A 128,415-nucleotide genomic window follows, 5' to 3' on the forward strand; every position below is an offset into this window, starting at 1 on the left:
AAAAGAAAAGGATGCTGGAGAAGCCGGATTGGGCCAGGTTGCTGTGTTCATGGGAAGTGAATGAGCCTGGCTGACAAGGTCAGAATCAAGTTCAGGCTTGAAGAAGGTAAGACAGCTAACATACTTGTCTGCAGAAAGCAAGCTCTGGGTAGATGTTGCAGTCAGAACAAAGGCTACATGGCGATACAGGGTCTGATGTGGCTGGAGGAGAGCCACGTGGCCAACATGGCTACCCCAAGCATCCACATGTCTTTGGTTTTCCTCTACAGGTAGCGGTGTGTGTGTGTGTGTGTGTGTGGCGGGGTCCTGAGCAGAGGAAGACCTTCATCAAACTTGTACTGTAGGAGGCTGCCCTATTGAGAGTCTGAGATAGCCGCAGGGGGCTCTTGGGACAGCTATGGTCAAAGGGGAGGCTGACAAGGGAGGCCCTGTAGGAAAAGGTCTCCCGGTAACCACACTGTTTCTGAGAGAGAGAAGCTGTTCATTCCCCCGCAGCTGAATGGGTTCCTGAGTCCAGGCCGCAGTCAGGATTTTCCCAGAGCTATATACTCCACAGGCGGTTCACAACCTGGAGCTCCCCACTTTTTTTCTCAGCAGGAGGTGCCATCTGGTAGGTAGGAAGAAGGCGTGATCCTCTGGACAATTCCCGAATCTCTCCTCTGGTCTCCATTCATCCAACAATACTAGTGAAGCAGCAATTCTATTCCAGCACTGAAATGGACCAGGAGGACCCCGAGGCCCTTGGGGTCACAGGAGTCCTTGTAGGGTAACAGTCGAGTCTGTGCAAGAATCAGGTACTGACTCTGGCCCAGGTTCCAGGGGCCAGTAGTGGAGATCAGAAGTCTGTGACTGCTCTGGGAGGGCCTTGATGGTGAGAGGCTCAGATGGAGTAAGGAAGGGAGGGAGAGAACCAGGTCAAGTGGGTGCCATTGTACCTGGTCACAGGCAGAAAGTGGGATCTACACTCCACCGAGTTTTCTCGCTTGAGTGATGGAGAAGGGTGATGTTGTTTATAAAAAGCAGAATGTCCTTGCCACATTTGAGGAACAGAAAGAAGTGCCGTGTGTCTGAGGGCAGCGAGCTACCGAAGGGGAGGGCAGGGGGAGTAGAGGGAGGTTTTGGACATTACAGATCCGAATCCTGAGGCTTGAGTCCCTGCCAGATGATTTCCAAAACAATACTAGCTAGAGGAGGTACTGGGCAGGGAAGTGCTGGAGCTGCTTCATGTTGGGAGTAGATGTATCAGGACCCATAGGTCTCAGGAGGGCTAGACAGGGAGTCAGGGTTTGGAGGCAGTGTTGGGTTCAGGTGGAGAGGGAGAGATCAGCGGGAGGAGTGTCATGGAAGAGAGGAAGGGTGAGGGAGGCAAGGATGGGAGTCCATGGTGAAGGCATTCCCTGAGATGGGGAGAACTGGCACAACGGGAATAGGTGGGACCTAGAGTTTTCTTCCAGCTACGTTCCGCTGTGACAGCCGTGCGCATGCTTGGAATATGGCGTAGACGACGTAGGAGAGATACCACCATGAAACTTGAAAAGAGCGAGTGGGTCATCCAGGAGCTGTTACCAGGCAGATAGCCTTTGAAACCACGAGGAAGGAGTCCCTGTTTTGAGTCTGGATGGAAGAGTAACCCTGAACAGTGGGAGGAGGGGTAGGACAGGGCGTACTCAGGAATCCTCATAGAGGCCCAAAGAGAGCATGGTCACCCATGTCCAACACGACGCAGAGAACAAGCCAGCAAGCACAGAGAATGCCTGCTGGGCTTGGCTGCACAAGCATTGGAGACATTGACAGAGGTGAGGGATGAGAGTAGCAATAAGGTGAGAGGTGTAATAAGGAACTCAGATGGGTCACAGGCTTGCCTGATGGAGGAAATGGGGGTTGAAAGGGGGTCTCCCAGACGAAGCACAGACCCAACTGGGAGGACACAGGAACAGCTCTAGTTGGGCCCCTGAATGACTTTCCCAGCAGCCAATCAAGATGTCTGCCGCCTGCCCTCCTCACTTCTGCTCCTAGGAGTCAAAACATCTCAATGCCGCAAGCTGCCCAGAGAGCTGGAGGAACAAGCAGAACTGTGGACTCATACAGGCCAGCTGTGGCTGCGTTCCCTCCTGGGGAGCTCATGCCACCTCTTTGGTGAGGTGCGAATTACTCCCAGTTTCCTGTCAACACAACCCTGTGGCTCTCAGGGCTCTCATACTAAGCTCAAGAAGCCAGGTCTGTCTGTAAGCTCACTGCCACCAGCCATGCACACTGCCTTGGACAGGCCCCTTATTCTCCCTGTGTAGTCTTTCTTGGACATTTTTTAAAATTTTATTATATTGATATTTATTGAGCTCTACATTTTTTTCTACTCCCCTCCCTGCCTCTCCCCTCTCCCCTTCAGCCCTCCCCCAAGGTCCCCGTGCTCCCAATTTACTCAGGAGATCTGTCTTTTTATACTTTCTACTTCCCATGTAGATTAGATCTATGTATGTCTCTCTTAGTGTCCACATTGTCTAAATTCTCTGGGATTGTGGTTTGTAGGCTGGTTTTCTTTGTTTTATGTTTAAAAACCACCTATGAGTGAGTCCATGTGATAATTGTCTTTCTGTGTCTGGGTTACCTCACTCAAAATAATGTTTTCTAGCTCCATCCATTTTCCTGCAAAATTCAAGCTGTCATTATTTTTTTTCTGCTGTGTAGTACTCCATTGTGTAAATGTAACACATTTTTCTTATCCATTCTTTGAACGAGGGGCATTTAGGTTGTTTCCAGGTTCTGGCTATGACAAACAAAGCTGCTATGAACATAGTTGAGCACGTGTCCTTGTGGCACGATCTTTGGATATATACCCAAAAGTGGTATTGCTGGGGCTTGAGGAAGGTTGTTTCCTAACTTTCTGAGAAATCACCATACTGATATCCAAAGGGGCTGTACCAGTTTGCATTCCCACCAGCAATGCAAAAGTGTTCCCTTTTCCCCACAACCTCTCCAGCATAAGTTGTCATCAGTGTTTTTGATCTTGACCATTCTTTCAGGTATAAGATGGAATCTCAGAGATGTTTCGATTTGCGTTTCTCTGATGACTAAGGATGTTGAGCATTTCCTTAAGTGTCTTTCAGCCATTTTAGATTCCTCTGTTGAGAGTTCTCTGTTTAGGTCTGTACTCCATTCTTTTTTTATTGGATTATTTGATCTTTTGGTGTCCAATTTCTTGAGTTCTTTACGTATTTTGGAGACGAGACCTCTGTTTGATGTGGGGTTAGTGAAGATCTTTTCCCATTCTGTAGGCTGTCGTTTTGTCTTGTTGACCATGTCTTTTGCTTTACAGAAGCTTTTCAGTTTCAGGAGGTCCCACTTATTAATTGTTTCTCTCAGTGTTTGTGCTGCTGAGGTTGTATTTAGGAAGTGGTTCCCTGTGCCAATGCGTTGAAGTGTTCTTCCCACTTTCTCTTCTATAAGGTTCAGTGTGACTGCCTTTATGTTGAGGTCTTAGACATTTTTAATCAGTTGATTCAGGGGGCTGGAGAGATGGCTCAGTGGTTAAAAGCATTGCCTGCTCTTCCAAAGGTCCTGAGTTCAATTCCCAGCAACCACATGGTGGCTCACAACCATCTATAATGAGGTCTGGTGCCCTCTTCTGGCCTTCAGGCATACACACAGAAAGAATATTGTATACACAATAAAATAAATATTTTAAAAAAAGAATCAGTTGATTTGTTTTGTGTGTATGTATGCTTTGCTTATATATATATATGCCTGTGTACCTAGTGTCCAGGGAGGATAGAAGAGGGCTTCGGATTCCCTGGAATTTGGAGTCACAGACGGTTGTGAGCCGCCGTGCAGTATCTGGGAACTGAACCTGGGTCCTCTGGGAGATCAGTCAGCAACTAGCCACTGAGCCATCTCTTCAGCCAGCCGTCTCTGAGATCCATTTAAGGTCGGGGAGAGACTTGGGGAAGAGAATGAAGTAAGTAGTTCCACGCGTCTTTGAAATGACTCTCATCCTCCGGTCATCCCTTCTCTGTCTCTGTTCCAAGCTCCTCCATCACTGCATACTCCACTGAGACAGACACCCCCATAGCAGAGGGCACCCAGCTTCTGAGGAACACAGTGGAGACAGAGGCTGCCCAGGTGAAGGTACAGCTTCTCTCTGTTCTGATGAAAATCGGCTTCAGGCTTGCAAAGCAAACACTTTACACACGAGAGCTCTTCTCCCTCCTTTCCAGCCCCCAAGCTGTTATTTATTGCCCAAACATGATTTCCCTAAGATCATGATTTCTTCCTTACGGAGTCTCTGGTTCTCTGCCAGGCAAGCTCAACTTTGTCAGATACATGAGGGGGAGAAGGGCAGCATCAAGGCCTCCTTCCTGCCCCCACAAGCCTGCCTGTCCTCAGCTCCTGCAGTCCCTGCTTGGAATCCCTGCCAGCAGGCCCCCCTGACTACATATCCTGAGCACCTACTGTCAGGGCTAGAATGACAATAAAGAAGACCAAGAAAAAATCCAAAACTCAGCCTCACATGGTAGCGCACGCACTGAATCCCAGCACTTGGAAGGCGGAGGCAGGAAGATAGCTGTGAGGCGAGCCAGTTCTACATAGAGAGTTCCAGGACAGCTAGGGCTATAACAGAGAGCCCCCATCTCAAAAGCACACAATTTAAATTCACAGTAATAAATTATATCAACTATATTGTGAGATAAAATATATCTTTAAAATTAATGGCACTTTTGTACTTTGTTTAGGATTTAAAATTGTTTTATGACATTTATTCATTTATTTGTTTATGGTGGGGGGCATGAATGTGGGTGTGTGGGTGTGTGGCTGCTGCAGTGCACTCGTGGAAATCAGAGGACAGCTAGAGGGAATTGGTTCTTTCTTTCCAGCACGTGCCTCCCTGGGGCTGAACTCAGGCTGTGGGTTGTGGACATCGTGGGACACACCCTCTGCCCACTGAGCTATCCCTGCAGCCCTGCCTTTGAAAGACAGGGTCTATCTGTGTAGCTGGAATTAGCCTCGACTTCCGTCCTCCTGCCTCTGCTTACTGAATTGGGATTACAGGCACACACTTTTTTTGCTTTTGTATTTGCAGTTCTGAGTGTTTTTTAAATTTTATCTTATTACATGTGTACGAGTGCAAGGTACAGATGTGCTGTGTGCGTGTGTAGGAAGGGGTACACATGTGCCTGTGTAGAAAGAGGTCATACGGTAAGTTCTAGGGAGTCAGTTCTTTCCTGTGGTTTTTGTGTGTTTTCCTGTGATTTTTGTGACAATCAAACCCAGATTGTCAGGTGTGAGACGAGAGTTTTCATCCACTAAGCCATCTTATTACCCCTACATTGTGTTTCTTTTGATGCTAATTCTACTGGGGTTTGCTGTTTTTCAGTCCAAGAGAAGTAAGATTTGAATTTCACTGGCTTCATCTGTTCCTTGTAGTATTCTCTTAAATTTTTAAAGACTTATTTATTTTATTTTATGTGTATGAATGTCTTGCCTGCATGTATGTCTGTACACATGTGGTGCCCTCAGAGGTCAGGAGATGGAGTTGGATCCCAAATGACTGCGGGACACCATGTGGGTGCTGGGAGCCAAACTAAGCACTGCAAGAACAAGTGCTCTTGATCACTGTGGCATCTCCCCAGCACCCCTTAAAATAAATAAAAGATGTATTACTAATATTTGCAATATATGCAATATTATTTTTTGTTTTTGTCTGTTTGTTTTTCGAGACGGGGTTTCTCTGTAGCTTCGGAGCCTGCCCTGGAACTCCCTCTGTAGACCAGGCTGACCTCAAATTCACAAAGATCTGCTTGCATCTGCTTCCCGAGGGCTGGCATTAAAGGCATGTGCCACCACTGCCAGGCAATATTTTATTTTTATATTATGTGTATGAGTGTTTTGCCTGCTTGTCTGTAGGTGTGCCACATGCATCACTGGTGACTGTGGAAGTCAGAAGAGGACGTTGGATTCCCTGGAACTAGAGTTGTGGACAGCTGTGAATTGCCACGTGGGTGTTAGGAGAGGAACTTCGGTCCTGTGTAAGAGCAGCAAGTGCGTCAAACCACGGAAGCATCTCTCCAAACCTTTCTTACTGCTTTTAGAGCTGAACTAAAGTTCTTTGGATATTACACAGCTCCAACCTCCTCTCTGAAAAGAGGAAAAATTCATGTTCAGAGAAATGGCCGTGAGCCACAGAATCAACTCCGGAGCCGGCACGGCAAGCTGCTTCCTGTCACGACAATGCTGCCACCTGGTGGTCATCCGTAGAAGACGGCTACACGCTCACAGCAACTGAGGTGCCTTCAAACCGGTTTCATTACCATCGACTTCTCAAACTCCCTGCAGATGCCGGGTCACCAAAAGTCTTCCTCTCCCATGAATTCCAAGGCAGGCTGCCTTCACTGAACTCCAGCCTGCTAGAGATGATCTGGTGTGATGTGATGAAGGGTATATGTCTATGGACATAGAGGTTTGAGCTCTGGATCTGCCCCTTCCTTCCTTCCTTCCTTCCTTCCTTCCTTCCTTCCTTCCTTCCTTCCTTCCTTCCTTCCTTTTTAAAATATTTGTTAATTTGGGGTTTTTGTTTTTTGTTTTTTGTTTTTTTAAAGAAAAGGTTTCTCTGTAGCTTTGGTGCCTGTCCTGATACTAGCTCTTGTAGACCAGGCTGGCCTTGAACTCAGAGATCCACCTGTCTCTGCCTCCTGAGTGCTGGGATTAAAGGCATGCACCACCACTGCCCAGCAATATTTGTTAATTAATTTGTTTGTTTGTTTTTATGTATGAGTTTCTGTCTTCATATATGCATGCATTACAGAAGAGGGCATCAGACCCCTTTACAGATGGTTATGAGCACCAGGTGGTTGCTGGGAATTGAACTCATGACCTCTGAAAGAGCAGTCAATACTCTTAACCACTGAGCCATGTCTCTAGCCCCAGTTCAGCCAATATCTATTGATCATATTACTTTCAATAGCTGCGTACATGGAGAAGCTGCTTAATCTCTCTGAAACCCTTTACCTTCATGTAACACATGGGTAGTAACACTACTTTTCCCAAGGTGGCTGAATGAGACACTGAGTAGACGATCATTTATAGCACACCAGGTATTTGATAGTCTATATGCTAGGATATAGTAGTGACCTAAACGCAGGAGTCCCAGAGTCACCAGGGCCAGTGGATCTTCAAGTGAGGTCTCTGGATCATCAACCCAGAGGAATCTCAGTGCTTCTCTCTCTGCCCAGCTCATGCTGGGATTACAGGTGTTTGTGGCCATGCCCAGCTCTTTTTACATGGGTGCTGGGGATTGAACTTCAGTCTCCAAACTTGTGCAGTGAGCACTTTTTCCATCTCCCTAGTCCAACAAGGGCTTAAATCATACGAGCTATGCCTAGCTGCTTGGAGAGGTTGAGAACTGTGGTTTTTAGTCTCTGGCTTTTGGAGGAAGGAAGCTGGGGACCAAACCCAGTGTCATTGTCATTGAGGTCCACCCCAACCTGCAGTCTCTGTGGATTAGTCATAGATTGGTTTAAAATCAAGATTTCTGTCAGGCATTGATGTGGGATTCCTCTCTGTGTGCTGTGAATACCATTGGTTAATAAAGAAACGGCTTTGAGCCTATAGCAGAGCTATAGGGGAACAGAGCTAGGCGGGGAAAACTAAACTGAATGCTGGGAGAAATGAAGACAGAGTCAGAGAGAAGCCATGTAGCCCTGCTGGAGCCGGTAAGCCACAGCCACGTGGCGATACACAGATTACTAGAAATGGGTTAAATTAAGATGTAAGAGTTAGCAAATAAGAAGCTAGAGCTAACGAGCCAAGCACTGTTTTAAATAATATAGTTTCTGTGTAATTATTTCAGGTTTGGGCTTCTGAGCAGCTGGGAAACAAACAAGCAGCCTCATTACAACAAATTGGTGTGCTAGCATGACCAGCTAAAATCCACTTCAAACCTGAGAAAGCTTGGAAAGGAATTCTAGACACAGAAAAACAAAGTTTAGCCGGATTTTTCCCCCCCGGCTGGTGGCATGCTGTGTCTCCCTTAAGAGAGGTTTTCCTGATTCAGTGGTAGCAGGGGGGAAAAGCCATGCAGCTTTGAAATGCCAGCTCTCTGACCGTGCTGCCAGAGCAACCTCTGTCTCTTTCAGGAGACAGCGCATTAAAAATGGGGTTTGTAAGCATTATGTTACATTGTAATGTTACATTGTAATGGCTGGACATAGACCCACTGCATACTTGGAACTGGGTGGTGTGCGCAGCTCAGAAGCAATGAACAGACCTCCTCTGCCATGCCAGACTGGGCAGAGAAAGCAGGCAGGGCCTAGCAATGATACCGCTTAAGTTTTTAAAAAGCGCTTAGCATTTTAAGAAGCATTTCTGGTCAGAAAATAATTAAAGATATGCAATAAAGACAAATCCAGATGGAAAAGACCTAAATTGGTCACAGTGTTGGATAAAAGTACATAGGCTTGGGAGAGAAAAGAAAAAGAATGTAGACAGTTATAAAAAGAAGTAAATGGCATTTTTAAAAAAAGGTCAAGTCTTTAAAGAAACAGTACAGCCAGTCATAAATTAAAGGAGTAAAAATAATAAGCCGCATAAAAATGGAATATACACAGAGAGTCTAAATTATGTATATTATTATGTTCTTTTTGAATTTTTTGACTGTGAAGGAGTTAAGTAACCAACATATATACTTTAAAGGCATCTTGACTTCAGAATTTGAGTCTAAGAATATGTTATTTTGGAAAAGAGGTGGTTCTTTTGTTTCCACAGAGGATGAGAACCTGTGGATTACTTCTAGACTAATGTGGTTTGATGGACCAAAACCCTTTGAAAGGTTGCCTTGGACACCCCTCAAAAAATTACTTCAACCAATAAACAGCAGAAAGCAGTTTGGAGAGAACTATGCCCATATTCCCAAATATTGTCTATAAATGTTCATTTACATTTAAAGGGGGATATGCTATAGAGATTTGCATTGGTATAGATCTTGGTTTATGGATACAAATTTAAGGATAATTTTTTATACTGTATATATAAATGTGTTTGTCCAGCTCATTTAAAATGTAATGTATAATTAAGAAATATAGGTTAGTAGATAATCATCTATAATAGTCAAGCTTGTAGTCATGTTAGATTTTCTAGATGTACAGAGATGTATTTCAGATGGATAGGCATTCTTCAAACCTTTCAAAGACTACAGAATATGGCATTTAAAATGTTTAAAAACTTAGGACTTTTATGACAATGAGACAGATCTTCTCCTTGCAGCACCAATCTACTTCAAGAGGAAGATAGGCATTGAAGAGGCTCCTTATGGAGTTGGTTAGTCATTTGGGCAAGAAACTTCTCTTGCCTGCCTGGACTTCTTGATGGTGTACTATGTGACATACAGGACCCACAGAGAAATGACCTCTGAACTTGCCTAAATGTGAGACAATCCTTCTTGCTTCATTAAAGAGTCTGCTAGACATTCTGCAGAACACAGAAGAAAGTGTCTGACAAACTGCCAATATAGGTGGAATTGTCTTTGAAATTTCCTACTTCATGGAAAAGTCTGCTAGATACTGTGGGCCTATAGACTTAAAGATGGATGCTCCAACATTACAGAAAAGCTTTGGGTGACTGTCCAGGCAGCAAGATGTCTCTGTTAATCTGTTATTTCTAGAGTTTTGAAAGTTGCTTACAATGCATTTCCTTTTTACTTAGGTAGTATTATATTCTTCTGGAGTTTTTTTGGTTTTGGGGTTTTTTGTTTGTTTGTTTGTTTGTTTTTTGGTTTTTGTTGGTTTTTTTGTTTGTTTGTTTTTCAAGACAGGGTTTCTCTGTGGTTTTGGAACCTGTCCTGGAACTAACTCTCGTAGACCAGGCTGGCCTCGAACTCACAGTGATCCACCTGCTTCTGCCTCCTGAGTGCTAGGATTAAAGGCATGCACTATCACCGCCCGGCTTCTTCTGTAGTCTTTGATGGAGAATTTAAAGTTATAATTATAGTTTTCCTTAGATATGATAAAAGATAAAGTAGATATAAATATTATAGCTGTAATTCTTGCTTGATACCTGTCTTGTTATATGTATTTTTTCTGTGTTAAAGTTAAAACCTTCTCTTTTATTTAAACAGAAAAAGGGAGGTGATGTGGGATTCCCCCTCTGTATGCTGTGAGTATCATTTGTTAATAAAGAAACTGCTTTTTTGAAAAAGGAAAAAAAAAAAAAAGAAACTGCTTTTGGGTCTATAGCCGAGCTATAGGGGAACAGAACTAGGCAGGGAAAACTAAACTAAATGCCAGGAGAAAAGAAGGTGGGGTCAGAGAGAAGCCATGTAGCTCCACTGAAGCCAGACAGAACTTTAACCAGTAAACCACATTCACATGGTGATACACAGATTACTAGAAATGGATTAAATTAAGATATAAGAGTTAGCAAATAAGCTAGAGCTAACGGGCCAAGCTGTGTTTTAAATAATATAGTTTCTGTGTGATTATTTCAGGTCTAAGCTGCCGAGCAGCTGGAAAATGTAAACAAGGGGCCTCATTAAAACAAGGCATGGTTCTTGTTCCTTTAGTGCGAGAGGCAGAAACAGAGGTAGGTGGATCTCTATGAATTGAAGCCAATCTGGTCTACATAGTGAGTTCCAGACCAGGTAGGACTACATAATGAGACTCTGTCTCAAAAAACTAAAGGGGGAAGGAAGGAAAGAAGGAAGGAAGGAAGAAAGGAAGGGAGGGAGGGAGGGAGGGAGGGAGGGAGGGAAAAAGAAAGAGAGTGCTATTTACAATAGAAGACACCGCTTCTGATATCACTAGCCTTTGGTGTGGTGGCCTGGTCTATCATTGTATCACTCCAGTAATGGAAACACCACTCTCTCATGAAGAGATTTGATCCCAGGAGCATTTGATGCTCAAGTCTGTTTTTCTATAAGCTCTTATCTACTGGCAGACTGCTACCACTTTAGGACCACATCCTTCTTCAAGGCATTACTTATTTAAATCCCATATACATTCTCGATAGGAAGACAGGCAGCTTTGATGGTACTTTCTGGATTACAGGGAGCCTCCACTTCGGGCACCTTGGGAAGGAAGGCTGCCTGGAAGCCAGATGCAGCCAGCAAGCCACGAAGAAATGCAGCCTATTCCAATTCTGCTGTAAACTTCTGCTAATTATCTTCAATCAAGCCATTCCTCGTACAGCCAGCTCTAATCTACCATTCAACCCATCCACTGGGTATTTAAATTCAATCGTATATTTTTCTGAGAATTTCCTTTGGTGTTTTTCAAATATACCCCAATGTAATTCATGCTTTTGCCTGTCCCTTTTTAATTATTATTATTCCATTATGCATTTAATTTTTTTCTTTTCTTCTTTCCTTCCTTCCTTCCTTTCTTTTTATTTTTCTTTGAGACAGGGTTTCACTGTGTAGCTCTGGCTGTCCTGGGACTCACAGAGATCTACATGCCTCTGTCTCACAAGCATTAGGATTAAAGGCGTGCACCACCACGCCCCGCTTCATGGTGTATTTCCTTAAGCAGTTCATGTGTAGTCATTTCCGATTCTAGTATCTGAAGTCTTTAGGGGTATCTACATCTGTTTCCTCTTTGTGCTAGCTCTTCTGGTGACTTATTTCCAGGTACACTAATTTTGTATAAGTCTATATTTGGTTTTATGTTATCTGTGGCAAACTGAGGGCCCCAGTTGTGGAAAGCCTTCAATGATGAAAGTTCGCTTTTTCTTCTGCTGGGAACTGGGCCACATTAGCTAAGAAATCTATTTCTGACTTGATGTAAATGCCAGGTTTACCTCCCTCACCTTGGAGTTGGGGAAAGACATGAAGACATGGCCTGCCTTACTCCCCTGACCATTAGCTCCAGAATTTGCTGTCAGCAGACAGCTGTTGACTGGCGCTTTCTCTTCCCTAATCCATTTGGCCTGGGGATCTCTCTTTGTCTCTCTGTTTTTTCAAGACAGGGTCTCACTGTGTAGCCCTAGTTGTCCAGGAACTCTGTAGACAAGACTGGCCTCAAACTCAGTGATTTGTCTGCCTCTGCCTCCTGAGTGCTGGGATTAAAAGTGTGCACCACTACGACTGGCTTGTTTGGATACCGTTGTTTTTTTTCTTTGTTTTTTTGTTTTTGTTTTTGTTTTTTTTTTTAAAGATTTCTTCAAAGTGCTTGAAGATTTCCTTTACTTCTCTGGAGTTGTGGAATGCGTGTTTTTCGTTTGGTTGTGGTTTGGGTTTGTTTTGCACTTTACTCAGGATCTCGGATGAGCACAGAGGCAGGAGTCCCTTCATCTGTCTTCCCCTGGTTATCAATCTCTGTTGAGCCCCTGCTTTGACAGAATGGGCCGGAAGCAGTGGTGGCTGAGCTGGAAGCATGGGTAGCAGATGCGCCCCTGGACCTATTTCCTGTCAGAGACAACACAGTGGCAGAGAAGAGGCTATAAATAGGTGGCCAGCGGTACCACTCTGGAACAAAAAGGTGGCTATTGGAACTCAGGGGAGAAATACCACAGGGAGCCTCTAGATCAATGGTTCTCAGCTTTCCTAATACCACAACCCTTTAATCCAGTTTCTCATGTTGTGCTGACCCCCAACCATAAAATTATTTTTTTTTAAAAAAAAACTCTTACCCTAACATCACATCCAATGTTTTATTTTTTTAATATTTATTTATTTATTTATTATGTATACAATATTCTTTCTGCATGTACGCCTGCAGGCCAGAAGAGGGCACCAGACCTCATTACAGATGGTTGTGAGCCACCATGTGGTTGCTGGGAATTGAACTCAGGACCTTTGTAAGAGCAGGCAGTGCTCTTAACTGCTGAGCCATCTCTCCAGCCCCATAAAATTATTTTTGTTGCTACTTCATAACTGTTAGTTTGCTACTGTTATGGATCATCGCGTAAACATCTGACATGCAGGATATCTGATTTGCGGCCACAGTGAAATGGTCATTGGACCCTCCCCAAAGGGCTGTGACCCACAGGTTGAGAACCAACTCTCTAGGGCTAGCCTTATGAGGAAAACCATACTCTAAGAGATGGTAGTCGAGGCCCAGAGGGGACAAGTGGGGAGCATGGGTGAAAGGCTGGAGTGGAAAATCAGAAACTAAAGGTGTTAGACTTGGCTTGGGCAGAAGGAGAGGGCACAGGGTGTGACCATGTTAGTCCAAAAGTCTGAGGAAATTCCCTGAAGAGACTAGATTCTGCACTGGAGAAAAAGAGAAAGGGTATAACTAAACAGGGCAAAGCAGTTTATTGTGAAGAGCTGAGCCTATGATATCAAAACTTCCTCTGAGCATCCCCAGTCCCTCAATTTCGTTTCCACGGGCTGTAGGGAGAATGTGGCTACTAATTAGGAGAAAAATCATCCCATGAAGTCCAGTGAGCAGGTAGCCACCATGTTGGGTGGCAGCCATCTCCAGAGGGATGATAGGGCTGCCAACTTCAGGCTCTGTCACCTGCTGAGGTTGGGTTCCCAAGCTCTGTAGAGGTCAGGTAGGTAACAGCTTATAGCTTGTACTGTCTGCCGCAGAGGCCCATAGACTGCTGGAGTCCAAGCTGACCACAACTTAGCTGTCAAAAATAAATAAATAAGTAAACGAAAAACAAAACAAAACAAAACAAAACCACCACCAACACCAACACCACCACCAACAACAGCAACGAAAAACACACCGATACCAATCCAAAACCAATCAGCCCTGAAAGGACTCTGAGTGACCCAGCTGACTGCAACCCCAGTTACCAGGGAACTGGACAAGTTGCAATGTTTCATCACAGGAAATGAGGAGAATGCCCCAGCAACCGCCAGCATGCTTCCACCAGGACTCCAGCCAGCTGTCTTTTATACGCTTGGCATGAGAACCGAACGGGCTTAAGAATAGCAGCAGCTTGCCTGGCTAAACACTTCATCCTGTGATCCCCTCTGAAGCACAGCACCACAGCGGTTTTCATGAAAAGGCTGAGCCGAAGTTCTTAGTGCCAGCACTGCAGACGGAAGCTGTGGAACGGCCACCTCTTGACTGTGGGCCACATACACCTAGAAACCAGCCCCCCGGGATGAACTCGCATCCCTTCAGCGGTTTCTTTTGAGAGTAAGTTAAGGATAACGTACATGTTCTCATATACTACATATCCAGCGTCCCTTGCCATCTGCCAGTGCTGCGATATATTTGTCAGAAGGAATGGCACTGGTGCATATCCTCAGTCTCCTCCGGTCTGTCTTTGACGTGCATGAATATGACAACGTAAGGAGCATTTTTTTTTAAAGGTATATTTGTTTATTATGTATACAGTATTCTTAGTATTCTGCGTGTATGCCTGCAGGCCAGAAGAGGGCACCAGACCTCATTACAGATGGTTGTGAACCACCATGTGGTTGCTGGGAATTGAACTCAGGACCTTTGGAAGAGCAAGCAGCGCTCTTAACCACTGAGCCATCTCTCCAGCCCCCCGTAAGGAGCATTTTTGTAGATCTAATTCAGCTACAGGTTTCTCTTGTCTAGGTTGAGGCTTCTGGAAGAATTCTGTGGCGAGGTGCCCATGTATGACACAGGTATGACATGGATTTCACACGGACTATCGGCTTTCTTGGCTACTTTTTTCTTTTTCTTTTTGATTTTTTGAGACAGGCTTTCTCTGTGTAACAGCCCTAGCTGCCCTGGAACTAGTTCTTGTAGACCATGCTGGCCTCAAACTCACAGAGATCCTCCTGCCTCTGCCTTCCAAGTGCTGAGATTAAAGGCATGTGCCACCATTGCCCAGCCCTTTCTTGGTTACTTTTATTTTCCCTCTGCCATATTCTATTCACTAGGAAATGAGTCACCCAGCACAACCTACTATTAGAGGGAGGGAGGTCGACTCAGTAAGCTGATCTTATATGACTTATAATTCTTTAATTAAGGAAGATTTGTGGCCACCCACCCCCACTTTTGAAAACTAAGTTCAACACGAGTTTATGGCCTGGGTTTAGCCACACTTTAGTTATTTTTAACTGTGCTATTTCATTATTTATGTATTGTGGGGGTGTATGTGTAGAACAGCACTTTTTTGGAGGTTGGAGGATAACCCTTTCCACCTTGTGAGTCCCAGGGACTGAATTCAAGTCCTCAGGCTTGGAAGCAAGTGCCTTTACTTGCTGAGCCATCTTGCTAGCACACAATTTAGTTTTTGAACTTTTAATTCATTTATTTTTATTTTCATGTACGTGCCTGCTTACCTAGGTGTGTGTACCACGAGCACACCGTCCATGGAGACCAGAAGAGGGTGTCAAGAGTCCCTGAAACTGGAGCTACAGACATTGCGAGCTGCCATGTGGGTGCTGGGAATGGAACCTGGGCCCTTTGCAAGAGCAAGGGCCCAACACCCCAACATCCTCCACCTTCAAAGCCTTTGTGTGTGTCCGCATCCACATGTGTAGGAAAGCATCAGACTCGAGCGCTGGAATTAGAGGCAGAAAGGCAGCTGTGTGTCCCCAGCGCCCTATGGGCACTACACATGCTGGTCCTCTGCAGGAACAGCACATTCTTAACCTGAACCATTCCTCTACCCCATTTGATTATTTTTCTTGACCTTTCCTATTTTTTAAACATAATTCTTTATTGTTTCTTTGGGAATCTCACATCATGCACCCTAATCTTTATTTTTAGAAGCTATGTGTAGGTAAAAAAATCTGTTGTTTTGCCTGAATTTGTTTGTGTACCATGTGTGCAGTGCCCTTTGAGGCCAGAAGAGCCATCAGATCCCCTTGAACTGGAAATTACAATTGTGAGCCACCATTGGGATGTTGGATTTGAATCTGGGACCTCTGGAAGAGCAGTCAGGGCTCTTAACTGTTGGGTCATCTCTTCATTCTCCTTTTAGGTAGGAATTTATGCATCCAGCACTCAGGAGGCCAAGCAGAACCAAGGTTAGCTTGGGCTACATAGGGAGTCCTGTCCCCCTAAACCAAAAAACAGTACAGCTCAGAAATCAAAATTTGGCAATGGGATTGAGAACTCAGCAGTTAAGCGCTTACCGTCTTCCAGAGGACCAGAATTCAGTCCCCAGCATCCAGGTCAACTAGGTCATAACCACCTATAGATCTAGCTCCATGAGTCTAGCAACCTCCCCCTTCCTAACACATGGCAGATGTTCAAAGACACATATACACATAAAGTTAAAACTAAGAACAAGTAAACAAACAGAACATCTTTGCCAGTGTTCTAGGAGCTTTTATTTGAAACAAGGTCTCACTATGTGTGCCTGAACATATAGCTCTGCCTACCTATCCCCAAGTGTTAGGGTTAGAAACATGCTCCCATACCTGTTTTCTTTCTTTTCTTTTTCTTTTTTTTGTGGCAGGTTTCAAATTGTAACCCAGGGATAGCCTCAATTGCATAGTAACCCTAACTTTGCTAGGATTACAAGTGTGCTGCCAAACACAGCTCCTTCTAATTACTCTCCATACTGACTTTCCTAGCTGTTACAGGACAAGCAGCACCTAAAAGGTTTAACACTAATCATCTTTAAGATTCAGAGTGTGGCCATGAATGGTAGTACATGCCTTTAATAATCCCAGAATTCAGAAGGCAGAGGCAGTTGGGAATCTATGCTGAATACTAGTCCAGCCAGGCATACAGAGACCTTGTCTCAAAGGAATAAAAAAGTAAACCCTTCCAGAACACTCAGTACCATCTGAACGCCACTGTCCTTGGAGCTAGATGCAAGCTTCCGGAAAGCAAAACCCGTTATCTTTTCTATTGCTGATGAAAATAGGATTTGGTGTATATTTGTGGGGTGCCTGGTTCTTAGGTACTTTATGTACCATGTGGAACAACCTCCAAGAACTGCTAAGGAAAGCAAGGCAAGCAACAGCAGTGCGAGTTACCCATCTTGCACAGCCGGTGTGATGGGGGTGGGGGAGAAACACACCCACACAAGTCTATATATGGCTCAGGTCTGGAAAGCTCCTCTTCTGTTCAGGCTACACTTGGATCAACAGTTGCCTGCTGCTCTGGCCCTTTAAGACCCAAAATGGAAGCCAGGTGGTCGTAGATTTTAAAGTGGGCCTTTAATCCCAGCACTAGGAGGCAGAGTCGGGCAGATCTTTGTGCGTTGGAGGTCAGCCTGGTTTAGAGAGCTAGCTCCAGGATAGTGAAACCCTGTCTTGAAAATCAAACAAACACAAAGAACCAAACTGTTATTTCACACTTGTAAATCCAGAACTAAAGGAAGCCAAGGCAAGAGAATTGACACTTTGAGGCCAGCCTGGGGTACAGTGAACCTCGCCATGTTTAGACAATCCAAACAGCTTCACTTCTGTGGCATCTTCAGTCTTGCTAAGTAGCCCTGGCTGGCCTGGAACTACCTATATAGGCCACACTAGCTTTCAATCTATGAGTCTCTTGCCCTGTTGGCTGAGGCCAGCTGTCCCAATGCCTGGGCTGCAGCCTTAGCACCTCCTCGGATTCCTATGCTCAGAAAACCAGTCTGCAAACCCAGACTTGCCCAACAGACTCGAGAAGCTGAAGAGGCCTGCTTGTGCTCCTGGACACTGTCTGCGCATCTCCTGAAACGCACTGCCTTGGCTTTTGAGGCAGGTTTCCTGGGAGTGACAACAAACAGCGGGACTGGATGTCTACACCTTTAACCCAGCATCTGGGAGGCAGACAGGTCCATCTCTTGAGTTTGGGCCCAGATTCATCTACATAGTGAGTACCAGGAAGCCAGGGCTATGGAGACCCTGCCTCAAAACAAAACAAATTAAGAAAAACAAAAGGACCAAAATAGCTGATACAAAGCAATTTATTAACAGAAAATAATTTGAGAAGTCCTGTTCACAGACGGCGACCACGGCGACCCCCCTTCCTCCGGGTGCTGTCAGAGGGAATGGGAGTGACATCCTCTGTGAGAAGGAAGAAAAAAATGTCAGTCATTGCCTGAAGACACAGGCCTCCCCAGTCAATGAGACTAACTAGCAGAATTTATTCTTGCTCAAATGTATCCCCAGTGGTCAGCAAACAAGGGCCCCCCTCTCCTGCCCATTTCCTCATCTCAACTCACGTTAGAAGAGGACAGGGGCTATAAGAAGGCACACGAACATCGGAGGGGAAGGACACCCTCAAGTTCCTAACTCAGAGCCTACCAACTAACAGAAAGTGCCCCTACCTACATCGAGCAACTGTAGCTGTCTGCTCTTTAGACCTGGTGTGTGCAGCTTTTTTATTTGGACTGGCCCAAAGAGTACATTCTAATATTTAGTAATCAGGGACAAACGCTGCTGAAATCAGATTCAGAAGGGTTTTAGGCTTTCCCACCACAGATGGTGAAAACATGATTAACAGAGCGGCATTTGCAGAGATCAACTCTTACAATGTCTCTACAGGTTCCTCTAACAGAAGTAACCACCACCAGACAAGCCTGAACCATTTATGCACATCACATGGTTTGGAAGGGGTCAATGCTTTCAGAACAAACCCAAACCTTAGCTAGACGGGGCACTTACCAATCCGCCCAATCTTCATCCCTGAGCGAGCAAGAGCTCTGAGGGCTGACTGGGCTCCAGGTCCAGGGGTCTTGGTCCTAGAAAATGAAGGATTGTTGGCTGAATCAGTGGGAATGTTCCTAAAACTCACATGGTTTTAATTCATTTCTGAATGGGAGTGGGGAAGAGCCTATAGTTAAAGATATGTATACTCTGTGAGGGGGCCACATAAAATTTTAGACTTTGTAATTTTCATATTACATGACCTCACCCCCCCTAAAAAAAACAAAACATTTCAAAATTGCTAAATGAAGGCTGGCGATGGCAGAGGGCCTGGTTCTTGGTTCTATCCCCGCTTTCTACATGGTAGCTTACAACCACCTGCAATGCCAGTTCCAAGAGAGTCACGGTTCTCTTCTGGCCTCCACAGGGCACACATACACACAGACAACACACTTGTGTAATTTCTTCCACTTTTTTTTTTGCATTTTCCACCCTTTTTTGTGTCTGTGTGGGTGGTAGGTCAAAGATATTCTGGAATTAAGATATGTACTACCACACCTGCAAATCCTTAAGGAAAAAAGAGGGCAAGCAAAATGCCCTCATGCCTGTCCTGCTCTGCATTCAGCCTGGCTAAGGTCTCTGCTGCCCCCCTGCCCCGCTGCTGATTCCTACTTTCTGGTTCCTGCATCTTCTGCAGGGACCAACCCAACAGCTTCCTGTCTAGTATCTTTCCACTCAGTAGCCGCCTAGTCTAGTTTTCAGACCCATCTTTGCCCTGCTCCATAAGACATAAAAACCCTCTAGGTGGTGGTGCACACCTTTAATCCCAGCACTCGGGAGGCAGAGGCAGGTGTACAAGAGCTAGTTCTAGGCCAGGCTCCAAAGCTATACAAAGAAACCCTGTCTTGAAAAACCACCCACCCACGCATGCATATGCACACACACCCTGACTTGAAAAACAAACAAAACCCACAAGGCTCCATCCCTGCTTCTTAACTTACACTTCACACCAATCATTCATCCTTTAATACCCAACTTCTTTCTCACCTGAAGAAGCTTCTCTTGCTGTCTCTATCTGGACTGTGTACCCCAGCTCATTATTTAAGCATCAGTGTTTAGCTCAAGGTGGCCTCAAAATGCAACCAATAACCAACTTGAAACCCTTAACCCGCTTCCACTATGAGATCCAGTCTACACGGTGCTGGGGAACAAGGGGTTGGGCTCATGTATGCTAAAAAAAGTACTCTACAGAAAGGATGAACACAAAGGAACAAATTATCTTTAAGGCAGAGGCTCACTGTGTAGGCGAAGCCAGCCCCAAACTCTAGATCCTCTCGCCTGGGTTCCTGAGTGCTGGGGTTACAGGTATCTGCTCCCATGCCTAACTAGGAACATACATGCCTACAACAGTTTGCTCTCGCATATAACAGAGATAAAATCCACCCCCCACCAACCTGTCATACCTGTTTCCTCCTGTGGCGCGGAGTTTGATATGCAGGGCAGTGATGCCCAGCTCCTTGCACCTCTGGGCCACATCCTGGGCAGCCAACATGGCTGCATATGGAGAGGACTCATCTCTGTCAGCCTTTACCTTCATTCCACCAGTCACCCGGCAGATGGTTTCCCTAGAGACAAAAGCAGAACAGTGTCTTCATTTTCCAACAAGGATACACGAACCCCAATGGGCACACAGTGCTAACTGCTTAGGTATGACAGGCTCGTTAATTTGAGCGTATATCCCGGTTCTAAACAAGACAGGAGCTGCTTATACTTACAGGTGTCCAAAAGCAGACTCTTTATTAATACAATTCCTCCCACACCTCAAGTCCTTTGGAGTCTTGTTTTATGCCTTTTTGCCCAAGTACTCACTTGCCAGAAAGATCGGTTACGTGGACAAAGGTGTCATTGAAGGACGCAAAAATGTGGCAGACACCAAATACGTTCTCTCCTTCAGCCACTTGAGGCCCAAGGCTGATGACTTGTTCTTCCTTCTTTTCCTTCCCCTTGCGAGGTGCCATCTCTAAGTGGAAGGAGAACCTCAATGTTAACAGATGAAAGGGTCCAGAGCTCATTTCCTCTACGAACTAAACCCAGGTCTTGCTCCTTTGGCTCCCTAATATCTTACCCCTCTATACTTGGGGAGTTACTGAGCTGTAACTAAAAGGGAGGTGTGCCAAGAGAAGAGACAATTTCTCAACAAAAGCTCACAGCATTTTTTGGATGAGCCCACTGTTCCAACAACTACATGTATCTCCTTCATAAGCAGCTATCCAAAATAAAAACAGACCTCAGGTCTCTGGCCCAAGTTCCACTCATAACTCCCCTTCCCTGAGCTTGAAAGTGTATTTGTCCGGGGTGACACACCTGAAGTAAACTGCAAGGCAGTGAATAGCAGAGACCACAACCAAGTTAGGGATTCTCTGCTCACACACAATACTTAAACCTAAGTTTCCTGGACCCCAGAGATCAGTTTAGACCCCAAGAAGATAAGACAAAAGTCAAGGCCAAGTTCACTGGTCAACAGCGGAAGATCCCCTTCAGCTCTTCCTTGCCAACAGAGCCTTCAAAGCCTTCTCCTACGTTCACTATCCCACCAGATGCCCTCCACTCACAAGCAGTTCACCCCAAGACAGCCTCTCACCCTGTAAAACCAAACTTTAACTCTTACTAGTAGCAAACAGTAAAAGAGCCACGCCACCAATACTAAAGCGTGCAGGTGTATAACTTTAACCCCAGCACTCAGGAGTCAGAGGCAGGAGGATCTCTCCAGCTGCTATGCAGGCCAGTCAACAGAACAAGTTCGAGGACGGTCAGGATATGCCTTCCTTCCGGGAAGTCTAACGGGAAAGATCTCCATGTGGAAAATCCAGTGCTCAGGAGATCAAGTAACTCTAGCCCTGCGGTTCTCAGACTAAAGCCGGTCCCCTTTAATACCGTTCTCCTCACGGTCTGGGGACTCCCCCAACCATATAATCACTTTGCTGTTACTCCGTGAATCTAATTTTGCTATTGTTAGGAACTGTAAATGCATATCCTGTGCAAGACCCGTGAAAGGGTCACGCCACTGGTTGATAAGCACCGCCCTAGCCTGTAATGGACAGGTCTGGGATGTACAGTCACCTGCTCTTCCCCTCACATTAGGCTAACCAACACGATCCGCTGGGGTACACATCGTTGGGCATGGCGTCTACTCGACGTAGCTCTGCCGTCCTCAGCGGAGATAAGGGAAGGATTACTCGGAGAAACGTAAACACATGGCCATCGGTCCGACTCTACTAGGGAGCACCCCGACAGGTAATGTGTCCGACTCGGGGGAGGGAACCACCACGGATTAGAAGCCCTCCGCACAGGGACCGGGTTCCGAAACTCCCTTTTACTCTTCGACTTACAGAGGCGGCCGGTACGAAGCCTACTCGCGTTTTTCACATGAGAAACGAGGTTAGGTGCAGGCCTGCGACCGCCCTAACAACCTAATGGCGTGCCGGTGTCGGCGCAGCCGCGGCTGGGGACGCGCTTCCCAAGCGCCCTGGGCGACGGCTGTGGCTGGACGGCGAGGCCCAGGCAGGACCCGCACCCACTTCCGACCTCCCGATCTCAGGCCAGAGGCTGCCTCCGGGACACGGCGCAGCCCTGGGCCCCGGCGGGGCGGGCAGGCGACCGAGCGCATGGCTGGTCGCCTCTACCACGCACCTGACTCGGATACCGCTCACAGACCCCGGCCCCGACCCCGCAGATGTCCCTGACCAGTGGATGTCGCACGATTCTCGGCGGCCAGGCCTCCTACCTGAACGTCGTCTCCAGACTCCTCCACCGGAAAGAGAGAGGCGGAAGGGGAGGGCAGACGGGTCACTTCCGCGTCCCGGAAGTGTACCTCTGAGGTCATGGAGGGATGCCGGCTCCCGGAAGAAGTCTCTATCACTGTCTAAAACTGCCGGCGAGGAAGATGGCTTATTAAGGACGCCGGGTGTTACGTGTTGCTGTGACAAGATCTGCATATGAGACCGCACGGAGCGGACGCGCTCGGGAGGCGAAGTGGGCTATGATGCTGGGCGCGGTAGCCGCAGCTAGACGAACTTCCGCCATCAGGACCTCAGGGCAGGCAGCCTGGAAGCGACAGCGCATCTCGTGGTACGGAGGGGAATAACAGCAACAACAACCTTGTAATGCAACTTTTGCCCATTTTGCACAGAGCAGTACGGTAATAAGCTACTCAACACTTGCTACTCTGCACTAAGCATCGTATATTCAACTAATTCTCTCGATATGAACGAGATTAGTTTTGATTTCCATTGTCCCGATAGGTGTATGAACTGAGACCACCTGTGTGGCTGATTTGGGGTTATGACATAAAAGCCCTATCTTTAATAGTCATTTTCATATATCCCTATATTAATCATATTGCAGGACCTTGACGAAATGGGACGGTTGTCGATGGAAATGAGGAGAAAGACAGAGAAGTGTACCTTGTAGAACCTGAAAAGCATGGGTACAATACACACACATACACTGGCATGTACATGCACCCATAGACTCAGGTTACAGAGCGTGGCAAATAATAGAACAAATATACACAGACACATATACATATAACTATATAATAAAATGTATATATTATATATAGTTCTTTGTGTACTAGAATTGATACCACTCTGAAAGACTTCGGCTCCACTTAGGGAAATTTTTATTCTTTGGAGACAGGGTCTCACTGTGTCACCATGATTGGTCTGGAACTTTCTATGTAAATCAGGCTGACCTGGAGCGCACAGAGATTCATTCCCACCTGCCTCTGCCCCCAGACCACTAGGATCAAAGGTGTGTGTGTCACCATGCCTGGAGGAAATTTTTCTTTTAAAAGAACAAAAACAAAAACAAAAAAACCTTACCAAATCTTTTTTTCTTCCTGTTTTATAAAAGCAGCTGCAGAAAACCTATAAAACAGACTAAAATAAGGGAACAAGAAAGGAAAAAGAGAAGAAGAAGCCAGGTATAATGTCTTTAATTCTAGTATTTGAGAGGCAGAGGCAGGCAGATCTCTGTGAATTCAAGGCCGACCTAGAAATAGGCTTACCCACTACTGTTAACTTTCCCAGTATTACTTAGGGAATTACATATGGGAAAGAACTTTGGGGGAAGGAGACAAGAAGATCTCCTGTAGCCCAGGCTAACCTTGAACTGGCAAATAGTTGAGAATTACCTTGAACTCCTGACTCTCGCCTCTGCCTTCTGAGTGCTGGGATTGTAGATACACACCATCATGCGAGGCTTTTTTCTTCTTTCTTGTTTTTTTCTTTTGTTTGTTTTTGAGACAGGATCTCATGTAGTCTAGACTGGAGTGGAACTTGGTTTGTAGCTCAGACTGCCCTTGAACTCCTGATCTTCCTGCCTGTAATTTCAGATTCTGGCATTACAAGTGTATGTTGCCACACCCAGCAGGGTACTTTTAAAAGCCATGTTTTTGTTGTTGTTGTTTTATTTTGTTTTTTTAAGGGTTTATTTACTCATTATGCATACTGTGTCCTGCCCAGAAGAGGGCACCAGATCTCATTACAGATTGTTATAAGCCATCATGTAGATGCTGGGAGTTGAACTCAGGACCTCTGAAAGAGCAACCAGTGAGCCATCTCTCCAGCCTAAAAAGCCATGTTTATTGCAGACAATTCACACTAAACAAAAATTAGGTAGAGAAGCTGGGAGTGGTGATGCACACCTTTTATCCCAACATATGGAGGGTGAGGCAGGTGAAGGTTTGTGAATTCAAGATCAACCTGGTTTACACAGCAAGTTCCAGAGTTCCAGGCCAGCTAGAGATATATAATGAGATCCTGCCATAAATAAACAAACAAACAAACAAACAAATAAATAAATAAGGCTGGAGAAAGTGCTCAGTGGTTAAGGGTACCGACTTCTCTTCCAGAGGATGTAGGTTTGATTTCCAGCACCCACATGGCAGCTCACAACTATCTGTAACAGCATTCCCAGGAGATCTGACGCCCTCTTTAGGCCTCCACAGACACTGCATGCATTGGTGCACAGGTACACTTGCAGACAAATACTCATAAAATAAAAATAAGTAAAATCTAAAGAAGAATTTAAAAATGTGTGTGCCTATGTATTATAGTATAAGAAGGACCAAAGGCTTAGTGGTGTGCCTGTGGAAGTCAGGCGAGGGCGGCAGAGCCCTTGGGACTGGAGTTATGAATGGAGTTATGAAATGCAGCATCTGAGCATTGAGAACCGAACCGCCTGCTCTGCTGGAGTTGAAGTATGAGCAATCGCAGCAAGTGCTCTGCTCGTCACCACTGAGCATCTCTCCAGGCCCCAGGCCTGAGGATTTTAACATCGACGTAAATGAAGTTAGTAGAAAACAGGGGCTCAGGAAAATAGAACACAGCAAGGATGGGTGGGGCGTCTCCGGAGTCAGTCGTTTGTTTTGCTTGTTAGTATGTTTGTTTGAGACAAGGTCTTAAGTAGGGGAAGTTGGCCCTGAACTCCCCATCCTTCATCTGGCTCCAAGTTGCAATTACAGGTATGTGCCACCTTGTGTAGCTGAGACCTCTCTTTAAGGGCTGGTGTGTCTGTTTGGATCTCTTCTGTGAACTGTTTATATTCTTTAAAGATTACGGTTCTTGATCTTGGGTAGTGTGTTGCTCAATAGAGGGAGTTATTAGCAGAGATGAAACTGTGAAGTGAGTTCCTGCTTTGAGTTCAAACTGTACAAAACAAGGCTGTAAACCTCAGGGATGGAATTCTCCATGGAGGGAGCAGGGCTGAAGGCAGCTACGCCGTCACCCAAGCTGACCTCTTCCTCTCCATCGAGATGCCTCAGCTTCCTGACCGCTGGGATCACATGCATGCACCACTACCCTTGCTCTTTAACCTCTCTCTCTCTTTTTTTTTTTTAAAGATTTATTTTATTTATTATGTATGCAATGTTCTGTTTGCAGGTCTGCCTGCAGGCCAGAAGAGGGCACCAGATCTCATTACAAGTGGCTGTGAGCAACTACGTGGTTGCTGGGAATTGAACTCAGGACCTAAGGAAGAACAGTCAGTGCTCTTAACCTCTGAGCCATCTCTCCAGCCCCCTTATCCTATTTTGTTGTTGTTGTTGTTTTGTGGTTTTGTTTTGTCTTTAGAGACAGGATTTCTCTGTGTAATAGTCCTGGCTATCCTGGAACTCGCTTTGTAGACCAGGCTCGTCTCGAATTCACTGAGATCCACCAGTCTCTGCCTCCTGAGTGCTGGGATTAAAGGCATGCACTGCCACCACCTGGCCTTAACCTCTTCTTACCTGACTGTCTTGCCATCTTCCCTACTGAGGCCACTTGCTTACATGTTGTTACCACTACCTATAAGTCTCCCCAACCATCTCTGTCTCAGCTTTTAGGCCCTGATCAAAACCAACAGGCAGTGTGTGGACTTTAACTATCCCTTGGTTAAAGTGTTCTATTTGAACACTTAATGCATTGCTCCCCCTGTCTCCGTGCTGTCCTGCATGCCCTGGATATTCCTCCAGCCTTCCCGCTTCAGGGACATGCTCAGTCACTGTCACCATTCCTTCACTCTCACCTTCGTCCCCTTGTTGCCTCTGGAGAAAAATCACAGTGACTAACATCTGTGCCATTGAGGAGAGGTGTGTGGGGGGGTTAGACTGCAGAGGGGCCTCCAGCGACCCGCCAGACTAGTATGTGGGAAGGTAAAGGTACCATGAGACAAGTGAGTGTGTTCAGGGGGCTGTCGAACCCTCATCACAACCAGTGCTGTGCATGTTACTGCTCAGCCGCCCTCTGCACTTCTCCAGCCCAGGGTCCCCAAACCCAGAGAACAGTGCCACCCACTGAGAAGATCTTCCGCAATTCATGTGATTAAGAAATCTTTCATGCTGGGCTAGTTCCAGGACAGGCTACAGAGAAACCCTGTCTTTTTGTTTTGTTTTTGCTTTTTTCAAGACAAGGTTTCTCTGTAGCTTTGGTGTCTATCCTGGCTGTCCTGGCGCTCACTCTGTAGACAAGGATGGCCTTGAACTCACAGAGTTCAAGTTTGCCTGCCTCTGCCTCCTGAGTGCTGGAATTAAAGGTGTGTGCCACCACTGCCTGGCTGATTCCTTTTTAAATATAGGATCTCATTACGTAGTTCTAGCTGGCCTGAAACTCGTTAAGTAGACCAGGCTGGCCTTGAACTGTCAGAGGTCTCTCTGCTGAAATTAAAGGCCTACGTGACCAGATTTCTTTTTCATTCTTTCATTCTTTTTGTTTGTTTGTTTGTTTGTTTATTTTGGTTTTTCGAGACTGGGTTTCTTTGTAGCTTTGGAGCCTGTCCTGGAACTAGCTCTTGTTGACCAGGCTGGCCTTAAACTCACAGAGATCTACCTGCCTCTGCCTCCCCAGTGCTGGGATTAAAGGTGTGCGCCACTACCGCCTGGCTAAAAGGAAGAAATTCTTAACAGACACTCTCAGAGGCCCTTCTCAGGTGATTCTTGGTGGCATCAAACTAATGATTAAAACTAACCACCTTAACTCCACCCCTTATCAACCTGACACACACATATCACTTTAAACTATAGCCTCTTGTCTCCAGTACACTCATGGTCACCTTATAACACTAAGTACACTAGGCAGACTTTTAGAGTTCAATCCCACAGTCATGAAAAGTATCAACACTTTAAAAGTCTAAAGTCTCTTGAGTTCCTATAAAATAAAACACAAGCTACAGCCTTCCAGCTTGCAATGGCACAGAGTACAAATGCCTGCTCCACAGCAGAAGAACCAGGATGTAGGAGGGAGCAATCACATGAGAGCAAACCCAGAGCCTGTAAGGCAGATGCCAAGTCCTGAAGCTCTGCGTTCTGGATCTGAGGTCTCCAAAAAAGCTTCCATTGCCTCGCCCCACCCCTCCATGTCCTATACACATGGATTCTCTGCTAGGTTAGGGCCATCACGTGCAGTGCTCCTCAGTGCATGTGCCAGTCAATGGTCCTGGCATCTCCAATATTCTGGGGTTGCACTGCAGCTCTAGGCTTCACCTTGAGAGCTTTGCACAATAGCTTCTTAGGGCCTCTCACCAGAGTGTCCATACCCACCCCCAAATCTTGTAGTTTTCATGTCTTCAGAACCTGGGACAACAGATGTTTTCCCCTTGGATCACAGCTGCATCATCATCATCTTATGTATGCTGACCCCAAGGAAACGCTTGCTTGTCCCAGTACAGAACACCAGAGTTCTCTTAAAATAAAATAAAAATATACATAGAGACTGGGCATGGTGGCACACACCTTTAATCCCTGCTCTCGGGAAGAAGAGGCAGAAGGATCTCTGAGTTTGAGGCCAGCCTGATCTACTAGAACTAGTTTCAGGACATGCTCCAAAGCTAAAGAAAAATCTTGTCTCAAAAAAAACAAAAAAAAATTACATTGATATAAGTGTGTGTACATGTGTGCATGTATGTGAATATGCATACACTTATGCATATGTGGTGACCAGAGGACAGCTTGTGGGTTCTAAGAAGTGAATTAAGATCATCTGGCTAGCCCCTCAACTGAATAATGGATTTAAAAAAAATGTGGTACATTTACACAATGGAGTACTACACAGCAGAAAAAATAACGACAGCTTGAATTTTGCAGGCAAATGGATGGAGCTAGAAAACATCATTTTGAGTGAGGTAACCCAGACACAGAAAGACAATTATCACATGCACTCTCTCATAGGTGGTTTTTAAACATAAAGCAAAGAAAGCCAGCCTACAAACCACAATCCCAGAGAACTTAGACAACGATGCAGACACTAAGAGAGACTTATATAGATCTAATCCACCTGGGAAGTAGAAAGTGGAAAAAGACAAGATCTCCTGAGTAAATTGGAAGCATGGGGACCTTGGGGGAGGGCTGAAGGGGGGAGGGGAGAGGCAGGGAGGGGAGCAGAGAAAAATGTAGAGCTCAATAAATATCAATAAAATAAATTAAAAAAAGATCATCTGGCTTTGACTTTACCCCACTGAGCTGTCTTACCAGCTCTAGCTTCTCTTTAATGGTGTTCCTCTCCCTCCCCTCTCCTCACCCCTCTCTGTAGCACTGTGTGTCCCTCCCTGGCTGTACTGGAACTTGCTATGTAGATCAGGACAGTCCCTAACTCACAGAGATCCACCTGTCTCTGCCTCTCGAGTTCTGGGATTAAAGGCGTGCACTGCCATGCCGGGCTAATTTCTTACTTACCAGTTACGGCTGTTTTGTTGCCGACATTTTCCTTGTCTAAAACTTTGAACACCCTCCTCTTGTTCAACAAATTAGCTCATTATATTTACTTATTTGTTTTTTTTTGAGACAGGGTTTCTCTGTGTAGCCCTGGCTGTCCTGTAGCTGGAGCTGTAGACCAGGCTGGCCTTGAACTCAGAGATCTGCCTACCTGCTGGGATTAAAGGCATGTGCCACCACCGCCCGGCAGTTCATTATCTTTATATTCAACTTAACTCAGTTTCTCAGGACATAGGCAAAATTAATCAGATTCTTTCCTAAATCATACAAATTGCCTCTCACTTGGTTCCTGATGCCATCCCTGTTCTCTGAAACTGAACTAGAATCCACCATTCAAATTTATGTCAGCATTTTTTTAACGTGCTTTGGTGTTTTGCCTGCATGGATATCAGTATGAGGGTGTTGGATCCCCTGGAACTGGCATCACAGAGAATTGTGAGCTACCATGTGGATGATGGGGTTTGAACTCAGGCCCCCCGGAAGAGCAGCCAGTACTTTTAACCGTTGAGTCCTCTCTCCAGCTCTCTCTCAGTGTTCTTTTTATTTGTTTTCATTTTTGTTTTCCAGATGGAGTTTCTCTGTGTAACAGTCCTGACTGTTTTGGAACTATGTAGACCAGGCTGGCTTTGAACTCACAGAGATCCTCCTGCCTCTGTCTCCTGAGTCCTGGGATTAAAGGCGTTCGCCACCACCGCCTGGCTCATTAATTGCTTTTCTAGTCCAACGTTCCACACGGCTCCTCATTCCTTCCCAAAACTCCTAGTACCGATTTCTGTCTTAGTTTATTTTCTTTTTTTTTTTTTGTTAGACTTGTTTATTCAAATATCCGAAAACACTCTTTCCACTTCCTCCCTTAGTTTATTTTCTTGTTGCTGTAATTATTACCCTGGCAAAAGCACCTTAAGGGAGGGAGGGTTTAGTTTCTTCCCATATTTCAAGGCATAGTCCCTTTTGGCGGAGCCATCGGGGAAGCAGGAGCTTGTAGTTGATCCCGTCTACAGCAGGAAGCAGAGAACGATTAATCTGCGCATGCTCATGTTCAGCCACTTCTCAATGCCTACACAACCCGGAATCCCCAAGCCCAAGGAGTGGTGCCGCCCATAGTAGATGAGTCTTCCTATATTATTTAGTATAATTGAGATATTCCTTCACAGACACTCTCAGAGGCCCTTCATCCAGGTGACTTTAGGTCGTGTCAAGTTGATGATTAAAAATAACCACCATTAAAAACAAAGCAAGCCGGGTGGTGGCACATGCTTTTAATCTCAGCACTTGGGAGGTAGAGGCAGGTGGATCTCTGTGAGTTCGAGGCCAGCCTGGTCTACAAGAGCTAGTTCCAGGACAAGTTCCAAAGCTACAGAGAAACCCTGTCTCAAAAAATCAAAAAATAAAAAATAAAACAAAGCAAAACAAAATACAAATAACTGTAACTTGGGCACCAGGATCAGATCTTTCAGTGTCTGAAAATGTGAGACCAAAGACTGGAGGTTGGGCCTGGAAGACACAGGAGACGGACTTCTTACAGGGAGCTTAGCTGCAACTCTGAGTACTGAGCATGGAAACTGAGGGCAGTAGCTTGTGCTGGTTTGGACATTGAGGTAGGAAATGCGTGTCCTTGCCCAAGCAGCCGCTAGATGGCGCCTAGCTCCATGATGCTGCCTGAAGGACCCAGTGCTGGTATGAGCTCTGGAGTTTGTTTATCCATCAGAGAATGGTACACACTTCAGCCAGGATGTCTCGCGACATCGCTTAGGCGTGACCAGGGCTATAGTGAAGCTGAAGCAGGAGAACATCAGGGCAGTACCCAATGCTGTTTGCCTGCTTCAGAGCTGAGCGAGTGGAGAAATTCTGCACCCATGCCTTTGTGTACTCTGCCAAGTCACAGGCTAACTTGCAAGGACCCACCCTTCTGTGCTCTCTCAACGAGAAGAACCACACCCATTGGGTTGTCTGTACTAGAGTATATAGCCCACCTAGGCCACGTATATAATCCGTGCATTCAGGGAACCCTGTATATGGGATGAGTAACAAAGCAGTGGATAAGGAAGTCCTAAGTCCCTCTCCCCACGGAAAGATCTATCTAATGTGAATGGTAACAGGACATTGTGTAAGCAGACTAACTATTATCATTCCGGGAAGAAAGATGACTTACAGGAGAAGGCCACTATGCTAGAAGTGGGAAAGGACTGTCACGGCCAGGAAAGCCTTGTCTAAAACTTACAAGAAGGAAGAGTAAATCAGGGGAGCAGGAATATGTGATGGATGGTAGTGAGAGTTCTGGGAACCAAACCCAGGTCCTCTGTGAGAGAAACAAGTGCTCTTAAGCACTGAGCACCTCTCCAGCCCCAGTTGGTGTCTTTATAAGTCTGCTCTGGAGCCTGGATATGTAGTTCAGTCGGTAGAGTGCCTATCTGGAATATACAAACCCTGAGATCAGTCTGAAGTGGCACATAAGCCATCCATGTTGGTGCAGAGCTGTATCTCAGCATTGGGAAGGAGGGGCTAAAGTTCAAGGTCATCCTTAGGGACATCCTTAGCTACTTATATCCATAGTAAATTTGAGGGTAGCATGGGCTACATGAAGTCCTGTCTCAAAAACAGATAGATAGGAAGAAAAAAAGAAAGAAAGAAAGAAAGAAAGAAAGAAAGAAAGAAAGAAAGAAAGAAAATAAAGTAAGCCCTGGTTTTGTTTGGAGAATCAGTGTCAGTTGAAGGGGACAGGAATGGGGACAAGAAGAGGACGGTTGTGTGATGAGCGAACACAGTGGCTCAGACCATAATGACAGCTATGAAGAGAGAGAAACACCACACAGATTTTTGGGGGAGTTGGAGCCGATGCAGTGCTTGGAGCAAACCCAGAGCCTCACAAGCAAGTGTTCTATCATCGAGCTACACCCCCAGGGCAATATCCATATTTGAGATTCATTTTGGAAGCAGACTCTAACCTTTTAAGATTAGTTGGGCCCAGGACTGAGAATGATTCAGGCTTAAGTGATGGGTGAAGCTGAGACCCTGTGCCAAGGCAAGGAGGCCTGGGGGAGGTACTTCTTGGGTGAAGGTGCGCATTAAGCTAGGAGGGTCCATGCTTGGAGTAACCTATGTGACACTCAGTAGAAAGAAAATGGCTAAGCCGTTGGAGGGTATCGGAAAGTCGAAATCTTATCGGCAGCCTCCACTTTACACTTGTGTGTGTGTGTGTGTGTGTGAATGTGTGGGAGACCTCTTCAAACACCCTATAATCTAGATAGCCAAGGGGTAGGAGGCAGTGAGGGCCACTACTGTAAGTAAGTAGGAGGGGCTGGCTGATGTTGGTCAAGGCTGCTGGAGAGAAGAGGCTTCCTGGACTGGAGGTAGAAGGAAGTCACCCGAAGGATGTCAGTAACCCCATGACTCCTGGGCAATGTGGAAGGGTTGGCCATACTTACCTCCATCTCTTTGTCTAGTTAGATCCTCCTTTCTCGGTGGTACCCTTCCCCCATTGCCATATGGCAGGGCCCAGCTGCTCACGGTTTCTGGGGAGAAATGGAGACGGGGCAGCCTCCGGGATGGGGCTGTAATTTCAGCTGGAGGCAAGGCTCCTGCATTTCAGCCTTCTGCTTCGTGTTCTCAACAGCATCTCTCATGTGACTATCTGGGCTATGAGACTCTCCTCCCCCCCCACCCCCCAGCTTCTCATCCTCTCTCCAAGGAGGGCCAGGTCCAGCGGGTGCCACCTGCTGACTCCCACCTGGAAAGGCATCAAGTCAGGTGGTACAGCATCTCTAGGGACCAGGGGGTAATGAAGGGGGCTGCCAAGTTTAATTAGTGGTTGTGAGGTGTTGGAACCTGCATCTGAAAGTCCCCACACAGTGTCTTTCATCTTCAAAACCTCCCCACCAGGCCGGATGAAAGGGCCAAGCAGAGGCCAGGCATTAATAATAATTATTAGTTTCACTAATAAAGCGAAGAAGTGGGATTATCACCAAGCTCAATTCCTTCTCTCTTTGCCTTTTCTCTCCTTCCTGTTGCCCCTCCTTCCCTCCCTCCTCTTTTGTTTTTCTCGATACTTGTCACTCTGTTCGGTTTCTGTTTCAAGGCCTGGGGCTCTGGCTCTCGGTCTCACACCGAGAATTGGGGTGTGCTAGGACATACGGAGAGCATCGCAATGCTAGTCTGGGTGGTAGAGAAACAAAGAGGTGGAAGGAGATGTGGGGCAGAAGGGAGCACGTTTCTGAGTAACTGCGTTCCTTCTCTTGCCGTTACACAGAGTGCATGAGAGACAGAGTCTTGCTGTGTGAGCCTGGCTGCAGCTCACTGTGCAGCCGAGCCCAATCCTCCTGCCTCTGCCTCCTCAGTGTCGGGATTACAGGTGTGTGCCAACGGACTCGGCAACAAAGTCATTAAACACGTGGTATGCCAAGTCCTAGGACGGACACCTGGGGACTCGGTCTGAGCAGGACAAACATAGGCTCTGTTGTCACAAGTCTACATCGCAATAGGGAGGAGGGACAATAGACAGTAACTGGCCGACACAAATGATGTCATAGATCATGATGCACTCTGTGAAAGGAACAAAGAGTGGGCTTCTGTGGTTTGGTTTGATTTAGGTTTTGTGTGTGTGTGTGTTTTTCCAGTGCTGGGACTTGAACTCAAGGTCTTAAGGGAATGTAAGGTAAGTGCTCTAATAGTGAGCCAAACTCCCGGCTCTAAATAGAAATTCTGAGGAGAGCTATGTGGGCGGCTACTTTAAATTAGGGAGCCATGTCAGTGACATTTAGATAGAGCCTTGAATGATAAGGAAGATCAGTTATGGGGAAAAATTGGGAAGAACATTCCAGACAGGAAGAACAGCCCTTGCAAAAGTCCTGAGGTGGGCAAGGGCTCAGCAGGAGGTGTAAAACAGTGGCTCTCAACCTCCCCAGCACTGTGACCCTTTAACGCAGTTCTTCCTGTTGTGTCGACCCCAACCATGAGATCATTTTCGTTGCTACTTCATAACTGTAATTTTGCTACTGTTTTGAATCGTAATGTAGATATCTGTGTTTTTGGATGGTTTCAGGTGACCTCCGTAAAAGGGTCATTCAAGCACAAAGGGGTTGTGACCCATAGACTGGGAACTACTGGTGTGGAAGAACAACACTGTTCTAGCAGATGACCAGAGTTTGGTTCCCAAGAACCCACACTGGGCATTTCACGACCACCTGGAACTTTGGCTCCAAAAATGTAATGCCCTCTTCCAGCTCATTAGGTACCGGAACATATCTACATACACACACACACACACACACACACACACACACACACACACACACACACAAATAAAATACATTCTTTCTTTTTATGTTTTTAAGGTTTTTTTTTTTAAAGATTACATATTTATGGAAGTTATACACAATTGGATCACCCTGGAGCAGTTGTGTTGATTTTAAACATCTTAAATTTATTTTTAACTAAGAAAAGGCCTTTTTTAAATTTATTTTCAGGACCAATGATTTTGAGTCAGGGTCTCTCAAGGTAGCCCAGGCTAGCCTTGAATTTGAGGTGATCCTCCTGCCTTGTCCTGCTTGGGATTATAGACCTGATCATAGTTCCTGGCTTGAACTGGGCTCTGCAAATTATGTAGTTGGCCATAGTAAGAAAAGCTGGCAAAAGAAGTGGGTGTCCATGCATAGAAGTGTGTGGGCCAGTTGGCTGGTGTTTGATGAATGAGTGAGTGAATAAGTGGGCGTATGAATCTAGGAGTATACATAGGAAGCTTATCTATGGAGGCTGTCAGAGGCCACGTGGACCAGAGGATGCTGCTCCGTCAAGACCCTTCACCCGCAGACAGTACCCCTGCTCAGTGGCTCCCAAAATCTGCACTGCTTGTTACATTTCTCAGGGCCTGCTGTGGGCTCCCAGGACTAGGTGGACCCGGCCTGAAGCAGTGCAGTGAATAACTAGTTAGGGGTCAGGTTTGCCCTAGTTCTTGTCTGAGAAACAGGGTAATCCCTCACCATGATGGTGGTGGTCATATCTTGCCTAAGAGGTCTGAGACTTTGGAGCTTAAACAATCTGGAGTTTAAATCTGACTTTGACACTGAGTGGATGCTGAGATGCTTAGGTAGACACTATATATAGGTGAATCGCTTCTCTAAGCCTTGGTTTCTCATCTGTGAAATGGGGAAGTAAAGAAAAGAAAGGGCTTGCCTGGTAAAGATTTGATAGTAACAAGATTCTGCCAGAATGTGGCTCAGTTGACAGAGAGCTTCCCTAGCATGCAATAGCCCTGGATTAGAGGACACTGCCCCCCCCCCAAAAAAAAAACCACACCGCATGTGGTGGCACAGGTCTGCAATCCCAGCACTCGAAAGGAGGCAGCAGGAGGATCAGGAGTTCAGGGTCAAAATAAAACAACACAAATAAAGCAAAAGCCTCAAACAAACAAAGAAACAACAACAACAAAAACCCAGTTATTGTTAGCCTCCAGTTTCTGGAGACCTGGGCGAAATTAACATTTACTGTTAACCGTCTGCATAATTATGAACAAGTTCCTTCATCCACAAGCCTTGCTTTCCTCTTCTGTTAAATCAGGGTTTTCGCAATCTAACCCATGTCTACTCTGGGTGGCTGGATGATCCAGCATCCTCACTATGAAAAGTCTACAGATGGTTAACATATATGAGTTTCACATATGACCCAACCTCCAAGGAAAGTGGCTTGCATTTCCTGTCAGCTTCTAAGACTCACTCCCGCACTCTGAAAAATGTGCCTGGGAGTGAGTCTCAAGCTCCAAGTGCATAGCTGGGCAAGACAGGGGAAGGTCCCAAAGTTGGGGCAGTGGGAGGATGAAAGAGAGAGGACAAAGGAGCTGCAGCCAAAAATCCCCATGGCTTTCTTCCTGCTTTGCTTTGGGGCAGGAAGCGGTGGAAAGCTGCAGAGAATTAGTCTGACAAAGGACCTACTTAGTCTCCCACATCTGCTCCCCAGAGGTGGATCTGCAGCAGCCTCGAAAACTCGAATTCTGAGGAGTGCCCACCATGCACTTCATTGGGCAGGGCTCACAGGCTCTTCAGAGTCAGCCCAATGTGGGAAACGTTTGGGGTCAGGCTTGTCCGTGCCCTCAAGGTTACTTTCTGTGCCTCTGTTTTCCCATCTGAAGTATGGGGATAATAGTCATGCCTTCTCAGAGTACTGTAGGAAGAACTGGGTGTTCTCAGGGCTCAGCAAAGCCTGATGCGGAATGAGTGCTGTGGGAAGGGGACTTTGTATCGTGTTCTTGCAAAACTGATGTTGTCGGGGCTGGAGAGATGGCTTGGTGGTTAAGAGCACTAACTGCTCTTCCAGAGGACCTGGGTTCAATTCCCAGAACCCACATGGCAGCTCAAAACTGTCTGTAATTCCAATTCCAGGGGATCTGAGACCTTCACACCAATGTACATAAAGCAAAATTAACTAGATCATAAAAAATTCTTTAAAAAAAAAACCTGATGCTGTCTAGCAAGTTGGGTGGAGTCTGTCACATCTTACGTAACATGTCAAGACCTTTTCTCCCCCCACATCTTGCAGTCCTGTCTTGCCGCACTCATGCATCCATGTATGCATCTGTTTATTTAACATGCACGTAGGCAGTATATGGTAGCATAGCGTGGCAGACGGTCCCTGAAATCTTCCTAGAAGGGCATCAGAAGCTCAGGGTCATTCTTCACTGCAAACTGAGTGTAAAGCCAGCTTGGGCTTTATAAGACCTCATCTCAAAAAACAAACAAACAAACAAACAAAAAAACCCCAAAACAAAAAACAATAGCTTTTGTTAGCCTCCAGTTTCTGGAGCCATAGGTCCACATTAGCGTCTGCCCCTAATTGGGTATATAATCATGAACAAGTCACTCACATTTACTTACTATCTGTAGGCCTACTTCTGAGTGCTCTGAATCTTGCTACCAGGACACAAACACTGCAGTTAGGGGTGGGAGCCAGACGAGTGTGTACCCCGGACCACACAGCTCTGAGTCCTTGATTCCAGGCTCCCTTCCTGCAGGTTTGTGCTCCAAATCTAGATTTAGAGAATTCCTTCCTGCTGGACCCCAGCTCTCTCTCACCTCCACTTGGTCAGAAGCAGATCCTCCGAAGCCCCAAGCTGAGCTGTTTTCTGTTGCCCTCCACAGGATCTTTGTCAATTCCTCCCGAATTCTCCTGACCACAAAGACCCACCCTGGGGTTTTCCTTGCATGGAGAAGCCCAGTCTGGAGGTAACCCGTGGAGAATGCAGCTATGGGCCACCCAGAGCATTTGTCTCTTTAGCAGTAGAGCACAGGGTACCTGGGGGTAGAGTGACAAATCGCTTGTGATGGGTGCCAATCCTAGGTCTTCTAGGTGCCTAGACTGCCTTCCTCTGGTTCGGGGGACTGAGACAAGCCCTTTGTGGGGCTCAGATTCCCTGCCTGCTGGAACGGGGCAGTAACAAAAACTCTGGAGCAGGTCCTCAGGTGGAGAGGTTATCTCTAGACGACAAGTTGGCCTGCCTGCCTCTCCTCTTGGGCTCATCAGTGGATATAATGGGACAGTAGCTAGGAAAGGTCTCGGGCCACAGAGCTGACTAAGGGAGCAGATGAAGAAACTGGCCACTCCTGTTTTAGCGGTCAGCTCTAGTGTTGTGCCTCCTCCAGGCTGGTGCCCACGCCATGTTGAAACTGGGCTCTGAACTCAACCGGAATCTGGTTAAGAACTTTAAAAACAGGACAGTGGTGGCCTTTTTTTTTGTCAGCACTCAGGAGACAGAGGCAGGCAGATCTCTGTGAGTTTGAGGCTAGATTGGTCTACAGAGCGAGTTCCAGGACAGCCATAGCTGTTACACAGAGAAACCCTTTCTCGAAAAACAAAACAAAGGGGAGGAAAGTCTTTAAAAACAAACATGTATTTATTTAGTGTATGTGTATGCATGTACATGTGCGTGTAGGTCAAAGGACAGATAACTCTTGGAGTCAGCTCTGTCTTACTACATGGGTGATGGGAATAGAACTCAGGTTATTGGGCTTGGAGTTTATGTACCTTTATGTACTAAATTATCATACCTCCTCCCTTCCTTTTTGGGTGTAGGGCCTCAAAACATTAGGTAAGGACTTTCCTCCTCCTCCTTCTTTTTAACAGTCTCGTGTATCCCAGGCTGGCCTTAAACTTGATGTGTAGCCACAGATGACCTTGAATTCATGATCTTCCCGTCTCTACTTCCTCAGAGCTATGTTTACAGTCATGTGCCACCATACCCAATGTATGCCATGTTGGGAATTGAGCCCAGATCATCACACATACTTGGCCAACACTCTGCCAACCGAGCTACATTCTCAACCCTTTATAAACTTGGAGGGGTTGGAAAGATGGCTCAGTGGTTAAGAGCACTGGTTACTCTTCCAGAAGGAGCAGGTTTGATTCCCAGCACCTACCTACACCGCTGCTCACAACCATCTGTAACTCCGATTCAAGGCTTCCATGATACCAGGCACACAAGTCATGCACAGACATACACATAAAATAAAACACGGATACACAGAAAAGTAAAACAATCCTTTTGTTGTTGTTTTTTTGGTTTTGTTTTTTTGTGACAGGGTTTCTCTGTGTAGCCCTGACTATCCTGGAACTTACTTAGTAGACCAGGCTGGCCTCAAACTCAAAGATCCACCTACCTCTGCCTCCCAACTGCTGGGATTAAAGGAGTGCCCAACTTTAAACAATCTTAAGGAAAAAAAAATAGAGTCGCGTGATGGTGGCGCACACCTTTAATCCCAGCACTCAGGAGGCAGAGGCAAGCGGATCTCTGGGAGTTCGAGGCCAGCCTGGTCTACAAGAGCTAGTTCCAGGACAGCCTCTAAAGCTACAGAGAAGCCCTGTCTCAAAAAACCAAAAAGAAAAAAAAAACGAAAAGAAAAAACCCAACAACTTTATTTTGAGGCAGAACTTTCCTACCTTACTCAATTTGGCCTTGATGTGGTTCAGGTCGGCCTTGAACTTTCTTCTCTTTCTGTGGAACCAGTTTTCATCAGGACATTTCTGGACCCAGCCTGAGCATCCTGCTGTGATTGAATGTCTAGGTGACTCCTAAATACCTGTGAGAGATGGGTAGGTCTTGAAGACTGAATCCTCACAATGGGAGTTAATACCCTCATAAGATATGCCCAAGAACTCATTTGTCTCTTCTGCTATTCGAGGGCACGGCAGAGAGTCATCTATGAGCTAGAAGGGGCTTGCTGAGACTCAGAATCTGCCAGAGCCTTGCTCTTAGGTTTCCCAGCCTCTAAAATCGGGAGACAGATTTCTGTAGTTTACAAGTCCGTCCGTCCATGAGATTTGTTCTGGCAGCTCAGACCAAGAAACACCCCAAAGCCACGAAGGCACTACCAGACAGCAATGTGTGTGGCCTCCCCTAGTGTCCTTGATAGTCAACCTTGCCCATCTTGCTCCTTGTCCTCCCCCAGAGAAAGGTGGTGATTGGGACTGGAGCTGGGGAGCAGAAGAGACTTGCTGCTAAGCAGATGTTCCTTTGGGCATGGTGCAACACTCACCTTGTGCCTTCAACTCTTGGGTATGTCTCCCCATCTGCACAGTGAAAGACACAGATCCTGTGACCCTCAGAGACTTCTGACTCTCCAAGCACCAAGGCATGGACCCCTGACTTCTGTCCTCCCCAGACTCGAGCCTTGAAAAATGGAAAAAGCCTATCTCACTGTTGGGGAACTCCATCTGGGCTTAACATACCCCAGATGCTGTCCTGACTCCTGAAACCAAAGGAGGGAGCTGGGAAAGGCCTGTTTCCACAAAGACTCAAGGCCAGGGTCTCCCTTGCAGACGAATGCACAAGGATGGAGATGAAGAACTCCAGGATTGGCAGAGGAACAAGGTCTCCCATGTGGAGAGGCGCGCTCCCCCTCCTCTCCCACAGGCTGGGCCAGATGGTATAGGCAGCTGAGGGGAGGCTCTTTGCTCCTACCTTCCCCATTGGCTCTGTAGGGAACTGGGATTTATTTCCACAGGAGAAATGTGTGGAGGAAAGCCTTTCTCACAAGCAGTCCTGAGGCTCAGGAAATGTTTTAGTCCAATAGAACCACAGCCATAGCATTAGCGAGCCTTTAGCAGGCTGCAAGAGTCTAGAATCTCAGAGGCCCAGCATCTTGGAATGTTAGAGAAATGAGTCACAGGATTTTCGGTTTTGATATCATGTTCTCCAGCATTGTAGCCACTAGGCACATGTGGCTTCAGAGCATCTGGAATGTGACTAGCTCATGTGTTAGAAAGTGTAGAGCACATAGGATTCTGAAGACTTTATATAAAGGAAAGACTTTGAAACAGCTCTTTGGTTCTCTCTCTCTCTCCGTACCGGCCCTCTTCCTCCCTTCCTCCTCTCTGTTTTTGAAAAAGTATCTTGTCTGGTGGTGGTGGTGACACATGCCTTTAATCTCAACACTAGGAAAACAGAGGCAGGCAGATCTCTGAGTCTGAGGCCAACCTGGTCTACAGAGTGTTTCAGGACAGCCAGGGCTACACAGAGAAACCCTGTCTCGAAAACAAACAAACATCAACAACAAAAAGAAGAAGTATCTCATGTAGGCCTTAAACTATTAGCCAATGATGACTTTGAACTTGTGATGCTCCCGAGACTCCCACCTCTGGAGTAAGCCAACACAGTCATTTCATAATTTCTTTATATTAACTACATTTCAAGATGATGCTATTTTGGTCAGTTGGGTAAAATACAACATGTTTACAAGATCGATTTTGCCCATTTCTCTTTATGCTTAAAAATGTGGTTACTGGGTGGTGGTGGTGCACATCTTTAATCCCAAGGCACAGGAGGTATAGACAGGCAGGTCTCTCTGAGTTCGAGGACAGCCTGGTCCACATAGCAAGTTCGAGGACAGCCCAAATCTATAGACCTTGTTTCAAAAACAAACAAGCTGGTTACCAGAGAACTTAAAAATTTATGTGTGGGGGCTGGAGAAATGGCTCAGTAGTTAAGAGCACTGGCTGGTCTTCCAGAGGACTTGGGTTCAATTCCCAGCACTCATATGGCAGCTCACAAGTGCCTATAACTCCACCTCCAGGAATCCAACACCCTTACATAGACATACATGCAGGCAAAACACCAAATCACATGACATTAAAAATCATTAAAAAAGTTTATATGTGGTCTGCCTGCATTATATTTATTCTTTTTTCAAAATTATGTATATATGCATTTTTTTTAGGTATGAGTTCTCTGTCTGCATGGATGCCTATATGACAGAAGGGGACATCAGATCTCATTATAGATACTTGTGAACCATTATGTAGTTGCTGGGAATTGAACTCAGGACCTTTGGAAGATCAGTCAATGCTCTTAAGCCACTGAACCATCTCTCCAGCCCTATATTTATTCTTTTAAGAGTATGCACGTGTGTGTGTGACATATATTAAACTTTTTTTTTTGGGATAAAGTCTTTCATTAAACCCGTGACTTTTCTATTGGTTAAGAGTGGCTGGTCCTGGGAGCTTCCTGTGTCTGTCCCCTCAACCCCACCCCAACCTGCACTGGTATTACAGGCCCAGGCCTCTTTTGAGGTGGGTGTTGGGATTTGAACTCAGGTTCTCAAGCTTGCAAAGTGAGGACTTTACCCACTGAGCCACCCCCACCCAGCTCCTTTTCTTCTCCATTCCCTTCCTCCTCTGCCTCTCTCCCCCACCACCCATGACCGAGAATTGAATCTAGGGCCTCACAAGGGCTAGGTTAGCACTCTTAGAACAGAGCTGTATTCTGGGTTGCTTTATGTTTCTAATGACAGGGTAGTTTTAGAACCTGAGACTCCCATGTTAGAACCCAAGACTCATAAGGTCATGGCATTTTAGAACTTTTCGTGTGACCACAACCAAAGGGCCAAGAAGAAAGGTACTTTAGAACTTAAGATGACAGAATTTTAGAGGTAGTTTTCCAAATCTTTACATCAGACTGAGGTTCAAACACTTCTTTCCTGTCACTCATAGGCCCAGCTGGCCTCCTCTCCGGCCTGTTTCTCCCCCCGGAAGCCACTGGTCTCCAAGCTGCAGGGCATCCCCTCAACACATGCCCCTGATGGTGGGATTCAGCCCTCCCACTGGAACTTTCGGCTTCTGATGACCCTCTCTGCTTTCCTTTCTCAGTGGAGCTGGTCCTGGGATGCCAGGAAGGGGTTGGGGTTCTTCAGGCCTCCTCGTCACTTGCCTCAGGTTTTCACCTGGGTAACCAGCTGGTCCTTTGGACTCTCCAGAGCCTACTGGCTGCCGGCTCCGGGAAGACAGGTGATATGTAAACAGTAACACCAATACGGAGAGCTCTGCTGGACAGGATGCTAGAAGTTCCCTAATATCTCACTTAATCTCCACAGCGAGGCTAAGAAGGAAACCACCAATGCTGTCTATCAATAAACAATTGGAGCAAAGGCAAATGACTGTAGGTGAGGGCTCATCCTGGATTCCAAAGAGGACCATTTGGTCTTCAAAGCTGAGCATTAGCAGGAGGGCAGTTTGCAGGGTGTGATGGCATGTGCTTGACTGCTCTATGTGGACATTCCTGTCATGGCCTTCACTTTCCCCTACCTGGTCCCCAGCTCTTACTCCATGGCACATCCAACCCAGACAGGTGGACATATAGAGGGGTCTTGGAATGAGAAAAATGCTCACCTTGAAGCAGGTAAGCTAAACCAAAGGGCTAACCACATTGCTGGTTCCAGAACCAGCTTCCCATCAGGGTCTACAGTGCTCCTCTTCCCATATGGCACCTCTCCAGGCATCCGGGAATTGTGTCTAGTTTTGATCCTGCGGGATCTATGTTCAGTAGGTCTCAAACCGCTGCACCCCTGTGTGCCAGCATCCCATTCACATAGAATAGGTAATCAGAAAACCTGGCAACCAAGGTTTTCTTGGTTTTATGCCATTGGTGTTCTGACAGATTCCTATCCTCCCCGTGTCTTAAGTTTCTCTATTTATTTTGCTTAAAAAAAATAAAAATAAAAATGTTGGGGGCTGGAGAGATGGCTCAGCGGTTAAGAGCACCTGCCTGCTGTCCCAGAGGTCCTGAGTTCAATTTCCAGCAACCACATGGTGGCTCAGAACCTTCTGTAGTAAGATCTGGGGCCCTCTTCTGGCCTGCAGAACACTGTATACATAATGAATAAATAAATTCATAATAAAAAAAAAGGAAAAAAAATGTTGTCAAGCAGTGGTGGCACATGCCTTTAATCCTAGCACTCAGGAGGCAGAGGTTGGTGGGTCTCTGAGTTCAAGGTCAGCCTGACATACATTCCGAGTTTCAGGACAAGCAGGTCTGCACAGTGACACCTGTCACAAAAAAATTAAGAAAAAGTTTATTTTGCATTATGAATATTTTTCCTGCCTGCATCCATGTGCACAGTGTGCATGCCTAGTGCCCATGGAAACCAGAAGAGGTGGGTGTACGATCCATGGGTGCTGGGCACTGAACTCTACATCTCTGTAAAGAGCAGCAAGTGCTCTTCACAGCAGAGCCATCTCTCCAGGCCTCTCCATTTCTTTAAGGAGAACTGGAGTGGTTCAGGAGTCAGAAGCTCAGATGCCAATAGAGTCAAGGGCAATAATGCAAATAAATGACAAGTGCTGGGAAGGGGCGTGGCTTAGGGACGGCGAGCTTGTCGGGTATGTGTGGGGCCCCGTGTCCGTGTCCCATGGCTCGCATCTGCTGTACGGCAAATGAAATGAGGTGGTGTGCGTGCCCAGTGTGTGTCAGGTCCTGGGTTCCAGGGCGTTTGGTTCCCCAGCACTACATAAAAACACATGTGGTGGCATAGGCTATATGTTACCACGTAAGAGGTAGAAGAAGGAGGATCAAAAGTTCCAAGTTACTCTGGACCACACAGCTAGTTTGAAGCCAGCCTTCACTTCATGAGGCTCTGCCTAAAAAAAAAAAAACAAAAAACAAAAAAACAAAAAAAACCTGAAAAAAAGTTGTCAGTTCTGGTTGCCCCAGGGTCCACAGTCTATTGGCTGGGCTCCTCCACCTGGCACTGTCCTCAGGGAACCTTAAACCACTTGCTGATAACATTCACTTAGAAACCTCTGGCCCCTGAGAATGTTTTTCTTTGTCTTTGTCAGATTGTAATTGGAGCATAACAATGGCACCGTTCAAGGGGGAATTAGCGGATTTGCAGAAGCCACGTTTTCTTGCTCGCAGGGTGCTGCTCTTGTTTTCGTCCCCTCCCTCCCACTCATCTTCCAGCTCAAAACAAACTGCAGTTCCTAAGTTTGTTTTCTATCTATTTTCCATTTGCTTAGCAGGTACCAAGCTTCCTCGTCCTTGTCACTGAACAACCTGCCTCCCTTCCCCACCACCAATCGGGTGGGGGTGGGGAAACTGTTACACCGTGTGGTCAAGGCTGTAATTATGGTGACCATGTTCTCCAAACCACAGATCAGGTCACATGGTCCAGCGCAGGCTATTTTCTGTCTCCCCTGCTGTACAGACATGAAATCACATGTAGTTATACATTCATTCATCAAATCACCTTACATTTCTTTTTAAAAAGCAAATGACATGAAATTTGGATTAGCCTTGGTAAATCCCACTATCTTCATAGGAAATCATTAAAACTGTGATGGGGCCTGCACAGACCTCTAGGCAGAGCGAGGTTTCCTGGATGAGGTGCTGTGGACAGTAGGCTTTGACGGCTGAATAGGAGGTTTGCAGGCAGCAAGAAGTGTGGTCAGTCTACTCTGGACAGGACCCACTCTTCTGCTTTAAAGAAATCCAGCTTAGGAACTGTGAAGCTGGCTGAAAAGGCCAAGGTCTTTGCTTGTTTATGGGAGTTTGTTTCATTTACATCATTTCAAGGACCCATCCTCGCCCACAGACGACTAAAACATGCAGACAGCATATTGTATCTTCCTGTGTGGTTCCATGCCTCTCTCTGCAGAAGCTAACACTGTATACTGCCCAAAGGCCTTACCTCTCTTGCTCATTCTTCCTCCCCTGCCAGGACTGTGTGAGGAAAACTCTAGAGGCAGCACCCATAGATGAATGAAGGAATGGAGTGCCAGTCGGAGGGCACTTTGTCGGTAGACAAGGTACCGGCTATGTGCCCAGTAATATGCAGGGCACTGGAGTTCAGCAGGGTTCCAGGCAAAGACCTCCAGTGACCTTGGACTAGAGAAGAGAGCTGGGCAGCTGGCAGGCACCAGGAGGACAGTGAGGTAGTGAATGGGAAGCATACACCAGAAGGTTCGGGCTGTGTCAGGAGGTCAGGAAAAACCCAAGAGAAAATAAACTTTAACCTTGAGGCCTAAAGGATGCTGTCATAGCTGGGCAGTGGTGGTGCTTGCCTTTAATCCCAACACTCTGGAGGCAGAGGCAGGAGGATTTCTGAGCTCAAGGTCAGCCTGGTCCACAGAGCAAGTTCCAGGACAGACAGGGCTACAGAGAAAAACCAAAAACAAGGATCGCCGTCATTTAGTTAACACGTATATAGGTGCTTATCATATGGCAGATACTGCATGAAGGGCTCCACATGTTTAATTCCCACAGAGCTCTCAGCAGCACACACAATTATTGCCCACACTGCAGAGATAATAGCACAGACAGGTTGAGAAAATGATGACCATGGTCACATAGTTTAGATGTGGCAGATCCCAGAAAGAATGACTTTGGTACATTCTTTTAGCAAAAATCAGCAGCCTGGGGCTAGGTTTCCGGCTCACGCCTTTGAGCCTAGCATTCCGGAGGCACAGAGCAGCCTGGTCTACAGAGAACATTCCAGGCCAGCCAGGGCTACACAGTGAGACTGAGTCTCAAAATAAATAAATGGACAGGCAAAGTGGAAGGTGAAGTTCTGCCCGCTAAGGACAACCAGGTAACGAACAGACATCAGGAAAGATCCTAGGAGGGTGGGAAACCAAACTGCTGGTGGCTTTCAATAGGAAATGGGCTTGATGAAGTTTCATTAAAAGCTGAGAGGGGCTGGGTGGTGGTGGCGCACACCTTTAATCCCAGCACTCAGGAGGCAGAGGTACGCAGATCTCGGTGAGTTTGAGGCTAGCCTAATCTACAGAGCGAGCTCCAGGACAGCCAGGGCTGTTATATAGAGAAACCTTGCCTCTGAAAACAAACAAACAAAGCTGAGAGGGGCTGTGTTGTGGCGATGGCGGCAATCCCAGTACCTGGGAAGCAGATCCATGTAGATCTCTGTGAGTTCGAAGCCAGCCTGGTGAGTTCTAGGACAGCCAGTGTTATTACACAGTGGGACTTTATCTCGAAACCAGCCTCTCCCTTGTTCTCCCCAAAAAAGCAAGTAGAAGGAAGGGTAGAACAAGCTAAGGAGGCTGTGCATCAGGTAGCACCCATGAAGGAGAAAAGAAGTTGGGAGAGAGAGAGAGAAAAAAAAAAAGTGCTCGTAAGCAGGAGTAAAGGGAAGACATGTGGGGCAGGCAGGGAGATTGGATTTAGGCCTGATGAGGAGTGATGAGTTTGGCCTCTGCCTCGCTAAATGGAGCAGATGAGGTGATGGGACAGCAAGGAAGTTTCAAGCCCGAGATGGGGGTCACTGGGCCTCAGGAAGGGGCCTGGGGAGTGGTCAGGAGGGGAGGGAGGAGTAGAAGAATGTAAGTCTTCCAGCCCATCTCCATCCTGGCTGGGTCTCCCCAACACACACATCCTCACAGGACATCCAGCAAGCTGGAAGGCACAGCTTATGAAGCAGTTTTGAAGACTCAGAGGTAGGGAATGCCATCAGAGACATGGGGTTACCTAACTCACTTGGCTAGCCCTCCAAGCCTGCTTTCAACATGCCCTTAACCTGACTGGCTCCCCGTCGTCTCTTCTTCCATGAGAAGACGTTTCTCTCTCCAGCAGGCCCTCAGGATTTTAGGTTCAGTCCAGGCTGGAGCCAGCTGCTCCCGAGGCTGCACTCAGCGCCTGACACCCTTCAGTCTCTTCTGACTCAGCCTTCCCCTCCTGCTTCCTCTGCCATGCTCCACGCAGCTTTTCCAGAACCACTTCCACGTGGTCCTGGTGAATTGTTCCTTGTACCAGAAAAGTCTATCTTCCTTTCCCAAACCCACCCTAGCTGTTCATCTGATCCAGCTCTCTGAGAGGCTGACTCTCTGGAGCCCCTCCCTCCTTTGCTCCTTCCATCTTGAGAGCCAAAGCACTTGGACCTTACCTCACTCCAGGCTCACTTTGGCCAGAACAAAGGAGCGGAGTAGGGGGGAGGCTCATGCCCATTTGAACTCTTTGAACACTTTGCTCCTACTGTCTCAACCTCCTGCATGGAATTATAGCACGTACCATGTACGCAGTGCTGGGGTTGAACTCAGGGCATCCCGCATGCTAGACAAACACTCTACCAATTGAGCTACATTCTCAGCTCATAGCTTGAGCATGAACTCCCAACTCTGCCCCTCCCACACGGTGTCTAAAATACAGATCAGGTTCACGGGGGGCTGCATCCTGACGGAATGGGCCTTCTGAACTGCCTTCCAGGGCCTTGACCTGCTCAAGCCTCAGTCCATTTTTCAAGGACTTTCCACCCTGCCCGGTGTGGAAACTCAGATTGTTAAGAATTTGCTGGTCTCTGCTGTTTTCCCTGGCCAAACTGGCGGTGGCTGCAGTATGTGCTTGGAAGTCACATCCTGTCCACATGTGGCCTGCAGTTGTGGCCTGTGGTTACGCTCCTTCCAGAGGTGTAGCATGGGCACATATAGGAAGCAGAAGCCTGGTAACTTCTCAGCTCCCACACCAGCATCTGTGTTTAGGCTTCAATATTCCCACTCTCCTGGGAGACACAGCAGGCTGACCAACAAGGACACCTGATCCCACTGGGGAGATCCTATGGGCCTGTTCTGCCTCCCAGCGCCAGCTGCCTTCTTTGAACTCTCCTCTCTGCTCTGATTGCTCGCATTTTTTTTTATTATTATTATTTTCAATTCTGTTCCTACAGTTAATCCTGAGCCTCTGATGGTGCTTGAGAGTCCAGGATGTTTCCCATGTTTGCAGTGGCCTCAGTCCGTCTGCCTGGTAATCTGTAATCTGTAAGGACCTTTTTTTTTTTTTGTTTTGTTTTGTTCCTTTTGTTTATCGAAACTGGGTTTCTCTGTGTAGCTTTGGAGTCTGTTCTGGAACTCGTTCTGTACACCAGACTGGTCTCAAACTCACAGAGATCTGCCACCTGGCTTTCTGCATGGACCTTTCAAAGGCTGTCAATACCTATTCTTCCACTGGACCCTACCTTCCTCTCCCTTGAAGGTTTACTGGTTGGCTGAGGGATGGCAGATCTCCCTGGGCTGCGAATCAATTCTAGCACCAACTGTTAAGGACTCTCAGCACCCTACAGGAGACTCAGTGTTTCCGGCTGCTTAATGGGAGGAACCTCGTCCAACTTGCAGGGTCTTTGAGACAGGTGTGATTGCTGAGGGTGGAGAAGAGGCCAGGTGGGAGAAACTTTTGCACAAGATGGTACACCTCTTTGTCTGTCTGCTGTGTGCCATAGAGAGCACTGATTAAGCTGGGTACAACTTGTTGAGGGAGATGACATCCTAGTAAACAATGAAATCAGTACGTGAATCAGATCCTCCACGGTAAAGGGAAAACAAGTGTGTTTCAGTCGGAGCGCGGGGCGTGTGGGTGTGGGTGTGAAGTCCTGCCCTGGAGAGGTCACATTGACAGGTACCTGTTGTCTGAGGAACCCTGGAGGGTTGTCACAGGCCAGCGGGGCAGAACTCACAGCCCCGGGGCCCAGCTAGCGATTCCAGGCCTGTAAGTGGCGGCGAGAGCATGTCTTTGTGCCCCCCCCCCCCCTTCCCTCAGCCGCCTCTCCGACCCCCAGCGCCAGTCCCTCTCTGACACCAAATAACTTGTTGGTTTCCCCAGGGCTTTGTTTGCTCGGGGTCATCGCCTCCGGGACACTGGCCGGGGCGCACCGCCCTCGCGGATCCCGCGTCTGACACCCCTCGGGCCCAGGCCCCCGCCCCCTACCCGCTCCGAGACCGGGGTCAAAGGCAGCCCGCGTCACGTGGTCGCCGAGCAGCACCGAATCGGCCGGGAGAGCCGAGGGAGAATCCGGGTGGAAGCGAGAAATCCAGCCCGGCTCGCGGCGCCCGGTCCCGCCCCGGCGCCTGTCGGGCCCCCGCAGCGTGCGCGCCCCGCGCCGCCGGATCGAGCCCCGCGCACGGCCACGGCGGGGGAGGTAGGCGCGGGCCGAGGGAGGCGGGCGGCCCGGCGGCCCTGTGCGCGCTCCCCACGGGCGGGGGTGCGGGCGCGGGCGCAGCGCGGCCAGCAAGGGGTTAAGCCGGCCCGCAGCCCGCCTCGCGCACGCCCGGGACCGGCGGCCGCGCGGCCACCCGCGCCGCTTCCCCGTGGCGCCCCGGCCGAGGCAGGTAAGGAGCCGCAGGGCCGAGCGGCCGACTTCCCGGGCCGAGCGTTCGCCAGCCGGGCACGGCGTGCAGGCCGCGCAGGGGCCCGAGCGGCCCCGGTGCAAGTTTGGTGCGCGCGGGCGCCGGGCGGGCAGTGGGGAGGACAAAGGGGTGGGGGCCTCGCGGGGCCGGGCGGGCCGGGGTGCGGAATGGGCAGCGCGGCAGCTGTAGGTCACGGATAATGTCACCCACGAGGAATGCCCCCTCCCCCTCCGCGGCTCCCGAACAGGGGAAACTTTTGTCTGGCATGGGAGGGGGCTAGAGGCCGGGGGTGGGGGGGGGTGGGGAGGCCGCCGGACCGGTTTTCTCCCGGCCCTGGGCGGCCTGGTCCCTAACTCCCCTCCTCCCTCAGGTTCCCCCGGAGCTGGGACTCTAGCATTTGACCAGCTCGAAGAGGGGACGCCTGTAGGACGCGGGGGTCTGGGAGCTGCCAGGAATCTGAGGACTCATCCATCACCTGGCTTTTATGTGCCAGAATCCCTACAGACCCTACATCCCTCTATTGGTCCTCTCTCCCGCCCCTAGAAGAGCTTGGGGGACATTCTGGGGCAATATTACCCTCTGGACTGAGGGTTAGACAGATCTGGGTGTTCGTCACTTCCCAGCTGTGTGACCTTGAGCAGATTCTTTCCCTTTTTAAGCCTCTGTTTCCTCACCTGTAAAATGGGTGTATCTGTCAGAGTGGGGGATGAAGCCAGGGTGTGGGAACCTCGGATAATGTTGGCATGCTTATATTCAACAAGTGTTCGGTGCATATTGCTGTGTGCCAGGCACTAGGCTAGTTCACTCCTTTACACGGTGTTGTTCACAAAATTCTCCTACGTTACTGTTAGGCAGATGTTATAGAGGGGAAACTGAGTCATCGAATGAAAAATGTCATGAGAGTAGGAAGTGGGAGTTGGATTTGCCCCTTCTCTCAGTCCTACATATGAACTACAGATCCCTATTAAGCCCGTTGGTATGACTGGGTTTATGGTTTCATTTTCAGTGGAATCATGTGAACTGCCTCCCTACCCCATCGCCCTTCCCCAGGTGAGGCACCCTTCTACCTGGCACTTGCCTGGGTGAGGTCTCGTGCCCTTGCTCCTGTTAGTGTGGCAGCTGGAGCTGGAGGGGAGATCCGTTGGAGCCTGTGATCAGAGAGAGCTTCATGATGGTCCAAGTTCCGTTGCTGGCTGGGTCCTGGTAGGAACGCTCTCCCAGTGTGGGTGGTGGTTCAGGGAGGAGTCTGACTCCCTGGCTCCAACTGGGGACAGCTGGTGGCTTTGTCAACAGACTTCCCCAGCACCCAGGAGACCTGCAGAGGCTTTTATCTCCCTTTAGACCTGTCACTTTCAGATCACCAGGGGGTAGGAGGTTGGGCTCAAGAGTTGAACCCTTGGGCAGATCAGGGATCTAAGGCCAAGGATTTATGTCCCAAGCGTTTTAGTCTTCATGGCCAAACTAAGGGAGGCTTTGATACCCTAGCCTTAAAGGTCGTTGGAGCTAGTATGGAGGGTGAACTTTGCGCCAGCAAGATTGCAGAATCCTCACAGAGATGCTGGTCTTTGTTCTAGAGTACAGCTAGCCCAGTACTGGTACCTCGTAGTCCCTGAGGAAAGACCCCCCCCCTAGTAACTGTGAAGAGTGGCTCAGATCCTCACTGGGTTTTCATGTGCTAGGTGGGCCCAATCTTTGGCGGTGTGTGGGGGTAGGGTGGGGAGGGACATGATTACCAATCAAGCTCTGATTGGAGGTTTTGAGCAATTACTTAAGAGATGGAATACAAATTGCTAATTAATGACATCTTGAAAGCGTTGGACCGAGGGCTGGTGTGGTGGGTGTGGTGGGTTCCTGGGGGAGGGAGGTTTGTGCACACAGCTCCAGCCGCTCCAAGGCCCTCCAGCTCAGAGTGTGGGATTCCCAAGGATTTGTAGGCTTTCCCCGGGCCCTGGGAATAGACAGCTCTCCCCAGCTGACATCACTATCAACTTGTAGGAACAAGAGTGGAAATTCCGCCACTTAGCTCTGAAAAGCGGGAGATTAAGTAGAGGGCTGAGAGACCTGGAAAGGGTCCTGGGGGCTGGAGGCTGTCCCTTGTGTGGTCGGAGTCGCTCGGAGCAGAGAGGCCTCTGGGAAAGTCAACAGGTAAAGGGAGAAAGTCAGGGAGAGATGGAGAGGGAGAGGCTTCTGTCACAGGGGATGTGCAAGGGGTGTGCAGGGGGAGTCTTCAGGCTGAGAGACGTGGACCGGAAGTAGCCGCACAGGAGCCAACAGAGAATGTGAGAGATGCTCTCAGCAGCCCATAGTTCTCTTTCCTGGCCTCAGGGACCCGCTTCGCCTGTGCTCTGGGCCCATGTGTCTGTACTTTAGAACCAGAGCCAGACTTAGAAATCTCTAGGGCTTGTGCAAACTTCTAGGTTGAAATTTGTTTTGAGTATGGCTTGAAATAACAGGACTATTTGGAGGACATTCTTTGCTTGAGATGGGAGATTGGGTAATTTTTCAAATTCATATGGAAAATTTCTGTGGCCAGGGTGGCAGGGTATTTGCTGGATTTTGACCAGGGAGGGCAACCGAGGATCAGAGGTGGGGTGGCTGTGGAGCAGGGTATGATAGGGTGATCAGCAGTAGCTGGTGCCTGAAGGGCAGGGGAAGGAAGAGCTTCCTGGTTGGTAAGGTCAGCAGAGGTTCCCAGAGGAGGAAGTATCTGAGGGATCAGGCCAGCAGACAGGACGGTGGGCACCAGGCTGCACTGTGGGGGCTTACCAGCATCCTGCTCCTGAGTTAGGGTTTTATGTGGTAGCCGAGAAGACAGAAGGTTGTAAGCAGCTTGTTGAGATGGTGCCTGTTACTGTACTCTGTGCCAGGCATGGTGCCAGGCCCTTTACAGACACCCATTGACTTCTCACAATGCCCGGCAGAGTAGCTGGTCACCCCATCCTGCCCTATTTCTAGGTGGGGGAAATGGAGGCTCAGAGGGGAAGAGTCACTAACAGTGCCGGAGTTTGAGCCCATACTGATCTGTTTATGTGGTACTGAGATGCTGTTCTCAGGGTTGTTTTGGCCATAGATCGTGGCCAGAGTGACCGAGATGGAAAAACTCATTGACTGTTACCCAGTGGAGCCAACCTGGCCGCCTCAGGCAGACTCAGGCAGGAGAGAGGGGCTACAGGATCTTGTAGCTGCCTCCGGGGGTTGGCCCAGGTTTAGGGAAGGACTTCAGCAATATCTCTGCTTTTGAATCCTTGGGAAGCTCCCTAGGGGCAGATACCATAGGAGGCAAAAGACAGCAGTAAGCTCACGCCCAGGGCACCTAACCTGAGAAGAGACTGCCTGCGGACAAGGGGAGGACCTCACTGCTAAGTGCCTGCAGGAGGAGTGGAGAGTCTTTAGAGGGTGTGGGAGATTGTACACCCCCACCCCCCCAGGGTCAGGTTTGAGTGACAGCTTTCAGTTCCCTCTTTGCCTGAGAACACAGAAGTTGGGTAGCGCTCAGCCCACTCTCGCCCCACTGTGCTCAGAGCTCTTGAAGTGGCCTTTCCTGTGCACCCCGGGAAGCTGTAACACCCGGTGGCCTGCACAGCTCCCTGAGCCCCTGTGCTTTGAGGACACACCCACCCAGCCTTGCCTGCTTCTAATAATATTGATTTTCTTTTCCCTTCCTCCCTGCCTCCCTCACACCCTCCCTTCCTCCCTCCATTCCTTCCTCCCTCTCTTCCTCCTTCCCTCCCTTCCTCCTTCCCTCTCTTTCTCTCTCTTTGTCCCTCCCGCCTTTTTCCTCTTTTCCTTCCTTCATTTCCTTTCTTTTTCTTTTTAAAAATGTTCTCTAACCTTTGCTTTTATTTTATGTGTGTGAGTGTTCTGCCTGCACACGTGTCTATATACCGTGTATTTGTTGGATCTTAGGGGATGGGAGTTGCAGGCAGTTACCTCTGGAGCAAACCAGAACCTGGCCCGCAAGAATTGGTTCTCTCGGGTAGGTAAGGCTGGGTAACTCTGTGAGTTCAAGGTTAACCTGGTCTTCAGTTCCAAAACTAAGTCCTGACCTCCACACATGCCATAAACACACCCACTCCCACACTCTCACACAGTCTACATGTAAAAACAAACAAACCAACCCCCAGACTCCTATTTTGGAAAGGATGGTTGATATGCAGCACCCAGCAGACAGGAGCTGTTTAAAGCAGCAGGTTGGGAAAGTGCAGGTGAGGAAACTGAGTCCCAGTGGTAGGACAGCCTCATGGCCTCAAGTAGCTGTGGTTATATCTTGGAAGCCGACAGGATTTCCTCTCTTTGTTGATGCCTCTGCATTCTGACTTCCTGCCTGTCATCCAAGTTAAAGGACTCAAGTCCCATTGGCCAGGTCTCCTCCTGGGTGACTACACTGGATAGCTTGTTCAGGTGGCCCCTATGGCTGCTTTCATGACCCATCTCATGACCTGGGGTGTGGGCTTGGGACTTCCAGAAGGGCAAGGGGAATGGGTGGTGGCAGGGAGAGGCGACGGGAACAGGAAGGCGGGGACTTCACCTTCAGGGAGTAGTGAGGTCCAGGTCAAGTCAAGGCTACAAGCAAGACTGAGTACCAGAGATGCTGGGGCCTGGTCCCCAATGTCACTTCTGCGTATGGAGCCTGGGCAGGTGGACTGCAGTTGTCCTTGTCTTGAAGCATTTTAATTCAGACAGTGCAAATTTTGAGTTACTTTTGATTATTGAGACTGGCATTGTTATTGATTGATTGATTGATTGTAGCACAATTAATAAAAACCCAGAGACAGATATTAGGGTTCATCCTGAAGGTAAGAAAAGCAAAAACAGTCAGCCACTGGCTTTTAGCTCTACCCCAGTCTGAAATGGCGATCCTGCCTCCAGGAATCTCAGAATGAGGCTGTGTCTGAGTTGTCTCCTCCTGTCTTATATTCTTCTCTAGTGTTGGGTTTAAAGGTGTGCACCACTAGCATCCACTTTCTATGACAAACTAGTGTGGCTACTGGGATTAAAGGTGTGTGTCACCATTGCCTAGTCTGTGAGGAGACCAGTGGGGCTGTTTTACTCGGTGATCTTCAGACAAGCTTTATTTATTAAAATACAAATGAAATATCACTACAATTTGATTTATTTTTTTGAGTTTTTAAAGATGGTTTCTCTGTGTAATAGTCCTGGTTGTCTTGGAATCAACTCTGTAGACCATGCTGGCATAGATTCACCTGCTTCTGTGTGCTGGAATTAAAGGCATACACATCACCACTGCCTGGCGATTGTTATTGATTTTGGAGACAGGGTCTTACTGTGTTACCTGCCTGGCCTATAACTCTTTATATAGACCATGCTGGCTTCCCGTTTTGCCTTCCATGTGCTAGATTAAAGATGTGTACCACCAAACCAGCTTGATAGTTATTCTTGACTGTGGTGCTCGTTTCCTTCTTATAACAGCAATGGGAAATGGAGTTATTATCACCTTCTTTAAGCAGATATGACAACCAAGGTTTAGAGGGACCAGTGGTTCCACCTGGAGCTTAAACTCAGAATAACAGCCAGTGTTTGCTGATTCTCACGGCTGCTCTGGCCTTGTTCTGTGAAGCACTGACAGACAGATTGAAGAATAGATATACCAGAGGGGACTGATCTCAACTATGTAATAAGAAAACATATCACAGCAGGCCAAGATGGCAGTATTGTTCCTGGAGGGAGAAAGCTCCATATTTCTGGGAATTCAGCTCAGGGCTGGAGAGGTGCCTGGCTCAGCAGGTAAAGAGCACTGGCTGCTCTTCCAGAGGACCCAGGTTCAATCTCCAGCATCCACATGGTGGCTTGCAACTATAATTTCAGTACCAGGGGATTTGACACCATTTTCTAGCCTTCATGGGCATTGTAAACACAGATACTCATTCAGGCAAGCACTCATGCACATAAAATAAAAATAAGTAAAATTTAAAAAAAAATTCCCAGAGTGCATGTAATTAATATGGTGGGTGGGGATTCTGGTCTTTCAGGCCTGAGATTTGGTTCCATGAGGCAAAGCCTGGATTCTCAGCACCCTCAGGCTGGCCAAGGACTAACTTGTCTGGACAGGTCTCCAGGTGGTGGAGGGTGGAGGCTTGTTGTAGTCTTTGCTCAGTGGCAGACACCTCTGGTTTGTACCCTCTGCTTTGCTTGCACATAGCTGCCTGCCCGGGCAGAGGCCAGTGAGGAGTGACTGTTGCCATAGCAGGTCTTTCACTCAGGTCCCTCTGCCTGTGTGTCCTTCCTCCTGACACTTGTGGCACCCTGGCTCATGCCGTAATGGGAATGGAAGCAGCAGGCGCTCCCTCTGCTTCTCCTGCGGGTTTCAGCCAGTAGTTCTTGAAGTTGGACCGTTGGCATCTGTATCACCTGGGAACTTAGGAAATGTACAGTTGCTGCCTCCCTATCCAGACCCAGTAAGTCAGACGCTGGGGCGCCGGAGCCCAGTAGTCTGTGTTCAGTCGCTCTCCAAATGGTTCTGATGCATGAGAACCACTGGATTAGGTCATTACAAGGTCAGTGCCTCTTTCTGTTTTCAGTTAATCAGACTCACAGCACCCGGAGAAATCCAGGAAAGCCCAATTCCTTCCTGTCTTATCCTTTTAGTGACCACTTGGCTAGGTCATTTAAAAAAATAAATGTGTCTTTCTTTGGGCTCCTGTTTTCAGCATATTCAGTTGTTCCCGTGGAACAACTGTGGGGGCCATGGAAAGCCTACTTTCTCTTTCTCTTTTCTTTCTTTCAAGAGGGGAGGGGGTGTCTCACTATCCTCACTGTGTACCTTGGCTAGTCTGATACTATGTAGGCCAGGCTGATCTTGAATTTACAAAGATCCACCCCTTTTGCCTCCTGAGTGCTGTGTTTAAAGGCTGGTACTGCTATGCCCTTGTTCTACGATGTTTCGAAGGAGCTACCATTTTGGATGAACGCTCTTTACTCCAGGAAACAGTCTTATAAGAGCATTGGGGTATAGCTGAACCCTGTGAGTATAAGAAAGAATATTGAGACAATTTGAAGAGGACAGAGGTGGGAATAGGAAGGGTGAGGGTGAGATTGTGTTGGCTAGAATGGGTGCCAAGAGGCTGGGCAGAGTGGCACGCCTTTAATCCTAGTACTTGGGAGGCTGAGGCAGTAGGATCTCTGAGTGTGAGACCAGCTTGGTCTACATAGCGAGTTCTAGGACTACTAGAATGACCCAGAGGAACACTGTCTAAAATAAAACAAAACAAAAATGTGGGTGCTAGGAGCAAGCCAGCTGTGTTCTGTGCCTGGGCCAGGCCTGGGGCCAGAGAATGTGGGTCCTGCATTAGAGAATGCTGTGTGTTAGGGATGCAAGGGCATGCATCTGTATGAATCAGTGTCCAGATGTGGGACTGAGAAGCCTTAGCTGTCGCCAGTCAGTGGTTTTAAGCATCTCAATAATTCTAATGATGATTGTAATTGCTACTCGTATCTGTTGACAGTTTATCAATGCTTGCTAGACATTTACATGTCATCTCAGAAGCAGTCTTCAGAATAACCCTCTAGATTAAGGAGGCACTGTAGACACTTGTGTTTTATAGATGGAAGTACCTAGGCCATGCATAGCCAGAAGGACTAGATTTAGAAATGTTTATTCATTGAGACAAGAGTCTCACTGTGTAGGTCTGGCTGGCTTGGAACTCACAGAGATCTTCTTTCCTCTGCTTCCAAGCAGGGTCCTTTACTACAGACATTGTTATTCTCTGTTCTGTCCATGAACTGCCTGAACTCAAGGCCCCAGAGTAGGGTGAGAGGTTAAATCTGAGAAAGTGGGCTTCCTTTAGTTTTGGTTGGAGAAGTAGGAGGGGTCAGATCAGTCTCCTAGGGGCTGGAAGGTGACTAAGCCATCATTGAGCACTCACTATTCTATTAGAGGACCAGATCTCAACACCCTTGCAAATACCTGTAACTTCAACTCTAAGGGATCTGAAGTCTGCTTCTGGTCTCTGTGTAAGGGAGCACACACGCACGCACACATAAATAAAAATAAAATTTAAATGCTTGTTTATCATCTACTCTCTCCTTTCCTGCCTGTGTCCGCAGTGTACTTGCTAGGAACCCCAGGACTTCCCTGGTGGCATAGGAACCTTTCATCTTAAGTTGAAGGACTGAGGCTCAAACAGAAGCAGGTGCTCACTTGGGCTGCATGGGGCGTCAGAATCACGGTTAGGACCAGAGCTCAGAACTGTTGCTGACCTTCCTGGCCGGGACGGCCTTTCTCCTTTAAACTGCCCCATCTCTCTAGTCTTTGGCAGGCTATGTAGCCATATCCTCAGGGTGGCCTAGGGAAATTCTGGGAAGAGAGATGGGGGTGTCCTGGGAGACAGCTGCCAAGAAGGGGTGGGGCAGTTTCCACGAGGAAGATCACCAAGAAGCCCAAACTCCAGACGGAAACCAAATGTATTTTCTAGGTCCTGAGAGGATATTTGGAACAATGGCGGTAGGATGGGGGAAGCTGGACTGGAAAAAGGTTTCTTGATACCCTTAAAAAAAAAAAAGTTGAGTCTGTAGGTTTGACTTTTGTTTCTCTGAAGGATGTTTATATAATTTCCCGAAGGCAAGATCCAGAGCTCTGTGAAGTTGTCAGGCCTGTTGTTTATAGATTCAGGGCTTGGAGCTGGGCAAGACTTCTGTTAGGAAGCCTCCCCTCGCCCCGCAGGAGGCAGCCCAGAATTTGGACTAGAAGGGGGTCTTCTTGGTCCTGCCGCCCCTCAGATCTCTGATTTGTTTGAGATGGCAAGGGCCATGATGGGGGTGGCCTTTGGAAACTCACTACTGCTGGGGTTGGGGAAGGCCATTCTGGTCTGCAGCAAGGTGGCAGACAGAAGACTGGATGGAGCTGACTGAGACTGCCCTATCCAGATGCTGGACCTAGCCATACACCGCCTACCTAGCAGCTAGGGACTCTGAGTCACACTCAGCGGGGCACAGAGTCACAGGCCATTGTGTGTCCTGATTCATTCTGTTCTCCCAGTTCTGCAGGAATGACTAGGCCCTGGCCCCGATCGTGCCATAATTGTGGGTGAAGGGCTCAGTGCCTATAGATACCCCGCTACTCCTGATCTTCTGTCTTTAGGTACTCTGTGGTCATGGTCCACCTGTTCTCTCCAGTACAGGGATTTTGAGCCCCTGAAATCAGATGTGGAATTTGAAGGTATTTCTGTATACTGCTTTTCTCTCTTTTTAAAAGATTATTATTATTATTATTATTTTTACCAATTTTATGTGTATGGGTGTTTGCTCGCATATTGCTTGCATGTATGTCTTTGTACCACATGCATGCCTGGTATTTGTGGAATGCAGATCCTAGAACTGAAGTTAGGGATGCTTGTAAGCCACCATGTGTTTTCTGGGAACCGAATCTGGGTCCTCTTAAGTGCTTTTAGCCTCTAAGCATCTCTCTAGCCCCCATACTGTTTTTTAAAAGATTTATTTATGTATATTGATGTTTTGTCTGCATGTACAACTGTCTGTCTGTACATCCCATGACACTACAGTTATAGACACTACTACAGTTATAGGTGGTTTTGAGCCACCATGTGGATGCTGGGAATTGAATTCAAGACCTCTGAAAGAGCCATCTCTCCAGGCCTCTGTACTGTGTTCAAGTAAGAGTCCTGTCAGTTTTGGCAGATTGATAGAGGGTAAGGTGTTCTTGTGATGAGCAAGGACCACATGCACTATAGACTGGAGAGAAGTGGCCATGTCACACTGATGTTTCAAGTGTGGTCCCAGAAGTCACTGACAGGTGTAAAGCCAGCTAGCTCCTCCAGTTAGGGTCTGTGTGATCGCCTGTGTTTCACGCTCCTCCTGTATAAACTGGCAATAGCAAGGATGCTTATCTATTCAATCAGGATGTTCATAGGGAGGACTCCTCCAGTGCCTGGTACAGAACTGTCATTTGAGAAGAGTTTGGTACGTGGCTGTCCTTGCTGTGGGTCTCTGGTTTGGCCTTCTCAATGCCTGCCCCCGGTCTGGGTCTTCTCCCTATCCCTGGGCTCACCTGGTGCCTGGGCCACAGCAAGGTTGTTGAGCTGCAGTGGGTAGGCAGTGAGGGTAGGCTTTTCTCTGCATTCTGGGCCTCCCAGCCCAGGCCTTCCCACACTGTGTCCTGAGGCAGGCTTATGTAACAACCTGGCCTGGCCAGGCAGGACATGATTCTCAACCTCATTTTGTCCCTCTATTGTCTCTTCCTACCCCTTCCCCCACGGAGCTGTTGTTAGCTGACTTCCTCACGCTGCAGATCTGAAATCGGACCCCTGCTATTCTTCCACCAATTGATTTAGTCTGATTGATTTCGTCTGCAGGTTTGTGGGGCGGGCAGCCAGCCCCTCCTTTCACTGTCCAGGGACTGTGCTTGCTTCGGAGATTGGCAGGCTCCTTGAATTTTTGTGTTCGTTGGCTACTAAGCGGCATGGGTCCCTCGTGTGATGTGCCAGCCTCTAAGGCCAAGAGACTCGTGTTTCCTGTGGTCCCAGTTCTGGATTCATTCCCTTTCTAAACATCGCCCACCTCACCTTTCAGCCCAGCACCTCCCTGAGGCAGCCTTCCTGATCCGGAGAATCTGTCTTTCTGACAGGCCTCCACAGTGCTAGTCACAACTCCTGTGCTGAACTCTACGGTGAACTCAATACTGTGTTTTCTGCTCTTTTTAAGAGAACAGAGGTAAAAGCTGGCAGGTCACATGTGCCCTATGGGCAGATTTTGTTTGGTCTATGCCAGATATTGAGCTAGTAGTAAATAGAACATTTTACATTAAAAAAAAAAAGTACTTCTTGCTTTACTGCAAAAACTGTAACATCAAGCTGGACATAATGGTGTATGCTATTAACCCCAGTATTTGGGAGGTAGGGATGGGAGGATCAGGAGTTGAGCCAGTCTTGATTCTATGAGACTATGTCTTCCAACTTCCCGTGCTCCCCATTAGGAGACTGAGAACCCCAAGCCTGCATTCTCCAGTGGCTCCTGCTAGGGATGAGGCTGTGCCCTTTACTGACCCCGCCTGCCATTTCGTGTGGTTCATAATCTTAGACTCCAGAGACATCTGAGTTTGCCACCCTGTCCTTCAGATAGGGTCTGCTTTCTCTTCCACTGGTCAGGGTGCTGTCTGCCTGTCTCTTTGGCTCTCTGTGGGCAGTGAGGGTGTGGACTCTTCATATCTGTGTCTGGGAATGTGCTTAGGCTCAGGACTGTGCATACAAGGCTTATTGAACTCGTTTTCTGATTTTGTTTCTTTTGAGAAAAAAAATCTTATTATTTAGCCTTGGATGGCCAGGAACTTTCTATGTAGATCAATCAGGCAGACCTCAAACTCACAGAGATCCACTTGTCTCTGCTCCCAAGAGCTGGGATTAAAGGCGTAGGCTTCCGTGCCAATGAAAATGCCACTTCAAAGTGGTCTTTGCTGATAGATCACAATTATCCTGTAGACAAGAAAACTCTGGGGAACTTACAAAAACTGCCTTATAGATTTCTGTCCCCTGCCTCTGTTTAGGCTTTTCCTCTGTAAAATACCCAGACACAGAGAGCTTCAGGCACATCTTGAGTACTATGTTTTAAGGCATAGGGGTCTAGGGCTGGTAGAGGACCCCAGGATGACTTTATCAGGAACATCTCTCCTACCCCATCCCTGGCTTCTCTTCCACCCTCTAGGCCAGCATGCAGGGCTCCTCCCTGTCGCTGTGGTTCTGTATACATCTTGAGCAATTCTTCAAGGATAGCACATTAGGCAGGTTTGTGGGGTGGTGTAGGCCCAGAGGACTTCACATGGGCTGACAGCTCAGGAGAAGGTTACACTGAGAGGTGTGCTCTGTCTGATCCAGAACAGGAAGAAGCTGAAGTCTGGCTCTTAGCAGGTAGATGCTGGGCCTCTGCTCTCAGGCCTTACAAGAAATGACTGGTCTGCTGAGGGCCTGTGCCACACAGACTGAGACATTAAGTACAAGACCAAACAAGCCATTTACAGCTGAGTGAACTGAGGTTCTAAAGGTCCCTCCAAATATTAGTCATGAGTGTATGAAAAAAGTTAGGCTATAATCTCAGCTCTTCTCTCTTCAAGCTAGGCTTTGCTTCTCTGTCCTCATCGCCCTCTGGACAGTTAGTGGCAGATCATTCGGGGGGGGGGGGCAATCAGCTGATTGTCTGAGGAGAAGGTTAGGGCCTAGAAGACTGAGCAGAGCAACAGTACCCTGGAGGCATGAAATAGGCTCGGTACGTGACTGACCCCTCAAACATCCTGCATCCTGTTTCTTGGTTTTCCCTTGCACTGTCTCGATGGGCCAGCTGTCTGTGTGCCCACTTCTACCTGGCACTGGCTTTGTGCTCTTTCTTCTGAGAACAAAGCTAATTTCTGACAGTCTTCCTGCTGACAAAGAAGGGCAGACAAGGCCCTGGCTTCCCCCTCCACCTGCTGAGAGCACCTGTGGGCTGTTGGGAAAGCCAGCGGCAGCCCTGTCAAGGCTCCTTCTGGTAGCCCAACTGTCAGGACCTAGAGCTCCTCCCCAGGGGCCAAAAGTCTGTAGATAGAGAAAAATGGAATATTGTTTTCAGGGGTCACATGAAACCCTGAAGGTTTTGTTCAGGCCCAGGTGTGGTACTACCCTTCAGGACCCAGAGACTAGATGTGTCTGGCTCAGGGATGTAGTATCACATTCTTATGAAGCATCTGCTTCATTTGGGCCTTTTTCTAGGAACTGACCCGACAGTGTACAGAATAGCCCAGGACTCTGTTTTCATATCATGCCACCAGTAGGGCAGAATCAGCAAACCAATGCGAACACATTGTGCCAAGTGACAAGAAGTCCCTAGGAGGAGTAAAGTTGACCTGGGGATAGCAGGTGTGCCTAAAGGGCCAGGCTATGCCACAGCAGCTGAGGGAGGCAGGATGCTGCTGCAAGATTGGGGAAGAGCATGCCTGGAAGAGGGAGCACCAAGCCAAGTCTGAGGGTTGGCATGGGCACATACGAGGGGCAGCAAGGCACCTGGTCAGGCAGAAGGTGGGAGGGTGGGTGGGGAAGGGCTTCTTGTCCCTTAAGAAGGAGGACTTTGCTGTTTAGATCTGAGTAAAGGGGAAGTCGCTGAAGGGCTTGGGGTGGAGGACTGACCTGTTTAACTCCTCATGCAGAGCAATCATGTGGTTACCTCCCACAGAGGAACCAGGAAGGTCAGGGGGTATACAGGGTGATGTCAGGAGGAGCTCGTAGCCCCCAGATGAAGAACGATGGCGGCTCAGTGGCAGGGAGGGTAGGGGCATCAGGAGTGGCCTCTGGATTTATCCTGTAGATGAGCCGACAGATTTGCTGAGGGATTAGATGTGGGTGGGAGAGGAAAGTGTTGCTGGCTGGAGGAGATTGTTGACACTAACTGGACCAGGAAGGCTGAGGACAAGCAGACTTGGAAAGAGAAATGGTGATTTCTGGTCAGTTTGTTGGGGTATGGCATACACTGATGAAAGGTACCTGGGGACCCTGAGTGTTGTTGGGATGTGAGGTGTGCCCTGCCCTCCCCGTTCCAAGAGTCTGTCCTGAGACAAACACTTTCGCTCCCTCAGTTCTGTCTACAAAACCTGCCTTCCCCTTCCCCCTGACAAAGAGGATGCTAGGTCTTGGTAGAGAACCCTTTGCTTGGCACGCCTCGTGTGAAGGAGTTTTGGTTTTGGTGGGTGGGCCTAGTTTGAAGGAGGCTCAGGCTCTGCTAGCCAGTGCCCTGCTTTGTTTGCCCCCTCCCTGCTCTGCACTGCAGTGTTGTCCTGGCCTGGAGCTCCAAGGGTAGCCAGGAGCATTTGAGGAGGTAGCATACTACAGTGATTAAGAATTTGGTATTAGAGTCAGGCAAGTGGGCAGTGAGTCCTTGCTCTGCTGCTTGACTGTGAGACTCTGGGCAAATGAAACATCTCTGACCCTCTGCTTTATCATCTGAGTAAACAGGCCAATCTGACCCCTGCTTCACAGGGTTATTCTGATGAAGTTAGTGAGAGACATGCAGAAGACACTTGGCAAAGATCTGGTACCACACTCGATTAGAAGCATTAGCGATGACCTGTGTGATCTAGTAGGTTATGGGAACCGTGCAGTTTTTCAAACAAGAACACATTTCCTTGTGGTTTGGTGGGGGCAGCTGTAGTTGCTGAGATTTGGGATAGTGGGGACCTGACTCGTTCCAAGGATTTCCCTTTGTCATTGAGTAAATTGAGATATGAGGAGGCAAAAATGCTTAAGCAAAGTCTCAGAAGGCCACCTTATGTTGTCACCTCCTTTTGTTCCTGTGTGTCTTGCTCAGAATCTTAGCAAGTCCCTGTTAACTTCTGCCTCAGATAAGAACAGGGCTGGCCCAGGTGAAAGGTCTTGGTTCTGTTCCTTCCCCTGTACCTCTGTGCCCTACCTAGCTGAGGGTCTTTGTTGTGTTGGCATGGCAGCACAGGTGTCGGAGAAGAGGGTTGGAATTTTCCTAGGGACTTCTTGTCTCCGCTGTTCAGTGGTCAGCCTTAGGGAAATGTGAGTGAGAGGCTTGAAGGGTAGGTGACATTGAGGGAACTTAAGGGACATTCCAGACATTGAGTTAGGTGTGGCGGTGCGGTGCATATATGCCGTCCTAAGTGCTCTAGAGGTTGAGGCAGGAGGATCACTTGTTCCTAGGAGTCCCAGTGTGAGCATCACAGCATTTGAGGTCCACCTGGGCTGTATAGTAAGACCTTGACTAAAACAACCAACCAGTTAGGACTGTAAACAGGGCTGGCAGTGGGGCCGGTGGACTGGAGTGGCATTCCTCTGTGCACTTGAATGTGGCCTTGGCTCCTGGTCTGGGTCTAGGCAGGGTGGTGCCTGCTTCAGTGGAGCCATGGAGTGGTTGACAATGAATGGAATGTGGCCCCCTAAGAACCCCCACACACTTCACTGGCCCAGGCATGCTAGTTGAACCCTTTGCTTTGTAAGCCTTTTCCAACAGTTGAGTTGTGCCAGGACAGCCAAGGACATTTCAAAGTCCCTGGGGCAACACTGGGCAGTGTTTGTTTTCTCAGGGTCCAAGGGTCTTTAGGTCTGTGGGAAAGGATCTGGAGATAGTCCAGCAACTTTCCCTAGCATCTGGGTAAACTGAGGTACAGAGAAAGCAAGACACTTGACCATGATCTCACATGCCCCCCGTGTCTGTCACCTCCTTCTGTTCATGTGTCCCTTGCTCAGACTTTTGGCCTAATGCCCAGACAGACATTTATATCAGCCTCCCTCTTGTGGCTCCCCACGAGCTTTGTTTGTTCTCCTCTTATCATAATTTTGCCATGCCCTACCAGGCACTCGCACTACTGGATATGTCTGACCTCTTGTCCCGTGCTAGTGTCTGCTTGTGGTGGAGCCTCCGAGAGTACAGAGGCCTAGGCCTCAGGCTCTGGAGCCATACAGCCTGGGTTTGAGCCGTTCAACTCTTTTCTCCGTATGTAGCATTGCAGTGGGCATAATGATCCTCCCCAAGCCTCAGCATCCGTCTGTACAGTGAGATCACAACAGGCGTTAGCTTGCAGGGTTGCTGGGAGATGGGCAGCTCAGATGACAGGTGGTGTGCTGGCAAGACATAGGCTCTCACATGTGTTCATTGCTGTCATGAAGGCCAATTGGCTGGTGGACTTGGCAAGTTGAGTGTGTGGTGGACTCAACTCTGCATAAGGAGGCAGAGGATTGGGCTTTGAGTTTGCTATCTTCCTGTGTATCTTTAGGGGAAGTTGGATGTCCTTAAGAGTCCAGTTTCCTTCTTTTGAGGGTGGGGGAAGAAATCCTTATTATGTTTTCCCAAAGCTGTCTTGTGATACCAAAGCAATGGTGTGAGGAAGTGTTGCCTGTGTGTGTGTGCTTCAAAAATGGCAGGTGTTGGCTGGTGGCAATGAGGACATTAACCGTTGTAGTGGACAGCTGGCTGAGTGGCCAACTTGCAGAGTTCCCAGGGCCCAGTGGATTGCCCTCTCCAGCTGCCTGTTCCCAACCACCTCGCACATTAGTTTCAGCGTTATGTACCAGGAAACGTGGGAGGTGCAAAGATCCCATGGCATTTCCCAGGACTTGTGTGTTTGCGGCTACCTGTGGCCAGTGCCACAGAGTCAGGAATTAAGAGCCAAGATAGGCAGTGGTCTGAATGTCAGCTAAGTATTTTCCCCACTGGGAGTTTGAGCAGTTAGCTCAAACCCCATGAACCAAAGTCTCCTCATTTGTGAAGCCAAGTCCTGAACATGCAGAAGCTCAGCAGTCGGCATAGGTGTGGGCTGTGGTGTGCTGGACCATTGTGCCTTTAGGGTGGTGTGGTGGATGTTGGTTGTGTCTGCCCTTGAATCTCACAGTTGTGGGCCAAGAGCATCCATGAGTGCATACCATCTAGTACAGTTTCTTTTACAGATGAAAGAGAAAGCCTAAAAGGAGGAGGTGCTTGCCTGAGGTCCCAGGCTGGTTATTAAATGCTGGGTCTCCAGTGAGGGCACGGAGGAGCCACCTTAAGCCACGCCTGTGCCGTCTGTCCACTGTCCCCACACCTTGCCTGTTTCACTGAGCAGAGCCTTGGGACTAGTGCATGATGTGTTTATCAGGAGCCTTTTGGGAAACCTGGTAGCCCTGTCTAGAGTGCCCTTAGTTCCCTTCAAATGGATTGACTGAAGTAGGTTTGGGTGCACCCTTTGTTCTAATCTCTGCCTCTCCTCACCCTCTCTGCTAACTGTGCCCCTAGTGACTGCAGTGAGCCCCCTTGTGCCCCAGGTGTTTTGGCAGCAGGCCCCTGTCATGGTGACAAGCTCCAGCAAGTCTGAAGGGACAGACTGCTTTCATGTGGGCCTTCAGGAGCCGTCCTTTGTCTCAGCAGGCCTGTGTTGTGCCCACCAGGCCTTTAGGAGATTAGGGGCTTCTGTGGCTCCAGCCTCCCAGCATTTCTCTTCCAGAGTCATTCTACCACTGGCTTTAGGGCCTGTAGGCTTTTAGCATCCCCCGGGCTTTGACATCTTTTGGGCTGGCTGCTTTTAGGGCACTCCTGACAATTCTCTAATTGCTGCCCGTATGTTTGTTTTTGTAACCGAGGCTGACATCCAGCTCTCTGTCCTCTTCCCTCTGTCTCCCAAGTACCAAAACCCCGGGTACCTTAAGAGGTGGCTAAGGCTGTTCATCCCTTGTAGGGGCTCCCAGGACCCCTGTTGTCCTTGTGCTGTGACTGAGAAGCTGCAAAGTTAGCCCAGTGTCATCCTGGGCCCCACAAGTATGAGCACACCATCTTTTTGGTTCCACTGTTACTCTTGAGCCTGAGCCTCTGCCATTAATAAAGTGCTTTGTACTTTTTTTGGTGTCCTTTCAGAAGTCAAGTCCAGGTGGACACTTCTGAGTATTTGCTGCCATGAAGCTATCCCCAGCTGGCCTGACCTTTCCCAGCTTACGGTGTGACCAGAGCCACGTTGCTGCTTCTCTCTGGGCCGTGACTGTGTGCAAGCTTTGCAACTCTAGCATGTGGACAGTCACAGGGACTCTGACACCCTCCATGCTTCTGCCAGTCACCTTTCTTCCTCCTGTGTGGGGCGGGACAATGGGAAGGGCCTGTCAGCTCAGCTAGGGCGGGGTCAGGAGCCAAAAGCCAACGTCGTGGATACTTTGACTTCCAGATGGTACCAAGAGGGAATATCAAGCTTTCCTCCTTTTCTCAGGACAGGTAGGGAAACTGAGGCTGGCAGGGGAGGTCATATGGGAAGTCAAAGTCCTTTGGAACCTAGTTTACATTTGTTGCTTGCATGAGTTCTTTCCAGTTTTTACTGCTACCTTTCCTGAGAGGAACCAGAGAAGCCAGACTCTCCTAGGGTTGGGGACATGCTTTTCTTCTTGTATGGAGGTACCTCCAGGTAGCTTCTACTTGCTGTGGGTGCCCCTGGGCCTTGCTGGACCTGGGAGGTCCAGAAGTCTAGGCTGGCCGCGCGGTAGGGAGGTGGTGAGAGAACCGGAGGTTTCCTAGAGCAGAGTTCCCTAGGGTCATTTCTCTCCCTCCCTCCTTCCTCCCTCCTTTCCAGAAGGGAGCTAGACAGACAGCAGTACCATTTGTCCTGGCTCTGGGATTCGCTGCAGCTGTGTGAGGTGAGTGTGGAGCCCTGGAGAGGCACAGCCAGATGCAGAGCCTCAGAGCAGCCACTGCCTGAACTCCCGAAGCTCTGGTGCGTCCAGTCCTTCCTGCTCTGGTTCCCTGTCTGTGTTGACCTTCTTGGCCGTTTTGACTGTTGTTGTCAGTCCCCTGCCTTGTCCATTCCGAATGTGTGTTAATGTACAGTGTGTGTGTGCGTGTGTGTGCATGTGTGCGTGCACACACATGACCCATACAGTTGGGGCCAGGGTGTTCAACAGGCGCCTGAGCCTGGCATGGGTTCTGTCTGTCAATAGTCAGGAGGAAAAGCAGGTTCCATGGGTGTCCTGATAACATGGCTGCCGTAGGTAAGTGGCAGGGGCTGTCCTGGTGGATTGCTGGAGGTGGTGGAGAAAGAGGAGCAAGAGGAGATGGTGGTTGAGGGATGTGTTCAGTTCTTCTGCAGCATCCTGGAATAGCTAGGGAGTCGACAGCAACACCTGAGGCAAGTAGACTCAGGAATTGAAGGTTTCCTTCAAGGCAGTGGGGATCCTGGAATGGTGATCTCTAAGGGTACTCAGTTGTTACATACGTGACTTCAGTTCTGCCAAACCAGAAGAGTTGAGTGTCTTAGTCATTGTTCTATTGCTGAAAAGAGACACCATTATCAAAGCAACTCTTGTAAAAGAAAGCATTTAATTGATTGGCTTACAGAGCTTAGTCCATTATTATTATGGGGGAGCATGGTGGTTGGTACACAGGGCTCTGAAGTAGGTGAGAGCTTTATATCCTGATCCGTGGACAGCGCGCGCGCGCGCACACACACACACACACACACACACACACACACACATGGAGGGAGAGGAAGGAAGAGAGGGAGGGAGGGGAGAGAGAGAGAGAGAGAGAGAGAGAGAGAGAGAGAGAGAGAGAGAGAGAGAGAACCTGTCATGGGCTTTTGAAATCTCAAAGCCTATTCCTAGTGTCACCACTTTATCCAACGAGGCTACACCTCCTCCAGCAAGGACATACCTCCTAATTCTTCTAATCTCAAATAGTTCCACACCCTGGTAACTAAGTATTCAATATGTGAGCCTATGGGGGGACGTTCTTATCCATCTGCTACACTAGGGCAGGCCAAAGACAAGACCCCTTGAGATTCAACTTCTTAACCTGGTTTTTGGTGGGGATTGGTTGGTCATGACCACCCTGGATTTGTGGATCTGGAGAGTCAGCTATTGTCATTAGCGTCTCGGAAGGGCCTAAGCTGCTCTGCTCTGGTGCACACACATGGTGTCATACTGTGCACTGGGGGAAGCAGGCTCCGCAGAGGGGCTGGCTCCGCAGAGGAGCTGCCCAGATGTCTTCCTGCTTTGATGCTGGTCTTCTCTCTGACTTTCTAGCTGGTGGAGGGGGCCCTGCCTTTGTAGCCCCTAAGTTTAACACCTGGGGGGGGGTGGTTGGGTTCTGAGGTGGCTCACACATTAGTGTGCCTGCTTGTGTCTCAAAACCATAGGGGAATATAGAAGGGGATGGCACTTCCTTACTTCCCCGAAAGGAAGGCAGACTAGAGTAGGTTAAGGCATAGATTGATTTCCACGGGGAACAAATAACAAGATGGCCTATGTTGACCTGAACTACTCCTTCCCTTTCTGCTCTTTAGCGGAGACCTCTGACTAGAGTATGTGTGCCCTCCCCCTCCCCCCACTTTCTTTCGGCTTTTTGAGGCAAGGTTTCTCTGTGTGGCCCTGGCTGGCCTTGAACTCAGAGATCCGCCTGCCTCTGCTTCCTCTGGGAATAAAGGTGTGCGCCTGTTGAGTGCATTCCTTGTTTTTTAGTAGAGCTCCTCCAGCTGTGGGCCTGGCTGAGGAATGCTGAGCAGGGAACTCTAAAGAGCTTGAATGGACTCCAAAGTATGCTGGGAAGGGTCATTCTACTTCAAGTCCACTCAGCTGTGTGCACTCTAAGACAGTAGCTTGCCTCCTGAGGCTGCTCTTCCTTTCTGTGATGTGCACACACCTTCTATGAAGCATCCCTCCCAGTGTGGTGGGCACAGCAGGGATTCCCAGCACAGCTCCTGGGAGCTTTCAGGAGCTCCTTCTGAGTTGGTGAACTTCAGCAGGGGAGGCTGGTAGTCTTTTTTATTGAGCTCTACATTTTTCTCTGCTCCCCTCCCTGCCTCTCCCCTCTCCCCTTCAACCCTCCCCCAAGGTCCCCATGCTCCCAATTTACTCAGGAGATTTTGTCTGTCTTTTTCTACTTTCTACTTCCCATGTAGATTAGATCCATGTAAGTCTCTTGTAGTGTCCTCATTGTTGTCTAAATTCTCTGGGATTGTGGTTTGTAGGCTGGCTTTCTTTGCTTTATGTTTCAAAGCCACCTATGAGTGAGTACATGTGATAATGGTCTTTCTGTGTCTGGGTTACCTCACTCAAAATAATGTTTTCTAGCTCTATTTTCCTGCAAAATTCAAGCTGTCATTATTTTTTTTTCTGCTGTGTAGTACTCCATTGTGTAAATATACCACATTTTCCTTATCCATTCTTCAGTTGAGGGATATTTAGGTTGTTTCCAGGTTCTGGCTATTTCAAACAAAGCTGCTATGAACATAATTGAGCACGTGTCCTTGTGGCACGATTGAGCATCCTTTGGATATATACCCAAAAGTGGTATTGCTGGGTCTTGAGGAAGGTTGTTTCCTAATTTTCTCAGAAATTGCCACACTGACATCTAAAGGGGTTGTACCAGCTTGCATTCCCACCAGCAATGCAGAAGTGTTCCCTTTTCCCCCACAACCTTTCCAGCATAAGTTGTCATCAGTGTTTTTGATCTTGGCCATTCTTTCAGGTATAAGATGGAATCTCAGAGTTTTGATTTGCATTTCTCTGATGACTAAGGATGTTGAACATTTCCTTAAGTGTCTTTCAGCCATTTTAGATTCCTGTGTTGAGAGTTTTCTGTTTAGGTCTGTACTCCATTTTTTTTTTTATTGGATTATGTGATCTTTTGGTGTTGAATTTCTTGAGTTCTTTGTATATTTTGGAGATGCGACCTCTGTCTGATGTGGGATTAGTGAAGATCTTTTCCCATTCTGTAGGCTGTTGTTTTGTCTTGTTGACCGTGTCCTTTGCTTTACAGAAGCTTTTCAGTTTCAGGAGGTCCCATTTATTAATTGTTTCTCTCAGTGTCTGTGCTGCTGGGGTTCTATTTAGGAAGTGGTTCCCTGTGCCAATGCATTCAAGTGTACTTTTCACTTTCTCTTCTGTAAGGTTCAGTGTGGCTGGCTTTATGTTGAGGTCTTTGATCCATTTGGACTTGAGAGGCTGTTAGTCTTAAGGAAATGTCCTTTTCCTTTAAGTGTCTGTGATCAGAACCTGAGGAAAATAGCTGCAATGGATTTTATGGTCTTAGGAATGTTGGGGTGAGCAGAGAGCCCTGTTTTTGGAAAGACCATCCCTCGTCCGGCATAGCTGATCCTGCCTTGGCTTGTTATCCACAGTGCCCATCCTCCACCTGCTGTTTGTTTGCTTGGTAAACCTTTTTTTCAGAGCTGGTACAGAGATAAATTTTCAACTCAGGCCCCGTTGGAAGTAAGGCATTAGCCACCCACAGTCTTGTGCCTCCCTTTGCCTGCCAGGAGGGGACCAAGAACAAGTTCCCAAGCTAAGAAACTGGGTGAGCAGTATTGTTTGGTTTGCTTGCTGATGGAGGGAGGGTTTGTGGAGCTCCTTCTAGAGGGGGTCCCTGCATGTGAAACACAGTGGATAATGCAGCGGAAAGAGTAGAGGTACACTCTGTATTGGGCACTAGGCTAGCACCAGCTGTCCCAGGTGAATTCAGCTACAGAGGAAGAGCCCAGGCTTGTGTTGAGATTCCTAGCCAACTCCATTGGCCGAGAGCCTCTGGGCTCCAGCACCTCATCTGGACGGTGCTGTTGGACTGGGGCTGATCTCACCATGTGGCGTCCAGGAAAGGAAAGTTGCTGTGACTGTTGTAGCTGGTTTGAGACTCCTGCCACAGAAGGAAGAGGAAGGCAAGGATTCCTCATTGTGAGCACCCACAGGAGATAGGAAACCTCTGCCTGTGCCTTGGGAGGCCGTGGAGAAGTAGAGGAGCACTCATCCAAGTGTTTGCAAAACCCACAGTAGGCAGAGTCTGACTCCAGCAGGACCTGACTTTGTAGGAGGGTGGGCATGGCTTTAATGGATAAGAAAAGGGGTCAGGGTAGTGGGAACAGCACATTCCTGGTTGGTGCAATTCAAAGAATTCCTTTTCCTCTTTTTTGTCCTCAGTGCTCTGTGTACTGACTGCAGGTGGACTATGCCCTGTGGCTGAGTCCAATCTAAACCACTTTCAGTCTCTGGCTAGTGGTGACTGTGGTATTGGTGGGGTGACTGATAGGCAACAGCTTGGCCAAAAGCCAGTCAGCACTGTGGGATTGTGGGGGATGGGAGTGCCACAAATCCCACCAGGAAGGGATTGCTCCTAGTCTTGGCCTCTTGGGGAGAACTTCGAATGGAACAACTCTCCCCTCAGCTGGGAAGCAAATGTGGGGATTTTCTTTACTGCTTTGGCTCTGGAGGGTGGGGCAGGCCAGGCTGGGTGGCTGTGGGGTGTGGCTCAGCTGTAGGGTGTGTCTGGGTGGTGGGTGGTAGTGTGACTGGGTTGAGGGTGTAATAGCTGGGAGGAGCTGGGCCAGCTGTGGGGCATAGCTCTAGACACACGTGGGACTAGTGTCTGGGCCTGCAGCCGCCACCATGCTGTCGTACCATGGAGGTCCTTTAGAACTGCCTGAGGCTTCTTTCTCAGCTCTCAGTGTTTGTGTGGCCTGGATTCCCAAATGATGCCTTTCAGCATGCCTGTGTGTGTGAGTGTGCCTATGTGTTGGTACACAGGAGCTCGGTGTGTGTATTAGAAGGTGGGTGCCCCAGTTGTCAAGAATGGCTCAGATTGGAAACACAGTATATACTGGACTGTGTGGACCTTCTCTCACTCACCCTGAAGTGACTTAAAACCGTGGTTTCTGAAGCTCACAGAGACCTTCCCTGAAGCTCTGGGTCATCACTGCCTCATCAGTGCCTGGTGCTGTGCCTGGCACCTTGTCCTGTGTGACAGACGGACTGAGGGAACCGACAGGTCACCTGTATGCTTCCAGCTCCCAGGTGATGTCAGACTGCTGTTCTTTCCTGAAGCCTCGTTCCCTGCTTTTTCTTTCTGACTTCATCCTCTTGTCCCGCCTTCTAGGTCACAGATCCTGTTTTATTTTGTTTAGTTTTGAGATGAAATATCAGTGTGTTGCCCTTGCTAGTTTGATATTTTTAATAGTTTTAATAGCCTAGAATTTACAGAGATCCGCCTACTTCTGCCTCCTGAATGCTAACTAGGATTAAAGGTATATGCTATTGTGTCTGGCTTTTTTTAAAAAAGCTAATTGGAGTTATTTTTAATAATAATATTTTTTTTGATATTTCTATTACTAGTTTTTAAATTTATGTGAATGGGTGTTCTGCCTGTATGAATGTTGGTGTGCCAAGTGTGTGCCTGGTGTCTGTGGAGTCCAGCGAGGGCATCAGAGGCTCTGGAACTGAAGTTACAGACAGGTGTGAGCTGCCAGATGGGTGTTGGGAACTGAACCCCTGTCCTCTGGAAGAGTAGCCAGTGTTCTTAATTGTTGAGCCATTTCTCCAGCCCATAAGATGCATTTTGAAATGTATAGATTTACAAGCTAAGTTTAAAAACATAGGTAAAAAGATCAAAAAATTCTTTGCAAAGTTCACAGGAAGTTAAAGCATATGTTTTGTTAACTGTGAGTATGGTTCATAATCTTGCTTGTAAGAATTTTTCCCCCCTTTTTTTTTCTCTTTATCTTTAAGATGGGGTCTGGGGCTGGAGAGGTGGCTCAGCGGGCCAGAGTGCTGAATTTGGAGCCCCAATTTGGAGCCCCAGCACCCATGTCTGAAGGTAGCATGGCCAGTAGCCAGGCATAGCTACATGTGTTGGAGAGTGGGGGTGGAAACAGGAGGATTGCTGGGGCTTACTGGCTCTCAGCCTAACTAAAAAATGGCAAATTTCAAGTTCAATGAGTGACTGTCTCAAGGGAATAAGTGGAGAAGCCATAGTAGTCATAGAGGAGGGTAGCCAGTGTCTTCTATCCTTTCCACACCTTGATTGTGAGTGTTGACATCTTCACATTCTCATGAACTTTGCACAGCACACACCTATACACGCACATGCACATTGACGGCGCACTTGAGAGGCAAAGGCAGGCAGATCTCTGAGTTTGAGGCCAGCCTGACCTACATAATGAATTCTAGGACAGCCAGGACTACACAGAGAAACCCTGTCTTGAAAAAAACAAAACAGAAAAGTCTCTCTGTGGCTCAGTCTAGCCTCAAACTCTCAGGAATCCTGCCTCAGCCTTTTGTGTGCTGAAATTACAAGTATAAGCCAAAGCCACTGCACCCAGCCATCCATATCATAGAAAGGAATATCACGTGACTACACTTTCTTTTCCCCAGCAAAGGAAGGGAAACTGAGGTTCAGAGAAGTTGGGAGATTTGTATAAAGGTCACAGACTGGTAAATAATGAAGCCAAGCTTCAAACTGTTGTCAGCCTGAACTTTGACTGTGGCTAGCAGTCACTTTGTTGGCTTCTGTTACTGATGGTGTTTGGATAAAGGAAAATAGCACACAGTGCTTTTCAGGGTCTGCTGGCACATGGTAACACACTTCACCCTCAAATTTATATCTCACTTAATCCTTGTCTATTCTGGGGTCTCTCAGTCTCAATCCTGGAACCCACCCTTTCACCTGAGCCAAGTTACTTACCCCCTCTCCTGTTGTCATGAACAGCCTGCTCTATAGGAAATCTTCCATTTCCTATGGGTCCCAGGGAAGGTTGTGGAGAAGCAGCACTTTGAGGTAGGGATGTAGGTTAGGGAGTGACTTTCGACTCTAGAGCAGTGGCCACAGTTACTGTGGTATTTCCCGAAAGTGCTGGGTTGCCATGGTGTTTCTATGACAACTAGAGCATCTCATTCATTATCTCCAGCACCTTGGCAGGGAAAGCTAAGTCTGGGACTGGGAGAGTGCAGTGAAAGTCAGGGTAAGGGCCAGAGGATCCTGTGACTGTGGTCCTTCTCAAGCTACACAGCTGAGGGTCTCCTGTGGCTCCAGAGCACTCCTTTTCATGGGGTCTGGATTCAAATTTCAATTATGCAATGGACTAGCTGTGTGGTTTTTGGAAAATGACAGTCTCTAAGCCTAATTTTTCTCAACTGTAAATGAGGATATTGACATATAATGTAAGGATTACATGAGGTAAGGTATAAAATGTGAAAAGTACAGGGTGTAGCTGGGTGGTGGTGACTCATGCCTTTAATCCCAGCACTTGGGAGGCAGAGTCAGATGGATCTCTGTGAGTTCGAGGCCAGTCTGTTCTACAGAGCTAGTTCCAGGACAATTAGCACTGTTACACAAAGAAACCCTGTCTCCAAAAAGAAAAAAAAAAAACAAAAAAACAAAAAGAACCTCAACCAACTCTCCCTCTCTCCCACCTCCTACCCCCTCACCCCCGCTTAAAAAAAAAAAAGCAGTGTGAGGCTCATAGCAAATGCTTCACGTGTAGTATCAGTCCAGTCATGGTGATGATTATGATTGTTAACTGTCGTTATACATTTATTAGAGGGACCTCTGGGCTTCTTGAAGGAATGAAAGACTAACTCAAAGTCAGCAAGAATCAGTTTTGAATCAAGATTTAGTGGTTTAAAGAACCTTGCCTGGGAACTATTTATCATATCTGGAGACATCGGAATCTGAGAAAAAGTGGGAGCTTTCCTAATGACTAATATGTGGTCCTCACCTTTGTGTGACTCCCAGGGCTTGGGGAGAAGCAGGGAGGCAAAGCTTGTTTTCTAGAACCCTTAGAAGCCAGCCAGGTGGATAGGGTCTTGTGGATGTCAGATGTAGTGATATGCACCTAATTGTTACTAGGGCATTCTCTCTCTCCCTCTCCTAATTAACTTTCTACCTTCCTTACTGAGGCAGAGTCTCTCACCTGAACCCAGAACTCTCTGATTTGGGTAGTCAAACTAGAAAGACTTCTGGGGGATTCACCAGTGCCTCTTGAGCACTGGGATTACAGGTGGATGACCATGCTCACCTGACATGTGTGTACGTGCTGAGGATCTAAACCCCAGTCCTCATGTTTATGTGACAAGTGCTTTACCCACTGAGCCATCCCTGGGTGTACCCTTTTGAAAGAGAAGTTACAAAGGTTCTGACCTTTGGAGGCAATCTCCTAAAGGAAATAAAAACATTTTGAGAACACCCACCCACCCTCTGGTTCCAGAGCTGTATTTCCCACCCTCCAGCAATGGGTGGGGATGCTTAGGGTAGGCCTGGGGGGAGAATGGGAAGGTTGGAAATGACTTCAGAGAGACTATGACATTGGAATTGGCATGTGGAGAATGATTAAGTGTCTCAAGAGATTGGGGGAGGCATTTCTGGGGATGGGAACATCATGAGCTACCTGACTAATATGGTGACTGGCTGGGCAAGACTGTAGTTTATGGGAAAGAGCCCGGATTGCCTCAGCTGTTCCGAAGCCTTGGTGATTCTAGAGAGAGTAGATGTTTCCCAGTTCTTTGTCCCTTGGGCCACTGGTGCTCTATAATGCCGAGGGCGAGACGGGATTTCAGTAGCTACTGGTGGGTGATGGGTAGTCTGTGCAGAGGCCCCTTACCAGGAAGGGAAGTCAGTGTTTTGTTTACAAGGGAGCTGGTTAGTTTGTTCTGTCTGGCCTGGACTTTGCCAAGGCCTGTATCCCTCGCCTCGTGGGAAAAGAAACACACTTTAAAAATGGGAATTCTTGGAGGAGGAGGAAGATGAGGAGGTGGCATTGCCTAGGCAGGCCTCTTACTGCATGGAACAGGCACCCCACTTCTGCACTTGCTCTCCCTCTGTGAAACCAGGGCTTGCCCCGGCCAGATTCCAGGGCTGCCAGAGCGATGAGCTCTGCGGTCTGTGTGAACTAAGCTGTTGTCTATGTTGTGAGGGGTCATTGTGAGCGTGGTCAGGAGGCAGCGAGAGTGAGCACTGATAGCGGACAGCCCAGTGCAGTGAGCCAAGCTTGCGTTTTCCCAAACCCGAGAAGCAGTGTGTAAGTGCCTTGGCTTATGGATGACGTAACTGAGGCGCCAAGTAATTAATTGTCCAAGATCACACAGCTCCTAGGTGATGGACCTTGATTTGACATGAGGCCACCTGGCTACAGCCTGTGTGAGTAATCAGAAAGTTCCTTAATGTAGGACTCTGGGTCCTTGCTTGGACTTGGGCTCCTGGTCTGAGTTCTGGATTATTACAGTTACAATATATGTACATGTATGTATTTTTCAAAGTTAAAAATTATTTTTATTTTGTATTTGCATGTGTGGGAGTGCCAATGGGAACTAGAAGAGAGTGTTGGATTCCCAGGAACTGGAGCTACAGGATGTTGTAAGCTACCTGATATAGGTGGAGGGAACTGAATTCAGGATTCCAGGAAGAGCTTTTCACCACTGAACCGTCTCTCCTTTATTTAAAGAACACGTTTGCTTTCACAGTAAACTGAAAGAAAAGTAATGTTCCCTGCTGTACACAGTCTCCCCCATTATTGATGACCCCCCACTAGAGTAGTTAAGTGTTATAGCTGATGAGTCTGTGCAGAGCCCTGGTTTAAAGTGTGCAGTTCTTTAATATCTGAAAAATGATGTCAGATTCTTGACCCTCAGATGCCTGAGACCATGAACTGCATTACTAACAAGGAGAAAGGCTGTTAATGGGACAGACAGCGGCCAGTGACACACACTTGAGCTCACTACCTCCCCTTCTGTAGGGCCAGATGGATGGATGGTGTGGGCAGGGGCCATCAGGGCAAACTCCACCCCAGCTTTGTGTTCCTGTTGGCATGGTGTGAGGTCAGGCCAAGCCATGACTATGGCTGTAGATAGCTCCTATCACTCTAGCCTTCCTGGCTCTGCCAGGACACCTCCCCTTTCTTGCTTTGCTCTCTAGAGCTGCAGGGAGTCCTGGAAAGCATCACACATTTCCTTATCTCCAGGCTGCTACACATGCCATCTTTCTTCCATTCTTGGCTAGTCCTTGCTCCGTCCTGCTCAAGTACCTCTAGCCCCAGAAGCCTTCCTCTGTCCTCCCAGTCTGTTCATAGAGATTAAATGCTGCTAACTTCTTCCAGATACCATGTTCCTTTCTCACCAGCCACACTTGCTTACTCCCTGCCATCACAGATGTCTGCTTTAAACAGGCAACCTCTTTCTCAGCTGCACACAGTGCAGAATGTCAGAGGTAGAAGGGCCCCCAAGCTTCATCTAACAGGCAGGAAGCCCAGAGAGGGACAAGGTATATATATGCTCAGGGTCAGGGTGCATCATAGCACAGATGGGACCAACTCCTCATTTCATGACAACAAAGTAGAACATTAAAATCACCAGTGATATCATGTTAACATGGTTTGTGTGTGTGTGTGTGTGTGTGTGTGTGTGTGTGTGTGTGTGTAGTACCAGTTTCTATCCTGTATATAAAAATATTTAGCAAAAATAAATTTATACAGATAGTTTCAGTAGTACATGTCGCAAGGGCCTGTGGGATAGCTTGGTCAGTATATGCCCGAGTATCTGAGTTCCCACCTAATGATATATCAAAAGAAAGGGTGTGCTTGTAATCTCAGCTCTGGGGAGGCAGATAGGCTCATCCCTAAGGTTCACTGACCAGGCAGCATAGACTCAGTGGGTTCCAGTCCAGTAAGAGGTTTGTTTGTTTGTTTGTTTGTTTGTTTATTTATTATGTATACAATATTCTGTCTGTGGGTATGCCTGAAGGCCAGAAGAGGGCACCAGACCTCATTACAGATGTTTGTGAGCCACCATGTGGTTGCTGGGAATTGAACTCAGGACCTTTGGAACAGCAGGCAATGCTCTTAACCGCTGAACCATCTCTCCAGCCCCCAGTAAGAGGTCTTTATCTCAGAAAAAAGGTAGACAGTATCTGAAAAATGATACCTGAGGCCCCTGTCTTCTACATGCACGCGCGCACACACACGCACACCTGTGGCAGATGTCTGTCAGTATCCTTTATGTGCTGTTTGTCTAGGATCCCATCATCACATTAGGAATTGTTGTTTGCTTGTTTTTGAGACAGGGCCTAGCTGTGTGTCCCTGACTGGCGTGAGCTCTGCATGCAGGAGGCTGGTTTCAAACTTGGAGTGGTCATCCTGCTCCGTCCTCTTGGGTGCTAAGACTGCATGTGACACCGTGCCTGCCTTGCATTGTGATTTCTAGAGAATACCTCCGTGTTGGGCATTTGCCATTATAAGCGGCACAGGGATTTGGATTCCTATAGAGAAATTTTTTGTTTTGTTTTGTTTTTTGAGACAGGGTTTCTCTGGGTAGCCTTGATAGTCATGGAATTCACTTTGTAGACCAGACTAGCCTCAAACTCATCTGCCTGCCTCTGCCTCCTGGGTGCTGGGATTAAAGGTGTGCACCACAACCGCCTGGTGAGAAATCTTTTTTTTTTTTTAAATATTTATTTATCTGGGCCGTGGTGGCTCACACCTTTAATCCCCGCACTTGGGAGGTAGAGGCAAACTGATCTCTGTGTGTTGAGGGCAACCTGGTTTACAGAGTGAGTTCTAGGACATCCAAGGTTAAAACCAAAACAAACAAACAAATCCATTTTGTGTTTGCTGAACAGTGTGTTTGGATGATAGTGTGTGTGAAAGCAGGCTTGTGCATGCCAAGGCATGTATGTGGAGGTCAGAGAACAACTTTCTGGAGTTGGCTCTCATCTTCCATCTTTCTTTCCTTGCTTGAGGCAGGGTGTCTGGTTGTGGCTGATGCTTTGCTGCTTACTCCAGGCTAGCCGGCACACAGCTTCTTGGGGTTCCTGCTGTCTCAGCCTCCTCTCTCACTGTAGGAGTCCTGGGATCAGGATTGTTTATCAAACACTTCAATCCACTGAGCCATTTCCCCAGTCCCTCCATAGGATTTTTTTCTTTTAAGATTTGTTTATTTATTATGTGTACAGTGTTCTGTGTGCACACCAGAAGAGGGCACCATATAGATAGATGGTTGTGAGCCACCATGTGGTTGCTGGGAGTTGAACTCAGGACCTCTGGAAGAGCAGTCATTGCTCCTAACCTCTGAGCCGTCTCTCCAGCCCCCCTCCATAGGATTTTTAAGTGTGCATACAAAATGATGGACTTTATTATGGCATTTTCATATATCTGTATCATTATATTTTATTCTTTAAAAATTATACATGATTTTTTTTTAATTTTTAAAGTTATTTTATTTATTTTGTGTATGAGTATTTTGCATGTATGTATGTCTTTGTACCATGTGTGTACCTGGTGCCCACAGAGAGGCCAGAAGAGGGCCTTGGATTCCTGGAACTGAAGTTACAGACGGTTGTGAACTGCCGTGTGGGTGCTGAAAATAGAACACCGATCCTCTGGTAGAGCAGCGGTCCTCTTAGCCTCTGAGCCACCTCTTCAGCCCTTTTACTTTATTGTATTTGTCCCTCCCTTTCCTTCCCCCACTCCCCAGCCCGTCTTACTTCTCCCATGGGGAGTCTTCCTGTGCTTCTGTAGTGACTCCGTCAGGGTGAATTCCTAGAAGCGCAGCTCCTGCTGTCTGTCGTGCGGTCCCCATGCTGAGCACATCAGAGCCTTGGGTCTAGGAGGAGATTAGCGACCTTTACCCCTAAGCCAACCCCCAGACCCCCAGCTTCCCATCTGGTGCCTCATCCCAGTCTGTCTCACTTCTGTGATTGCTGGCCCATATGAGCACTTTCTAGTCTGCATGGTGCCCTGTGGGAAGGTGCTTCTAGGTTGGGTGGTTTTCACTCATGTAGCAGGAGCTGGAGGGTGGTGTCTAGGGCTGCTATGGAAACATGGGAATGGAGCCTTTGCGCTGCTTGTGTGGTCTCTGTTTACTCTTTCCAGAGAGAGATGGGTGTTCTGACTTGGGCCCCCTAGTGGGGCACAGGCTTAGGAAAGAGCTAGAGTCTAGAGTTCTGACTGTCTGGGTGGATAAGGCCATTGTAGAGGAAGTCCTGTCCCATTGGCCCTCATGCGGGCATTTGGTCACTTGGTGTCCAAGGTTGCCAGGCATGTACCTGAGGAAGAGATTCATGGTTGCATCTGGGGAAATGCTTACCACCTCTGTGTCTTAGTGTCCTTGTGTCAGGCCACAGTGTGTCCTTGGGTGCTCTTGTTCCTCACCGCAGCCCAGCGCGGAGGACCCTCACAGGCTGAGTTCCCTGATGTTTCAACAGCAGTGACGTCCTGTAGGCTTTTGTACACGGCTCTGGCTTGGATCCCTGCTCTGGCTGCTTCTGTTAGGGTCATCCAGGAAGGCTGGCAGAGGGAAGGAAGGCAGGAGGGAGTGGACAGGAGGCTGAGCTGTTTGGTCCTGATGGGACACTCTTCCTCCCAGGCCTTGCAACTGTTCGGTGTCACATTTTGCACCTGGATTTTTTCTTTAAGATACTGCAGTTGTATTTCATGTATGAGTGTTTTGCCTGCATGTATGTATGTGTGGACATGCCTGGTACCTATGGAAGACGTTGAGTTCCATGGAACTGGAGCTACAGATCTTGGTGATCCTCCATGTAGGTGGTGGGAACTGAATCCAATCCTCTGCAAGAACAGTACTTTCGGGGCTGGAGAGATGGCTCAGAGGTTAAGAGCACTGACTGATCTTCCAGAGGACCTGGGTTGAATTCCCAGCACCCACATGGCAGCTCACAACTGTCTGAAGATCCAGTTGCAGGGGATCTGACACCTTCACACCAATGCACATAAAATTAAAAAAAGTTAAATAAAACCATAAAAAATAAATAAAAAAAGAACAGTACTTTCAGTCTGAGTACTGAGGTTACTCTGAGCCATCTCTCCAGCCCTGCTTGTAGAGTTTTCTTGACTAATAATGATGCACACTTACAGCTGCCATGGGTGGATGCTTCAGTAAGTGCACTACTAGTGATTTCTGCCCATTGTTGGCCTTCATTTCCCAACTCCTTATGATATGGCTACCGTTGTTTGCTTCATTTCCTACATGGGGAGACTGAGGCTCACGGAGGTAAGAGTGTCAGGTTGGGTGGCAGTTCCTGAACATGAGCCCACCTTGACAGGACTCAGGTTTCTGTCCCAGCTGGCTGTGAAAGCCCTACTCTGATTCTCTCCTTCTCTCCCCAGCTTCCCAGCCTTCACCCTGTGGGTCCAACTCAAGAGAGCAAGCGGCATGCGGTACCCCCTGGCTGGCCCATTGTCTTCTGACCTGCTGTTGACCACTCCCAGGAGGCCCTGACGCCCTGGGGCACTTTTGCTCTGCACAGGACCACGTTGGGGTTTGCCATGGTGACATAAAGGGGTGTAGAGAAAGGAAGGAGCAAGACCAGCCTGTTGACTGTGCCCCTGGCTGGGAGAAAGGGCCAGGGGCCCGGATCCTTCTCTCCACTGCCCTTTGAACGACTTACTTCCTAAGTCTCTGAATTTCTCAGTCAGTGGACAACTCTTGGGCCTCCTGTGTGAGGCCTTGAGGGGGCCAGGCCAGGCTGGACCTCTGCTGGTTGAGACCTTGGGGGCCAGGATGCCTGCTCTGGCGTGCCTCCGGAGACTGTGTCGGCACATGTCCCCACAGGCTGTCCTTTTTCTGCTGTTTGTCTTCTGCTTGTTCAGTGTCTTTGTCTCTGCCTACTACTTGTATGGTTGGAACCGGGGCCTTGAGCCCTCAGCAGACGCCTCTGAGTCCGACTGTGGGGACCCACCACCTGTGGCTCCCAGCCGTCTCCTGCCGATCAAGCCTGTGCAGGCGGTTGCCCCTTCCCGGACGGACCCACTGGTGCTGGTATTTGTGGAGAGCCTCTATTCACAGCTGGGCCAGGAGGTGGTGGCAATCCTGGAATCTAGCCGCTTCAAGTACCGAACAGAGATTGCACCAGGAAAGGGGGACATGCCCACACTCACTGACAAGGGCCGTGGACGCTTTGCCCTCATCATCTATGAGAACATCCTCAAGTATGTCAACCTGGATGCCTGGAACCGGGAGCTGCTGGACAAGTACTGTGTGGCCTATGGCGTGGGCATCATTGGCTTCTTCAAGGTATTCAGGGAGCAGGTTTCTGAGCAGTTCCCAGCACTGTCTCTATACTTGTTAGCCAAGCACCTCCCAGTTCACACTGTAGATGAGTGCAGTGGTAGCACTAAACTCCTGGGCTTGTCATCAAGGTTAAAGGGGTTCCTGCTTGCTGCTGCTGAATCCTTAATTAATAAGACATTTGGAGGCATTGTCTGCTGCACATGGGACTCAATGCGCAGTAGGTGCTTGCCTGAAGGAGACTTGGGGCTGGGTGCAAGGCAGGAAAGGCATAGTCTGCTAGGGATGCTGAACCCTGCATGACAGTCGTCTCAGGATGAGCAGGTGCAGGCACAAGAGGGTTGTCACACACCTGAGGCAGGTTGGCTCTCTATCCATGTCCTTCCTCCTGGAGATCGATATTGTGTGTGGGGGTGAAGTTTGTATTTCTCTCAAACCGGAGCCATTTTGCACTAGGAGAAAGGAGAAGGAAATCCCAGTTTGCAGGTGGGGAGCTGCTCTGGGTTTTGTGGAGTTCCCAGAACCAGCCCTGGGATGGGGTGGGGGATTATCGCTTAAAGCTTGTCATGGAAGGTCTGCCCTTGAGGAGGGGCAGGAACAGTGGATGTGTGGTCATGAAAGATGAGTGCAGGCACCAGCTGGGGGCTTGGGGGCTTTGAGGGGACGTTTGTTTACTGGATGCTTCCAGTGTCCTGGGCCCTGTGCTGAGTACTAGTACATAGAGTAGTGGAAACGGGCAAGTCCCTGCTCTCCCAGAGCTGACATTTAGTGTAGTAGCAATGGGGTAGGCAGCTGACTGGAAGCACAGAGGCTATGGCAGGGGTGATAAATGTTCAATGAGGAGGAGCAGAGAAGGGGATGCAGGAGTGGCTGTGGGGGCCAATGCTGGCTTCTGTGCCCAGCCAGGAAAGTTGGCCCCTCTGAAACGGCCTGAAGGGGCTGGGAAGGGCATAGGGCTATTGCATAGTGTGAATACCTAGAGCAATAGATAGAATCAGGCAGAAGGTGCCCATGTTCTAAGCCTCTCTGCACATTGTTCCTTTGTTCAGCACTGGGAGGGCCTGCTTTAGCCCAGGCTTCCCACAGCATGTTCTTTCATGCACTAATACAGCAGGAGGCTCTGCACTGAAAAGGGATAGTGAGTCAAAACACCAAAGGCCTTAGAAATCCTGCAGTGGGGCTGCCCAGTGCGCTGTTTCTCAGCCAGCTTGATCTCTTTCACAGAGCACCCTCTGGGGAACACTGGCCTGGTTTATGGCTTCACAGAAGCAGAAAGTTAGGCTGGCTCCATTGTCTCTGTGCTTTTTTTCTTTCCTCCTGTACTCTCCCCTTTCCTGCCATGAACTTCATTAAGGTTGGTTCAGAGCCCCAGGCCTGAGACTCATCAGAACGGCTGACGTTTATTAAGAGCTCCTTCAGTGCCCTGTGCTGCCTGCCTGCTTTGCACAAATTAACTTACTTCTCACTAATAAGCCATTTTCCACAGCAGGCAGAGGGTATGGTGATTTAAGAGAGGGGAAACTGAGGCAGAAAGAAGTTAAAAATTAACTCAGTGCCAGGTGGTGGTGGCCCAAGCCTTTAATGCCAGCACTTGGGAGGCAGATACGGTGGATCTCTGAGTTCAAGGTCAGCCTGATCACAAAGCAAGTTCCAGGACAGCCAGGTCTACACAGAGAAACCCTTTCTTGAGAAAACAAACAAAACAACAACAAAAAGAAATTGTCCAGGATTCAAGTCCAGATAACTGAAGCCATAGGCTTGGTCTTTCTAAGGTTTGATGAGTCTCGGCGCTGAATACTCTTAGTGGAGGTCTGTGCCAGAAGCCCTGTGTTGTGTACTGAACTTATCTAGGCCTGGGGCGTGGACATTGAGCACAGTTAAAATAACAGAACTCAAACCCTGTGTAACCCCAACTCCTTGTGTATGGTAAAAGCATGAGGCCCATTGAGGAGCAGGGACATGCACACAGTCTCCCTGGGGTTAGTGGCAAATGCAGCTCTCCCTGCCCTGTTGCATAAGTCCGGACTCCTGGCTTTTGAGCAGAGGCTTGTGGCTGTCGGTTAGAACGCACGCCTCCTGGTGGTCGAGGCACACCACTACTCTTCTGCTAAGGCTGGCTTCCTTGCTGTTAGGCTGTCAAGGGCCTGTGCCAGGGCTCAAGTTCCGTCTCTTTCAGGCCAGATTGTCAAGGCCGGGTGAAATCACGAGCTTAAAAGTCCAGACTCTGTGTGACCATGGCCAAGGTGCTCAGCTAGTGAGACGAGTTTCAGCTCCTGCCTCTAGATCCTGCTAGAAGTCAGACAGTTGAGGGAAGCTCTGAAGACTAGGCCAGCAATCACTCCATCAGTGGCTGCTGGGGTGGCGTGTCCACTCCAAGTTCAGCAAACGTCGTAGTTGCCCTTGGTCTGTGGCTCTGACATTGTGCCCCTGAGAAGTCCTTGAGATGGGGATCAGGTCCTCACCTGTGCCATTCCTACAGAGTCACGCATCTGCCATGCGAAGTAGATGGCCTGCATCTGAATGCACCCTGAGGGCCAGCGAAGGCTACCTGACCTTTCAATGCCCAGCGTGTTGCTTTGTGTGCTCTGTCCCATAGAGTAGGCACTTTGTTTTCAGATAACGTGACTCAAAAATTAAGTGGCTTTACCAGAGTGACATAGTATGCCGCCCAGCCAAGATTTGACAACCCAGCTTACTGCTTCTAAGTGGATGACCTCAGAAGACCGCATAGGAGCAGACTGACTAGAGACCCAGAAGGACAGGGTTTCTCAGTGTGTCTCACCAGTTCAGAAGGAAGTCTGTGCTAGGCCTCCACATCCCACTCGTTACTCAGGCTCGGAGTAGGAAGGACCCTGTGACAGGGCCAGCACCTTTGGCCCTAGACCCTTTGTTCCCTTCCCTGGCTGGATCCTTTCGTGGCTGCCTGTGGTAGCTATCATGGCTGACTTCTTCCTCAGTGGTGCTGTGTGTAAGCAAGCCACCAGCACCTCACAGCAAGCTCAGGGCCAGAACTTGGAAATGGGATCCTCGAATTCCAGTGCCTGTGGTGAGTTCCCAGGCCCCAGCAGTGGTAGACAGGGCCTGATGTGTCTTTGGTTCCTTCATAGGTCACTCTCTAGGCCAGTGCCTAGCGTTATGGGGAGCTAGGAGCCTCAGGAGGGTGTCTCTGAGGATGGGTCACAGTCTCTTGCACCTCAGCACTGAGGCTGGCTCAGGATGGGGACTTGGCAAGCACTTCCTGCCTTCAGAGATCTAAAGTGGTTCCTTATCACAGTTTACAGAACCAGGCCCCTGCAGAGCTTTGTGGGAATGAGAAGGCCTAACTGTTAGGATTAGAAAAGAGCTTTCTCTGGGCAGGCTCAACTCTGCGCCTGGCTCAAGACTCAGACTACAACCTCCCATCCGCTCTCTGTTCAGCATATGCTCAGGCATGGTGCTCCCTAGGCTAGCCGCACAGGTGGCCTGTGGGTGACCCTCCTTCCTTCTCCAGATGCAAACTGGAACATGTGACTTCATTCAGAATCCTTGGGTAGAGTCTGACAGCTCCAGGGACCTTGCTGCCTCTTGCCCTTTCTTGGTCACTCTCTGGCTCCTTGGTCACGGTGTGCTTTCTCCTGCCTCAGGGCCTTTTCACTGGCTATTCTTAGGACTTGACTTCTGCCTCCTTCTAGACACTCAGTCATTCTGTAACAAGCTCCAAAGGCCCTTTCTTCAGGAGCCTGCTGAGCCTGCTGACTGCCCAGCATGTGCTGGTCCACAGCTGTGACCGTTCCCCTGTAGGTATACCGTGTTTTATTCTTCCATGACTTTGATGGCTGTCTCTCCTCCCTGCTTGACTTGAGGGGGAGGGTCACATCTGCTTTTCTCACTTGACACAGTTTCCTGTCTTTTCTCACTATATCTCATTAAATACTTATTACAATGTCTGGTACAGTAAGTAGCTGCAGACTGATAAATTAACCCTGGAACCCACAGCTATCAGGTGCTAAGTATGTACAACTCTCTGTTCCTCTTTCATTCTTAAAAATAGTTACTCAGCAAATGAATGTGTGTCTCTGCTGGGTGTCAGGGATCCAAAGTAAGAAATAAAGCCTTGTTTTCAAATAGGCACAGGCTAGGAGGGATGCTCTGAACCCAGTGCAGCTGCTGAGACTTTATCGTGGTCCCAGGGAGGCCATTGCAAGAACCAGGTATATGTGTTTGGTTTTGAAGGATGAACAGGAGTTTACCAGTCCTAGAGATGATAGAACCAGTATAGGACAAATGTACTATATGTTTCTGGAGTCAGATGTCCAGAAGGGTGAGAGAGAGCATGAAGGAGTGGTGAGACCAGAGAGGAGGAGATGGAGTACAGGAATGGGGGTCGCATCAAGTCCCAGGAAGAGGAGGTAAAGATCACATCACTGTCAGTGGTATCCAGAGGGCGAGAGAGCAGCCCTTCTGTGTGGGAGGGGGCCTGTGTCTGTCTGTCTGTCTCTGTGTCTTTGTGTGTGCATGTACCTGTGTCTGTCTGTATGTGTGTGTCTGTCTCTGTATTTCTGTCTGTATGTGTATTTGTCTAACTGTATGTGTATCTGTGTATGTCTGTGAGCATGTGTTTGTGTCTGTGTGTACACATGTGTGTCTGTATTCAGTGAGGGATATGGTAGCTCTTGTGGAGTTGTAAATATTGTTGCTATTACTGTTCTCTACTATGCCTGACAGCTGTTCTCCTACCCTTTACTGCTCTAGGCCAATGAGAACAGCCTGCTAAGTGCACAACTCAAAGGCTTCCCTCTTTTCCTGCATTCGAACCTGGGCCTAAAGGACTGCAGCATCAACCCCAAGTCCCCGCTGCTCTATGTGACACGGCCCAGCGAGGTGGAGAAGGGTGTGCTGCCCGGTGAGGATTGGACTGTGTTCCAGTCCAACCACTCTACCTATGAACCAGTACTGCTGGCCAAGACGCGTTCCTCCGAGTCCATCCCACACCTGGGCGCAGATGCTGGCTTGCATGCCGCCCTGCACGCGACTGTGGTTCAGGACCTGGGCCTCCATGACGGCATCCAACGTGTACTGTTCGGCAACAACCTTAACTTTTGGCTGCATAAGCTTGTCTTCGTGGATGCCGTGGCCTTCCTCACAGGGAAGCGTCTCTCACTGCCTTTGGACCGATACATCCTGGTGGATATCGATGATATTTTTGTGGGCAAGGAGGGCACGCGCATGAAGGTGGAGGATGTGAAGGTAAGGAGACTCTGGGAATGCCTCATCCGGCCACACCCCCATCTGTGACTACTGGGCTGTTTGCAGACCCAAGGATCCAACTTCAGCCATTTGCTGTCTTACTGTGCGGAGATGTTTTGCATGTGTATGCTGGAGTTCAGGAGGAAGGGACACGGGCAGAAGCAGATCTGGCTAGGGTTGTTATCTGCCTTTTAGCCCAGATATGATCTTTTTTTAAATATTTATTTATTTACTTACTTACTGTGTTTACAATATTCTGTCTACGTGTATGCCTGCAGGCCAGAAAAGGGTACCAGACCTCATTACAGGTGGTTGTGAGCCACCATGTGGTTGCCGGGAATTGAACTCAGGACCTTTGGAAGAGCAGGCAATGCTCTTAACCACTGAGCCATTTCTCCAGCCCCCCCTCCCCCAGATGTGATTTTAACTCTTCAGAAATGTTTGTCATTATCAGAGTTCCCACAAGATTCTTCAGAATAAAAAGTCACATGTACAGCATGTTCTAACAGCTGTATGTGGATGGTGGGGGCTTATGTTAAATTCTGAAACCATTTACCAAATTGTTTGTGAACACTCCTTGCAAACACAGGGTAGCTACACATGTGAACTGTCAAGAAAGAAGCCTGCCAGAGGACAGTCTTTTAGATGCAGTTGTCCAGGGCTGGAACAATGGCTCAGTGGTTAAGGGCACTGACTGCTCTTCCAGAGGACCCATGTTAAATTCTCAGCTCCTACATGGCAGCTCACAATTGTCTGTGGCTCCCGAGATCTGACAGCCTCGCACAGATAAACATGCAGGCAAAACACCAATGCACATAAAATAAAAATAAAGAAATTATTTTTTAAAAAAGCTGCAGTTGTCCTTTAGCCATCGGTCTTCCTGGAGACTGCAGAGGAGACGGATGCTAGAGGAAGGGCATCGGTGTGGTTGCTGCACAGAGGGCGAGCATAGCAGTAAAGCAGGCGGAGGCAGAACGGGATTAAGTGCCCAGAGCTTCTGCCTGCCGACTGGGCGTCCCCTCTGGAGATTAACAGGGCTCGAGATGCATTAGCACCAGACACAGACCTCTTTGATGCTGAAGGAGGCTTTAGACAGTGTGGCAGGCACTTTCCGTGGGCAGCACAGACCCATTGGCATTGTCTTCCTAAAACCTCAGGCAGGGCTGGCTGAAGGTCTAGAAGGAGGGTTTCTCTGGGGCTGTGGCCTCGTCCTGCTCAGAAATGAACTCTACAAACAGGAGCATGATAGATAGTGCTTCTGACTAGGCGACTCGGGGGAAGTCTCATCCCTAAATAAGGGGGAGTGCCGGGGAGGGGCTCAGGCTGTGCCTGGGAGGGGTATGTCCATGTGGTCGGGCTCCTCCCTCCCTTACTTGCCACAGCAGACCTAGGCAGTGTTGCTCTGCTTTTATGCACAGTGCTGCTCCTGACACTTTTCTCAGGTGTTCTGTTGAAGAATTTAAGCTCACTCCAATTGAGCCGTCCTGCCAACATCTTCATGCAGTACTGAAACCAACCCCAGCAAAGCAGATGGCCCTTTCCTTGCTTGGCACACTCTTCCAGTGGCCCAAGCATCTATCCATTGTAGTTTAGGGCCTCACTGCATTAACAAGGGAATGTCTGACAGACTGTGGTCCAGGGTGAGGCCTCTAGCTACAGGCCCACCATGTACCCTGTGAGCCAGTGATCCAGGGCTGGTTACAATAGCCCAGGCTAGTCTAGACTTTATTATCTTTAGCCTCCTGAATACTCTGCCTAGTTTTTTAGCATCCATCCCCTCCCCCCTTTTTTTTTCTTTTGGATTCAGTCTCATGTAGCCCAGGTTGGCTTTGAACTCTTGATCCTCCATCCTTTTCTTCCTGAATGCCGGGCTTGTTAACATGTTTCCAGGCCTGACTCGGTTTCCCCATTTCTGAGGAAGAGGTAGTGCAGCAGCAAAGAGCCATGCCTGTAGAGAACAAATGTCTTCCATGTTCCCAGCTCAGGGAAGACACAAGTGCTTCTTTGGCAGGCCTCCTTCCCCTTTAACATCTTTCTGAGTCTGAAAGGCCAAACAGTTTTCCGCTTTAGTACTGAGCATAGCTACCCACTGACTTTCCTTCAGAACCATGACTCATTAGCTTGTGTCCTTCTGGCCATACAGTGCAGTTTCTGTAGTCCCAGCAGAGTTTGCATAGCTGGGGTTTGATGAGTGCCAGGCTCTGTGCTCAGCTGTCTGTGTGTGATCCTCATTGGATGTCACAGTAGCTGGTGAAGAGGTATGAGTCCCCTTTTACAGAGGAGGCCACCATGACTCAAGAGATGGGACAGCTTGCCTGAGGCCACACGGCTGGATCATGTATCTGTCAGGCAGTGGTTAGACTTGGTTAGACGCCCGAAGTGACAGTCCTGCCTGAAGTGAGCTCCTGGAGGTTTGCTCAAAGCCGTGTGAGCAGTGCAGTCCTGGCCCAGAGGTCAGCCCTTCCGTGGACTCCCATTGGTGCTAGATGTGGTCACTCAGGATCACTGCACCCAGAACACAGAGGATGTCCTTGGAAGGGCCAGGATCTTTTGATCTAGTCTGCATTCTCCTGAGGAGATATTGGTGCTCACGGTGTCAGCCGTGACTGTAGCTCTCTTTCCCCATCACTTTTCCACCACAAGCCTGTAGTTTCACAGACCAATCTCACTTGTCTGAAGAGCCCCATGAGGGCAGAGATCTTCTGGTCCCCTTTTGCAGTTAAGGCCTAAGAAATTCAAAAGCTTCTCAGGCTTGTATTGCTGATCCAGGCTGGAGCTCAGGGCGTTTCAAGCCAGAGTCCAGTGTAGAAGATGGCAGGGGGACGGCTTCTTAGGTGTGGAGCCTGGGTTGCTCCACAGAGATTATGCTGAGGCAGTCCCTCTGTAACTGAGGCCTGCTGTCATCTGCTTGATGGTCCTAGCATTGGAGCAAGGGATCAACACGTGCATCTCGGGGTCTGTGCTGGAGATGGAACCCAGTCCTCAGGTGTGAGGCAAAGGCTCCATCACAGAGCTTTACTGACAGCCCTGTGTTGGGTCCTGTGAGTTTTGTAGCTGGTCTTGTTCTAACAGGATACCAATCAGATGCTCAGTGGGAGGAATCTGACCTGACCTCCCCTCACTGCTGCCTCTCCTCTGCCTGTCCTAGGCCCTGTTTGATACACAGAATGAACTTCGTACACACATCCCAAACTTCACCTTCAACCTGGGCTACTCAGGGAAATTCTTCCACACAGGTATGTATGTGGTGGTTTATCCCTGCTCTCCGCACAACTGTTTTATTTCTCCCAGCCTGCCACCTGAATTGCTGTTACAAGGGCACCAGATATACTGTGTGGGAGTGGGGAGTGACTCCAGAGTCCGTGGTCCACAAGGAATGTCCCAGCAGAGGGCATCTGGGGACAGTAATAGCAACAACAAGGTTTCCATACGCTTGACAGCCTGTGCAGTCCTGGGCTATGTATCTTCTTCCTCCTGTCTCCTCATCACCCTTACCTTTCAAAATGATTTCCACTTATAAAGATATTAGTTAAATTAAAAAAAATGCTTAGTCAGATAGTGGCAGCTCATGCCTTAATCCCAGCACTTGGGAGACAGAGGCAGGTGGATCTCTGAGTTTGAGGACAGCTTTATCTACAAAGTGAGTTCCAGGATAGCCAGAACTCTTACACAGAGAAACACTGCCTTGAAAACCGCACAAAGCCAAAACAAACAAAGCTTTTATTATATTTTTATTTTTTGTGTATATACCTATGTATACATACGTTTGTGTTCATAATGAGTGGAGGTCAGAGGACAAGTTGGGAATTGATTTTCTCCTTCCGCTCTCTGGATCCTGGGAACTAAACTCAGGTTGTCAGGCATGGCCTTTTCATTCCATTTCATTGTCATTGCGTGGCAGAAATGGATAGAGTTTTAAGAATGTTCCAGAAATATGTAGCATAGAAAGTGAAAGCACAGATGACTGTCCTTCCCCAGCCTGACCACCAATATCATGCGTTTTGTTTGCAGTAGCCGGGATGAGGTTGCGGGTTCTTCCAGGTTCTTCACATGCTGGGCAAGTGAACGGGAACCAGGACTACAGCCCTCAGTGAGGATGGTTTCTGGAGTTCTAGGCAGGGCCATCAGAGTTGGTAATAGACACTATGCCACTGCCTTAGGTACCGATGCCGAGGATGCTGGGGATGATCTTCTGCTGTCCTACGTGAAAGAGTTCTGGTGGTTCCCCCACATGTGGAGCCACATGCAGCCCCACCTATTCCACAACCAGTCTGTGTTGGCTGAGCAGATGGCCCTGAACAAGAAGTTCGCTGTCGTGAGTAAGATTCCCTAGGGGACAGAGCTGGGGGGATCAGGGGCTGGGCTGGGCTTCACTTGCCTCTCAGTGCCGTGCAGTTCAGTTTCATAGATGTGTTTCTGTGCCAGAGCCTGGGGTGAGCTGCCCTGGTAGCCAGTGTCTCCTGGACACCTCAAGAGGGCAGGCCCTCTTTATAGACAGGAAACTAAAGCTCACCGGGCCTGGTGGTACATGCCTGGAATCCCAGCCTTTGGGAGGCAGAGGCAGGAGGATCAGTTGTGGCCAGTCTGGGCTACATGAGACCCTGTCTTAAAACAGCAAAAAACAAAGCCCCAAATCAAAGAAACTAAGGCTCAGGCTGTCACCTAAGGACTCATGCTGAGGTCTGTTTATTTCCTGGGTCCAGGGTGGGACCTCTGGAGAGCTGGCAGAGTTACTTAAGAGAGGTCTACACAAAAGATCAGCTTGGACACACTAGCCAAACAGGAGACAGCGGAACATGAGTGCTCTGAGCTAGGTGCCCGGCGTTTGTACTGAATGAGAGTCAGAGCCGAGTGGTGATGACGCACGCCTTTAATTCCAGCACATGCGAGACAGAGGCAGGCGGATCTCAGTGAGTTTGAAGCCAGCCTGGTTTATAAAACGAGTTCTAGGACAGCCAGGACTGTTTCACAGAAAAACCCTGTCCTGTTTTCAACGCCCCCTGCCCCCCCAAAAAAAGATAGTTTTGGAACACTCAAGTTCTAGGCTCATTTTTTTTTTATTATTAACCAGTTGGAAATTAATCTAGGCTCATTTTTGCTAGTTACTTGTTTTGAGAATCTGAGTCCCTTCCTTTCTGTTCCAGGCCTCAGTTTCCCCATCTGCATGTATGGGCTGAGACCACATGCCCTGCCATTTTAGCCTTTGATTTTTGATTTTTGTCTTGTATTCTAAAAAAGAGAAACAAGGTCCAAAGGGAAAGGCCCCCATTCTCATCCTGCCTGGGTCATCCTCTCCCCAGGAGCACGGCATTCCCACAGACATGGGGTACGCAGTGGCACCCCACCACTCCGGTGTGTACCCTGTGCATGTGCAGCTGTACGAGGCCTGGAAGCAGGTGTGGAACATCCGTGTGACCAGCACAGAGGAGTACCCCCATCTGAAGCCCGCCCGCTACCGCCGTGGCTTCATCCACAATGGCATCATGGCAAGTGGCTGGGAGGGTCATGGTGGGCATTGTCATTATGGGGCTGCACACTGTGCTAGGAGGCATGGCTGCAATTGGCTGACTTGGGGGTTTGGAGCCAGTTTCTGCTGCTGTTCTGCCTCAGAGGTTCCATCATAGGGAGAGCAGATTGCTGTCCTTAGCTTCTGTGACCGGGTCAGGAAAGCTTGCTTTCTTTGTTTCTTTTTCAAAGCACATTTTCATTTGTGTGTGTGTGTGTGTATGTGCATGTACGCCCAAGAGTTGCAGGTACCTGCAGAGGTATCAGATCCTTCTGGCCTCTGGAGTTACAGGTGGTCGTGAGGTACCTGACGTGAGTGCTGGGAATCACGTGCAGGTCCTTCCTCCATCCTTCCTTTCTTTATTTATTTTGAGATAGGGTCTCATAGTCCAGGCTAGCCCTGGGATTTGTGTTAACTCTGGGCATGAGGTAGTTATGAGACATAGACGTGTTCATTCCCTGTTCTCAGGGCCTGGTTTCCAGAAGGAAGACAAGACAACATGTAGTCACATCAGTTCATGCCTGCTAGTAGACTAGCTGAGGCTCTGAGCTCCCGTGGTGCTGTGTTAGAGGGTCAATTGCTGCAAATGGAACAAATTTCCATTTTACTTTTGGATCTGTTTCTTTTGTAGAGAATAGCAATGAGGTATAAGGCAAAGATAATGGTTCACCTGGGCACATTGCAGGCTGCAGAGCCCTTGGAAAGGACTCCCAGGAGTCAGGGCTTTGTGGCCTCATAGGGGAGCATCTTTCCAAGGAGGCTCCAGCCTTTGTCCTGAGGAAGCAGCCTTATTTTCTGGACCATGACTGGAGATACCATGTCCCATTTACCACTCCCTCCTAGGTCCTCCCTCGGCAAACCTGTGGCCTCTTCACACATACCATCTTCTACAACGAATACCCTGGAGGCTCCAGTGAGCTGGACAAGATCATCAATGGGGGCGAACTCTTCCTCACTGTGCTCCTCAATCCCGTGAGTGCTCTTCAGCCTAGGGCCAGTATGAGGGAGGATGCTGACAGCCTGTCTGTATTCTAGGAGGCTTCCTGAGCTGGGGAAGAGTGCATAGGTTGACATGGGGCCCAGAAACTGGTAGGTCCACTGTCCAGTTGTGGTGCTGGCCTCCTCCGTTGTGTGGCCCAGACAAAAGCACGGGTGTTTTCTCTTTTGTAATTCTGCACTTCTATATAGAAATGTTAGCACTTTATGTTCTCTTTCTATTCTTTGTGTGTGTGTACATGCACAGACACATACATGTGCACACCACACCTGTTTCAGTTGGACCTTTCTGGGCCTTTTTTTTTTCTTATTTGTAAGTGGAACCAACTATTCTAACATTATAAAATGTGTTTTATTCCCAGCCTTGTGAACTGCATGTTCTTCATATTCCATGTAAACTCCCCATCCTGATTTATAAAACAGTGCAAATAACTCCTGCCCAGGCTAGCTTCCTTCCCTCAAGCTGTCACTTAGACCTGGGTTTTCCTTGGCTGAACATAGCTCAAGGTCACCCAGTTTGTTGGTAGTCCCAGTGTACCTTCCCCTGGGTGTCAGTGGCCAGTAACGGGGGTGGGGGTGGGGCTTTGGGTGGCTCAGAAGCTGAACCAGCCTCACCGCCCTCTTCCTTCCCCGAAACAGATCAGCATCTTCATGACGCACTTGTCCAACTATGGAAATGACCGCCTTGGGCTATACACCTTCAAGCACCTGGTGCGCTTTCTGCACTCTTGGACCAACCTGAGGCTGCAGACGCTGCCTCCTGTGCAGCTGGCCCAGAAGTACTTCCAGATCTTCTCTGAGGAGAAGGACCCACTATGGCAGGTGGGCAGAGTGGCAAGGTGCCTTGCTGCAGCACCATGCCTTCTGTTCTCAGGCATAGGCCCAAGGCGCAGCCGTCACACTTCACACTCCCTCAGCAGTGTGTGCACACTCCTGGGCACACATAGGTGCAATATGTTTACACACTGTGTATGCTCCTACCCCTTCCCATAAACTCTGCGCATACACACTCATGCGCAGCCTTGGAAAAGAGCCTTTAGGAACTGTGGGTAAGGGCTGGAAAAATGGCTCAGCAGTTCAGAGCACTGGCTTCTCTTCTAGAGGACCCAGGTTCAATTCCCAGTGCCCACATGGCAACTCACAACTGTCTGTGACTCCAGTTTCAGGGCACTTGGCACTCTCACACAGACACATATGCTGACAAAACACTAATGCACATTTATGAAAACAAAAACAAAAAACTTGGGGTAAGACTAGTGTAGACAAAGTATATAGAGAGTCTGCCCTACCTAGTGGCCATTCATGCCATCTCCTTCAATTGCAGCAGGCTCTAAGCTACTAGTAAATGGGCTGAGGGAAGGTTTAGGGCAGTCTTTGGGAAAATCTATACTGGTACTACTAAAAATTGGAGGCTGAAGCTGGACTCAGGCCAGGGATCCACACACTTACTCCTGGGCCAACTCTGGCTTGTGGTGTGTCTGTGTAAAGAAGGCTTTGTTGGCACCCAGTCACGCTTCTTGTGTGCCTGTCTGTGCCACTTCTGTGTCACTGCAGCGGAGACCTGAGAGTACTGTAAGCCTACCGTGTTTACTAAACATTTCCCAAGGGGTTTATTCTGTCCCGCAGGGCAAGTTTGGTGAACCCTGGATTCAGGCATAGCCTGTGCAGTTAAAGTCAACAAATGCTTGTGAGTTCCTGTTAGTGATGACCACATAGCTGGCCATTTGCCAGGCTTGATGGGATTATAGCGCTAACCAGAAATGGTCCCTATCTGTCACAGAGTGGTATTGGAAGGTGAGGATGCAGCAAGAGCACAGGGTGGTTAGGAGACACGTACCTGCTGGACAGTTGTGGCGCATGCCTTTAGCTCAGCACTTGGGTGGCAGAGTCAGGAAGATCTCTGTGAGTTTGAGGCCAGCCTAGTTTACGTAGTGACTTTCAGGCCAGCCAGGGTTACATGGTGAGACCCTGGTTTCAAACAAACAAACAAACAAAGACATAGCCACATATGGAGGGAGTTCATTCCTGGTCCTTAGGCCTCCCTCATATCCTTTCCATTGCTGTTTTAGGATCCCTGTGAGGACAAACGCCACAAAGACATCTGGTCTAAGGAGAAGACATGTGACCGCTTTCCAAAGCTTCTCATCATTGGCCCCCAGAAAACAGGCAGGTCTCTTGACCCTTGACCCAGCTTCCCCTGTGCCTGTTAGTTCAGCCATAGAATTCTGGGGACCATCTTGATTGGGTCTCAGTCTTAAGTATTCTATCTCCTTTTACCAGAAATGGGAGCAACATGGGGACAAATATGAGTTGTCTGTCTTTGTGGGAGCAGAGAGCAGAGGAGTTCGAACCACAGTCTCAGAGAACACCCCAGCACCCTAGGAGTCTCTGAGACAAGGCAGGAAGGATATCTTGTTCATCTACTTTGCAAATTTGAGCAGTGCTAGGTAAAACTGGATCAGGGCAGAGGACTGTGATCCATTAGTCATGTCTGTTGGAAAGACACACTCGCATGATTGCTAAGCATTTGCTTTCCACTCAGTTCTGTAAGGACAGGTAGGTGTTCCTTTTTATAGACAAGGAAAGTTCACTGACTTTCTGCAGCATGGTTGGGAAGTGATAGTTCCAGGTCTTGAGACCTGATCTGCAACCCTGAAGCTTCACAGTCGCCAAGCTTCAGAGTTTCTCCCTGGTGTGCTGTTACACAGAAAGCACCCCAAGAATGAACAAAAGGTCCCCTCAAAGAGGAGAAGGGACCATGGCGGAGAGACACCAACAAGAGGGGTAGTGGGCCTGGACTTCCTGGCTTCTGGAGAGTTCGATACTGTCTGGGCATCGTGCCCCATGCCTGTAAATCTTGGCATTCTGAAAGCCGAGCAGGGAGATCTTGAGTTTGAAGTTGCCTGCTTTACGTATCAGGACTCTGTCAAAAAGCAAAGCAAGTGAACAAAAACCAGCAATAAAAAGAAGTGAGGAGAGCAAGAGCTTCCTGTGACCAAACCCTGAAGGGTTGGCGCTTCCTTTTCCCTGGGCTGTTCCCAGAGCTAGAAAATACAAGCAGGAAGCGCCTAGTTCTGAGGCTCTGAGGAGACAGCAGGTAACTGGGCTGGGAGTGAGGTGGCAAGAAAGCCTCTGAGGGCGAGTCCTTGTTTAGCGGTGAAGAATCCCGTGATAGATGCAAGGTATCCGGGAGGGGAGGACCCAATAGTTGTATATAGACCTTACATTTAAGGTCTGCATTTAGTGCACCTTTTATTATACTCATGAGGGAACTAGACTCCAGAAGGGAAGGGATTTTCCCAGTGACTGGGAAAGACAGGCCCAGGGTGTACTCTTGTCTTATTGGGGGCTGGGCTGAGGTCTCAGCTGTCCCCTCTCATAGGCACCACGGCTCTCTACCTGTTCCTGGGCATGCACCCGGACCTCAGCAGCAACTACCCCAGCTCCGAGACCTTTGAGGAGATCCAGTTTTTTAATGGCCACAACTATCACAAAGGCATCGACTGGTAAGTGGCCTCTGTCTGCAGCAGGACAGGAAGGCCATCACGGAGCCAGCTGGAGTGGCCATTGTGATCACAGCAGGAAGCAGCTGGTGCTTGCTCACACGCAGCTGAAGTTCCTGTAAACAGGGACATGGCTCAGTGACCGTTGAGTCATGTTGCCACAGTGTTGTGACAAACAGGACACTGGATGAGGAAGCCCTTTGCCCAGGGTCAGAGCTAGCTTGAGTGGGCATCCAGCCCCTCCCTGGCTGCCTAGAAACAGAATCCTCAAGGAGGAAGGGTTGCACCCATGTGACTCGTCTGCCAGTGACAGTCGGGTATTCTGACTGGCTTTTCCTATGCCTGTGGCCGTCTGCAGGGAGAGGGATTCCCATGTGTTTCTAGGAGCTCTCTGGGGCAGTAGATTGACACTTCCCACCAGAACTTTCCCAAGAGGGCACCATATAGGAGGCTAGCATGGGCTGCTGTCACCCTCCAGTCTTTCCATTTGTAACTTTCCTGCCTTTTATAAGTCTCGTGTGAGCATGTTCTGCCATTATGCATTACTGATTAGTGGGTTCCCTGGGTGCAGAAATTATGGGACTCTGTGTTTGTCTTTTGATTTCTTTTTCACATTGTTTTCTTTCATTTGCCATACATCATCTGTCCATGTTTACCCTCCTTTCAGTCTACATTCCTGACTCTTACCTAAAGCCCCTGTGGCCAGATGTCTTAGTGCAGGCCAGTGTTTTGGAGTTCTAGAAGGAAATGGGGGTGAGCCACTGCACACTCGCATGCACACAGCATCCAGTGGGCAACTGTGGGGATACTTCTGCCAGGGAGGTTAAGGAGTTGATTGCTGGATACTACAAGCTTAGGAAACAAGTTTTCTGAGCATTCTCAGGTCAGGTATTACAGATGGAGAAAGTCAGGCCTAAAACAAGAGAGGCTGACTTCTTGGCCCCATTCCCAAGACTGGTTTTACAGATAGTCTGGGGTGGGGCCTGAAGGTCTGATAGGTCCTAGGGGATTCTGTTTAAAGGTCCTTGGGAACATTGAAGAAATGTGAACTTTCAGTTAGGATGTACTTCATTTCCTTTTCAGTATCTCCAAGAGAGTCTGTTCTGTTTGGGTGGGAGGTAGGACCTTAGATGGAAAGCTGTGCTCACCCTCAGCAGTTTAGAGAGAGGAGGTGGAGTGGCTAAAGATATCAGCAGAACACTACCCCAGGCCCAGAGGTGGCCGAGGACATCCATCTCCTTGGACTTGTTCTTCCTGGATGCGAGTCACTCCGAGCCTAGTTTGTCCCCAAAGAAGTCAGGGCCGGCAGGTTATCTGTGGAGCTGCATGGTCCCCTCCCCATGCCTCACAACCCACACTACAGTTTTTTTTGTTTGTTTGTTTTTGTTTTTTTGCTTTTTGAGACAGGGTTTCTCTGTAGCTTTGGAGCCTGTCCTGGAACTAGCTCTTGTAGACCAGGCTGGCCTCGAACTCACAGAGATCCTCCTGCCTCTGCCTCCCGAGTGCTGGGATTAAAGGCGTGCACCACCACTGCCCTGCTTCCACACCACCCTTTTAAGAATCTCCAGGTCTTTGATTCTAAGATGCCCACCAGAAAAAAATGAATTTGGGATAGGAGACTGCCAAGTGGCAGTTCCTCCCAAAACCCCTATCAGAGGCAAGTCCTTGCTGCGTGGAGCAGTGCACTTTGCTTCATTTTTGAGGAAATTCCACCTCAGGGATCCCCACCCTGTCACTGCATTCCTAGGGTCCCTGGCTTACGAGATTTGGCCTTAAGCCCTGCCCCTGGGCTTCCTACAGGTACATGGAGTTCTTCCCTATTCCCTCCAACACCACCTCTGACTTCTACTTTGAGAAAAGTGCCAACTACTTTGATTCAGAAGTGGCACCACGGCGGGCAGCTACCCTGTTGCCCAAGGCCAAGATCCTCACCATCCTCATCAATCCAGCCGACCGAGCTTACTCCTGGTACCAGGTGAGTGGGTTGGGGCTGTGTCCCCAGGAAGGGTGTGGATCTATATGACATTTACCCAACCAGCACTGAACAAGCGCCACTTGGTGGGCACTCGCCTGGTGTGTGATGCGTCTGGCCTGGTGGTAGTGACAGGCAGGATTGATATCGAATGTCATCTTCTACCTGCCCACTCCAGGCTTTACCAGGCCCTGCCTTGATCTCTGATAGCCATACAAGGCAGAGGCTGAGTGGACTCAGAGACAGCCTAGATCCCCAAAGCAGCCGTCTGGTTAAGCTTGCTATGGTTTCCTACCTGTGAGGGGTAGTTGGGAGCAGGGACTCAGGTGGGATAAAGCCCTCCTAGGGTGATCTAAGAAGGCAGCTCCCACCTGTGATGCAACATGAGCTGTAGACAGCGACCTCCCTGTTGCCGTGGCAGGTGTGTGCTCCAGGGCTTCCTGAGTTTCTGTGCCTGGCTAGACTTCTGCGTGTATTCCACTGGGCTCATGGGAATGCTTTTCACCCTGGCATGGGGCTAGGAGGGGTTTCCTCTCCTGTCCTCCTGCTCCTTTTTGGGAGTACACCACACTGCAAGCACCATGTCTGAGTCTGAGCAGCCTTGGTGCCTGAGACTACGTTTCTGGCTACGTGCATCAAACCATCAGACTGGGTTTGATCTTCATGCTGTGGGGCAGCAGGGCCTCAGCCTCTGGTCACCTGGGAAGTACACACTGTCCTGGCCGGGGAGGCTTCTTCCCGCCTAGCCACTTTCAGTGGCTCTTTGCCACCTTCTGAACCTCCTTACTTCATGCTGTAGTGGCTGCTTCCTGGGGCCTTGCTGAATCCTGTGTCTTGTACAGTGTTTTTCTTTTCTCTTGATTTCTTAGAACTCTCATCTTGAGCCTGTGGTTGTGAGAAAGGAGCCCCCCTTCTCTTGTTCTTTAGGATGCTGGTTCATCCCTTGTCTTGCCATTTCCAGGGCCTTTGTCTTTATGGGAAGCTCAGAGTGCAGCAGGCAGTGTCTCTTTCCTCTGTGGGTACATCTGCTTCAGCACAGCGTGGGTAGCTAGAAGGCTGCTCATGTGCCCTCTCAGTCCTGTCTGGTGGGCATGACGGAACAACTTTGCAGCCTCCCTTCAACTGTATAGCAGTTTTCTATAAAGCTGACAAGGGTGTGTGTGTGTGTGTGTGTGTGTGTGAGAGAGAGAGAGAGAGAGAGAGAAAGAGAGAGAGAGAGAGTGTGTGTGTGTGTGTGTGTGTGTGTGTGTGAGAGAGAGAAGGGGGAGAGAGCAGGGCTTCTTTACTCAGCTTTCATGTGTAATGGAGTTCTTTAAAGGAACGGAACCTATGGAATGAATATGTATATAAAGGGTTTATTGGATTGGTACATGATAGAGTCTGAGTAGTGGCACACTGGAACGGCTAAGAATTCAGCATTTGGAAGCCAGAGGAAATGTAGCAGCAGTGGTAGCAGCAGCAGGGTAGATGAACTTGCCAATGGGAGTGAAAACAGATACGCAAAAGGCAAACTTACTCTTCCTCTTTTTATCAAGGCTGCCGCTGGGAGGTACTGCTCACATTTAGGGCGGGTCTTCCCACTTCACATTACTTCATCAAGACAATCCCTCGTGGGTATTCTTTGCCTCTTGCCTGTTAGTTGATTTCAGATTATGTCATGTTGGCAACTAAGATTCACCATCACATGTGGCATTTTGAATACAGGTCTTATACACCTAAGGCCTTTTTCTTTCTCCTGTCGATGGTCTGGGGAGTAAGTGCTATAAGGAGAAAGAGGCTGCTTCATTTTAGGAGGATATCAGAAGGTACTGGGAGGAGAGGAAGGGAACTGAGCTGTCTTCAGAAAGTAAGGAGGAGCAGAGGTTGTTCTGTACATTTATATACGTCACTGCCTGCCTCTCCTGCCTTGGACTGTGCATGATTCTCGATCAGAGTCAGTTAACACGGGCAAGTCCCTGGCCTCTGACTTCTGAGATCTGCTGATGGCTTTACAGGTGGGTCAACCTGACATTTCTCTCTTCTATGATTTCTGTCCATTCAGTGTCTATCAAGGGCAATGTTGCTTTTGGTGGAAGAGACTCTCATGTCCTTTCTAGTAGGTGACACTCTGTTTCAGCAAGGATGGTGGCTTTGAATGCAGGGCTTGAAGCAGGTATTTTCTTCTCTCCTGCATTTGTGAATATGGTTGCATTTTTATCTTATTAATTGCTTTTTATCAATAGTCATTTTCTGTATGTTACAACTGATTCTAGTTTTCCATTTTATAAAGGATATGTCAAGGGTTTTCTTGTTGTTTGGATTTTAGTAAATTGTTGTAAAAAGGAAAAATGAGGGCCGGGGATTTAGCTCAGTTGGTAGAATGCTTGCCTAGTGTGTACAAGGCTCTGGGTTTGAGCTCTGCACTGCACAAAACTAGATGTGGTAACACGTGTCTGTAATCTTAGTGCTCAGAATGTAGGAGAATCAGAAGTTCACGGTCACAAGGCCATCCAATGCTATCCACAGTAAATTTTAGACCAGCATGGATTATATGAGACTGTGTCTCGAGAAATGGGAGTCAGTGTAAAGAAAACCACATCGATGTTGATACTTGTTGGTTAGCAGGTCCCTGGAGTGGCAGGAATCTCAGAGACTATGCCAATTAAGAGCATTTGGGAAGTTGGTGTATTATATTTCCTAGCTTGCAGAGATGTAGAACCTGGGACTCTGGGGTTGATGACTCTTTGATCTAAAGCAGTGAGGCAGAAGCAGGACATCAGCCTAGGCCACCAGCTTGCTTCTGTTCCACCTGTGATGCATTCATCTTCTTCCCTTGCCTGCAGCACCAGCGAGCCCACGATGACCCAGTGGCCCTAAAGTACACCTTTCATGAGGTGATCACAGCTGGCCCTGATGCATCTGCAAAGCTGCGTGCCCTCCAGAACCGTTGCCTGGTCCCTGGCTGGTATGCCACGCATATTGAACGCTGGCTCAGCGCCTTCCATGCCAACCAGGTAGCTATCTGCCCTGCCTCTTGGGAAAAGGAGTGGCCTTAGTTTAAGGGGACCTGGAAAGCCCTGTGGGGGACTAGGAAGGAGGAGGAGCCAGGGTGTGGTGGTGGAAGGGAAGCCCGAGTGGAGGGTCGGCAGGGTTAGATCACAGGACATCTTTTAGAGAAGCCTTGAAGACTGGAGCAGAAGAACAGTGTGGGCTGGAGGCTTTGCAGGAGGCTACAATAGGTGTCCTGTAGGGATGTGAGGAGCAGGGATGCTTTGCTAATAGCTTAAACTCTGGGAAAGAGCAAGATGGAGAGCAGGCAGTGAGCAGGGACTGAGCAGGGATACCTTTGGTAGAGGATGTCAGGAGTAGGAAGTAAACTCGGGATGCTCAGGACCCTGTGTTTGTAGCCAGGCCATTCCTGCTGCAGTGGGCATGGACAGTTTGCTACTGGGATGAAAGCAAGTCCAGCTAGCCTTTTCCCCTTTTCTTGTCTCAGATCCTGGTCTTGGATGGCAAACTCCTGAGAACAGAACCTGCCAAAGTGATGGACACGGTGCAGAAATTCCTCGGGGTGACCAGCACCGTTGACTACCACAAAACCTTGGCGTAAGTGTTGCTTTGAGGCAAGTGTTGCCATGAGGCAATTTCCCTGGTCCAGAGTGTGGGCCAAGGAAATAGAGACTTGAATGACTGGGAGAGACCTAGAGTTGCTGTAAGTTAGTAAGAGAACATGCGGCTCTTCCCTGATGGTGACTCTTAGCAGAAAAGCAAATGTTAAGATGGCTTAAGTCATTCCAGTAATGCTTTGGCCTTAGGTAAAGGGAGTGATGGATCTCCTGTGCTCAGCCCAGCTTGGAGGAATCTCTTCAGTGCAGTCTTTTGTCTCGGTGAGGTAGCTCCCGCAGTAAGCGTCAGCCTGGGTTCCAGGGGCTGTGTTACATCCAGGTGGCATGTTCAGTCCCAGGAGGAGTCCCAAGAGTAGGAGGAATAAACTTACCCTCATTGGCTGCTTTCTTGGGAGTATTACCTCTTCGCTGTTAAGGATACTGGAGGCAGGAAGCTACAACACTCCTGAGCGTAGGCTGCTTCGTTACTGATAGAGGTTAGGACCAAATAGGACCATCTTGACTTGTTTCCTTTATCTCTGAGTTCTGTGCCTTTTGACAAGTCCTCTGGGTTCTGGAGCCTCCACTTGTTGTTCTGGGGATAAGGATAAGGAGGTTAACTCCCGCCTCCCAAGACTGATGGATTGAATGAGAAAGTATGCGTGGTGCTCTGGGCTCCACGCCTGGAATGTAACATGTGTTTTCTTTGTGACTACTGCCATCTTGAAATGTGGGGGTTAAAGAAATCTTGGGTTCAACACAAAAATAATCAGGAAATCCTATTCTACACTATTAGGGGTTGCTCAGAAAATGTCTCTCAGGATTCTTTGGGACTGGAAAGAGTCCAGAGGGGTTATGGGAAGAACTGGAGCTGCTTAACCTGGACCAGAGTGACTTAGAGCATTGAGGAGCCTTTCCTGGGAGAAAGGCAGTATACCCCAGGCAACACTTGAGCTACCAATGGCACGTGTCAGCCTGCAGAGTCACACTGCCAGGGAAGGCGATGTCCTGCACACCAGGACAAGGACATGGCCTTGAGGAGGGAGACCAGACCACTCACCCTTGGGCTTCCACCCTCTTCAGGTTTGATCCAAAGAAAGGATTTTGGTGCCAACTGCTTGAAGGAGGAAAAACCAAGTGTCTGGGCAAAAGCAAGGGACGGAAATACCCAGAGATGGACTTGGATGTAAGTGGGCCGAGTGGGAGGGATCCCTCTTGGGGAGGCCTTTAAACCTTTACTCTTGACTATGGCAGTGACCTTAAGACCTCTTGCATAGTAGTCTATCTCTAGAGAAGGAAATAGGCGTTGGGCCCTGGAGGTCAGCATCACTTTAGTCGAGTAAGTGTTTATTACCTTTTAGCAAGGGTAGCACTGTGGGTTCCATGGGTAAAGCAGATACTATGCATGTCCTCCACACAGTAGGAAGCCGAGTTCAAGGCAGGGGTGCCGACACAGGGCTGTGGTTATGGGGGAGGGGACCCCAGGATTTGGACCTGTGAAAGGGAGAAGTAGGCCACCCTGTAGGGAGAACACTGTGTGAAAGCACATTCAGGGAAGGTCACAGATTGTATCTTCCTTTAGTTTTGATGAATGTTTTCCTCGCTCTTATGGGTTTGACCTTGGGTACTATGTTTTGGTGCTCCTCCTACACAAGCGTTTTCTCTGGGGGCTTCTCTTTAAAGAGGATTGGGACAGGATAGAGTGTGGTGTTATGGAGGGGGTTGTGTTTTTGCTGGCATGTCGCTCCTGACCTGAGCTTCCTTCCCATTGCAGTCCCGAGCCTTCCTAAAGGATTACTACCGGGACCACAACATCGAGCTCTCTAAGCTGCTGTATAAGATGGGCCAGACATTGCCCACCTGGCTGCGTGAGGACCTCCAGAATACCAGGTAGCCTCGGCCACCACAGCCAGACAGAACGCTTGTGTTAGCAGGGATGTCCTGCCTCACACTGAGCCAGACTGACCTGCCGAGAAGGGTGCTGGGCCCGGCCAGCCAAAAGCAACGAGCAATACCCTGCTAAGGCCCATGGGGCCGGAAGCCCAGGCAGATCTGCAGCGTCTCCGAGCATCTACTGCTGAATGTGTGGCCTATGGGATCTCTCTGGTACCAGAGGTCCGTTCCGTTTGCAGCTGCCCTGCCTGGGGAGACCACTTCCTATTGGTGGAAGGTCATTTCCTGGTAGGAGGGGTCCTGGAGATTCTCTCCTGTCCCTCACTGTGTTCTGCCATCCCTGCCCTTTCCTTGGTCACATTGCCCCCTGCTCCAGCAGGTTGTCCCCTCAGTATTAGCTGCCATATTTCCCTGTCCTCCAAGCAGTAAGGGAGAATAATGCAGCTGGGCCTTCTGCCCAACTAGGGAGAAAGACTGGGCATGTCCTTGTGGGTTTTGAGCCAGTCTCAGCCAGGGATTAGCTGGACGCCCAGATGCACTCATTGGATTGGATGTGAGGGTGGCCATCTTGAGAGGACATATGACATATTTAATATTACCACATCTCTTCTTCCCTTCAGGGGAGAGACTCTCTGGTCCCGGTAGTGCCCACCTAGTGCTCTTGGTCTCTTACAGGCCCTGGGCCACTGCCATGCCACTGGGCCTGGAGACATGGGCCTTAGCCCTGCCCTGTTCACCTGGGTGAACTGTGGTGTTTCCTGTGGTACAGGCTGAGGCGTGTCAGGAGTCTGCCAGTGTCCGTGCTCCCGTGTATATACATCACTTTACAGTCACTGCCTCGGCCCAGCAGCCTGTGGCCGAGGGTCCCCAGAGACCCCCCTAACCTCCCAAATACTAAGAAGCTAAAGTATTTTAATATTTTGTGTTTTTTTTCTTGGTGCCAGAGTTTATACCCTGGGTGCTGGGGTCGCACTGTGTTTTATATATATATATATATATATAATGTGTATATATATATTATATTTTTTTTTGGTTGGGTTTGTTTTTAATTAAGTCATACACAATGGTGGCAAGCCCTAAAGGGTGTCATATCTTAATGCTAGAGAATGAGTTGGAAGGGAAGGCAAATGTTTCTGCAAGAGTCTAGGCCTCAGGAAGATGACCAGCAGGGTCCTTTTCCCCTCTCCCACAGAGGGAATAGAGATGGTAAGATGGAAAGGAAGACCAACTCTCTCCAGGAAGTCTGGGTTTACAAGCCTAGTGGCCCTGGGGTGTTTGGGCCACAGGGAAAAGCTGGGCTGGGGTGGGAGACTTGAGGCCCTGAGCTGTCCTCCCCCCTCACATGGTGCTAGGTTGGGGGCTGCCTGGGAGGGGGTTGCCCACAAGGACCCACAGAATTGTCTCTAGACCCTGCAAACACAGGGTCTCTGACTGTTTTCTGTTTGGGTTCTGTTCCTGTCCCCCTTTAACAATGTGAAGTCACCGAGGTTGGGCTGCCTTTCCCTGACCCCCACCCCCAACTGCCAATTCAGTATCTCCCAGGCATCCGGGACATTCTGGCACCCTGGACTTGAAAGGGTTCCGAGATGGGCACGAAGTGGGCACAGAAATGGGAGGTGGCCTTGGTCAATGTCACAGAGCTGTTGGAAGCAGTAGCAAGAGCTAAATGCAGGCCCTGATTCTGAGCCCAGTGCTCTTCCAGTACCACACTGCCTCCAGGCCCACTGTGCTCCAGGGCTCTGTATTTTCCTCAGTCATAACTGTGGTCATTCCAGGACATGGGGACAAACCACTCTTTCCCAGCCAGGTGCCTTTGAGCCTTCCCCTTCCAAGACCTGCACACTGCTTTCCTGTTGTGTTCTCTTGCCTCCAGGGTCCATCCATCCTGGTGACAGGGCTGTCTGCATTCTGAACTAGTCTGTCCTTGAGCTTTCCACTAATGTGGAGAGTGTTGCACGCTCAGGGGAACCTGCTTGCGTGGTTTTGGTGTGCAAAGCACGTCAATCACATTTCTCCTTGGGGTCTTGGGGCCTGTGGATCCCTTCAATACACGGTACCCGAGGACATGATTGAGTATGCTCAGACACCCTGCCAGCAAGCTGGAACCAGACTCCGAGTTGTGCCATTAGCCCAACTTTCCACCCGTCAGTGAGGATGGCACTTGTATCCTGAAGGTCACTGTCTGTTGGGACCCTGTGAGAACTGAGGTAGGGTGGTTGGAGTAGCCCTTGCATAACGTGCAGCTCCATTAGCCTCTGCCTCTGGCTTCAGGTGAAAACAGGCAGATTGGAGACCTGGCAGACAGAGGAGATGCTCTCTGTGGTCTGTTCCCTTCTAAGACCCTGGAGACTGCCATCTGCTCTAAGTCTGTAGATTATTGCTGCTACTATGTCCCTTCTTGCTACTGGACCGAGACTCCGCCCCAGCTTGCAGCTATTGGGTCTTGGAAAGTAGATAAGTTTGTCCTAAGATCTCTCAACTAGAATGACTGGAAGCATTTGAAAAATCAAAAAAAAAAAAAAAAAAAAAGAGTTTGAGGAAATTCACTTCAATTGTTCAGGCCATTCCCTCATCCCTTCTCCAGTCTCTACCAGCAGCCTTTGCCTTATGGGTGCAGATCATCTACAACTGCCTCAGTCATTCCAGGTTCTAGCGCTTTCTATGGGGCAGGCACCTCTGAGGGCATGATGTTAAAATGGACCTTTTCAAACCCTGATGTGTGAGCAGTGGGCGCTTCTGAGTCTGCTGACTTCAGTGGAGGAAAACTGGCCTGTCTTACCCTGGAGCCCACGGACATGTCAGGGGAAGAGCCAGTTCAGAACCGTCTTATCCCAGTGTTGGGTTCTGAGTGCCAACCACCCTTCATCTGGACTGAAGGAGGTTAGCATTTGCCAGTCTGTTTTCTTTCTCTGTACATTTATGTATTTTCAAAGTGAGTTGCAGAGACTGTTTATCCCTGTTGTTGCCCTAAGAGGTAAGGGCCTTCTGCCAGATCAGCCAGTGCCACAGCCGAGATAGTAGTCCCATCCTCACTAACAACTGCTGTCTAGTCTGTATCCAAAGGTCCCCTACCCCACCCCCCAGCAATTATACCTGGTTTTAGATTGGATCCAGTCAGGGCAAGAACATTGTATTTTATTAAAAAGCTTCTTTGAATTCTAAAAAGGTTTCCCTCTACTCATCTGATTTTTTTTTTTAAATGTTTGATTTTTGTTTGTTTGAGACAAGGTCTCATTATGTAGTCTTGGCTAGCCTGGAATTTACGTGTAGAACAGGCTAGCCCTGGAACTCATAGAGATCCACTTGACTCTCAAGAGCTGAGATTAAATGTGTGCACTTACCAGGCCCAGTCCAAAATGGTATTTTGTTTGCTTTATTGAGACAGGGTCTCACCATGAAGCTCTGGCTGTCCTGGAAATTACTATACGAACCAGCCTGGTTTCAAACTCAGAGATCCACCTACCTGCCTCTGCCTCCCAATTGCTGGGATTAAAGGTGTGTGCCACCACTCCCAGCCTTCCAAAGGTATTATTTTTTTAAGGCCAGAGGGTCTATTGTCACATAGAAGCCCCACATTCCAGATCCACTTGTTTCCTCCTAGTCCCTTAGCCCAATGTTTTCAAGGTAGTTTTGCTTTTTGTGCTAATGTGGCATTTCTCTCCTGCCAAGGTGCGCCCCCTCCCACCACCATCTGCAGAAAGGGCCAGATCAGCTTGGAGGAGGAGAAAGGGCTCTCTGATGAGGCAGCATCACATTGGGGAGGGTCTGAGGGCAGTGCGGAGTGGGGTGGCCTGTGGAACTACCCCAGGGAGGCCAGGCTGGGCACTGAGTTGTCAGAATGAGTGTATACAGCGTGGAGGAGCTAGGCTGCCCCATGCCAAACACAGCATCCTTGTTTCTTCGACTCTTTCCTTTTCTGCCTTTGTTTTGGTGTCCCTGCTTCTGTTCTGTGGTTCAGGGATCTTCAATTTCTAGATGGTCCATGTGCACTGGAGCAGAAATAAGACCTCAGGCTATGACAGGAAGGGCTAGATGGAGAAAGGCCTCTAGGTGTGAGAGGAGCAGCGGTACAGCGGGTAGTCATGTGACAGGCTTCCTCCCCAGGCCTCAGCTTCCCTTCCATACAGTGAGATGGAGGCTACAGCAGGGATTTCCACATGCCCATGCTAGAATCAGCTGTACTCTGTAAAAAATGAGGTTAGCTGTTTGCTCCTTATCCCTCACCCCCAGGCCTTCCATGCAGTGCTGGGTTGAGGTTGTCTGGCTCTTGGCTTGATGCCCTTGCCAGCTCTGAGCAGGCCAGGCAACGACCATGTGTGTCCACTCTGCTGAGGTCCAACAGGAAGGTCAGGGGACTCTCCCCACAGTGTTTCTGCCTAAGAAGTTCATTTCTCCCTCTTCTCTCCCTGGCCTGGAGGAGGCTATCAGAGGAAAGGGTTTTCTATGACTGAGCTAGCTTTTCTTACGGGCAAGAGGGCTCTTTTTGTAATTCATGCATGAAATTCATGTTATTTCCTGGGGAGAGAAGAGGGCCAACTGAGTGGGGTGGGGGGCACGTATGGGAAGCAAGCAGAGGGTTCCTTCCCTGCAGGGGTGGGAAGGGGTTGCAGGGGGCATGCTACCCAGCTCACCTGAAGAGGGCTCTTGAACCAGCCGTTTTGGGTTGTGTTAAATGTGGGAACTTTCCTCCATTAATGTCCAATCTTGAACTAACTGCTAATAAAATGGGATTCTGTTTGTACCTATTGGTCCTGTTTTTGTGTCTGACCTTTGCCTGCAGAGTAAAGTGGAGATGGGGAGGTTTTCATCATGGCTCATGTTTGCTCAATTTGCATCCTGATTTGGTCAAGATAGACCATGTCCCTTCGTTCTAAATCTATGCCTTTTCAAATGCTCCAGGGCAGCCATGTGATGTCTCAGATGACCAAGAGCCTTTGGGCACAGGGTTACCAGAGTGCTAGGTGTGGCCACTGTCCCCAAAAGACCCTCAAAGACTAGAGATGTTTTTGTCATTTATTTCTTTCTTGACTAGGGGCATGCCACTTTTACTTTTTGATTGGTAGTTCCCTTGTCTTTTAGGATATGAAATGAGTTGGATTTGCTGGCCTCACCTAGAAAATGGGCCTGGGACGCATATTCCCAGGCCCTGACCCTAGAGACTGACCTCCAGCAGGTATGGACAAGGCATTTTGAGCAAACTCTTCTAGGGACCCAGGCTCAGACAGAAGGTTTCATAGGTTCCTCATTATCCACAAAAACAAACAAACAAACAAAAAAACCTTAGGTAAAATGATTGTCAAGTACCTCCTCCCACCCCTGCCGGCCTTGAAAATATCCTAGTGAGGACCAGAGTCTTCCCAGGACAGAAGCTCTGCCCCGATGTCTGCAGCAGGAGGCTAGGCCCAATCCCAGAATCCTCTTGGGAAGTGGGCATTCCGTGTGCCTTGTCCAAACCCACTCACCTAGAACTTCTGGGAGTAGGAGTAGGATCAAGCAGTGTGTATTCAGGGAACTCCCTGCTACTCAGAAAGCTTTGGGACACTGAGTCAAGCTCCCAGGTGTATGCCAGAGAACACCCTCCCCTCACCTTGACAGAGGGCAGGTGTTCTGGACATATCTGGGAGGAGAAGGGAGCGCACCAAACTCCGACCTGCAGGAACCTCATGGGTTGGCCAGCAGCAAGTGTAGCGTGTATCATGAGACACACCGCTGTCCAGAACGATGTCCTGTGCTGCCAGGAGCAGACCCAGTTGGTATGGTGCCGATGCCATGCCTGTGCCTGGAAGACACAGAACCGGAAGGGGCTAGGACAGCTGTGCTCTGCTCGGAGCAAGGCTGAGGTTGTGCTGAGCAGGCTCGGCTCAACCTCACCTCATGCTGTGTCGGAATTCTAAGATTCCTTGAAATAGGAAAAACAAAACAAAAACCAAAACTGAAAAACCTTGCCCGGATGTTTGTAGTTGTGCAATACCAAAAGCTTGGTGGTGCAAGTCCATCAGATCCTCTACCCTTGACTGAAGCGTCCACTCAGGAAGCCAGTTAATCAAGTGGCCCAAGCTCCCGGAGGACACAGTTCCTTGCAGAAGTCAAGTTTAGTCTCTTACACTTTGATAAACACCGTGACCAAAAGCAACTCAGGGGAAAGGGGTTTACATCAGTACTCACCTTATAGTCCACTGCTTGCTCAGTCTACATATATGCCCGGGACCACTGGCCTAGCGGCAGTGCCTACAGCAGGCTTGGCCCTTCCACAGCAAACGTCAGTCAAGAAAGCATGCCACAGGCTTGCCTATAGGCCAGTCTGATGGGTTTTCTCAGCTAACCCTAGCTTGTGTCAAGTTGACAAGAGAACTGTCTCACCAAACACAGCTGAGCCCTTGCAAACTTGACACACAGACCCATTACTAGTAAGTCATAACCTTTCTTTTCTTGCCCCTAAGATGGCAGGTTAATGTTAAAATCACAATATAAAAACATGTCAACGTGGGGGCTGGAGAGATGACTCAGATTTTAAGAGAGCATTGCCTGCTCTTCCAAAGGTCCTGAGTTCAATTCCCAGCAACCACATGGTGGCTCACAACCATCTGTAATGGGGTCTGGTGCCCTCTTCTGGCCTGCAGGCACACACACACAGACAGAATATTGTATACATAATAAATAAATAATTAAAAAAAAAAAACATGTCAACGTTTAAAAGGCCCAGAGTCTTTAAAAGTTCAGTCTCTTTAAAAAACCCAGTCTCTATAAATAAATAAATTCCTCCTCCTCAGATGACTCTAGCGTGTGTCAAACTGACAAAGAACTAACAACACAGGTAGTATGTTTTATAAGAGTCATTGGTAGAGGATCTGTATGATGTGACAGTCAAGCACTGGGACCTGAGTTTGGTTCTCAGAGCCCATGATTTCAAACAAACAAAACAACGGAAAGACCTGGTCATGGTGGCGTTTGGTTGTAGTTCCAGTGGCGGGGAAGCAGACAGGTGGGCCCAGGGCGTTTGCAGACCAGCCATCAGGCTAAGGAGAGACTCTCCGAAAGACAGGGTGCTAGTGGCTGAAAAACAATAACCGATGTTGTTCTGGCTGCCATGCACACGCATCTGAATACACATTTGCACACATGTACACCAATTACCTCAGCCTCCAAGTCTTGGGCAGTTTCCTCATGACCATTTATGTAACAAGAGTATTAGAGTGTTTTTCCTGGGGATAGAAATGTGTCTCTCACCAACACAACCACAGTGGCTGCTTCAGGAGGAGGGAGGGTTTTCTACCGGGACTTTAACTTCTGCTGAGACATCACTTGCAGAATCAAAACTCCAGCGGAAGCAGGAAAGGGGACTCAAGACAGCTTGACTTGGGATGGTGCTTTGGGGACCAGTGCTGCCCTGAACCCAGCCCTCAGCCTCCTGGGAAGGGTTCTGCAGCACCCAGGGTGCTGGTGGAGGACTTGTTAATCTGTCCTGAACACTTGCTAAGAACCTTTGGCTAAGAGTCTGACTGTGACTGCTGGCAAATCAGCTCTGCTTGGTGTTGGCCTTTAGGAGTTGATCATTGCTAAGAGTACACACTCAAGGTGGGCATGGTGACTCATGTCTCTCACACCTGCACTGGGAGCTGAGGCAAGAGGATTGCTGTGAGTACATGGTCATCCTGGGCTGCATAGTAAGTACTCACCGAAATAATTTAGGAGTATTTAGGAATAACCGAAAGCAAGCAAGCAAGCTGAATTTTGGTATGTGTAGGGTGCAGTGTAGGATGTATCCAGCAGGGGGCACTCTTAGCTAAGTTTCTTGCACCTCACCAGCTGGGACTTGTAGTTAATGTGAGGCAGATTACACTAAGGCCCACAGGACATTAAACACATAGGAAAATTCTAAAGGATCCTTCCCGCGTGCTGGTCAGGCACTCTGCTCCTGGGAGTGGTCCTCTCGGTACTTGTAACAGGGCCTTGAGGCGGATGTTCTCACCGTTCTGTTACAGATCCAAAGTCTGAGGTTAGATGGCTGATAGGACGGCTGACTACTGTCCTTGGTCCCTGAGATGCCCCAGCCCCAAGTCCCCTCTGTGATCGTGCCTCCTGGGGCTGAGGCTGGGGAATAGCCCTTGTCTGCCGAGAAGAAATGCGCAGTGTCCTCGGGACAGAGTGGAACAATTCCCTGTGCTTCACTCTGTTCCTCCCAAGGCTGGCCAGGCAGTCCTGGAATGGACCGCCTTGGGTCCTTAAAGATATATACGTTCTGGAGCCTAAGTAGAGCTAACAAAAGCATAGCAGGATGTACTAATACTCATCCCCGACCACTGCTCCAGTGCAGGCCACCACTGCTGGCTTTGTAGATCTTTCCAGAATTATTTTACATGTGTGAAGAGCTAAGTAAACAGACATCTCCCACTGGTGTGTGCTCTTAGTGTTCTTTTCCCATTCTTTTCCACGGAGCCCGTGGGCACCACTGCAGGGCAGTCTACAGCTGTGCATGGAGGCAGGTGGCAGGGCTCCTGCTCTGTCCACCTTTGGGAGCACAGAGAAGTTGGCACATGCCCTCCCCAGCCTTTGCCCCGTTTAGGGGATGCTCTCTCTTATCATGTGAAGGGTTAACTGTTAGCATAGCCATCAAAACATTCCAGGAGGGTTGATCTGATCTCAAGTCTGGGCAGATGTTGGCCGTGTGGCTTAGCGCAGGTGGCTTGGCTCCCCATCTGTAAACTATGACGTGACTAAGAGGAGCTAAAATGGCCTTCTGGAAGGTCTGAGGCATCTGAGCACGAAGAACTCATTGCATCTTTTTTTTGTAGTTTTTAGTTTTTTAAACTTTGTAAGTGTATGTATCATGTATGTTGAAGTACAGGCACGTGCTTGCTGCCACACATATGTTGGAGATACAGGCACATGCATGCCACCACATGTATGCTGAGATACTGGCGCATGCTTGCCAGCACACATATGTTGAGATACACGCACGTCCTTGCCACTACATGTATGTTGAGATACAGGCACATGCATGCTGTCATATGTATGTTGAGATACAGGCACATTCATGCTGCCACATGTATGTGGCGATCACAGCACAACTTTGTGATGTTGGTTTTCTCTTACCTTAGGTTCCAGGGATTGAACTCAAGTCTTCAGGCTTGCATGGCATTTAAACACCCATGGTGTTTTTAAAGTTCATATATTTTGTAGCATCTACCAAAACTTCATCTTTAAGGTTGGTTTGTTTATTTATTATGTATACAGTATCTGCCTGCGTGTATACCTACATGTTAGAAGAGGGCACTATATCTCACCATAGACAGTTATGAGCCATCATGTGGGTGCTGGGAATTGAACTCAGAATCCTCTGGAAGAGCGGTCAGTGCTCTTAACCTCTGAGCCATCTCTCCAGCCCCTTAACGTAGTTTTTAAAATAAAGTTGTTGTTTTTTGTTTTGTTTTGCCAGGCATGTTAGCACATGTCTTTATTCCCAGCACTTAGAAGGCAGAGGCAGGAGATCTCTTCTTTATTTCCTCCCCCTTTTTTGTTTGTTTTTTGAGACAGAATTTTTCTGTGTAACAACCCTGGCTGTCCTGGCACTCTCTTTGTAGACCAGGCTGGCCTCGAACTCACAGAGATCCACCTGCCTCTGCCTGTCGAGTGCTGGGATGAAAAGCATGGACCACCACCGCTCGACTTGTGTTGTTTTTCTAGTTGGCTGCTGCATACAGTGCTGCGGAGATCTGAGTGCAAGCCTGGGTCTGAAAGCCCTTCAGGTGTCAGCTTTGGAGGGTTGCTGGGATAGGTAATTCTCTGTTTACGCTCTGAGGAACTGCCACACTCCTTCCATATCAACCACGTGTGCCACGCATAAGCGTAAGGATTCCCTCTCTGCTACAGTCTTATCAAAAATTATTTTCCTCTTTGTGAGCTACAGCTATCCTAATGGGCATGAAATGGACTCTCATTGTGATTCGGATTTGCATTTCCCCACTTAATCAATGCTCAAAATTCCATCCTTGTGTGCACGTGTGTGCTCATTCATGGATGCCATAGCCCTTGTGTGCACGTGTGTGCTCATTCATGGTTGCCATAGCCCTTGTGAGGTCAGAGAAAATTCCCAGGAGCCGTCGGTTCTTCCACCCTTTGGGTCTCTGGGATTGAGCTCAGATTGTTGGGTTTGGCTGCAAGTGCTCGCCTTTGCTGTTCTGATAATTTCATAGAGCATAACAAAGGACATGTGTAGAAATAGCAGTTAGAAGTGAGTTAGCTTGGCGAGGTGTGACCCGGGTCAAGAATGGCATGGCCTCAGGCCCACCTGGAAAAGGAGGTTTTGATCTTGGAGGTAAGATTGGAATGTGCCACTCACTCCTGCCTGGACCTGCCCCAGAGGAATCAAATGGAACTGGGAAGTCACATGGTCACAAGAGAGGGGGATGTCCACAGGCATGTCAGGGGAGGTTTAGGCGTGGGCTCTGCTGCTGTCTGTGATGTGGGCAGTAGTGAGGGCTCCTGACATACCCAGGGCCAGAGAACGGTTCCACTTGGACGATTCCTGGCCTGTTCACCGACCTCAGGGTACCTTCTCTGGAAAGCCTCCTGGGTGAGTTTTTGTTGATGTTATTTGATTTTACTGCTGAGGAGGGAATGTGGGACTTTCTGCTTCTGGGCAGACACTGTGTCTTTGAGCTCTACCTGGGCCCTTAGCTGTGCTGCTCTGAGCGCCTGCCCATGAACCCACCCTTGGACTGTGCTGCTGAGAAGCTTCCAGCCTCCACCACTGAACTCAGAAGGCTGGTGGGGGGTGCGGGGGGGGGCTGTCCTGGAACCCTGACTACCTAATTAGTGTCCCAAGGGCTCCCAGCTAGCATCAGGCTCCAAACATGGGAGGGTGCCCACCGGAGAATCTGCCTCGCGTGTGAATCATGGGTAACCCTCTACTCCACAAGCCATCCACAGATCAGAGGTTCCCAAATGCCCGCAGTGCCAGACATCTCTTCTCAGCCCACCAGGCAACCGTTCCACAGTCAGAAACTCAGGTCCTGCTGGCCTGGGCTCGAGCGTTCCAGGTTGCATGCAGTGAGCTGGGTTTAACCTCACTCTCCAAGGGTTCTGTGGTGTAGGCAGCATTAGGAGCTCCCAGGCAGGGCTGGTGAAGCTTGGTCATTTTAGTCCACGGTGCTTGATGAGCCTCCCGCAAGCAGTGCTGGGAAACCTCTAGCCCTCAGCTCTCTCTGTTGCCTGACACAGGGGCTTTTGGAGGTTTCATCTGCTCATAGGTCTTATATCTCCCTTCTTACAGGAACTCCCCCTGACTTGTCTCTATATACCTTCATATCACATACCTGGAGATAAAAAATAATAATAAGAGTAAATCAGAGTGCGATGCTGCATGCCCGTAATTGAAGCACTTGGGAGATAGAGATGCTGACTCAAAAAATTTTTAAATAATTTACTATAGCATATGTTTTATTACCAAGTTCTCATATATACCTAGTATAGTATGGACAAAGAAATTGTGAGCATATTTATGCCTAGGGCATTGACTTAATGAATTATTCGCAGTGTACTAGAGCTCATGGCTGTCTAGTCTATTGTGTCCTTGCGTCCCCATTTTATAGACAGATAAATTGTGACCCCAGTACATAGGTAATGTGGCTCAAATGGCTGAAAAACTCTGGCCACCATGCCTCCTCTCTCTTGGATGTGATTTCACCTAGGTTAGCCCTCCCCGCAAGTCTATGACTCTTGGTAGCTCATAGTCCGAGGAGGAGGCAGAGGGCATTCCTCGCGATCATCCAGTCCCTCTGGTCCCGGTGTGAATGAGGGCCAGGGCCCATCTGCACAGCTGGAGTCACTTACCCAGATGTTTATGGGCCTCTGCCTGTGGTGTTTATAGTTCTGTCTTTGGATCTGCTTTGAGTCTCCAGTAATTGGAACAGTATCCCAGGAGGCCATGTGGGATGGTGAGCGCCCACTGGATAGGAACGGTGGATCGGGCCCAAGCCCCCCAGTTGTCTGGTTCCAACACGGACTTCAGATCTTTTATAAGGACTCGGGAAGGACAGCAAGATGGCGCAAATTGGAAGCAGGTGTGAACATATGTGAGGGAGAGTGGGGAGGCAAGGAGAAGCCTGGAGACGCAGTCTGCCGTAGCTGAGGCGCTTTTAGCACAGGCAAGGACTTGAGCCAACTCTTTCCTTTTAAGAATATACATGCTCACATACGTACATGTTAATCCCCTAAGTTATAAATATCCATTGTGGAAAATGTAGAACACACAGACAAATAAGACAACGTTAATGTCCAGATCCCGCTGCCCTGAGGTGACCACTTACTCTCTGCCTTTTGTTCATGGGCACAGAGTGGTTTCTGTAAGAGAACATACACTGTTTTGTTTTTTTTTAAATAAAGCTTTTAAAAACATTGTTTATCATTATTTATTTCTATGTGTGTGCACATACTCACGTGTGTGCTGGTGCCTTAGGAGGCCAGAAAAGGGCATTGGATCCCCTGGAGCTGGAGTTATGGGTGGTTGTGAACCACCTGACATGGGTGCTGGGAACCAAACTTGGGTCCCCTGCAAGAGCAGTATGTGCTCTTAACCACTGAGCCATCCCTCCAGCCTTAAATAAAGCTTTTTAAGATGACACATTTGTTCGTTTCTTTGTGTTGCGTGTGTGAATGAGTGTGCTGTATCGTGCAAGTGGAGGTTATCGGGCAGCTTGCAGGAGTTGGTTCTACCTTCTGTCGTGTAGGTTCCTGGCACAGAACTTGGGTTGTCAGGCATGGCAGCAAGGACATTTATTTACCTGCCGAGCCTTCTCACTGGCCCCGTCTACTGTGTTCTGCAAGCTTCTTTTCACTCAGAATACTTCTCAAAATCTTGACGGACTATTAAACATTTTCTACCTCATCGATGTTATTCCCATTTCATTGTAATCCAAGCTTATAAAAGAACGAATGTCGATTCTAAATCTAAAATCTAAGAGGGCTGGAGAGATGTCTCAGTTGGTAAAGTGCTTGCTACACAGCATGAAGGCCTGTTTGGATCCCCACCACCCAAGTAAAAGCTAGGCCTGGCTGTTTGCACTTGGAATCCCCGTGAAGACTGAGGGATTCCTGGGGCTTGTTGGCCAGCCAGGGTAGCTGAACTGGTGAATCCCAGCACCAGTGAGAGACTGGCTTCCAAAAAATCACCACAAACAAAACCAAAAGGTGGCGAGTGATTGAGGACACCTGTTGTCAACTTGCAGTCTGCGCACACATGTTCCCATGCAGGCACACACATGCACATGAAGCGATACTTATTCATTGCAGATAATTCTGGAAGTATAAGCACACACACGTAAGGAGATTAAAAGGACCCACCATGTGGGATCAGAGCTGCTCACGTTGGTGTGCAAATTGGGTTAGTTCCTGCCTCCCACACTGCTCCTTGACTGGTGTGCCCACACCAACAGACATTTGTGCCCTTCCCATTTGCAGGTGGTCCCTTAACTTCTGTGTCTGGTAGATCTCCCAGAGTCCCTGGTCAAGAGGTAGTGGATCTGCGTGTACCCCCAGCCAACCTCCCCAAACCCGTCTTCATCCTTTGCTTCCTTTACAGAATTGCTTGGAGTCAGCGTTCCCATGAACTTTCTTCCGTTCTACCCCTCCCCCTCACTTGGAGATGCATTGCGACCATCTCTGGGTGTCATGTAACACCCACTTTGTGGGATTAGGTTTTGTGAAGGCACCAGACTTTAACCATTGACCGTGTGGGTTACTTTAGAGTTTTCTGGATTGTAAACAAAGGCATGCTGAACATTCTTGTGGTCAAGCCCTCGAGTGTGTCCACAGTTATTTCCAGAGATGTTTTCTTTCCTGGCTTTCTCTGACCCATTGCATCAAGAGCCAGGCAAGTTGGGGGTGACTCTGGGGCCACTGAAGATCCATATGTGTCCCATTATTACAGGAACACCACAACTAGAGGGATATCCAAGCCATGCAAACATGATTTCATGTTTTGTTCCTTTTTTTTTTTTGGTTTTTTGGTTTTTCGAGACAGCGTTTCTCAGTAGCTATGGAGCCTGTCCTAGAATTTGCTTTGTAGACCAGGCTGGCCTCGAATTCACAGAGGTCTGCCTGCCTCTGCCTCCCGAGTGCTGGGATTGATTAAAGGCATGCACCACCACTGCCTGGCTACAGTTTAACCTTTAAATGGTTTCTCACTGAACTTGGAGCCCCCTGAGAGCCTAAGACCTAGCTGGCACCCAGGGGAGATGCTTGTCACCCACAGCTTGGCTGCTGCTGGGTCAGAATAGGTACAGGAGAGACCAGTCCGTAAAGGTGGCTTCTCACTGCTGGATAGAATAGTTCCTGCTTCTGCAGAAATGAATTCTGAGTTTGGGGAACACCTAGGATCCTCAAACTCTGCTACCAGAAAGAGAAACCTATGGAACACAGAGGGACTTTACGCAGTCAGACCATTGTAGTTGGTTATTTTACTCTTTGCTCTTTACTCTTGGGGAGGGGGTGCACCACTCAGTTCGCAAACACATGGAGGCTTATTTTTACTTATGAATGCCTGGCCTTAGCTTGGCTTGTTTCTAGCCAGCTTTTCTTAACTTAAATTATCCCATCTACCTTTGCCTCTGTGCTTTTATCTTTCTCTATGTTTCTCTATTTATTTATCTCTAGCTTTTCTTTCCTTCTTACTCTGGCTTGCTGTGTAGCTGGGTGGCTGGACCCTGATGTTCTTTCTCCTTCTCTCACTCTTGTTCCTCCATCCCCCTTTTTTCCTTCTATTCATTCTCTCTGCCTGCCAACCCCACTTATCCTTTCTCCTGTCTTGCTATTGGCCGTCCAGCTCTTTATTAGCCAATCGAGTGTTTTAGACAGGCAAAGTAACACAGCTTCACAGAGTTAAACAAACACAACATACAAGAATGCAACACATCTCTGCATCCTTAAAACAAATGTTCCACAGCATAAACAAATGTAACCCATCTTCAACTAATATTCCACACCAATGACCATCAGGCACACATTGAATGAGGTGCCTGGCTGGGCCTCAAAGGACAATTAGCCAGTGGAAAGGGGGAGCTAGTGGGGCTCACTGAGCCAAGCTGGAGGTGTGAGCTAGGCCTCACAGCTTAGGCAACACAGTGGTAATGATGGGAAGGCAGAGAGGGAAATGAGGAGCCGGGGATTTGCACAGCCTGTGGGGTGTGAGAACCATGGAGCCTGTACTTTCTCTTCAGACTCTGGCCCTGGAAAGGAATGATGCAGTGGGGTTTGAGCCTTCTGGAGCCTTTCCCTCCCCGCTCCCCTACTCCCCTTTCAAATACCCGGGACTACCTTCTCTACCAGGCTGTGGGGTGCTCGGGTGAGGTGGGAATAAAGGTACAAGTTTGTGGCCCTTGGCCTGGCCACAGGAAGTCTGTGTACAGAAAGGAGACTGGGCAGGGGTGTCCGTGAGTAAACAGCCTGCCCCTGGAGGTCCACAGAAAAGGCATCCTCAGCTCTCTCAGGAACACTCCCCCATGAGGGGAGGGGTGCAGACTTGATGCTCCCTGGCAGGTGGGTGGTGCACAGTAGCTGTCTTCCAGGTGGCGACTAAATTGCTTACCTTTTTCTGCTTTGTCATAGGGAAGAAGAACCAATGGTCAAAGATGTAAGATGATCTGAGACAAGGGTATAGCACAGGTCTTTGTTAGCTTTCTAGTGTGATAAAATGTCATGACCCAAATGCGACACAGGGAAGAAAGGGTTCACGTAGATATTCCAGGTCACAGGCCACTGAAGGATGCCAAGCAGGAACTCAGGGCAGGGACCTGGAAGCAGGAACTGAAGCAGAAGCCTCATAGGAGGATCAGGGAAAGACTACTCACCTGCTTGATCCCCATGGTTTGCTCAGTTTGCTTTCTTATATAACCTAGGACCACCTGCCTAGAGGTGGCACTGCCCACAGTGGGCTGGGCCCTTCCACATCAATCAATAATCAAGAAAATGCTCCACGGGCCTGCCTACAAGGCAATCTAATTGAAGCATATCCTTCCTTCCTTCCTTCCTTCCTTCCTTCCTTTCTTCCTTCCTTCCTTCCTTCCTTCCTTCCTTCCTTCCTTCCTTCCTTCCTTCCTTCCTTCCTTCCTTCCTTCCTTCCCTCCTTCCCTCCTTCCCTCCCTCCCTCCTTCCTTTCCTTCCTTCCTTTTTAAAGATTTATTTATTATGCATATATTCTGCCTGCATGTATGCCTCCAGGCCAGAAGAGGGAGCCAGATCTCACTACAGATGGTTGTGAGCCACCATGCGTTTGCTGGGAATTGAACTCAGGACTTCTAGAAGATCAGCCAGTGCTCTGAGCCATCTCTCCAGCCCTGAAGTGCTTTCTTAATCAAAGTTTCTCTTCTCAGATAATTCTAGCTGTGTTTAACTGACTAAAGGCTTAACCAGAGCCGCGTGGGTGAAGGTATTGCACACGGGAAGTATTCGCAGCTATTAGTTCCTGTCATCTAAACTGGCTACAGCAGAGGAGGAAGGTAGCTGGCCTGTCACTGAGGACTCTTCTCACCAGGCTTCCAAAGTGAGCAGGGAGCTTCAGGGGTGGAGGCCTTGGGCCCAACAGACCCATATAAGTACCTGGAGCCCCTCTGCTCACAAATGCTGCTCTACCTCTCTGACCCTGCTCTAAGCTTCACTCCCCATAGAAAAGCAAGTTGGTGGGTCCCCTGCCCTGTCCCCCAGCAGGTTGGGCTGGACTCTAGGCCCAAAGTGCTTGCTATGTGCCAAGCGTCGTTTCTTGCGTTCTCATGGCTCTGCTGGGAGCTCTCTTCAGTCCTGTGTGCCAGGGTGGGGTTCAGAGGTTTCCTGAGCAGCCTAGACACAGACTGTGGGTGGCAGGGCCGGAACTTCACCCCTCTGTCTGAGCACAGGCCCTGGCTCGTAACTCTTGTGCTGTGCTGTAACATTGCCTCAAATGCCACCCCCTTCCTCAGCTGAGGTCTCCTTGCACTCCACCCTTCTTGAGGCTGCCTACCTGGCCTGCCCTGCCGTGGAGGTGAGCCCTGTGGCGTGTGCACAAGGCACTATTCATTCGGGCAGGCTACTGATTAAAACCATGTGTGGTGTGGCTGGCCCTGCTGGCGGCAGTTCCGGAAACCAGGCCTGGCCTGGGGCCTGTGGCTATAAGGGCTGGGGGGAAGGGGCTGGTGACCCACAGGTCTATCAGGCTGAGAGTGCACGGGGACAGGACTGGAACTCCTACCCCCCAACACATACCAATGGTACCCTGAACTGGGCTCTTGGGGTCAGGCTGAGTTGTGGGAGACAGCGGTTCTCTCCAGGTGAAGGTGGAGACCTGGGCTTAGAATACCTCAGGACCTTGCAGGGGCCTCTCCAAAGCTGTCTGGAAAAGGCAGACTGTGGGCAGGCTTTCGTTCCCAGGAATGGGTGTGTATGTGTTTGTTGAGATGGCCACACAGCACCCCTGGAGCCCTTGATTTTTACGATTTCTTCAGAACTTTAAAGGGGCATTTGGGTGCAGCGGTTAATACCAAGGGCTCTGGGTGCACGCGGATCTGGCCTTGTTTCTGCTTGAGTTGCTCCCAGGTTGTTTGACAAGAGGCAAGAAGCTCATCTCCTCAGAGCCCTCTCTCATTGTTCACCACAATGATTGGGCCCTGTTCAAAGTGGCTGGACAAAGGAGGAACTAGTCCGGTTGAGGGGAAGGATGGGTGGATGAGTTGGATGGATGCTTGCGGCCAACTCTACTGACATGCCAGCCCTCACCTCCAGACTCAGGACCCCAGTGCTGACCTCAGCATTGTGTCAGGGAGCTTGGAGGTTGTTTGGGAGCAGAAGCTGTGCTTTGTGGGGGTGAGTCGGGAGTGGTATAAGGTGTAGCTGAATTAGCCGAGAACACAGTGAGACATTGTTCACGAGGCTGCCTCTTCTGGTGCTGAGGCCCCCACCGGAAGGGGTGGGTGGTTAAGCCAGATCACAGCCTGCCCTGACCACAGGCCTGGCTGTGCTGAGACCCTTCCAGCTGAGTGCTTAGCCTCAGAAGCTGCCCTGGTTTCCCCAGGCCGGCAGATTCTACTCTGTGACCCACAGCCTGGTAGCCTGACGCTAGGCACACAAAATGATTTTGAATCCTGATCAGCAAGGATCAGCATCTCCCGTGGGTGGGACTAGTCCACCCTAGGAGTTCCCTGGGACAAGGAATCCTGCATGCTACCCTGTGTCCCCAAGCCAGGCCCTTCAGTGTGAAAGCCAGTGAAGAGGTGCCCTTACTTACACAGGGCAAGGCTGAGGCTGGGAGGAAGGTTGTGCTGTGTCATCCAAGGGAGGGACCTTGGGTGGTGTTTTCCTGTGTGATGAGCTGCTGAGGTGAGGTAGAGGGCAGATGGCTCTGGTAAGGCAGGAAGAGGGCTGGACAGGACTCTGTTTCCCTGCTGAGTAACCAGTGCGGCCACCTACCCTCTCCAAGCCTCCGTGGCCTATAACACCAGCAAAAGCATCCTGGCACCCAGGGTGGTATGATTAGAAAATGAGTCAGTGGCACGGAGCCAGCTATGATTTAATAGGTGCCCTGGAGGACCTGGGTTCTTATTCACCTCTTTTCTACAATAGCAGTGTGACCATGGACAAGTCAGAGATTCTTCTAGAACAAAGAGCCGGATAAACCTTCCTTGTGGGGTTGCTGGAAAAACAGAGCAGTTGCTATGGGCTCGGAACCATGCTCACACACGTTGTGTGAGAGTATACGTCTGACTAGGTGGTAGACTCAGGTGTTGGGCCAGACGGTGATGCAGATGATGCTTTCGGGGTACACCGTGGATGCGACTCAAATCCAAATCCAGAACGTGTTTGCGTTAGGTGAGAGAGGTGGGTCCAGATGATAGGCACAGGCCCGTCTTCATCTATATGCAAAGCTCAGGATTCCTTCAAGAAGAACGTTTGCTTGTGTGTGCCAGCTTTGGCCTGCGTTGTACCCAGCTTGCCCTTCCTCAAGGCCCGTCCCTCTGTTAGGTAGGCTTCTCCAGAGGCAGAACCAGCAGGCTTTGTAGGAGGAGCATTTATGCCGACGTGTGAGCGTGTCCGTGTGTGCTTGTGTATTTGTTTACATAGGAAAGGATTTGTTACAAGGGCCTGGTACATGTGATTATGGAGACTGACCATTCCCCCAGATCAGCAAGCTGGAAACCCAGACAATGTTTCGGCTCAAACCTGAAGGTATGAAAAAGCAGATAACGTAGTTTAGTTCCAAGGCAGCTGGGCAGGAAGAACTCTCCCTTACTCCTGGGAGGGAATCTTTTTCCTCTTTTTGTATCTGATTGGTTGGATGAAGCGCCCCCCCCCCAATGGTGAGGCCATGTGCCTTAGCCATCCCATTGGTTCAAATGCAAATCCCATCCGACAATAGTTTCGTGTAGAAGAGGACTGCTTAACAAAGTATCAGGGCACTCCTTAGCCCAGTCAAGTCGGCCCATAAAATTAACTGTGCACTTTTTAGCTGACCTGTGCAGATCTTGTTTGCTGGACCTGGGATCTAAGGACCCGAAAGAACGGGGCAGACTACAGTCTAGTGCTGTAGAAAGCCTTACTTTCTTTTCAATGTGCTTTAATACACAAATGTAACAAAGAAAGCAATGACCCAAGGAAGGTTGCCTGAGTTCTGAAAAACATGATCAGAAAAATAAACATCAACAAACACATGCTAAATATCAATGGAGCAGTCCTTTCTCAGAACTTTCTCAGGTCAGGCCAATTTAAGAACACAATTGGAGATTGGAGAGATGGCTCAGTGGTTAAGAGCATTGACTGCTCTTCCAGAGGTCCTGAGTTCAGTTCCCAGCAACCATATGGTGGCTCACAACCACTGATAATAAGATCTGGTGCCAACTTCTGTCTGCAGGGACACATGCAGTCAGACCATTGTATACATAATAAATAAATCTTTAAAAAAATATAAAATAAATAAAAACACAATTGCTTGGCACGTATATAGATTATATCTGGGGAAGCATGAAAGCAAGGCAGAAGGCCATACCCAGGTTCAGGGCACACTGAGCAGATTAGGTTCTATAGCCGTGTTCTGACAACCAACAAGAATAAACGTCTTATACATGGCATGTAAGTGTTCGACACAGAGGCACAAAATCATATTCAAGAGCAACCCAGGGAACAAAATGCCTGGAGGTAAAAGGCCTCTGCCTTTTTTTCCTGGAGCCTCTCTCACAGTTCCCCAGGGCACTGTTCATCATGCATCATTCTTTGGACAAGTTGCAACAGTAACCATCACATTTGTGGATATCAGACTTGCCTAGTGTGATGGTTTTGTCATAAACCTAGACATACCTGGGAAGAGGAAATCATAATTGAGAAAGTGCCTCCATAAAACTGGCCTTAGGTAAGTTTGGAAGGCATTTTCTTGATTAATGATTGATGTAGATGAGCCCTACCCACTTGTGGAGGGTGCCATCCCTGGGTGGGTGGTCCTGGGTGGTATAGGAAAGCATGTGGAGCAAGCTAGAAAATAGCATTCCTCCATGGCCTCCACGTTCCCATCCTGACTCCTTCGGTGATGAGCTGTGATTTGGGAATAGAAGCAAAATAAACCCTTTCCTCCCTGAGTTGCTTTTGGTCATGGCATTTTATCACAGCGATAGAGACCGGAAGATGCCCAGCTAATCCCTACAACTGTGAAGGCCAAGTCCTAGCATTAAGTATCCTAGAAGATGTCTCTTCCTGGTTGGGTTTCTCCGACTGAAGAGGCTTACTATAGTAAGCCATAGTAAGAATAACCATTAGTTAGATTGTTATCTTTGTGAATTTCCAGCCCTGGGTCTGCACACAGCACACCATTGGCAGACACCAAAGAGGTCTGTCTTATAAGGAACGTAAGTCATGGCAAGTTTTCCATGACTCCATGGGGTCCAAGCAGCCATCCCCCTCCAAGAGTTAGATTGTTATCTTTGTGAATTTCCAGCCCTGGGTCTGCACACAGCACACCATTGGCGAACACCAAAGAGATCTGTCTTATAAGGAACGTAAGTCATGGCCAGTTTTCCACAACACCAGTAGGGTCCAAGCAGACATCCCCCTCTAAGATGCTGCAACCAGACTCACTACAGGCAGGTAGGCTTCTCTGGGTACCACATGTGCAGAAGAGGAAGCTCTCACATAGCTCCATTGCATGCAAGCCTTCTAAACATTTTACCAATGAACTAACTTGGTCTTCACAATAGCCTTCTGAGGTTGCTACCGTTTTACCTCATTTCACAGAAGGACAAAGTTACAGGGACACTTTTAAGCCCATGACTAGGAACTGGAGTACTCCAAACTCCATCGGAACCAGGTTGCACAACTGTGGTTCTACTGTTGGTAGACTCTGGAGGAGAATTTTGAATGACAATGATGGGTTCAGCATAGATTTTGCCTCTTTACAAGATGAAATATGGGCTGCTGAAGGATGTAACTCAGTGGTAGAGAAAGCACTTGACCAGCATGTGCAGGATCCGAGGATCAAGGCTGGTAGTGGGAATAAAAAAGAAAAGATTGTGGGTCTACCCGAGCTTTGATCTCAGTTTGAATTCCAGCTTTGACTCTTTTTAAAAGATTTGATTTTTAAGTATGTATGTATGTCTTTGTATGTGTGTATGTAGATCTGTCTATGTTTGGACACATGCACATTAGTGTGAACAGCCAAGAAGACTAGAGACAACGAGATGGGAGTCACAGACAGCTGTGAGCCACCTGATGTGGGCTCTGAGAACTGAACTGAATTGAACCTGGGTCCTGTGCAGGAACAGCATGTACTTTCAACTGCTGAGCCATGTCTCCAGCCCACAGCTTTGACTCCTGATATCTGGTTCATCTTTGTATTCTCATGGGAGTGGGTGAGTGGCAGATGTCAGTCATCATGTTCTTCTTAGGCTTCCACTTTCTATGTTATGCGTATCTTAAAACTGGTCATTAATTTTTAAAAAAAATGTTTTTATTTTGAATGTATATGTGTTTGCCTGCATGTGTAGACGTGTAGTATAGCATGCTTGATACTCCCAGGGGCCAGAGGAGGGCAACTGGAACTGGAATTACAGTTATGAGCTACCATGTGGGTGCTGGGAACAGAAGCAGGTCCTCCCCAAGAGCAACCAGTGCAAGTATCTGACCAGTGGACTCCAAGGAGCCTTCTGTCTCCATCTCCCATCTTACCATTGCTGGGACCACCACACCCGACATTTCTGTGGGTTCTGGGGGGTCAAACTCAGGGCTTCATAGTTACAAGGGCAACACTGACCAGACCACCTCACTAGTCCTGTTGGTTTATTTGCTTGCTTGCTTGCAAGTCTTTCTATGTAGTTTTTATTCCTAGTTGGCTTGGAATTCCCCATGGAGATCTGGCTAGCTAAAAACTTGTGGGAGTCCTCCTGCCTCTGTCTGCTAAGTGTTTGGATTATAGGCACGCATCATCATTCAGCGTTTCTTCTTTTCTTTATCACCCACTGTGCGAATGCACTCCTCTCTTCTAACACCTCCCACACCCATCCTGGTGGGCAGGATCAGGGGAGAAAGACCTGAAGCATAAGGAAGTGAGGGGGAAGATGTAGGACAGGAAGAGAAGGGCAGAGACCAAGTTGTGCACGCTCAACCCTTCGACTCGTCAGTTCTAGAGGTGATTCTCCTCGGGGTGATTAAGCAGGGAGGGGGAAAAGCATTCAGATGGAGGGCCTCTACCTTTATACAGAAGTCTATGCCTGGACCGGGTGGTGGTGGCGCACGCCTTTAATCCCAGCACTCGGGAGGCAGAGGCAGGTGGATCTCTGTGAGTTCGAGGCCAACTTGGTCTACAAGAGCTAGTTCCAGGACAGGCTCCAAAGCTACAGAGAAACCCTGTCTCAGAAAACCAAAAAACAAAACAAAACAAAACAGAAGTATATGCCTTATACTTTCCATGGAGTGTTGAGGATTGAACCCAAGATTTTTGTACATGCTAAGCAAGTGCTCAGCCACTGAGTTGCATCCCTATGTCTGACATGACCTTATAGATAGAAAGTCCTGTGGCAGGCACTAAACAATGATTAGAATTATTAAGTTCAACAAGAGTGGCAAGGTGGCTCAGCAGGTACAATGATGAGCAAACAAACCCGACGACCTGAGTTGGATCCCTGGAACATACATTAAAAAGCTGGATGCTCGCTGGGGGTGGTGGCACATGCCTTTAATCCCAGCACTCAGGAGGCAGAAGCTGGTGGAGCTCTGTGAGTTTGAGGTCAGCCTGGTTTACAAAGAAAATTCTAGGACAGCTAGAGATGTTATACAGAGAAACCCCATCTCAAAAAAAAAAACAAAACAAAACAAACAAACAAAAAAACAGGATGCTGAGGTTTAAGTCTAAAATCACAGCCCTCCTATGCGGGGATGGGAGCCACAGCCCTCCTATGGTGGGATGGGAGCCACAGCCT

The 128,415-nt window shown here is 48.6% G+C and overlaps 2 protein-coding genes and 2 long non-coding RNA genes across 11 annotated transcripts; 2 read left to right on the plus strand and 2 right to left on the minus strand.

The window, feature by feature from the left end:
• Positions 1-17,753: 17,753 nt before the first annotated feature.
• Positions 17,754-22,395, minus strand: Rps14 (ribosomal protein S14). Of its 2 annotated transcripts, none has more exons than XM_048419032.2 (5): positions 22,236-22,395; positions 20,321-20,471; positions 19,915-20,076; positions 18,470-18,546; positions 17,754-17,869 (listed from the first exon to the last, which is right to left on the minus strand). In XM_048419032.2, the coding sequence occupies exons 2-5, from the start codon at positions 20,467-20,469 to the stop codon at positions 17,802-17,804; spliced, it is 456 nt and encodes a 151-aa protein (XP_048274989.1). In that variant the 5' UTR covers positions 20,470-20,471; positions 22,236-22,395; the 3' UTR covers positions 17,754-17,801. The 2 variants fall into 2 exon arrangements, with proteins under 2 accessions (XP_048274989.1, XP_048274991.1); XM_048419034.2 differs by having other exon boundaries at positions 22,142-22,272.
• On the plus strand, positions 21,544-23,067 carry LOC146891721 (uncharacterized). The gene is made up of 2 exons (XR_015005346.2): positions 21,544-21,745; positions 21,843-23,067. It is a non-coding gene; the product is annotated as an uncharacterized LOC146891721 (long non-coding RNA).
• Positions 23,068-23,535: 468 nt separating this feature from the next.
• LOC125390177 (uncharacterized) lies at positions 23,536-50,365 on the minus strand. 2 transcript variants are annotated; one of them, XR_015734696.1, is made up of 4 exons: positions 50,155-50,365; positions 39,215-39,348; positions 38,619-38,758; positions 23,536-23,834 (listed from the first exon to the last, which is right to left on the minus strand). It is a non-coding gene; the product is annotated as an uncharacterized LOC125390177 (long non-coding RNA). The 2 variants fall into 2 exon arrangements; XR_007228681.3 differs by lacking the exon at positions 23,536-23,834 and adding an exon at positions 23,974-24,273.
• Positions 48,728-109,736, plus strand: Ndst1 (N-deacetylase and N-sulfotransferase 1). 6 transcript variants are annotated; one of them, XM_085699814.2, is made up of 15 exons: positions 48,728-48,868; positions 81,415-82,321; positions 87,047-87,541; positions 90,690-90,777; positions 91,702-91,856; positions 92,842-93,027; positions 93,891-94,019; positions 94,683-94,865; positions 96,113-96,209; positions 97,426-97,549; positions 99,347-99,521; positions 102,341-102,511; positions 102,994-103,103; positions 104,186-104,288; positions 104,877-109,736. In XM_085699814.2, the coding sequence occupies exons 2-15, from the start codon at positions 81,809-81,811 to the stop codon at positions 104,994-104,996; spliced, it is 2,649 nt and encodes an 882-aa protein (XP_085555940.1). In that variant the 5' UTR covers positions 48,728-48,868; positions 81,415-81,808; the 3' UTR covers positions 104,997-109,736. The 6 variants fall into 6 exon arrangements, with proteins under 6 accessions (XP_085555940.1, XP_085555939.1, XP_048274976.1 ...); XM_085699813.2 differs by lacking the exon at positions 48,728-48,868 and adding an exon at positions 48,930-49,058; XM_048419019.3 differs by lacking the exon at positions 48,728-48,868 and adding an exon at positions 66,633-66,761.
• The last annotated feature ends 18,679 nt before the right edge of the window (positions 109,737-128,415 follow it).

The sequence above is a fragment of the Myodes glareolus genome, chromosome 13 (genome assembly GCF_982192425.1).
Source record: "Myodes glareolus chromosome 13, mMyoGla1.1, whole genome shotgun sequence".
NCBI classification, from domain to species: Eukaryota; Metazoa; Chordata; class Mammalia; order Rodentia; family Cricetidae; genus Myodes; species Myodes glareolus.

Coding starts and splice junctions, on each gene's coding strand:
- Ndst1 (XM_085699814.2), top strand. CDS start 81,809: ATGCCTGCTCTGGCGTGCCTCCGGAGACTGTGTCGGCACATGTCCCCA. Junction 87,542..90,689: donor TGAAGGTGGAGGATGTGAAG/GTAAGGAGACTC, acceptor TGCCTGTCCTAG/GCCCTGTTTGATACACAGAA. Junction 99,522..102,340: donor GAGCTTACTCCTGGTACCAG/GTGAGTGGGTTG, acceptor CCTTGCCTGCAG/CACCAGCGAGCCCACGATGA.
- Rps14 (XM_048419032.2), bottom strand. CDS start 20,469: ATGGCACCTCGCAAGGGGAAGGAAAAGAAGGAAGAACAAGTCATCAGC. Junction 20,077..20,320: donor GTAACCGATCTTTCTGGCAA/GTGAGTACTTGG, acceptor TTTTGTCTCTAG/GGAAACCATCTGCCGGGTGA. Junction 18,547..19,914: donor CGCGCCACAGGAGGAAACAG/GTATGACAGGTT, acceptor TTCATTTTCTAG/GACCAAGACCCCTGGACCTG.